Source organism: Triticum aestivum, chromosome 7D (assembly GCF_018294505.1).
Source record: "Triticum aestivum cultivar Chinese Spring chromosome 7D, IWGSC CS RefSeq v2.1, whole genome shotgun sequence".
Taxonomy (NCBI): Eukaryota; Viridiplantae; Streptophyta; class Magnoliopsida; order Poales; family Poaceae; genus Triticum; species Triticum aestivum.
This window is the reverse complement of record NC_057814.1, coordinates 592,730,834-592,873,562: the sequence shown is the minus strand read 5'-3', so window position 1 is coordinate 592,873,562 and position 142,729 is coordinate 592,730,834. Positions and strand designations below refer to the sequence as shown.

General features: G+C 46.0%; 2 protein-coding genes and 1 pseudogene across 2 annotated transcripts; all 3 read right to left on the bottom strand.

The window, feature by feature from the left end:
• Nucleotides 1-16,388: 16,388 nt before the first annotated feature.
• Nucleotides 16,389-17,412, bottom strand: LOC123169216 (protein DMP3). The gene has a single exon (XM_044587058.1). It carries the CDS (start codon nucleotides 17,379-17,381, stop codon nucleotides 16,641-16,643), a length of 741 nt encoding a protein of 246 aa, XP_044442993.1. The 5' UTR covers nucleotides 17,382-17,412; the 3' UTR covers nucleotides 16,389-16,640.
• A 3,477-nt stretch (nucleotides 17,413-20,889) lies between these two features.
• On the bottom strand, nucleotides 20,890-21,817 carry LOC123170026 (protein DMP3). Its single transcript, XM_044587872.1, has one exon. It carries the CDS (start codon nucleotides 21,798-21,800, stop codon nucleotides 21,099-21,101), a length of 702 nt encoding a protein of 233 aa, XP_044443807.1. The 5' UTR covers nucleotides 21,801-21,817; the 3' UTR covers nucleotides 20,890-21,098.
• A 52,923-nt stretch (nucleotides 21,818-74,740) lies between these two features.
• Nucleotides 74,741-141,363, bottom strand: LOC123168444 (proteinaceous RNase P 1, chloroplastic/mitochondrial-like; annotated as a pseudogene).
• Between the last annotated feature and the right edge of the window lie 1,366 nt (nucleotides 141,364-142,729).

The following is a 142,729-nucleotide window of genomic DNA, read 5'->3' as shown; positions in this document are numbered from 1 at the left end:
TGTACTTGCTTTTATGATTGACGTGTAAGACTTCATTCGTGCACATTTTAGGTTTTCTTGTGTATGAATAATCACTCGCCACCATGAGATAGTGCTACCAAGTTATTTGATGGATACAAGATTTGCAACTGGACTTGACTAGTTGACTTGCATTTGAACATCTACTCCCATATTTATGTCCAATAGTTGAGCTGTGTACAATGAAATAATGTGTTGATCGACTACCTTATTCGGTTGTTACACTGATTTAACTGCACACCCATGTTTGTGTACACCCATGAAATAATGTGCTGCCTTGTACGTAACACAAGATCGAAATAAGAAGTCCGGTTGGGAAAAAATAACCTTTCTGAATCATCGTTTGAGAACAAAGAATAGACCATTGCAATATCTTCTCTCATTAGCCATTCTATACTATGAAGGACCAACACTCACATTTTCCTTCATTATAAGAACCATTTTTTTTTCATTGCAAAAGATCTGCTAAATAAATTTGGACACCTTGACTAAAAAGATCAGCTTTTCCTACTCCACACAAATGATTTTGATGATTTCACGCTGCACAAATCTCACTAGCAGTGGATTTTTCATATTAGATTATGCAAGGCTTCAAAGAGCTCAAACGGCAATTACAGGTCACAAATGGCCATATGCTTTCTTTTGCTTCTCATTCATAGTCTAATAATAATATTTGCTAGAGTACCACTCAGCTAGTTACAAGCCAAACACAGAATCCTAAAAAGATTCATAAGCTAACTGCAGCTTGAAACAAAGAAGAAAATATGAGGATGTCATTATTTTCTACCTAGAATGGCTGATATAAACTGAACATACAAATAGTCCTGCAATTTCTATAAATAAAGCTTTAATTTCTAGAAGCAAAATTTATTTTCACCATTCAATTAACAAACCATTGTAGCTCGAAACCAACAAGTGCAATCTCCAATTCCAAATTCAAAATATGGTAACAAATATGAGCAAGGATAATGAAATGAAATCAAAATAACTGTCATCTTAAAATGATTCAAAAACAAGTACAACATGAAAAGGTGTTTTTCAATGTTTGCCTTGGCTTTTTAATAAAAGTTGGGGTCAGGGGTAAACCACTTGGATCCAAGAAAAAAACAAGTACAAGATGAAACCAAGAATTATATATATGAAGAGATCATTTTTCTGCTTATAATGGCAGATAGAAATTGAACAAACAAAAGAAGTCATGCTTACTACTTGTCTTCAAACAAGCCTTCTTATTTTGTTAGGTGACACTCACGGGGACAAAATAAACCGATATAAACCCAAAAGCACCGACTTCCACCAAAAAGATAGAGATTTTATTAAAACAAATTAGAGTGATGACATGAACACAATATGAGATCAATATGGATAATTAGGAAATTACCAAATTACTCTTGACTAAAAACACCATTAGTCAAGAAGGCACAAAATCTTCATTAGAAAAAAATGGTGGATACATAATTAGGCTACTGTAACATAGTGAGACTATTTTTCTTGTCCAAGTTTTCCTATTTATTTTTAATAACAAGAAATAAGGTTATATAGGTGACGGTGTCCTGGACTAGGGGGTACTCACCACGTCGTCTCCTGGTCAGTTGGATTGGGCCGAGGACCCCCATGGCCGTTTACTCATGGGCCAGTTCGGACAGCCGAAGTATACACGAGGAAGATTCCACAAGACTTGGTGATCAAGACAAGGACTCCTCTCCACCGACGTATTCGACTAGGACTCTTGTTATCCTAGGCCTCTGGTACATTATATAAGTCAAGGCCAGGCTAGTCGATAGATTATTATGATATTACTCATCATACCCTTAGGTCTTAGACCACAACGTATGATCTCGAGGTAGATCAACTCTTGTAACCCTATATTCATCAAGATCAATCAAGAAGGAGGTATGGTATTACCTCGATAGAGAAGGTCCGAACCTGGGTAAACATCGTGTCCCCTGTCTCCTGTTACCCATCGATCCATGACACACAGCTAGGGACCCGCTACTCGACATCTGCTGGTTTTGACACCGACAATGGTGCTTTCATTGAGAGTTCCGCTGTGTGGTCGGCAAAAGGATCAATGGCTCGCCTGCAGATCAACTGCGACATGGGCGTCTTCGTCGCCGGCTCAACTGGTCACCTTGGCTTGACCGAGGACTGTGCCTTGAGTCCAATCATCATGTTCGGACGAGGGCATTTATCAACATCAACTCCGATCTCTATCATGATCATGGAGGAATCATCCATGGAGCTCGGGGGCTCAACGTCAACATTGCCCTCGGGTGACCAAGCTGTTTTTCCAAACAGCGAACTTGTATCCGCTACCACCACCTCCTCAAGCACCGCTTTGATGATTCCTTCGGTGCAATTGTGCGGAATTGAGTCTACAACAACACTGTAAAATTTCATCGCGTTCCGCCGGTCTCCGATATACCGGAGCCCTATCGAATTTGGACGGGAATCTGGACGAGTTTGGAGCGTGGTGTCCAGCATCTAGCTCGGACATCCTTTGGAAGATCCAACCATTGATCGGCTGCGGAATTCCTATATCTACCACCCCTCAAAAATTCGGCTCGATCCGACAGTCCAAACTCGGGGAACCTTCCGATTAGTGCACAACTTTTCAGATCTGTTTTCTGCGCGAGAACGAATCCGAACCGAGTTCATCTTTTTTATGAACGGGATTTCGGACATCCTTTTTGAAGGAAGTTTTGTATGGGGTATTGTGTTTTGTTCCCAAACACATCCCACTAAATTTAATATGTTTTCCAATATGATCTTAACCATCGCGCTGGTGTCAAACCAGCTCGACAACGTTGCTCCACGGCTGCCGATCTGCGCTAGACACGTCGTCGCTTTGTTGAGCCGAGCTCAACTGCTTCGGATCATCATCTTGGCAAGCCGAACAAGAGTTCGGCATCGCGAAGGATAAATCGTCACCAACATCACCGCCCATGGATTACACGGAACGGGCACACCGGCATCTCTGCACGGTCACTTCATCAAGCCGGCATTGACCACGTCACGAGCTACGACCTGCATCGGCACGGCCGCACTGTCGATTCTTCAAGCCAATGTCCATCACGCCGACCTACTTGGACTCATTGGCTGACATCGAGGCTTCGACACCTCGGCTGGACCGGGGGCATCGCTATTTCTTCATCAACATGATCCGGTGACTTCGGCGTCACCGGCTGACCAGCTTCGACACATCGGCTGGCATGGTGGCTGCAACGCCACCTTACCGACCTGCTCCCTCACCTCGTCTGGACCGAAGGCTGCGCCATCTCTTCATCAACCTACTCCGGAGAGTTCGGCGTCACCAGCCAACCGGCTTCGTCAGGTTAGCTGGACCGAGGGCTTTGCCTCGGCGAGCCAACCTTTGCCAGTATCGCCATGCCGTCGCTTCATCGCCCATTAGGCAAGGGGTGTGCGGATGGTCCCAATTTTGGGAGTCACCGTTCTTCGGATTGCTACAACAAATAAACTAGGTTTATCAAATGGTGGCCGCATTAAGGACGATCGCGTGGTGGTTTGGTCAGTTTCCGTACATAGTTCGGCGAACGCCGCATCTGGAACTCGGACCGACCTGTGAATTCAGACTTTGCCACGCCTTTACTGCATCACGCCGACGCCCTGCATCGACATTGACTTCGGCACCAGGCCATATATCTTTAAATAAATTATTTTGCGTAAATTAATTATGCGAGGATTTTTATACATTTATATTATTATTGTTGGCCTGCACTATTTTACATGTGTAGGTAATCGACTACGACTGCGTCACGTGGTCACCTCGGTAAGCCGACGCCGTCGTCCCAATCAGCATAAATCGGCTCGCGTGATCACCTTGTTGGTCGAATTGCCATACCGACATGTTCGGTTGCCTCCGGGACTTCGTCATCGCCGAGAGAGCTCTACATCATCGAGTGTTCGGCGCACATGCCATATTTATTTTATTACTCACTTTGTATAACTTATTTGTTATGCAATAATTTTATTAATTTATTATTATTACTATTATCTCCGGTTTGCACTATTTTTTGTGCACAGGTAAATGATTCGGGTCGGGCAGTGTTGTCACCTCGGCATACTGACATACCACGTCACCTCGGCTGGATGGGGGGCTTCGTCAACACTTCATGAACCCATGCCCGGGACTTCGGCGTCACTCTGCCGGCCTTCATTGACCGTGCTATGTCACCACTTCGGAGTGCCGAGCTCTTCGCTCCGCCACCTCGGGACCGACTTGGGGGATGGAGCCTTGTCCCGCATTAAGCGCGGACCACGTCATCAATGCCGAACACATTAACCAGCTAAGTCGCTTTCATGCTTAAAGTTTTAAATTTTTAACTTGTGTTCGGTGCGACCATGCTCACATACGTTGTTCGTTAAAAGAAACTCCCCTTACCCATGTTAACTGGGGGCTCTTAAAATTTACACGAGCCGTTCTATAATAATGTGTTTTCTTCTTGGTCGTTGCAAAGTCTTTTTCTACCGCTCCTTTTTCGACTCAAGTGTATGGTCAATAGCCGGATAGCCTAGCTTCTCTCTAAAGCCGCTCGAGTTTAGTTCGCTAAACTGGCCTCGGAGAAGCACTCCCCCTTCGGGATAAGGAGCTTGAAGCCGCAGGCTGACCCGCTTGAAGTCTTGAGATCGGATGTGTTATGTTAAAGCACGACAGAAGCACAGTTTAAAAAAAGACCAATTTCCGAATTGGCATCAAAATCTCGGTTTAGTCCAGACGTCAAGCTTTTACATAATTTTTTGGATTTTCGAGCCTATAGCACTTTTAAACTATTTGTGTGTTTCCAGCATAAGTCTCGTAGTGCAACGCCGGACACTTCTAGAGATTCTGCAAAAACATTCTCGGATATTGCTATATATGCATCGGTTTCGAATTGTGTCTTTGGTCAATAGTTGGGTTGCCCGGCTCCTGTGCTTGCCTCCTACGTTCCGCTTTGTTCGGCTAGGTGTGCAAAGGAAGAACCACTGCGATTGTGCTTCCAGCTCGCATGGTTAAGCACCTCAGTGGAGAAAGCCGAAAAGCGACTGTCACAATAAACATAAACTGGTCAGTGATCCGATGACTGTGTTAAATGACGGGCCGTTCATAACATTGGCCGAGGTGTTTACGTCTTGACCTCGGCTGTCACCGAACACTAACCGGGGGCTCATAGCTAGCTTCCCCAGTTTAAAGCTCCGATGACTAAGTGAAAGTTATAAAGCCCGCATATCTGATTGCCTCATTTTTGCTAACACAACCGCCTTCGGGTACCGAGACGTCGGCTAAGGGTTGTTTTGTTACTGCGGAAACACCCTGCATAGCATCTACAAGGGGGTGGAAGCCGACGATGGGCCACTCTCAACTGATAAACGATCGCAACGGAGTCAAAATAAACATATCATCAACGTTTGTATTTAATATACGAGGGCTGCCTTTCATAATCATCGTTATAAAGCCATAAATATGCATCAATTTGACTTAAGATTTTGGCCAAGCTGGATTGCGTGGCTCCTGTGCTTACCCCTACATTCCCGATTGTTCGGCTAGGCGGTAAAAGGAGCACCTCTGTGATTGTTACTACCGGGTCATCCGAGTTAGTACCTCAGACTGGGTGAAGCCGAAAGCTAGCGATCTTAAAGGATATAATTGGTCGGCAACGACGTAAGCGAAAATTTGGGTTCGCTAAAGACCACATAGTTCGGGAACTTTCCCCAAACTAAATCTTCAATATTTTGCTCCCACATTGATTGGAGCTGAGGTTTCATGATCATGCTTAGCATGACAACCCAAAGAAAGGAACCGATAGCGGGACTATTTTCTTTGGAAGATGTTTCTTACCTTAAAAAGTAATATAACATATCTCTCCGCGTACCTTTGTTTATAAAACCGTTGGCCGGATTGCCTTGTTTGCCATAAATCTTTGCCCTCATAAAGGCTTTATAAAGTAGGACAAACACTCCTCGGCTGCTGGCCGAGGAGGTTGACCGATGGTTGGTCAATAAAGTTTTGTATAATGCGGATCCGAGCATTAATGATGTAGAGTACTTGGATACATAGAATCATTACACATACTTTCTGATTTTACTCTGGATATCGATCCTCAATTCGTCCACCCGTGCCCACATTAAGGCTCGGGGGCTACTGGGCTTCGTGCTTATCATTTACAAATATTAAAGGGGTACATCGATCCACATTGCCACCCGACCAGTGGCTCGGGGGCTACCGCATTGCTTATTCAATGTGCTCAGTGTTCGGCATGACCGAACTATGGGCAAGCGTGTCTTCAGACAACAATAAATACCATCCGGGACTTATCCGACATCAAGCTAATATATCACGGCGACTTCTCACAACCCCCTCTCAGGGGCCTGTCCGCCGATCATTATTTCTAATATATTACACTGCGTTTCTATTCCTACGTATGCTGCCGAGCTAGGAGTTGATCCTCAGGCCGATTTTGCAAATTGACCTGAGTCTCAGGGGCTACTAGGATCAGCAGTTTTATGTTTTTCTTCACGTGCAACTCGGGTTTTAGACCGATACATACCTTGAGGGCTACTGGATATACATATACTGGCTATATATCTCGGCAGAGAATAAATTGTACCAGTCAAAACTATTCACAAAGAATCAGCACGCGGTCAGGGTGGTGCACCACCTCAGAAGCAGTCCGGCATAAAGCTCGGGCGCCAGTGGCTGGCTCCATAGAGGGCATTTCCGGCATTAAGCTCGGATGAATTCGTTCAATCTTTTAAAAGATCGAGGTAGTTTACGACACCTCAGACGCTGACCATCGTGGGAGCTTGGAAGTGGTCCGGCATAAAGCTCGGATTGGAATGGCTCGTTCCATAGAGAACTTTTCAGTGTTAAACTCGGATAACCTCCTTCAAACTTTTTCAAGCCAAGGTGATCTATGACACCTCGGATATAGTCCGGCGTTGGAGCTCGTATACAGTCCGGCGTTGGAGCTCGGATACAGACCGGCGTTGGTGCTCGGCTGCAAAAGATACCTCGAATGCAGTCCGGCGCTGGAGCTCGGATGGAAGAGGACACCGCCGCACGGGAACAACTTCAAACCCAAGGTGTGGCATAAAAATAACAAGGCATTGATAAAGGCTGAAAACTTAAAGGGGCTCCTCGGATACCCGACGTGTAAACTCTTCGGATTCACTTCGGCGATCCTCAAGATCGAAGATGAGAAGATATGTTGAACCAGTTTCCAAGACTGACGACCGAAGATGAAGAATAGTTCGGAAGAATCGAGGAGCGTGCCCAACTTGAAGACCGGTTCAGGGGGCTACTGACGGTGTCCTGGACTAGGGGGTACTCACCACGTCGTCTCCTGATCAGTTGGATTGGGCCGAGGACCCCCATGGCCGTTTAGTCATGGGCCAGTTCGGACAGCCGAAGTATACATGAGGAAGATTCCACAAGACTTGGTGATCGAGACAGGGACTCCTCTCCACCGACGTATTCGACTAGGACTCTTGTTATCCTAGGCCTCTGGTACATTATATAAGCCGAGGCGAGGCTAGTCGATAGATTATTATGACATTACTCATCATACCCTAAGGTCTTAGACCACAACATATGATCTCGAGGTAGATCAACTCTTGTAACACTAATAGGAAAAACCCTAGTAGTAGCGCGGGTTTAATGCCCACTAGTAGCGCGGGTCACCGCGCTACTAGTAAGGCGCTACAGCTATTCCTTAGCAGTAGCGCCTGCTACACGCGCTACTGCTAATACATATAGCCGCAACGTTTGTTCACACCCGCTCTACTGTTAATATAGCTAGTAGTAGTGTGTTTACTCTCCATCGCTACTAGTATTCTTTTTCTTATTTTTTTTATTTTTTTTTGTATTTATACGCCGTTATACAAATTTTGGTACAATACCAATTATGAGGTTGTTATATCAATATGTCCATAACAGTGTGTCAAATGAAGGTGGATTAGGTTCAAGTGGAGGCAACATGTGGTGCATGTCAAAAGTATACTACTAATCTAAACTTGATCTAGTTTGGACTAGTAGTACTTTCGATATGCACCACATGTTGCCTCCACTTGAATCTAATCCGCCAACACAAGCTATTTAATCATCATCATAGTCATTACCACCAACAGTAGCTATTTAATCATCATAGTCATAGTGTAGCACACATCATCATCTTCAAACTCATTCTAGCTAGCTAATCACCACCAACACTAGCTGCGGTAGCTATCTAATCGCCATCAACACTAGCTAATAATAATCATCATAGTCATTACCACCAACACTAGCTATTTAATCATCATAACTCATTTCTAGCTAGCTAATCACTCCTGCTGCTCTCTCACAGGTAAAATAGCATAAAACATGTGTAGCACTCCTGCTTCATCAAGTTGGAGCATGCAGATGAACTTGTCTCCTAATCGTGGGCTGCGCTTCTCGTTGCTGCCCCCTAGTACTTCTCTGCGATCGTTCACAATTTTGCTCCAGTCTTTCACTATTAAGCATTCCTCGCTATTAGAAATCCTGTATGCACTAAAGTGCATTGTAGGATATCTTGGCCGTAAGCTAACAATTCTCATGCGACCTTTAGTCTGGATCCAATGAGGCAGAACATTCATCGGGAGTCCCTGTTGAAGAACATCATATAGTAACATACTTAGCAATGAAGTTTAACTTAAAAAATAATGTATGCAAAAGATGCACTGAGGACAAATAGTAACATACTTGGCAATGAAGTTTAACTTAAAAAATAATGTATAAAAAAGATGCACTGAGGACAAATAGATGTTACCGTCGTTCAGTACGAACACTATTGGTCGCATGTTTTGAGTACTAAGATTTCTAAGTCCAGGAAAATAATTTGTCTTGACAGCATCAAGATCCTCAAGCCATGAAACATAATGACCTATCTCCTCGCAATTTAGTTCAGCCTCGGGACAGTGGACGGTCATGTCTACCAAGCGCCGGACATGTTTGCTTGAATGGAAATAAGCTGTCAATAGAAATTAGTTGTCAACTATTTTTGAATAAATAATATCGAAGACATAAATATGGTTGAGAAACTCACATAATGGTATAACTGGAGGCGTCTGCACATCGACCCAAATGTCTCTATTTCCTTCAATATCATCTTCGGGACGAATATCAAAGGTGATAAACATATCAGGCTCAAATGCATAAGCCTTGCATAGTGCTTGCCAAGTTTTGCATTCAAAATAGGTGTAGGTGTCTGCGTTGTATAATTTTGCGTGGAAAGTATAACCATGCTCGGTATTCAAGTTAACTCTCTTTACCTCCGTAGTAGTTTGCATAGGACTGAAACCTATCTTATCCAAGACAAAAACTCTTGCATGGCAGGGGATACGCTAGTAAAATAGTAAAAAATTTAAATTATAAGTTGAAGCAAATGAAGCAGATGTCATGCTTAATTACGAAAAAAGACTTGTCGTTGTGACTTACTGTATCCACTTCGAAGTTCTCGTCCAGCTTGATGCTGAAGCGCCTATCATCATCTAGGAAGATTCTGTCGCACAGGCCGCGCTCGTCTTCGCAGTATTCGCAAATACCGAAATCCTTTTCGTCGTCAGACATTTCCTATGTTCATAGTTGAAACATTAATTGAAAATCGATCGAAGGCAACTACCAGGATACTCAACACACAAATCCAAATCGTAAAATAAATGAGTATTCAAATTAGCATGCATTCAGTAAGCAAAAGTAAATCATCTCATGCGTCCGTACATCATCGAATATTATCACTAATACATCCCGAATAGTATCATACATATAACATCACTAATAGAACTAAAACCCTAGCGCATGATGGGTATCCGCGCGGGCGGTGGACACCCAAAAAGAAGGAACCATCACAGGATCATATCTCCGGTCAGCTGCCCAAAGAACCTGCTAGGTATTTGAGAACCCGTGCTCCAACTCAAGCAAGTAGCGACAGACGTGCGCATTCTCCTCCCTGACACGTTGACATACCACCTCCGTGGGGTCCTCGAGCCTCTGGACCGTCACTGGCGCACGCGACCGCCACCAAAGAAGGTTCGGGTCAACGATGGGCTGACTCCTCACCAACCTGCGCCCCCCGGTAGGTAGCGCCTCCCAGTACCAGCCCGGCGGAGCCTAGTCCCGGACATGGCCCATCTGGTCAAGCAGGTGTCCTCCGCCGAGTCGACGACGACGAGGATGCGGGATAGGCATCGTCGACCTCGATGCGGGAATAATTGCTTTAACTAAAAAAATAACAACAAATGTGACATATTCAACTAGTTTTATTAATTCAACTAGTTCTTACTAAAAATAAACTTATTATAAATCTAGTCAATTAATTCTAGACCTAATAAAATGAATAATGACATAAAAAAAGCCCTATGCTTTGCAGGAACGTTGACTCCTTCCCGGTGCGGCAAATCCCGGGCACTCGATATGTCCTAGTTTGTAGCACAAGTCATGCCGAAATTCACGGAAAATTTCGGCATGACTTTTGCTAAAAAAGTGGACAAATCGAGAACCTGAAATTTGCCATAATGGAAATGAATCAACATTCCGGCAAAACATATGCCACTCGGCTTCATTCCCTGGAAACAACAAAGCCACTTGGGCACAATCGAACCACTTCAATGAAAAGATATAACATGAGCAAACACTATTGAGGAATTTGCATATAACATGGCCACTTCAATGAAAAGATATAATCAACAATAATGGAATATGCAAATGAACATCAATGACATATATCATATAACAACAATCTTGTTTTTTGTTTACATAGCAACAATTAGTTTAACCAAGTTTTTGAAAAGAGAAACAATTCTGTTTCTTGTTTATAGCTAAATGTCATAGCTACTGTTTTTTATTTATAGCTAAATACTTTTGATTTTTGTCTAAAGCTAAAAGTCTAGGAAGTCCATTTTCTCTAACCCTTCTGACCTCACCAAAATTTCCACAGCAAGACCATAGTACCTACACCCAATTTCTTCAAAAATATTCAGGTCCATAGTCCAAATAATTCAAATTTCATTTGAATGAAATTTGGAACAGATTCAGGTCCATAGTCCAAATAATTTTTTATAACCAAGTTTCATAAAAATTTGCCCTAGCTAATTTCCAAAAAAAATTGCTAATCATTTTTCCTAAATGCTAAAAAATGCCTACTGCCCTAAACAAATCTAGGGTTCATATGAACACCTAGGGTTCATATGAGCATCAACACAGCATCAACATATATATGAATTGCCCTAGCAGAGAGAGAGAGGAGGGTAGGGGAGAGGAGAGGCAGAGCCTTACGGTCGGCGGCGAGGGCAGGCTCTGGCTCGGGCGGCGGAGGTCCTGGGCGGGCTCGGGCGGCGGCGATGAGGTCGAGGGATTCGACGGTGAGGGCGACGACGGCCTCGGGCGGCAATGGTGTGGTCGAAGGCGGCAGGGCGACGGCGGCGATGGAGCAGTTGGGGGAGAGGGGGAAGTGGAGGGGAAGGACTTAGCGAAATTTTGAGCCCGCGCGGCCGGGGGTTAAGTCAAACTAGCAGCAACGCGTTTGGCCGGAACGTGCTATAGCTAAGTTAGCTATAGCGTGTCCAGGGAAACGCGCTACAGCTATTCCTTTCTGTTTTATAATATCAGTAGCGCTTTGCCCTGAAAAAACGCTACTGCTAAGTCTAAGCATGTAAAAACATCAAAAATATGCATTGGTCATCATTGATCTTTTTGTGTAGAATCTAAATAGTCAACATGAATCCTCACAGTACCTGTATAGGCACTGGTGAAGATTCATATTTTAGCCACAAATCCTACACATATAGTCAATGAAGACCAAGTGCTCGAGATAGTTTGAGAAGTAACATATTTAAGGTGGTAAACACCTTGTTCGCTTAGCAATATGGGACTAAACTTAATTAGGTGCAATACTTAGCAGCAACGTATTTTGAAGAAAAACGTTGCTACTAAGTACTTTAGCAGTAGCGCGTCCTTGGAAGGGCGCTACTACTATATCTAGCCTGGAGGAAACGCCGTGGCAATTATAGTAGTAGCGCTTGTTTCACCTAGACCGCTACTGCTACCGTGCTATTAGTAGCGCGGTTTCCTGAAGCTCGCTACTGCTAATTAGCAGTAGCGTCTGTTTTTAAACCGCGCTGCTGCTAAGATTCTGTGTATAAGGTTTTCCCTAGTAGTGTAACCCTATATTCATCAAGATTAATCAAGCAGGAAGTAGGGTATTAGAAATCCAGAATGTCACCCTTTTAAAGTTGTCGTGGATGGCGGCAAAGTGAAGGTAATAATCTCTTCACTCTTGCTTTTGTTCACTTGTTGTTCTCTAATAATCTTGTAACTTGAGTTGCTAATTTCATAGTGAATTTCTAGTTCTGCAAACAGAGTAACATGGTACATCTATGTATAAGTAAACTGTGGTGAAAGCTGAGAATTTTAGACACTAAGTTTAGTTTACTCCCCTAGATATTCTTACATTGATATAAAGGGACATAAGTATTATCGAGGCAGAATACTGCCACAATACAAACACTGGACTTACTCAATTAATGGCTCCGAATAGTGTTATAGTCTCTGAATCTTGCTGTATTTGAGCCTATCACAAAAACATTATTTGCATTACCAGTTCATATCCTTGCTAAAAAGAGAGGAGGAAAATAAGAAATTGTCAGCCACCAACTGTCACCAGCCAAGGGGCTATATTCTTGTGTTCGTTAACTAATCTTGTTTTTCTTGGGACTTTAAAAGATCTTATTTTTCATGTCATGGTGTAGTTGTAAGCTACCATATGATGGTCTTCACAATTAATCGGTTAGCGAGTCACATTAGGCTGTTCCATAGATAATTTTGTTTTTGTGCAATACTTAATATTCGATGGATGCTTGATGAAGAAATCTGATAATCTGGTCATATGTGTCTACAGTAACAGGTTAGCTAAGTTTCAATTACTTAAGAAGTTACCTTGCGCAGAGTTCAGTCATATGCATAGCATCGTATTGAAAAATAGTGATTTGTATTTACTCAAGACTTGCTTTCGTCCTTTTGTCACTTTTCTTTAAAGCTGCCGGTCAGTTCTATTCCAGTTAAGTTATATGTAATTGGTCAGCTCTGGGAGCAGAGTGCATCTAGCATTTGCTGGTGGAGTGGTGTGTTGGGCAACGGAACTTTTCACTAAAAAGCTTGCCACTTGATACCTATATTGACGCATGCTAATAACTTGCTCCTCCTAGAATTTTATGATATTCCTTAGTTAATTTGATTAGGAAAATTAACTGGTATTCTCTGCTCTGTCTCATTCGAGGCAAAGGTTATTTCATCTTGTCTTTTAAAAGGAGCGTTCGTTGCTTGGCTAAGTTGGGCACATCTGATGTCCTGGCTGTTGAAATTTGACATGATGCATCCATGCTTGGAGCTCAAAGCTCTGCTGCCATATTCAAACGCAATGTGTTTTTCTGAACTTTCTGTAGCAACTAGTGCCCCAGGCATGGAAAGGTTCCTGTGTATGTATATTTGGCATGTCTAATATTAATTCTAGCACGCATAAACAGTTTCTGTTCACCATGTTTTGCTGTACTTTGGTTGAGACAACATCTGGACAGTATATATGAGATTCTGTAGCATACTACTAGTGCCACAGGCATGAAATGGTTGGTCCCTGTGTATGTGTATTTTGGTGTAGTTTTTTACCGTGGTGCATTACAACATAATAGACGTGTTTTTCATAAATATTCTGTTCATATCCGAAACGGACCAATGTCGTTTATCTAACGGCATGTATGCTTTGTTTGTCAGGAAATTCTCTGCGAGGATGACGAGAAGCTGCGGGAGCTGAAAGAGAAGTACGGCGAGGTGTACGCCCTGGTGACGAAGGCGCTGCTGGAGGTGAACGAGTACAACCCGAGCGGGCGCTACTCGGTGCCGGAGCTGTGGAACTTCAAGGAGAACTGGAAGGCGACGCTCAAGGAGGTGGAGTAGTTCGTCCTCAAGCAGTGGCGCGCACTCAAGAAGAGGAAGCGCTGAGCTTAGCACGCTGCCGCGACTGAAGCAGAGTAGTGAGCTACTGAACCCCATTGTCTGATGAACAGTTTAGATCTGATTGTGACTGAAGCAGAGCAGTGAACTGAACCTTGAGCTGCTTCACTGCCCTCTGTTTGTTTTCTCATGAACGGTACAATGGTTGTCGAGTTTGGTGTCCGGATTATTCAGCGTTGAGATGGATGCTGCTAATTTGAGATTGTGAACTGCCATTTTAGGACAATGTTTGTGCCTCACTGCTAGTTTGGATGGGTGATGACTTTTTCTAGATTGTGATTATTTATTCTCTGATTGACTTGCATGCAAGGTGTGATTGCCTGGTGCTCGGCATGCCTGACAGAATCCTACATTTTTTATGGACGGGCAGATACCTGACAATGATCAGGCTCCTTTCTGGATCGGACCAGATTCGATAGCTAGGGTAGGGTTCGTCGCAAATCTCGGAAAAGGGGGAAGAGTGTAGCACGCTTGAACCATGGCATGTTCGCCATAAGAGGAATTGCATGTGTTCTGTTGGTTTTGGTTCACCGAAGATGGATGCTAATTAGAGGTAAGCCACGAGTGGGCTATATAACTCAGCTGAAAACGGCGAGAAGGCAAACAGTACGACACGGTGGATTGGAACAGTAATAACGGTAAATAGCGCTTCACCAGTGGTAGGGGACTCGTGGATCGAAGCGAGCTGCTCGTGTGGCGAACTTCAATCTGGGCCGTCCGTTAACTAAAGACTGGAACAACAGCTAACTGGAAAGGTGATGTCGGGCTCTGTAACAGAGTATGTCAATGCACCCTTTGCTGAGTGCGGCGTTTCTGCTCCCGAGCTCATCTGCACCCGCCCTGACGGAAAAAATCAAAACAAATACTGAAAAATTCAAAAAAATTCATTTTTTTTGTGTGGTAGATAAGTTTATGCGTGAGGTGCGCTCCAAGTTTCAACTCATTTGGACATGTGAGCAACTCTCACCAAAAAAGACAAATTCAGGGTCTGCAAAAATGTTTACTGTTCACACACTGTTCTGACTTGATTTTTTTTTTGCTGAGAGCTGCTCAAATGTTCAAATAAGTTCAAATTTGGAGCGAACCTCACGCATAAAATTATCTATCACACAAAAAAAGATTTTCTTGAAAAATTTTAGTATTTCTTTTGTTTTTTCTGACCGGGTGTAGATGGGCACCGAATTGGGTTTTCGCCCTTTGCTGCTGCTATGCTGATTGTTGGATTCGACAGGGCTCCAGCTCGGATGGACCCACCATCTCGCCAAGTGTAGAACTGGCTCACCAATCCGGAAAGGTCCTGCACAACTTATCCATGCACGCACGCCCGCACTCTGAGGACAAGTTGTTGAACTGGTCTGTCCATGTCCATGCACATGCGCACGCACGCACGCGCGTACAAAAGCTCTCAACAGGGGTTGAATTTACTTTTCATGGATCTCGCGCTTCCGGTGCAAGCCGTTGAATTAGTCCTTGCAGGTGCGCACGTGATACATACACAAGGTCGCCTTTTATTTTATGTATCACCCCCTTTCACCCTTTCTCATGAATGGAGTAATGTTGAAGGGGAAGGAAGTAAAGGTGACATTTTGTATGCACTTCTCCAAGCATGAGATCCTATTCAGAGTGCCAAACAATCCTTTGACTTTGACGACTTTGACGGCAAAACTCCTAATCAGCAAAACACCACCATTGCAAACACTCCTCACTGTGTGGGATCTGAGGAGTTGTATGAACTTGGTTTTCTGTCCCCCCAGCGGACGAGGCATGAGTTCTCCTTTTGGAAGATTGGTGGAACAAGATAACCGTGATAAAAGGTTGCCTTTCACAATCAACTTGCTGAAGCGAGGATTCATGTGATGTGGAATACGTGGAAGGAGCGGAACAGACCAACCTTCAACGAGACCCCCCTCACTTAGGTGCTCGATGTAGCTTATCTTCAAAGGTGGACATTGACCAGAGGTAGTTAGGCGGTTAACTCTCACACCAGACATCAAGTTCACGTTTTCTTTTTCGTTTTTCTTTTCCTTTCTCTTTTATTTTCTTGGCTAAATGTAAATATTTATTGTACTCCTTTTCTTTTTTGCTTTGTCCCTATGTTGATAAAATGGGCAGAGCACTCGACTTTCATGCTTTTTTAAAATAAAACCTCAGTTTGTGAGACAAATTTGGTATGATTTTGGTAAATTCAATTGTTGAAATACCTCAGGCTTCATAATTCACGTACGTGTTTGGGTAGACTTTGAGCGAAGTTCAACAACTACTCCTTTTGTGGAGGGAGGTATATACATGCCACTTCTCTTTAATTAAAATATAAACATTATAACCACAGCGTTGTACAATGGTATCTGTCCACACAAATTGTTTCATTAAATTTGGCATGGATGAATTGAACAATACATAATTTTTTTAAAGTATGCATAAGTAATACTGCTCCCATATACCATGATTAACTGTTAAAAAAAGTGATCTAAACATTACAATCTAAAATTTATCTAACTGTTCATAAACAATGTTCCGACTCTATCCTCATGGTATAATACTACATAGCGTGATTACGTTATAATCTAAAATCCATCTAACTGTTCAGAAACAACTGATATTAACATCAAGTGAGCTTTTCGCGAGGAGTGGTGTCGCTGTAGCCGATGCCTTTCCTCTTTGTGGGGAATATCATGAACACAAAACTGGACAGAAACGCGATGCCCAGTGGCAGGTTCTTCAGCAGCTCCTCGGTGTTCCTGCCAGCGCCAGGGAAGAAGCAATTCTGCAGCCCCACGTCGCTGAAAGCCACGGTGAGGAACACCAGGGCCGTGAAGACGGCGCGCACGAAGTCCAGCGGCCGGATGCGGAGCTTCCGGAACTCAGCGGGAGTCCACTGCAGCTTCTCCTCTTCGTCTGAGAAGTTGAATACGTTGAAACCGCGCGGCGTGGCGATGCCATAGTAGAGCTTCTGGTCGCGGCCGAGAAGGCTGTCGGTGAAGGAGAAGAGGACGCACGAGATGGTGAGGACGATGACAAGCGCCGCGGTGAGCCACTGGTTGGAGGAGAAGCACTTGCCGTGGTTGGTGAAGGACGGGGACAGCGCCTGGTACGCCAGCACGGTGCCCGTCGGCAGGAGCTGCGCAAGGTTCGCCGCGCTCGACATGACCTTGTCGGTTGCCGTGGCTGCTGGTCCGGCAGCTGGTGCAGGCTCCGTGGTCGGGACATCATCGACGTCCTTGGGCGTGGTCGGAGCCGTCGGCTGGCTGCCGTTGGTGCGTGGAGTTGGAGGCATCTGGATCACGGTCGAAGATGGAGATGATGACGCCATCGTGTTGTTGATGAGAGATATCCTAAGCTGTTCCATTCTTGTGGCAACGCAACGTTGGTGTGTTATATAGGCGAATCCTCTACGAATGATTCCAAAGTTGGCCGCGTTGATTTGTCTATGTGGTGTGTCATGCTAGCTGAAGGCTGGAGGGTGCACATGTTGACTTCAACTTTTATAGGCGTGGTGAGTCGTTTCTACATGCATTGAATTGTCTACGTACGTTTGCATCCTTTTTTTCCCGCGTACTCGGAACTCTCTCTACATTTTCTTGGGTTAACTTCCGCTAATGGCAGCAAAAGGTCGGCGTCTTCTTCCACGAAGGTGAGGAGAAGGAATTAATTAGCCTCAAGATCGATCGGGACATGGTTGATATGATATAGTAGCCAGTAGTATGCGCGAGCACTCCATCCAAGACTTTGCAGTGCCCTAGTAGTACAGCCAGTAGTATGGTTGATATGATATGATATAGCCAGTAGTATGATCGGGATATGGCTGGCCTTCCAACGCCGGTGGAGACCTAGCAGAATCTACCTACTCTCCATCCACCATGGAGACCTGTAGCTAATTAGCCAGGATGACGAAAATTGTCTGATTTACAGTGCTCGGTACACACGACCTAGTTTATTTACTGGGAGGGGGCTTTTTTTTTAGAAAAGGAGGAATTATTCTCACAAGACCTTACACAGTCATACAACAGTAAAACTAAAGCCGCCGTCTAAACAACAAACTGTCGCTACACCTATCCAGTTGATGAAGGGGCGCAGATAGCCCGGGCTTAATACCAAACAGACATCGCAGCCAAACCTAAACATCTAAGACCTGAGGTCCCAACCAGGACGCTTGCCGGGTATGGGGCACCTACCAGTCCGGCGAACTCCTCAACCAGGACGCCTGCCGGGTATGAGGCCTCCGCAGCCACCTGCCACTAATCCATCTTCAGAGTTGTACTGTTGCATCAACCGTGCCAGGTCTCTCTGCAATCGACGCCATCACGACGCCAGAGAGCGTCGTCCTCCTGCGCGAGCCCATCCTCGCACATCGAACTCCGAATCTGCACTGCACCACGCCGTCGAGCATCAATGTGTAGGATGAAGCACCGCTCCACCAAAGATGTCGTCCGCTGGTCCCGCGAAGCCGAGTGCACCTCCAAGAATGCCGCCCCCAAGGGGGTAACGACACATGCTTGCCACCAACATCCGATCAACTGATCTAGGGTTTCCCCCAGAGGTACTGAGTGGAGTTGGGAGCTTCACCTCGATGATGCCTTCATGAAGGAAACGATGATAAGGACATCGTCATCACCGGCTCCGGCCATTGACCGAAAACCAGGTTTTCACCCGGATCCATCCCAAGAAATCACCCAGCAACATGTGCACCATCTCGACCGCCTTCAAAGCCCCAGATCCAGCCGCCTAGATCCGGCGGCCACCCACAGCAACAGTGCCACCGTAGGAGCCCTGGCGCACAGGCCACAGCCTGAGTGTGCCACCACTGGAGCCTAGGAGGAGGGCTCCCACCCCGCCTCACCAAGCCGCGAGAGCCGCTGAGATGGATCCCGCGCGCTCGTCACCGTCTCTGATCCGAACCAATCCAAAGCAGATCGCTGTCGCAGATCCGCCTTCGACAGGGACTACACCACGCCATGCCGTCGCGGGAAGCCCTAGCTTCACGAGCCGCCACACTCCAGGGCCGCCGCCCCGGGATCTAGGCAGGACATCGCCGCTGCCACTGGCCATGTTCTGCCGCCGCCGACCGGCCGAGCCGCCGGCCACTGCGACCTAAGCCGCCATGACCAACACGCCCACCGAGCAGCCGGCACCACCAGATCTTCCACCCAGCCCGCCGCGCCGTCGCCTCCTCTCATCACCACACCGCCAAAGCGCCGTCGGCGGTTAGATCGTCCGCGCCGCCGCGACGACGGCTTAGATCGGGGAGGAGGGCCCCTGCGCCCCGGGTCACCCGCCTCACCCAAAGGAACGCGGGAGGGAAGGGGGCCTCCGCCGCCGCTGTCAGCCGCCCGGGGCTTTGCCCGGCGGCCTCCTCCAACGGCGGCGGAGGGGAGGGGAGGGAGGGGTTGGTAGTCCGGCGGCGGAGGGGCTAGGGTTCCGCCCAAGCCGCCCTAGCGGGGGGCGACACGGGGGACGGGGAGGGGGCTACATTATACAACGATTGTCCATGGACGCACTCTGGGTACACGTTGCTGAATTAGCCCATCCCCGCTCTGAATAGGGGTCGAATTTACTTTCATGCCGAATTTCCATGGACGTCGTCGTTGAATTAGTCCTAGCACGCACGTGCTACTACATACAGAAGGTCGCTTATCATTCCATCCCGTTCGTCCATGGTGTCCGAGCCGTCACTTTCGGGATGAATGGAGAAATCAAGCCCCGGATCCAATCGGCCACGTCCATCTCTCTCTTTCTCATGCCATGCCGTGCCGTTAATTCAAATTTATTTGACGCGCGAGCATGAATGTGCGATAACGAAGGAACACCGTGCCTGCTTCGAAACAATTGGAGTATTTGTACGCAAAGTTTGCTTCGGTACGCCCTTAATTTCTTATTTGGTATTATGTGTAATTGAGGGGTTTCTTGATTTCTTTTCTAAAAAAATCAAGGGGGCAAACATCCTTTTCGTCCGACCATACGTGCATATCCAGATTGCAGCTTGCCATCAAGACATCTTCGACATTACACATAAAATAAAAAAATCAAGGGGCAACCATCATTTTCGTCCAACAACACGTGCATATTGAGATTGCAGCTTGCCATCAAGACATCTTCAACATTACTCCATTCAACCCCGAAAGCAGCACATATGAACCAACGGAGCGGAAACAAAAGCGACCTTTGGTATGTACTTCTTGAAGCTTGATATCCTGTTCGGAGTGCCAAACAATCCATTGACTTTGACGACTTCGATGGCATAATTCCTGGACATCAGCTAAACCAGCGTTGCAAACCCTGTTCACTCGTGGAATCTGAAGAGTTTATGCACTCGGTCTTTTGTCCACCGAGGGACGATATGACTTCACCCCTTTCGAAGATTGGTGGAGCAAGAGCATTTTTAACCGCAATAAAGCTTGCCTTTCACAATTGTTTTGCCAAAGTATGTTTTATGTGATGTGGAATGCGTGGAAGGAGCGGAATAAACGAATCTTCAACAAAACCACCCTTACTATTGTGCTCGACGTTTTTAAGGAAGACGTTGACGAAAGACTCTCACACTAGATATGAAGTCCACATTTTTGTTTTCCTTTTCTCTTATGTTTTTTTACTGTTTCCATGTAACCTTTTCTACTCCTTTTTTCTATGTCCCTATGTTGAAATGGGCAGAGCACCCGCCTTCCCCGCAAATTTGGTATGATTTTGGTAAATTCAAATACTTCAGGCTTCAGTATTTAGGAGTTTAGGTAGACTTTCAGGAAAGTTCATCAATTATTCTTTTTATCATACAAGAAGGTACATATATACATGCCTTTTCTCTCTAAATAAAAGATAAACATTACAACTGCACCGAACAAGGGCATCTGCCCACACAAATGGTTTCATTAAATTTTGCATGAATAAATTAAACAATACACAAGTATTTCCCCAAAAAATGTAATAAGTCATACTACTCCTATACCCTGATTACACTACATTTTAACTTAAAAAACAAGTGATCTAAACAACAAAGTTACAGTAACTATATACGTCGATTTACGGTATACTCTTAATCTATCTAACTGTTCAGAAACAACTGATATTAACATCAAGTGAGCTTTTGTCGAGGAGTGGTGTCGCTGTAGCCGATGCCCTTCCGTTTTGTGGGGAAGATCATGAACACAAAACTGGACAGAAACGCGATGCCCAGAGGCAGGTTCTTGAAAAGCTCCTGGGTGTTCATGCCAGTGTTGGGGAAGAAGCAGTTCTGCAGCCCCACGTCGCTGAAGGCCACGGTGAGGAACACCAGGGCCGTGAAGACGGCGCGCACGAAGTCCAGCGGCCGGATGCGGAGCCTCCGGAACTCGGCGGGAGTCCATTGCAGCTTCTCCTCTTCGTCCGAGAAGTTGAAGACGTTGAAACCTCGCAGCGTGGCGATGCCATAGTAGAGCTTTTTGTCGCGGCCGAGGACGCTGTCGGTAAAGGAGAAGAGGACGCACAGGACGGCGAGGACGATGACCAGCGCTGCGGTGAGCCACTGGTTGGAGGAGAAGCACTTGCCGTGGTTGGTGAAAGACGGGGACAGCGCCTGGTACGCCAGCACTGTGCCCGTCGGCAGGAGCTGCGCGAGGTTCGCCGCACTCGACATCACCTTGTCCGTCGCCGTGGGTGCTGGTCCGGCAGCTGCTGCGGGCGCCGTGGTCGGCACGTCACCGGCGTCCTTTGGCGTGGCCGGGGCCAGCGTCGGTTCGCCGTTGTTGTGTGGTGTTGGAGGCATCTGGATCACGGTGGAAGATGGGGGAGACGCCATTGTGCGCTCGACTAGGAATATCCTAAGCTGTTCCATTCGTGTGGCAACGCATCGTCAGTGTGTTATATAGGCGAATCCTCTACGAATGATTCCACCTTGGCCGTGTTGATTTTTCTACTTCTTTTTTTGAAAGGGTTGATTTTTCTACATGGTGTGGCTGAAGGCTAGCTGTGCACATGTTGACTTGAACTTTTCTAGGCGTGGCCACTCGTTTCTACGTGCATTGAATTGTCTACGTTTGCATCCCACGTACTTGGAACTCTCTCGATTTTCTTTGGTTAACTTACACCAATGGCAACAAAAGGTCGTCCGTGCTACGCAGTCTACTTCCACGAAAGTGAGGAAATGGAACTAGTTATCCTCAAGATCGTGACATGGTTGTTTCCACGTAGAGACCTATGAACTTGCCCTTCACTCTAGTCTCAATGCGGAGAACGGTGCACTGAAACTGTACATCTAGGACAGTAAAACCGATTCATTTTCCTGCTCTCTCGCGACTCCCTGCGTTTTCGGCCATCGGATTTTGCGATCTGGATGTTCTTGGCTGTCTTAGCTCGAGGAGCACCTCCCCCCCCCCCCCCCCCCCCCCCCCACCCCAAAGTGGGCCGGATGTCCTAGAGGGGCACTGCCACGGAGGATAAAATGGCATGTGCCGGTTGATTGGGCGTGTGCACGAAGGCCCAACTAAATTATCTATTTCAGTCAATCAAATAAAGTCGATCCAATCTGGTTCCTCCCTTTCCCACTCGCATCGCCTCCTGCTTCCCTCCCCGATCTCTCATCTTACCATCTAGCGACATGCCGCTCTTCCTACATTCCCGCAGTCCAATGCAACTTGTAACGGCCGTTTTGTTCCCTACCCCCTGCCCCATGTCGACTAGCTGAATGGCGCCACCAAAACTAGCGTCTGCAGGTGCACTAGCATCATGGACGGTGGCCCACGCCTCCGCACTTCCCCAACACCGGGCATTCCTTCCTCGTTGTGTTGGCAGTGGGCTTGCATGGCACAGCCGATATCGACGAGACGGTGGTGATGACCACGTGACTTCCTCGCCACCAGCACTCTTTCCAACCCTCTCCCATCCTGCGCGTTTTCGGTAATCAGATTTCACAATCTAGACGTTCTTGGCCGTCAAATCTCAACAAGTGCGTCATCTCCCCCAGGAGGCTGGATGTTCTAGAGGGACGCTACTCTGGTGGAAAGATGGCAGGTGCACCACAGCACAACTAACTGATCTATTTCTATCAACCAAACAAAGTCGATCCGATCTGAACCCACCCTCTCCCCTACGCAGAGCCTCCTCCTCCCTTCCTCAATATTTTCCATGCAGCAACATGCCTCCCTTCCTACATCACCGCAGTGCGATGCGACCCCTAGTGGCAAATCTATCCCCTACCCCCATGTAGACCGCTTGGCTACAGTGCCACAAGAACTGGGGTTCGCGGGCGTGTTGGCATCATGGATGGTGGCCCATGCCTCTGCACTTCCTCAACACCGTCCATGCTTCCCCCCGATGCATTGGCAGTTGGCTTGCACGGGGTAGCCGATATCAGCAGGGCGGTGTTGACGCCCAAGTGACATCATTGCCACTAGCGGCCATCCATGGCGGAGGTTGGCTTCTGGACATTGCCAAGATTACCAGCATGATTCCTTCACAATGATGATAAGGGCATGAAGGGATCAATTGGTCGACCAGGGGGGGGGGGGGGGGGGTCTTTCAATTTTAAGGCAACAGTGGATACAGAAGGTGACCGGAGAAAAAATGTAGGTTGTTGTTTTGAATACAAAACATGGCCGGAGAATAAATATCTTAAGATGGCAACATTGGAGCAACAGAAGGCCGACGAAAATGTGCCGAAGCTTGTGCCGAACATGATGATCGTTTTCAAACGGACCACCTTGTATGCTCTGGGATCATATGCTCCATGAGTTGTTTCGAACATCCGGTGATTCAAACCATACCGATTCTATTCAATTTATCAAAGTTCCAAACTATTATATTTTACTATATTTCCCTCACTAAGCAAAATCATGAACTATTCTATTATCCATACACCAGCTACTTTATACGGCATGCACATTATTTGTCTCACTAAAAACCTCTTCTATATGAATTTTTGTGAAAACTCGTCAATAAAAAAGAGTCAATATAATTATTTTGATGAGTCTTTAGTTAGTTTAACTATAGACTGATTATTTTGTTCTTATATTAATCATCATAGTATTTTTTTTACCTTGGTCCTTTGCACGTGTCTACCGAGTGGCCGTTGGCTCGGTAGCACTCCATGGCAGCCTTCCTATTTAAAGTATATTTTTTCTCAATCAAACATATTAGGAAATATTATTTCTCCTAGCATGAAAAGGCCAAAGACCATGCACCGTGTCCATGCATGAATGCATTTAATTCAAATTTCAAAAAATTAAAAATGTCATATTTTTTGAACCAAACATCGGAATTAAGATCCGCTTTCACCGATGGGATCCTCGTGATGTGCTCTTCAAAACTAAATCCCGCATGGGTATGTTTTGACAAACTTCTTTTATGCAATTTTATTCCTGTTTTGGGTAACTATCTAGTTGTTGATGTGCAACTTTCTCTCTACCCATGGCCGGGTAGTTTTCACTATGGCACCTCGTCCCAAAGTATCTGAACTACCCACTATCAATTGAGATGTGCAAATTCATCTACCGTCCGACTAATTGCTAATAGTCTATGTGTAATTTTCCCCCTCCAATTGGAAGTGCAGTTTTCACTGTTTGCTGCCTCGACCAACTGCCTAACAGTGGATGTGCAACTTCGAATACTGCGCCGGCCAACTGCCTAATAGTCGATGTGCAACTTTTCCCCATACCCCATGGGTGTGTAGTTTTCAAACACCCCGTCTACCCCACCACAACTAGCTAGTGAGATGTGCAACTTTAGGGTCTCACCTATAGGGAAATTTTTCTACCCTCATGGTCTCATGGATGTGTAGTTTTTTCACCATCCAACAAATCCCTGCCAGTGTGATGTGCAACTTCACCTGTTTCCCTGGCCAAGTGCCTAGCATACATGTGCAACTTCGCTTCTTACGCACGCCAACTGAAACTACATATCCACGACCACAAGTAGCGAGGGGAATGAGTTGCACATCAACTACTAGGAAGATAGTGGAACAACATACTAAGTAAGTTGCACATATAGTTGATAGGGTAGGTCGGGCATTGTGTGCCAGCAGTGGAATACTACATCATCCACGAGTAGAGGGGAGGAAGGGTTGCACATCGACTAGTAGGTAATTGGTCGGGGTAGTAGACTAATTGCACATCACAAAAAATTGGTTGTCATGGTTGCTAGGTTCACATCCCATAAGAAGTTGGCTCATGCAACTTCAAACTTGGTTTTGAAAAAAGTGGCACCATGCAGTACTAAAGTTGCACTATAGAGTAATAGAGTTGCACAATGTAGCACCAAAGGTGGCATCAAGGAACATTCGTTGAAACATACTCATGCGGGATTTAGTTTAGAAATCTCGCTGCGAGGATTCCAACGGTAAAACAGATCTGAATTCGGACAAATGGTTTGAAAGATATGATTTTAAAATTTTAAAAATCCGAATGAATACACATGTGCATCCATCGGACAAGAAATAAATGCGGTGTCTTGCCAACGTGACCGTCCTATTAATACGTGCCATGTCATGAATAAAAACAAAATTTAGTCAACAGGCTTGCATGCATGCGTATTTAAGAACCGGCCGTTTGTTTCTCTAATTAGTGCGCACACACTTTTTACAATTTAGGTAATCATTTTGGGTTCGAAATCTCTCTCTCTCTGAACGAATTTTCTTGAAATTTAGACTTAATCAAAATTTGTTGATTTTTTCCTAACAGATTCCACTGTGTAGTTCGATAAGTGGTTATTTTTCATGTGGAGTGACTTGAACACTTGATATTTGTTGGCTTTATTGATTAAACAAGATAGTCCACCTGACTGAACAAAGGAAACTTGAGCTATGTAACTGATAAAAATAGACAGTTACGTCAAGTTCTTCAAAGTTTATTTTGAAAAGGAAGATCGTCTTGGTCTTTTCAAGTTCTTCAATTTTTCTTTAAATTTTCCTAGCAGATTCCACAGTTATTAGAACAAAATTTCTGAAATGATTTTCTCTCTCCGCTCTTTCCATCTTCACGTTCTCTCGAACCTCTGATGAAGCAGAAGTTAAAGACAAGGTAGGTCACACAAGTTTCCATTCAACGCCATATCAGAATCATTCTTTACTTAGCCAAGAATCACTTACCAAAGACAAAAATAGAATTCAGTCGGCGTAGCCACTGGCGAAATCTTGGGCGAGACAAATCACTTGGCGTGGCCATCAAGGAGATCTTAGGGGAGACAAAATGTTCCAATTGCAAGTCGTAAGGAAAAGCATGGCCCAAATGGTTGCTCGCAAACTTGTGGTGGAGTGTGCATTTCCCGGTGAGTTGATCGTAGACTTGTAGTGTCGAAGTTGCCGCTGTTAGGAAACTGACAATATTATAGTTGTACACATAGAAGAGCAACTTTCGACCATCATCCATCATCATCAACGGCATCACCGAATGAACAGGTGAAGTCATTGGTATGGTGTACGTGTTAACCCAGGTACCTTTTGCGGGATCATTAAGGAGCCATATGAGCCATACATTGACTGAGCTCAGTTGAACGATGCATAGGGCGTTATTGAACTTGAGAATACATTTTGTTTGTGTCTTCCCCTCTAGTTTGTCACCGGATCTCAGTGGGACCTCGATTGACGGACTCCATTCCTCACTTTCAAGATCAAACCGGACTACATGGTGATATTCCTTGTCCACGTGGGACGTGTAAAGGAAGTGAATGACTCCATTGACAGTGATAGCGGAGTGGGGTTTAAAGATGGCAGGCACTAGTTCTGAAGGAGACTGCACCTGCCTCCACACGGGGTCGTCTTCTAATGTGAGAACCATGCAAGGCTCTTCAGCACCCGTGTTGCTGAGGCAGACTAACTTGTACGTGCCAGATGGGACGGCACAACCGACGTTGACATTGCTAATCCAATAAGGGTTCAACTCTTCAGAGGTCCTCCAGATCACATTCCCAGTGGCGAGATCGATCACGTTGACTATGAACTTGCGGTCGCCCGCAGTGATGCGATAATCTTCCGTGAGGCAAATGGGACCGTCGAGGCGGTAGGTCCAATTCATATGACTTGCCCTCTTGATCGTTCTTATGAGGTTGCCGTCCATGTCCACGAGCTGGCTGCGGGTTTTCCAGGAGGAGTTGTCGAGAAACAGGAGTAGCGGCTTCGCGCGGGCTCCGTGCGCGGCGATGAACGCCCGGCCGGAGATGAGAGCGTGCCAGCTCCTGGACACGCATCGGAATCTACAGGCCGACTTCACCGGTACCCTTGAGAGTATCTCGAAGATCACGTCGGCTGGTAACGACGACGGCAGCATCTTCGCGTTGGCGATGTGCGATGGTAACAACCATGCATGTATCCTACGTGTTGATGACGTTCTTCTCAGATTGTTTTTATGCTGACTATATATCGCGCAGAATTATTAGACCTCGACAAGGAGTCGGATGGGTAGACATAGAGTCCGGCGTACGCCCAGCAGATCGAAGCCCAGAAATCACGAATCGTTCCTTGTCCAACCAAACTTCCGATTCCGAGTACAATACAATCGAGTGTGGTGTAGCAGCCACAGTCCTTTTTGAGGTCTAGTTCCAACCTTACGTAGTGTCGTAGTCGGGACAAAACCAATCTATATATGAACAAGTCATCATCAAATCTCTAGAATATATACGGGGAGGCATATGATAACGACATGAGAGTTCGACCAATGCCGAAGAAATCCTTGTCTAGGTCCTTTCTTCAACAACTTACGGGTGTTTTTACCATGGCCTCGCCGACGATGCCGTCGTTGCCAGACGATTTGATCTTCGAGATACTCTCGCGGGTGCTGGTCAAGTCTACCTGCAGATTCCAGTGCGCATCCAGCGGGTGGCACGCCCTCATCTCCGGCCCAGCCTTCATCGCTGCGCATAGAGGCAATGCGGAGCGGCTACTCCTGTTTGCCGCCAATTCCACCGACAAAAACCAGAGCAACCTGCGGCTGTTGGACATGGACGACAACGTCGTAAAAGTTATTAAGAGGCCAGGTGTTTGCACTTTCGCCTACCGCCTTGACGGCCCCATTTGCATCGCCCATGATTATTTTGGCGACGCGTCCTTCGTCGACGCGATCGATCTGGCCACTGGGACTGTGATGAGCATCTCTACCCAGTTGAGCAGGGAATATTTCTGGCATCTCAACATCGGTTGGGCCGCTCCGTCTCGCACGTACAAGGTCGTCTGCGTCAAGAGCAAATATAATTGTAAGGTTCTCACGTTACAAGATGGCGCCAAGTGGAGGCCGGCGCCGTCCCCTCCAGAAATAGTCACTACCCGCGGCAGCGATGCCGTCACGGTCAACGGTGTCATGCACTTCCTTTCCCCTAACCCCCCTCCCCCCAACCGTGGCCAGGATCCGGATGGGCCGGGGCGTGACGGTGACAAGGACATTGATGCTAGTATGGAGGACGACTCCATCGATACGGCGGCGTGGGAGAAGCTGGGCATCACCGACAAAGGAGGGGCGGCGGACCATGTGCAGATGCCTACGATGGAGCAGCCCCTGGTGGGGGGGTCCGTGGAGTTGGAGCTCTCGATCCCGAACCAGTACGGCTCCAACCTGGGGTCGGTCACGTCCCCTCCGGCGCGGATGGCGGCTGCGGTGGTTTCGGACATGAGGGTGGAGCCGCAGGCCGATGCCCGCACCCCTGGTGCGGCGTCGGTAGACTCGCTGCCCCTCTCCTCGCGTTCCCCGACCCAAGGCGGACGCAGCAGCAACAAGCTTGGCGCGGTGAAGCAGCTCAAGAAGGTGGCGGTTCGCAAGGTCACCGCGGAGGCCGGGCGTGCAGCGGAGCTCTTAGGGGCGCCGGAGACGCCGCGCCAGGCGGTGATGGCGCTGGCGGTGTCTGTCCCCGGCCCGCTCGCTCAGGAGGCGTCCAAGACGGCGTCCTTCCCGAAGGCCAAGCGCTCCAAGGCCGTGGTGGAGGGGCAGGCGGCCCCTGTGCGGGTCAGCGCTCGGGCCAAGGGTGCCAAAGGGAATCTTCCGTCACTCCAACGCGCCCAACTCCTACAAGCACAGAAGAACCTGGAAACCTCAGGTAATCCCTTGCCTCGTTTTACGATTCTCGACTCCTTTTCGGATGATCATTTGAGCGAGGTCTTGGGAGAGAGTGGGGTTGAACCGATGGGTGAGGGTGGGATGAGCGAACTCATCTCGCTGGTGCGTGCGAAGGAGATGGCGCAGGCGGCGCTGGCAGCGGCGGCTGCTCAACACGCGGATCGACTGGCACTTGAGGCTGAGCCCTCGACGTCGCTAGCGATTCGGCCCGAAGGGGAGACAGCAACAGGGGTTGCTGCTCCTTCCTCGCCTCGCTGCGGCAAGGTGAGGCGTGTGGCCAAGGCGATCACCTTAAGGGGGGTGCGCTTGCGTAACCGCGTCATCTAGATGCGCGCGCTTCTTTGGAACATCCGTGGCTTCGGCCACGCAGGTCGGCGCACCCAACTTAAAGAATATATTAGGAAAGAAGCCATTGATATCGTAGGTCTCCAGGAAACGATCAGACCAGAGTTTAGACACCATGATATCCTAGCCATAGACCCCCTTGAGCGCTTTGTTTGGCACCATAAGCCGGCAACGGGCCATTCGGGTGGTATGCTGCTCGGTTTCTGCAGCGCCACGTTCGAGGTGCTGACCTGGGAGGTCGGCACCTTTTTCATTGCTGCCAACATCCGCGTGCGAGCATCGCTTCGCGAGCTTGTGATCGTGCAAGTCTATGGACCAGCAGATCACTCACGTTCGGCCGAGTTCTTGGGAGAACTCGAAGCCAAGGTGAGGGAGGTTGCGGTAGCTCAACTCCCGTTAATGGTGGGAGGTGATTTTAACCTGATCCGGTCAGGAGCAGACAAAAACAACCACAATATTAACTGGCCTAGGGTGGCTATGTTCAATAATGCTATTGCATCTATGGCACTTAGGGAAGTGGCCAGAACTGGGGCAAGGTATACTTGGACTAACAAGCAACTAGCCCCGGTGCGATCTGTCTTGGATCGGGTTTTCATGTCTCCGGACTGGGAAGTGGTGTTTCCACTCTGTTCGCTCCTTGCAGAAACAAGGATTGGTTCGGATCATGTGCCCCTCATCTTATCCTCAGGGGAGGATAGGATTCGCCGCAGCCCGCGGTTTTTCTTTGAAACCGCGTGGTTTGAGGTCCCTGATTTCGACTCCATCTTTAGGGAGAGATGGTTGCGAAGCATCCAACTCGCAGGCCAGCAACGCGGCCCTATGGAGTTTTGGATCGCTGTCGGGGGTCGCCTCCGCGCAAGCCTAAAGGGATGGGGTGCGAACCAGGGGCGTGCTGACAAGATCCTCAGGGAGAGGCTTCTTGCTGAAATAACCCTCCTTGACAACCAAGCGGACACACGTCCTTTTTCAGAGCAAGAATGGGCACATCGATACGCCTTGGAAGGGCAAGTCGAAGCTCTGCTGCGTTCTGAGGAGGAATATTGGAGGCGTAGGGGTGGCCTCAAGTGGACGCTCAAAGGAGACGCGAACACTCAGTATTTCCACGCGTACGCGAACGGCAGACGCAGGAAATGCTCAATTCTTAGGTTGCAGTCGGAGCAGGGGCTTCTTCTACAACATTCGGAAATTACCCAACATATCTACGACTTCTACATAAGTCTGATGGGGACCGACGAGGCACAACAAGCGCGTCTCAGCATGGATGTGTGGCTGCCGTTGAAGGAAATATGCCCTAGAGGCAATAATAAAGTATTATTTATTTCCTTGTATCATGATAAATGTTTATTATTCATGCTAGAATTGTATTAACCGGAAACATAATACATGTGTGAATATATAGACAAACAGAGTGTCACTAGTATGCCTCTACTTGACTAGCTCGTTAATCAAAGATGGTTATGTTTCCTAGCCATAGACATAAGTTGTCATTTGATTAACGAGATCACGTCATTAGGAGAATGACGTGATTGACTTGACCCATTCCGTTAGCTTAGCACTCGATCGTTTAATATGTTGCTATTGCTTTCTTCATGACTTATACATGTTCCTATGACTATGAGATTATGCAACTCCCGTTTACCGGAGGAACACTTTGTGTGCTACCAAACGTCACAACGTAAATGGGTGATTATAAAGGTGCTCTACAGGTGTCTCCAAAGGTACTTGTTGGGTTGGCGTATTTCGAGATTAGGATTTGTCAATCCGATTGTCGGAGAGGTATCTCTGGGCCCACTCGGTAATGCACATCACTATAAGCCTTGCAAGCATTGTGACTAAATGAGTTAGTTGCGGGATGATGTGTTACGGAACGAGTAAAGAGACTTGCCGGTAACGAGATTGAACTAGGTATCGAGATACCGACGATCAAATCTCGGGCAAGTAACATACCGGTGATAAAGGGAACAACGTATGTTGTTATGCGGTCTGACCGATAAAGACCTTCGTAGAATATGTGGGAGCCAATATGGGCATCTAGGTCCCGCTATTGGTTATTGACCGGAGACGTGTCTCGGTCATGTCTACATAGTTCTCGAACCCGTAGGGTCCGCACGCTTAAAGTTAGGATGATAGTTTTATTATGAGTTTATGTATGTTGATGTACCGAAGGAGTTCGGAGTCCCGGTTGAGATCGGGGACATGACGAGGAGTCTCGAAATGGTGGAGACGTAAAGAGCGATATATTGGACGACTATATTCGGACTTCGGAAAGGTTCCGAGTGATTCGGGTATTTTTCGGAGTACCGGAGAGTTACGGGAATACGTATTGGGCCTTATTGGGCCATACGGGAAAGAAGGAAAAGGGCCTCAAGGGTGGCCGCACCCCTCCCCTTGGTCTGGTCCGAATTGGACTAGCGAAGGGGGGCGCCCCCTTCCTTCCTTGTCTTTTTCCCTTCCTCTTTTCCTATTCCATATGGGAGGTGGAATCCTACTAGGACTAGGGAGTCCTAGTAGGACTCCACACTTGGTGCGCCCCCTCCTAAGGCCGGCCTCCTCCTCCCTTGCTCCTTTATATACGGGGGCAGGGGGCACCCCATGGACACAACAATTGATCCTTGAGATCTCTTAGCCGTGTGCGGTGCCCCCTCCACCATATTACACCTCGATAGTACCGTTGCGGAGCTTAGGCGAAGCCCTGCGTCGGTGGAACATCATCATCGTCACCACGCCGTCGTGCTGACGAAACTCTCCCTCAACACTCGGCTAGATCGGAGTTCGAGGGACGTCATCGAGCTGAACGTGTGTAGAACTCGGAGGTGCCGTGCGTTCGGTACTTGATCGGTCGGATCGTGAAGACGTACGACTACATCAACCGCGTTGTGATAACGCTTCCGCTGTCGGTCTACGAGGGTACGTGGACAACACTCTCCCCTCTCGTTGCTATGCATCACCATGATCTTGCGTGTGCGTAGGAAATTTTTTGAAATTACTACGTTCCCCAACAGTGACATTCGAGCCTGGTTTTATGCGTTGATGCTATGCACGAGTAGAACACAAGTGAGTTGTGGGCGATGTAAGTCATACTGCTTACCAGCATGTCATACTTTGGTTCAGCGGTATTGTGAGATGAAGCGGCCCGGACCGACATTACGCGTACGCTTACGCGAGACTGGTTTCACCGTTGCGAGCACTCGTTGCTTAAAGGTGACCGGCGGGTGTCTGTCTTTCTCACTTTAGTTGAACCGAGTGTGGCTACGCCCGGTCCTTGCGAAGGTTAAAACAGCACCAACTTGACAAACTATCGTTGTGGTTTTGATGCGTAGGTAAGAACGGTTCTTGCTAAGCCCGTAGCAGCCACGTAAAACTTGCAACAACTAAGTAGAGGACGTCTAACTTGTTTTTGCAGGGCATGTTGTGATGTGATATGGTCAAGACATGATGTGATATAATTTGTTGTATGAGATGATCATGTTTTGTAACCGAGTTATCGGCAACTGGCAGGAGCCATATGGTGTCGCTTTATTGTATGAGATGCTATCACCATGTAATAGTTTTACTTTATCACTAAGCGGTAGCGATAGTCGTAAAAGCAATTATTTGGCGAGACGAAAACGATACTACGATGGAGATCAAGGTGTCGCGCCGGTGACGATGGTGATCATGACGGTGCTTCGGAGATGGAGATCACAAGCACGGTGCTTCGGAGATGGAGATCACAAGCACAAGATGCTGATGGCCATATCATATCACTTATATTGATTGCATGTGATGTTAATCCTTTATGCATCTTATCTTGCTTTGTTTGACGGTAGCATTATAAGATGATCCTTCACTAAATTATCAAAGTATAAGTGTTCTCCCTGAGTATGCACCGTTGCGAAAGTTCTTCGTGCTGAGACACCACGTGATGATCGGGTGTGATAGGCTCTACGTTCAAATACAACGGGTGCAAAACAGTTGCACACGCGGAATACTCAGGTTAAACTTGACGAGCCTAGCATATAACAGATATGGCCTCGGAACACGGAGACCGAAAGGTCGAGCGTGAATCATATAGTAGATATGATCAACATAGTGATGTTCACCATTGAAACTACTCCATCTCACGTGATGATCGGACATGGTTTAGTTGATATGGATCACGTGATCACTTATAGGATTAGAGGGATGTCTATCTAAGTGGGAGTTCTTAAGTAATATGATTAATTGAACTTAAATTTATCATGAACTTAGTCCTGATAGTATTTTGCAAATTATGTTGTAGATCAATAGCTCGCGTTGTTGCTTCCCTATTTTATTTTTGATATGTTCCTAGAGAAAATTATGTTGAAAGATGTTAGTAGCAAAGATGCGGATTGGATCCGTGATCTGAGGATTCTCCTCATTGCTGCACAGAAAAAATTATGTCCTTGATGCACCGCTAGGTGACAGACCTATTGCAGGAGCAGATGCAGACGTTATGAACGTTTGGCTAGCTCAATATGATGACTACTTGATAGTTTAGTGCACCATGCTTAACGGCTTAGAATCGGGACTTCAAAAAGACGTTTTGAACGTCATGGACCATATGAGATGTTCCAGGAGTTGAAGTTAATATTTCAAGCAAATACCCGAGTTGAGAGATATGAAGTCTTCAACAAGTTCTATAGCTAAAAGATGGAGGAGAATCGCTCAACTAGTGAGCATGTGCTCAGATTGTCTGGGTACTACAATCGCTTGAATCAAGTGGGAGTTAATCTTTCAGATAAAATAGTGATTGACAGAATTCTCTAGTCACCATCACCAAGTTAGTAGAACTTCGTGATGAACTATAGTATGCAAGGGATGACGAAAGTAATTCCCGAGCTCTTCGTGATGCTGAAATCAACAAAGGTAGAAATCAAGAAAAACATCAAGTGTTGATGGTTGACGAGACCACTAGTTTCAAGAAAAGGGCAAAGGGAAGAAGGGGAACTTCAAGAAGAACGACAAGCAAGTTGCTGCTCAAGTGAAGAAGCCTAAGTCTGGTCCTAAGCCTGAGACCAAGTGCTTCTACTGCAAAGGGACTGGTCACTGGAAGCGGAACTACCCCAACTATTTGGTGGATAAGAAGGATGGCAAAGTGAACAAAGGTATATTTGATATACAGATTATTGATGTGTACTTTACTAGTGTTTATAGCAACCCCTCGGTAATTGATACTGGTTCAGTTGCTAAGAGTAGTAACTCGAAACGGGAGTTGCAGAATAAACAGACTAGTAAAAGTGAACAAAGGTATATTTGATATACAGATTATTGATGTGTACTTTACTAGTGTTTATAGCAACCCCTCGGTAATTGATACTGGTTCAGTTGCTAAAGAGTAGTAACTAGAAAACGGGAGTTGTAGAATAAACAGAGACTAGTAAAAGGCGAGGTGACGATGTGTGTTGGAAGTAGTTCCAAGATTGATATGATCATCATCGCACACTCCCTGTACTTTCGGGATTAGTGTTGAAACTAAATAAGTGTTATTTAGTGTTTGCGTTGAGCATGAATATGATTTAATCATGTTTATTGCAATACGGTTATTCATTTAAATTAGAGAACAATTGTTGTTCTGTTTACATGAATAAAACCTTCTATGGTCATACACACCAACGAAAATGGTTTGTTGGATCTCGATCATAGTGATATACATATTCATAATATTGAAGCCAAAAGATGCAAAGTTAATAATGATAGTGCAACTTATTTGTGGCACTGCCGTTTAGGTCATATTGGTGTAAAGCGCATGAAGAAACTCCATACTGATGGGATTTTGGAATCACTTGATTATGAATCACTTGATGCTTGCGAACCGTGCCTCATGGGCAAGATGACTAAAACGCCGTTCTCCAGAACTATCGAGAGAGCAACAGATTTGTTGGAAATCATACTTACAGATGTATGTGGCCCGATGAATATTGAGGCTCCTAGCAGGTATCATTATTTTCTGACCTTCACAGATGATTTGAGCAGATATGGGTATATCTACTTGATGAAACACAAGTCTGAAACATTTGAAAAGTTCAATGAATTTCAGAGTGAAGTGGAGAATCATCGTACCAAGAAAATAAAAGTTTCTACGATATGATCGCAGAGGTAAAATATTTGAGTTACGAGTTTGGCCTTCAGTTAAAACAAAGTGAAATAGTTTCACTACTCACGCCACCTGGAACACCACAGCATAATGGTGTGTCCGAACGTCATAACCGTACTTTATTGGATATAGTGCAATCTATGATGTCTCTTACCAATTTTCCACTAATCGTTTTGGGGGTTATGCATTAGAGACAGCTGCATTCACGTTAAATAGGGCACCATCAAAATCCGTTGAGACGACGCCTTATGAACTGTGGTTTGGCAAGAAACCAAAGTTGTCGTTTCTTCAAATTTCGGGGTTGCGATGCTTATGTGAAAAAGTTTCATCCTGATAAGCTCAAACCCAAATCGGAGAAATGTGTCTTCATAGGATACCCAAAGGAGACAGTTGGGTACACCTTCTATCACAGATCCGAAGGCAAGACATTCGTTGCTAAGTATGGATCCTTTCTAGAGAAGGAGTTTCTCTCGAAAGATGTGAGTGGGAGGAAAGTAGAACTTGATGAGGTAACTGTACCTGCTCCCTTATTGGATCACAGAAATCTGTTCCTGTGACTTCTATACCAATTAGTGAGGAAGTTAATGATAATGATCATGAAACTTCAGATCAAGTTATTACCAAACCTCGTAGGTAAACCAGAGTAAGATCCGCACCAGAGTGGTATGGTAATCCTGTTCTGAAGGTCATATTACTAGACCATGACGAACCTACGAACTATGAAGAAGCGATGGTGAGCCCAGATTCCGCAAAATGGCTTGAAGCCATGAAATCTGAGATGAGATCCATGTATGAGAACAAAGTATGGACTTTGATTGACTTGCCCAATGATCGACAAGCCATAGAAAATAAATGGATCTTCAAGAGGAAGACGGACGCTGATAGTAGTGTTACTATCTACAAAGCTAGACTTGTCGGAAAAAGGTTTTTGACAAAGTTCAAGGTGTTGACTACGGTGAGATTTTCTGACTCGCAGCGATGCTTAAGTCTGTCCGAATCATGTTCGCAATTGCCGCATTTTATGAAATCTGGCAAATGGATAAACAAAACTGCATTCCTTAATGGATTTATTAAAGAAGAGGTGTATATGATGCAACCAGAAGGTTTTGTCAATCTTAAAGGTGCTAACAAAATATGCAAGCTCCAGCGATCCATCTATGGACTGGTGCAAGTATCTCGGAGTTGGAATATACGCTTTGATAAGTTGATCAAAGGATATAGTTTTATACAGACTTGCGGTGAAGCCTGTATTTACAAGAAAGTGAGTGGGAGCACTACAACATTTCTGATAAGTATATGTGAATGACATATTGTTGATCGGAAATAATGTAGAATTATTCTGCAAAGCATAAAGGAGTGTTTGAAAGGAGTTTTTCAAAGAAAGACCTCGGCGAAGCTACTTATATATTGAGCATCAAGATCTATAGAGATAGATCAAGACGCTTGATAAGTTTTTTCAATGAGTACATACCTTAACAAGATTTTGAAGTGGTTCAAAATGAAACAGTCAAAGAAAGAGTTTCTTGCCTGTGTTACAAGGTGTGAAATTGAGTAAGACTCAAAACCCGACCACGGCAGAAGATAGAAAAAGAATGAAAGTCATTCCCTATGCCTCGGCCATAGGTTCTATAAAGTATGCCATGCTGTGTACCAGATCTATTGTATACCCTACACTGATTTTGGCAAGGGAGTACAATAGTGATCTAGGAGTAGATCACTGGACAACGGTCAAAATTATCCTTACTGGAATAAGGATATGTTTCTCGATTATGGAAGTGACAAAAGGCTTGTCGTAAAGGGTTACGTCGATGCAAGTTTTTTTACACTAATCTAGATGACTCTAAGTCTCGGTCTATATACATATTGAAAGTGGGAGCAATTCGCTAGAGTAGCACCATGCAGAGCATTGTAGACATAGAAATTTGGAAAATACTTACGGATCTGAATGTGACAGACCCGTTGACTAAAATTATCTCACAAGCAAAACATGATAACACCTTAGTACTCTTTGGGTGTTAATCACATAGCGATGTGAACTAGATTACTGACTCTAGTAAACCCTTTGGGTGATGGTCACATGACGATGTGAACTATGGGTGTTAATCACATGGTGATGTGAACTATTGATGTTAAATCACATGGCGATGTGAACTAGATTATTGACTCTAGTGCAAGTGGGAGACTGAAGGAAATATGCCCTAGAGGCAATAATAAAGTATTATTTATTTCCTTGTATCATGATAAATGTTTATTATTCATGCTAGAATTGTATTAACCGGAAACATAATACATGTGTGAATATATAGACAAACAGAGTGTCACTAGTATGCCTCTACTTGACTAGCTCGTTAATCAAAGATGGTTATGTTTCCTAGCCATAGACATAAGTTGTCATTTGATTAACGAGATCACCTCATTAGGAGAATGATGTGATTGACTTGACCCATTCCGTTAGCTTAGCACTCGATTGTTTAGTATGTTGCTATTGCTTTCTTCATGACTTATACATGTTCCTATGACTATGAGATTATGCAACTCCCGTTTACCGGAGGAACACTTTGTGTGCTACCAAACGTCACAACGTAAATGGGTGATTATAAAGGTGCTCTACAGGTGTCTCCAAAGGTACTTGTTGGGTTGGCGTATTTCGAGATTAGGATTTGTCACTCTGATTGTCGGAGAGGTATCTCTGGGCCCACTCGGTAATGCACATCACTATAAGCCTTGCAAGCATTGTGACTAAATGAGTTAGTTGCGGGATGATGTGTTACGGAACGAGTAAAGAGACTTGCCGGTAACGAGTTGAACTAGGTATCGAGATACCGACGATCAAATCTCGGGCAAGTAACATACCGGTGACAAAGGGAACAACGTATGTTGTTATGCGGTCTGACCGATAAAGATCTTCGTAGAATATGTGGGAGCCAATATGGGCGTCCAGGTCCCGCTATTGGTTATTGACCGGAGACGTGTCTCGGTCATGTCTACATAGTTCTCGAACCCGTAGGGTCCGCACGCTTAAAGTTACGATGACAGTTTTATTATGAGTTTATGTATGTTGATGTACCGAAGGAGTTCGGAGTCCCGGATGAGATCGGGGACATGACGAGGAGTCTCGAAATGGTGGAGACGTAAAGATCGATATATTGGACGACTATATTCGGACTTCGGAAAGGTTCCGAGTGATTCGGATATTTTTCGGAGTACCGGAGAGTTACGGGAATACGTATTGGGCCTTATTGGGCCATACGGGAAAGAAGGAAAAGGGCCTCAAGGGTGGCCGCACCCCTCCCCTTGGTCTGGTCCGAATTGGACTAACGAAGGGGGGCACCCCCTTCCTTCCTTCTCTTTTTCCCTTCCTCTTTTCCTATTCCATATGGGAGGTGGAATCCTACTAGGACTAGGGAGTCCTAGTAGGACTCCACACTTGGTGCGCCCCCTCCTAAGGCCGGCTTCCTCCTCCCTTGCTCCTTTATATACGGGGGCAGGGGGCACCCCATGGACACAACAATTGATCCTTGAGATCTCTTAGCCGTGTGCGGTGCCCCCTCCACCATATTACACCTCGATAGTACCGTTGCGGAGCTTAGGCGAAGCCCTGCGTCGGTGGAACATCATCATCGTCACCACGCCGTCGTGCTGACGAAACTCTCCCTCAACACTCGGCTGGATCGGAGTTCGAGGGACGTCATCGAGCTGAACGTGTGTAGAACTCGGAGGTGCCGTGCGTTCGGTACTTGATCGGTCGGATCGTGAAGACGTACGACTACATCAACCGCGTTGTGATAACGCTTCCGCTGTCGGTCTACGAGGGTACGTGGACAACACTCTCCCCTCTCGTTGCTATGCATCACCATGATCTTGCGTGTGCGTAGGAAATTTTTTGAAATTACTACGTTCCCCAACACCCGTACCAAAAGGTCCTTCATAGTGAGAACGAAGAGTTGTGGCTCGCGTTCTCCCTAAGGAGATTGACGACGCTCTCCTAAGCATGAGAGCAGACACGGCCCCGGGGCCGGACGGGTGGCCGGTGGCGATGTTCAAGCGCTTTTGGCCATTGCTGCGCGATCCCATTTATGAGGTGTGTAATGGCTTCATGCGTGGCTTCGTAGATATTGCTAGGTTAAACTACGGCGTACTCTCGCTGATCCCAAAAGTGCCAGGGGCGGACAACATACGCCAGTACAGACCAATCGCGCTTATTAACGTTCCGTTTAAAATCTGCGCCAAAAGTTGTGCCACTCGGCTCTCGCCGATCGCCCATCGCACCATTAGTCGTGCTCAGTCGGCGTTCATACGGGGTAGAAACATTTTGGAGGGACCACTAGCGCTGCAAGAGACCCTTCATGAGCTTAAGCGCACGCACGAACCTGCGATCCTCCTTGAACTAGATTCTGAGAAGGCCTATGACTGAGTTAACTGGGTCTTCCTCAGGCAGATCCTCACCAGTCGAGGATTCTCGCCGTTATGGGTGCACCGAGTCATGCAATTGGTCTCGGGGGGCCAAACTGCGGTCTCGGTGAATGGAGAAGTAGGGCACTTCTTCAGGAACAAGCGTGGCTTATGCCAAGGCGACCCCATGTCGCCGCTCTTGTTCAACTTTGTCACTGACGTGTTGGCAGCTATGCTGCGGAAAGCAACGGAGGCAGGCCACATAAAAGGGGTGTTGGGACACCTCATCCCAGGGGGGATTTCGCACTTGCAATATGCAGACGATACGCTTTTGTTGTTCCAGCCCGACCTCCATAGTGTGGCTACGGTCAAAGCCTTACTGATTAGCTTCGAGCTTATGTCAGGGCTAAAGATCAACTTTCACAAGTGTGAAGTGATGCCCATGGGATTGGAGGCGGATGAAGGTAGACGTATCGCGGACCTGCTCAATTGCAAACTTGGCAAGATGCCGTTTACCTACCTAGGTCTCCCGTTGGATGCCAAACGCATCAAGATCGACGGGTGGGCTCCGCTCTGCACCAAGGTGGGAGAGCGGGTCTGCCCGTGGAGGGGGAAGTTCCTCTCCTCTGCAGCTAGGCTGGTGCTCACGAATGCGAGCCTCTCCTCGCTGCCGCAATTTGCTATGGGTCTGTTCCTCCTGGCGGAAGGGGTACACGTCAAGATGGACACACCGCGGTCCCATTTCTTTTGGGAAGGATCGGGACCAAAACGCAAGTATCACATGGTTAAGTGGGCTGCAGTGTGTCGTCCCAAGGATCTGGGAGGGCTTGGGATCACAAACACCAGAATCCAGAACATTGCACTTATGTGCAAATGGATTTGGAAACTCTCGCAGGGAGCGACGGGTCTATGGGTTGACCTGCTGCGGGCCAAGTACTTCCCGAACGGGAATTTTTTCGAGGGCTTGGCGAGGGGATCTCCTTTCTGGAACGATCTCCAAGCGGTCCGGCTAGCCTTCGCTCAGGGAGCCAAGTTCTCCATTGGCAATGGACGCTCGGCTCGCTTCTGGCTAGATCACTGGGTGGGAGCCCAACCCCTCTGGGCCGATTTCTAGAACCTCTATACTCTGGCTGTCAACCCGGAGATTACAGTTGCCATGGCTCTTGCCTCTTCCCCTCCGGCATTACATTTCCGGAGAGAGTTATCGCAAGTAGAACAAGCACACCTAACGGAATTGCTTGATACCATTGCGCCGATTTCGCTGTCGTCGACGGAGGACACAGTCTCCTGGGCCCTCACCCCGTCTGGCAAGTTTTCGGTCAAGTCGCTTTACCGTAAGCTGTGCCAGGGCCCATCCTTTCAGATGCCAAATGGCTTGTGGAGCGCACGCCTTCCGCTTAAGATTAAGGTGTTTTTCTGGCAACTGTTCCGTAATAGACTGCCCACTTCGGCTAACGTCGCCAAACGCAATGGGCCGTCGACCGGCCTGTGTGCGATATGTAACGTCCTGGAGGACGCGACCCATGTTTTCTTCCGTTGTCCTCTGGCACGTTTTGCTTGGAGCGCCGTTCGTGCAGCGGCCAACACCTCCTGGGATCCCCGGTCAGCGTCTGACCTCGCTACCATAGTAGACTCGATTCATGGTGGCAACAACCGAGTGCTCTGGAGCTGTATCGGCGCCTTGACCTGGGCAGGCTGGCTCACTAGGAACAAACTAGCTATCGAGGGTATCTTCCCATCTCACCCTGCTAACATAATCTACAAATGCAACCTTCTTCTGCAGCAGTGGAGTCCGTTGGCGAAGCGCAAGGATGCTTAAAAACTGAAACATGCCCAAGATCGCCTCCGTCAGATCTACGTTTTGGCTAGGGAGCCATCTGCCACCTCTGCGTCGTGAAGTGGCCCTTTTGTCTTGCGAGCGAGCCTGCGCGCTCTATGCTCTGCCTCCGGGCCTGTATTTTGCATTGCTGTGTGCTTTTGTTGGCCTGGTCTAAACTTGTGTGCCTTCGCGTCGTCGTGGTCTGAGCCTCCGTGCTCCTATTCGAAACATTTGTCTGAGCCTCCGTGCTCGTGTTCGAGGTCCTAACAATGTCTGTTACGCTGCCTATGTTGTGGGCTTTATTAATTTAAAGCCGGACGCTCCTAGCGTCTTCGTTCTAAAAAAAAGTGAGGAATGGAGGGCGTCGATCAGGGGCCCAATGCCCAATGGCATCTGGTGACAAACTACAAGGTAAGACATGGACAAGATGTATGACCAAGCTTAATGACGCCCTATGCATGGTTCAATGGACCTCAACCAACATATGTCCAATATGGCTTCTAACTGATCCCACCAAAGGCACCTGGGTTAAGGCGTACACAATACCAATGGCTTCACCCGTTGACCAGGTGATGCCTTTGATGGTGATGCGTGATGGTCAAAAGTTGCTCTTCTATCTGCGCGACACATCCTCAGCAACTCCGACACTGCAAGTCTACGATCCACTCACACAAAAGTTCACACAACGTCTAAAATTTGCGAGCAACCTTCTGGGTGCTCGTCTTTGTGACTTCCATTTGGAATATTTTGTCTCGACTAAGGTCTTGCCAGTGGCTACGCCGAGTGTTTCGTCTCACCTAACATTTCTCCAGTGGTTGCGCCAATGGAAACCTCTTTCTCTCTTGTATAAAGTGATTTTTGGCGGACCAGAGGCATGACATTCAACAAAAACTTGAGTGACCTTGTCATTGACGTGTAGTTCATCAGAGGTTGATAAGGAATGTTAAGATGTAAGGAGTGGAGCTATTGAAAAACTTGATGTAACTTTGTGCACCCGTAGATGATGAGCCATGTATGATTTTTATTTTCAAAATAAACTTTGTAGAACTTCCAATTTGTATTCTTCTACTATCTCGTTTAATCATAAATCTTCTACTATCTTGTTTAATCATAAAGCGGTAAGTTCGGGTGGACGGGTGGCGTACGTGTTAAATAGGCAGGGGCTTATCCTCGATGGCGATGCCTGAAGGCAGGTTCTTTAGCAGCTCCTCGGTGTTTCTGCTGGCATTGGGGAAGAAGCTGTTGTGGAGCCCCACGTCGCTGAATGCCATGGTGAGGAAGACCAGCGCTGTGAAGATAACATGCATGAAGTCCAGCAAGCGTCAGTAGCCGGATGCGGAGACTCCGCAACACGGCGGGAGCCCACTGCTGCTTCGTCTCCTCCTCGTCGGCTCGGTATAGAAACGCCGTAGTAGAGCTTCTGCTCGCGGCTGAGCACGCTGTCGGTGAAGGAGAAGAACACGTACAGGGTGGCGAGGATGATGACGAGCACCACAGCGAGCCACTGGTCGCAGGATTTGCAATTGCCATGGTTTGTGAAGGACGGGGACAGAGCCTGGTACACTAGCACAGTAACACCATGCCCGCCGGCTGGAGCTGCACGAGGTTCATGGAGCTAAACAGTCAACACGACCTTGTCGGTCGCCATGGTTGGGAAGTCACCCGTGTCCTTGATGTCCGTCGTTGGTGTGTGCACTTGGCAGCATTTGGATCACGACGGGACGACGGGGCGGGCGCGGCGACGGGGACGGGGACGGCCGGGGCGGCGACGAGGGGCGGCGGTGACGGGGCAGAGGAGAAAGAAGCAGAAGAAGAGATGAGAAACTGAATTTTTTTGAAGTGCTTTCTTATATAGAACCCCCTTTAGTACCGGTTGGAGCCACCAACCGGTACTAAAGGTCTGTTTTGGCCAGACCAAGCGGTGGGAAGCGCCCCCCTTTAGTACCGGGTGGTGGCTCCAACCGGTACTAAAGACCCCCCCTTTAGTACCGGTTGGAGCCACGACCCGGTACTAAAGGGTGTGCGCTGCCAGGCGAGGGGCGCAGAAGTTTAGTCCCACCTCGCTAGTTGAGGAGCGCCAAGACCAGTTTATAAGCCCCGGCGCGGGCACTGCATTGAGCTCCTCTCAAAAGCAGGCCTTCTGGGCCTACCTTTCCTACTCTTCCTGTGGGCTTGCGGGCCTGCATCCTGGCCCAACTACAGGTTGGGTTTCTAGTCGTATGCAGGCCGCTCTGGCCCAGTAGGTGGGCTTTTTTATTTTCTTATTTTTTTAGTTTTCAAATTTGAATAGTTTAAATTTTGAATTATTTGAAATTTGTGTGAATCACTAGTTTGTGAATAACTTAACCTTTTCTGAGTTCATTTGAAATGCTTTTTAATTTCAGGGTCATTTAGCTGGAAAAAATCAGTAAATGCATGAAAGAATTTGTTTGCACATAAAATTTCTTTGCGTTTCAAATGCCAAAACACATAACTACCCTAACTATTACAGAGATTCCCTCCTGGGTGTGAAACACAGAAGAAAGTGATGATAGTGAAGCCGATCACATCCCAGATCTTTGGGTGTGAAACTTTTTCTTCGCGTGTGTCCCTTTGCGCCGTAGCCATGGAAAATCTTCATCATTTAACTGGATGCTCGGGTCAATATTCACTGTGAATGGAGCAATTTCATCAAACTTTTCATAATCTTCTGACATGTCTGTCTTGTCATCCACTCCCACGATGTTTCTCTTCCCAGAAAGAACTATGTGGCACTTTGGCTCATCGTATGATGCCTTCGCTTCCTTATCTTTTCTTTTTCTCGGCTTGGTAGACATGTGCTTCACATAGAAAACCTGTGCCACATCATTGGCTAAGACGAATGGTTCGTCTGCATACGCAAGATTGTTGAGATCCAATGTTGTCATTCCGTACTGCGGATCTTCCGTTACCCCGCCTCGTGTCATATTGACCCATTTGCACCGAAACAAAGGGACCTTCAAACCATGTCCATATTCAAGTTCCCATATGTCCTCTATGTAACCATAATATGTTTCCTTTCCCGTCTTGGTTGTTGCATTAAAGCGGACACCACTGTTTTGGTTGGTGCTCTTCTTATCTTGGGCGATCGTGTAAAATGTATTACCATTTATCTCGTACCCTTTGAAAGTGATTATATTCAAAGATGGTAACTGGGACAGCGAGTACAGGTCATCTTCAATAGAGGCGTCATCCATGGTACGTGTCTGCAACCAGCCGGCGAAACTCCTAGTTTGTTCACGTGTAATCTGATACGTCTCCAACGTATCTATAATTTTTGATTGTTCCATGCTATATTATATTCTGTTTTGGACATTATTGGGCTTTATTATACACTTTTATATTATTTTTGGGACTAACCTATTAACCGGAGACCCAGCCAAGAATTGCTATTTTTTGCCTATTTCAGAGTTTCGCAGAAAAATAATATCAAACGGAGTCCAAGTGGAATGAAACCTTCGGGAACGTCATTTTCGGAACGAACGTGATCCAGAGGACTTGGACCCTACGTCAAGACATCAACCAGGAGGGCACGAGGTAGGGGGGCGCCTCTACCCAGGGCACGCCCTCCACCCTCGTGGCCCCCCTGTTGCTCCACCGACGTACTCCTTCCTCCTATATATACCTACGTACCCCCAAACTACCAGATACGGAGCCAAAAACCTAATTCCACCGCCGCAACCTTCCGTACCCATGAGATCCCATCTTGGGGCCTGTTTCGGAGCTCCGCCGGAGGGGGCATCGATCACGGAGGACTTCTACATCAACACCATAGCCTCTCCGATGACGTGTGAGTAGTTTACCTCAGACCTTCGGGTCCATAGTTATTAGCTAGATGGCTTCTTCTCTCTTTTTGGATCTCAATACAATGTTCTCCCCCTCTCTCGTGGAGATCTATTCGATGTAATCTTTTTTTGCGGTGTGTTTGTTGAGAACGATGAATTGTGGGTTTATGATCAAGTTTATCTATGAACAATATTTGAATCTTCTCTGAATTCTTTTATGTATGATTGGTTATCTTTGCAAGTCTCTTCGAATTATCAATTTGGTTTGTCCTACTAGATTGATCTTTCTTGCAATGGGAGAAGTGCTTAGCTTTGGGTTCAATCTTGCGGTGTCCTTTCCCAGTGACAGTAGGGGCAGCAAGGCACGTATTGTATTGTTGCCATCGAGGATAACAAGATGGGGTTTATATCATATTGCATGAGTTTATCCCTCTACATCATGTCATCTTGCTTAAGGCGTTACTCTATTCTTATGAACTTAATACTCTAGGTGCATGCTGGATAGCGGTCGATGTGTGGAGTAATAGTAGTAGATGCAGGCAGGAGTCGGTCTACTTGTCTCGGACGTGATGCCTATATACATGATCATACCTAGATATTCTCATAACTATGCTCAATCCTATCAATTGCTCAGCAGTAATTTGTTCACCCACCGTAATACTTATGCTCTCGAGAGAAGCCTCTAGTGAAACCTATGGCCCCCGGGTCTATTTTCTATCATATTAATCTTCCAATACTTAGTTATTTTTATTGCCTTTTATTTTACTTTGCATCTTTATCATAAAAATACCAAAAATATTATCTTATCATATCTATCAGATCTCACTCTCGTAAGTGACCGTGTAGGGATTGACAACCCCTTATCGCGTTGGTTGCGAGGATTTATTTGTTTGTGTAGGTGCGAGGGACACGTGCGTGGCCTCCTACTGGATTGATGCCTTGGTTCTCAAAAACTGAGGGAAATACTTACGCTACTTTGCTGCATCACCCTTTCCTCCTCAAGGGAAAACCAACGAGTGCTCAAGAGGTAGCAAGAAGGATTTCTGGAACCGTTGCCGGGGAGGCTTACGCAAGGTCAAGTCAAGATTTGGACTCCCGACAACGAGCCATTTCTGGCTCCGTTGCCGGGGAGTCTACGCAAAAGTCAACATACCAAGTACCCATCACAAACCCTTATCTCCTGCATTACATTATTTGCCATTTGCCTCTCGTTTTCCTCTCCCCCACTTCACCCTTGCCGTTTTATTCGCCCTCTCTTTTTCGTTCTCTTCTTTTTCGTTTGCTTCTTGTTTGCTCGTGTGTTGGATTGCTTGTTTGTCTCGATGGCTCTACCAAAATTTGGTGATCATCACCTTAAAAGGCTAGAAGAGATCGAAAGCAACGTTAGGAGTTTCATGGTCTTACAATTTGAACATAACAATTTCTTTAGAAACGAGCTTAAGGAACAAAAAAGCTTTGTGAGTTATATGAATAAGAGCTCGATGATATGTCTAAAGAAATTGATGGTTTGAGATCCCAAATTGCTCATCTTGAGAAGTTAATAGCTGAAATTTCGGATAAGCAGGCCACCTTATTTAATAAGATGGCCGCTAAGCCGGAAAAATTTGAAAATAAAGATGAAGATCTAAAAGTTATTGATGTGTCCCCTATTAAATCTTTGTTTTGCAAAATGAATCTTAATAATGATGGGACTGAATATGATCCACCTTTACCTAGAAGGCGTTCCAAAAATTCAGAGTTTTAGATCTTGATGCGAAATTGATAAAAGTGGGATTGAAGAGATCAAAACATTAGATATTAATGAACCCACTATTTTGGATTTCAAGGAATTTAATTATGATAATTGATCTTTGATAGATTGTATTTCCTTGTTGCAATCCGTGCTAAATTCTCCTCATGCTTATAGTCAAAATAAAGCCTTTACCAAACATATCGTTGATGCTTTGATGCAATCTTATGAAGAAAAACTTGAGTTCGAAGTTTCTATCCCTAGAAAACTTTATGATGAATGGGAACCTACTATTAAAATTAAAATTAAAGATCATGAATGCTATGCTTTGTGTGATTTGGGTGCTAGTGTTTCCACGATTCCAAAGACTTTGTGCGATTTGCTAGGTTTCCGTGATTTTGATGATTGCTCTCTAAACTTGTACCTTGCGGATTCCACTATTAAGAAACCTATGGGAATAATTAATAATTTTCTTATTGTTGCAAATAGGAACTATGTGCCCGTATATTTTATTGTTCTTGATATAGATTGCAATCCTTCATGTCCTATTATTCTTGGTAGACCTTTCCTTAGAACGATTGGTGCAATTATTGATATGAAGGAAGGGAATATTAGATTCCAATTTCCGTTAAGGAAAGGCATGGAACACTTCCCTAGAAAGAAAATAAAATTACCATATGAATCTATCATGAGAGCCACTTATGGATTGCCTACCAAAGATGGCAATACCTAGATCTATCCTTGCTTTTATGCCTAGCTAGGGGCGTTAAACGATAGCGCTTGTTGGGAGGCAACCCAATTTTATTTTTAGTTTTTTTGCTTTTTGCTTCTGTTTAGGAATAAATCTTTGATCTAGCCTCTGGTTATATGTCTTTTTATCTTTTAGTTAGTGTTTGTGCCAAGTTAAACCTATAGGATCTTCTTGGATGATAGTTATTTGATCTTGCTAAAAATTCCAGAAACTTTCTGTTCACGAAAATAATTGTTAAAAATCACCAGAAAGTGATAAAATATTGATTCCAATTGCTGCTGATCAATAAACAAATTGTCTAGGTTGTCCTATTTTGGCTGAATTTTTGGATTTCCAGAAGTTTGCGTTAGTTACAGATTACTACAGACTGTTCTGTTTTTGACAGATTCTGTTTTTCGTGTGCTGTTTGCTTATTTTGATGAATCTATGGCTAGTAAAAGAGTTTATAAACCATAGAGAAGTTGGAATACAGTAGGTTTAACACCAATATAAATAAAGAATGAGTTCATTACAGTACCTTGAAGTGGTCTTTTGTTTTCTTTCGCTAACGGAGCTCACGAGATTTTCTGTTAAGTTTTGTGTTGTGAAGTTTTCAGGTTTTGGGTAAAAGATTTGATGGATTATGGAATAAGAAGTGGCAAGAGCCTAAGCTTGGGGATTCCCATGGCACCCCAAGATAATCTAAGGACACCTAAAAGCCAAAGCTTGGGGATGCCCCGGAAGGCATCCCCTCTTTCGTCTACTTCCATCGGTAACTTTACCTGGAGCTATATTTTTATTCACCACATGATATGTGTTTTGCTTGGAGCTTCTTGTATGATTTGAGTATTTGCTTTTTAGTTTACCACAATCATCTTTTTTTTACACACCTTTTGAGAGAGACACACTTGATTCGGAAATTGTTAGAATACTCGATGTGCTTCACTTATATCTTTTGAGTTATATAGTTTTTGCTCTAGTGCTTCACTTATATCTTTTAGAGCACGGTGGTGGATTTGTTTTATAGAAACTATTGTTCTCTCATGCTTCACTTAGATTATTTTGAGAGTCCTACAAAACAGCATGGTAGTTTGCTTTAACAATAATAGGCATTCAAGATTAGTAAAAAAAAGAAAAATTCTTATGAGTGTGTTGAATACTACGAGAAGTTTGATGCTTGATAATTGTTTTGAGATATGAAGATGGTGATATTAGAGTCATGCTAGTTGAGTAGTTTTGAATTTGAGAAATACTTGTGTTAAAGTTTGTGATTCCCGTAGCATGCACGTATGGTGAACCGTTATGTGATGAAGTCGGAGCATGATTTATTTATTGATTGTCTTCCCTATGAGTGGCGGTCGGGGACGAGCGACGGTCTTTTCCTACCAATCTATCCCCCTAGGAGCATGCGCGTAATACTTTGCTTTGATAACTTGTAGATTTTTGCAATAAGTATATGAGTTCTTTATGACTAATGTTGAGTCCATGGATTATACGCACTTTTCTTCCTTCCACCATTGCTAGCCTCTCTAAATACCGCGCACTTTTCGCCGGTATCATATACCCGCCATATACCTTCCTCAAAAAAGCCACCATACCTACCTATCATGGCATTTCCATAGCCATTCCGAGATATATTGCCATGCAACTTACCACCGTTCCGTTTACTATGACATACTCCATCATTGTCATATTGCTTCGCATGATCATGTAGTTGACATTGTATTTGTGGCAAAGCCACCGTTCATAATTTCTTTCATACATATCACTCTTGATTCATTGCATATCCCGGTACACCGCCGGAGGCATTCACATAGTCATATGTTGTCCTAAGTATTGCGTTGTAATTGTTGAGTTGTAAGTAAATAAAAGTGTGATGATCATGATTTTTAGAGCATTGTCTCAAGTGAGGAAAGGATGATGGAGACTATGATTCCCCCACAAGTCGGGATGAGACTTCGGACGAAAAAAAAGAGGCCATAAAAAAAGAAAAGGCCCAAATAAAAAAAAGAGAGAAAAAGAGAGAAGGGACAATGTTAATATCCTTTTACCACACTTGTGCTTCAAAGTAGCACCATGATCTTCATAATAGAGAGTCTCCTATGACTTTCATATACTAGTGGGAATTTTTCATTATAGAACTTGGCTTGTATATTCCAATGATGGGCTTCCTCAAAATGCCCTAGGTCTTCGTGAGCAAGCGAGTTGGATGCACACCCACTTAGTTTCTTTTGTTGAGCTTTCATATACTTATAGCTCTAGTGCATCTGTTGCATGGCAATCCCTACTCACTCACATTGATATCTATTGATGGGCACCTCCATAGCCCGTTGATACGCCTAGTTGATGTGAGACTATCTTCTCCTTTTTGTCTTCTCCACAACCATCATTCTATTCCACATATAGTGCTATGTCCATGGCTCACGCTCATGTATTGCGTGAAGATTGAAAAAGTTTGAGAACGTCAAAAGTATGAAACAATTGCTTGGCTTGTCATCAGGGTTGTGCATGATTTAAATATTTTATGTGGTGAAGATAGAGCATAGCCAGACTATATGATTTTGTAGGGATAACTTTCTTTGGCCATGTTATTTTGAGAAGACACAATTGCTTAGTTAGTATGCTTGAAGTATTATTATTTTTATGTCAATATTAAACTTTTTGTCTTGAATCTTTCGAATCTGAATATTCGTACCACAATTAAGAAGAATAACATTGAAATTATGCCAAGTAGCATTCCACATCAAAAATTCTGTTTTTATCATTTACCTACTCGAGGACGAGCATGAATTAAGCTTGGGAATGCTTGATACGTCTCCAACGTATCTATAATTTTTGATTGTTCCATGCTATATTATATTCTGTTTTGTACATTATTGGGCTTTATTATACACTTCTATATTATTTTTGGGACTAACCTATTAACCAGAGGCCCAACCCAGAATTGTTGTTTTTTGCCTATTTCATAGTTTCACAGAAAAAGAATATCAAACGGAGTCCAAACGGAATGAAACCTTCGGGAACGTGATTTTCGGAACGAATGTGATCCACAGGACATGGACCCTACGTCAAGACATCAACTAGGAGGGCACGAGGTAGGGGGCGCGCCTACCCCCCAGGGTGCGCCCTCCACCCTCGTGGGCCCCCTGTTGCTCCACCGACGTACTCCTTCCTCCTATATATACGTACGTACCCCCAAACTACCAGATACGGAGCCAAAAACCTAATTCCACCGCTGCAACCTTCTGTACCCGTGAGATCCCATCTTGGGGCCTGTTCCAGAGCTCCGCCGGAGGGGGCATCGATCAGGGAGGGCTTCTACATCAACACCATAGCCTCTCCGATGATGTGTGAGTAGTTTACCTCAGACCTTCGGGTCCATAGTTATTAGCTAGATGGCTTCTTCTCTCTTTTTGGATCTCAATACAATGTTCTCCCCCTCTCTCGTGGAGATCTATTCGATGTAATCTTCTTTTGCGGTGTGTTTGTTGAGACCGATGAATTGTGGGTTTATGATCAAGTTTATCTATGAACAATATTTGAATCTTCTCTGAATTCTTTTATGTATGATTGGTTATCTTTGCAAGTCTCTTCGAATTATCAGTTTGGTTTGGCCTACTAGATTGATCTTTCTTGCAATGGGAGAAGTGCTTAGCTTTGGGTTCAATCTTGCGGTGTCCTTTCCCAGTGACAGTAGGGGAAGCAAGGCACGTATTGTATTGTTGACATCGAGGATAACAAGATGGGGTTTATATCATATTGCATGAGTTTATACCTCTATATCATGTCATCTTGCTTAAGGCGTTACTCTGTTCTTATGAACTTAATACTCTAGATGCATGCGGATAGTGGTCGATGTGTGGAGTAATAATAGTAGATGCAGGCAGGAGTCGGTCTACTTGTCTCGGATGTGATGCCTATATACATGATCATACCTAGATATTCTCATAACTATGCTCAATTCTGTCAATTGCTCAACAGTAATTTGTTCACCCACCGTAATACTTATGCTCTCGAGAGAAGCTCTAGTGAAACCTATGGCCCCCGGGTCTATTTTCTATCATATTAATCTTCCAACACTTAGTTATTTTTATTGCCTTTTATTTTACTTTGCATCTTTATCATAAAAATACCAAAAATATTATCTTATCATATCTATCAGATCTCACTCTCGTAAGTGACCGTGTAGGGATTGACAACCCCTTATCGCGTTGGTTGCGAGGATTTATTTGTTTGTGTAGGTGCGAGGGACTCGTGCGTGGCCTCCTACTGGATTGATACCTTGGTTCTCAAAAACTGAGGGAAATACTTACGCTACTTTGCTGCATCACCCTTTCCTCTTCAAGGGAAAACCAACGCAGTGCTCAAGAGGTAGCATAATCCAGTCATCAGATCGCTCTGGGTGTTTGGAGCGTAGAAATTTTTTGTGTTCGTCCATATACGGAGCCACCAAGGCGGAATTCTATAGAACTGTGTAGTGTGCTTCAGTGGGAGAATGTCCGTCCATACATATTAGTTGGTTCCCTCTTAGCGTGCCTTTTCCATCCAGTCAGCCCTTATGCCGCGTTTCAGGAACACCAATCGGCTTAAGGTCAGGAATAAACTCAATACAAAACTCAATGACCTCCTCATTGTGATGGCCCTTGGAGATGCTTCCTTCTGGCCTAGCACGGTTATGAACATATTTCTTTAAGACTCCCATGAACCTCTCAACGGGGAATATATTGTGTAGAAATACAGGACCCAAAACGTTAATCTCTTCGCATAGGTGAACTAGGACGAGCGTCATGATGTTGAAGAAGGATGGTGGGAACACCAACTCGAAACTGACAAGACATTGCACCAAATCATTCTCTAACCTTGGTATGATTTCTGGATCGATTACCTTTTGAGAGATTGCATTGAGGAATGCACATAGCTTCACAATGGCTAATCGAACGTTATCTGGTAGAAGCCCCCTCAATGCAATCGGAAGCAGTTGCGTCATAATCACGTGGCAGTCATGAGACATTAGGTTCTGGAATTTTTCTCTGCCATGTTTATTATTCCCTTTATATTCGACGAGAAGCCAGACGGTACCTTAATACTGAGCAGGCATTCAAAGAAGATTTCCTTCTCTTATTTGGTAAGAGCGTAGCTGGCATGACCCTGATGTATGCTGTCTTTTTCATGCATACGTTGCTGGTCCTCCCGTGCCTCAGGTGTATCTTTTGTCTTCCCATACACGCCCAAGAAGCCAAGCAGGGTCATGCAAAGATTCTTCGTCACGTGCATCACGTCGATTGCGGAGCGGACCTCTAGGTCTTTCCAATAGGGTAGGTCCCAAAATATAGATTTCTTCTTCCACATGGGTGCTCGTCCGTCAGCGTCATTCGGAATAGGTTGTCCGCCAGGACCCTTTCCAAAGACTACCTTCAAATCCTTGACCATATCATGTACATCAGCACCAGTACGGTGGCGAGGCTTTGTCCGGTGATCCGCCTCACCTTTGAAATGCTTGCCTTTCTTTCTTACGGGATGCCTTCTCGGAAGAAATCGACGATGTCCCAGGTACACATTCTTTCTACAATTGTCCAAATATATACTGTCGGTATCATCCAAACAGTGCATGCATGCGCAGTATCCCTTGTTTGTCTGTCCTGAAAGGTTACTGAGAGCAGGCCAATCATTGATGGTCACGAACAGCAACGCCTTTAGGTCAAATTCTTCCCCCATGTGCTCATCCCATGCACGTACACCTGTTCCATTCCACATCTGTAAGAGTTCTTCAACTAATGGCCTTAGGTACACATCAATGTCGTTGTCGGGTTGCTTAGGGCCTTCGATGAGCACTGGCATCATAATGAACTTCCGCTTCATGCACAACCAAGTAGGAAGGTTATACAAACATAGAGTCACAGGCCAGGTGCTATGGTTGCTTCTCTGCTCCCCAAAAGGATTAATGCCATCTGCGCTTAGACCAAACCATACGTTCCTTGCGTCATCTGCAAACTCCTTCTCGTACTTTCTCTCGATTTTTCTCCACTGCGACCCGTCAGCGGGTACTCTCAACTTTCCGTCTTTCTTATGGTCTTCTCTGTGCCATCGCATAGACTTGGCATGCTCTTTGTTTTGGAACAAACGTTTCAACCGTGGTATTATAGGAGCATACCACATCACCTCGGCAGGAATCTTCTTCCTGGGGCGCTCGCCCTCGACATCACCAGGGTCATCGCGGCTGATTTTATAGCGCAATGCACCGCATACCGGGCAAGCGTTCAAATCCTCGTACTCACCGCGGTAGAGGATGCAGTCATTAGGGCATGCATGTATCTTCTGCACCTCTAACCCTAGAGGGCAGACAGCCTTCTTTGCTTCGTACGTACTCTCGGGCAATTCGTTGTCCTTTGGAAGCATATTCTTTATCATTACCAGCAACTTTCCAAACCCCTTGTCAGATACACCATTCTCTGTCTTCCATTGCAGCAATTCCAGTGTGGTGCCCAACTTTTTCTTGTCAGCTTCGCAATTCGGGTACAACAATTTCTTGTGATCCTCTAACATGCACTGCAACTTCTTCTTCTCCAAATCACTTGCGCAGTTTCTCTTTGCATCGGCAATGGCCCGACCTAGATCATCAGCGGGCTCATCTGATGCCTCTTCTTCAGCTTCTTCCCGCATTGCCGGCTCAGCTTCTTCCCCCATTGTTGTACCATCGTATTCAGGGAACCCATGGCCAGGATAGCTGTCGTCGTCCTCTTCTTCTTCATTGTCTTCCATCATAACCCCTCTTTCTCCGTGCTTGGTCCAAACATTATAGTGGGGCATGAACCGGACTTAAACAGGTGGACGTGAATGGTTCTTGACGTAGAGTAGTTGTGATCATTCTTACAGACAGCACATGGACAAGGCATAAACCATCCGCTCGCTTGTTTGCCTCAGCCGCAAGCAGAAAAGTTTGCACGCCATTAATGAACTCGGGAGAGCATCGTCATCGTACATCCATTGTCGGCTCATCTTCATTACACAACACCGAAAAGACCAAATTAATACAAGTTCATACATAAAGTTCATACAACACTTAAATGCAACAAACAAATAACTCTCTAACTAAAGCATTTAAATGCAACAACAAATGCGATCAAGATCTCAACTAAGGTAACAATTGATCCAACAGCATAATGATACCAAACCTCACTATCAATGGCATACTTTCTAATCTTTCTAATCTTCAAGCGCATTTTCTCCATCTTGATCTTGTGATCATCGACGACATCGGCAACATGCAACTCCAATTCCATCTTCTCCCCCTCAATTCTTTTTAATTTTTCTTTCAAATACTCGATTTCTCTTTCAACTAAATTTAACCTCTCGACAATAGGGTCGGTTGGAATTTCCGGTTCACAAACCTCCTAGATAAAAATATCTATGTCAACTTGATGGGCATAATAATTTGTCATAAACACGAAATGCAACAACTAGTTTTAAAAGAGAATATAACACATCCGAATCATAACAAGGACGAGGGCTGACGGGGACGGATATCAAAACTATGGCACTATGTATAACAAACAACGTACGGGTAAGATAATTATACGAGTAACTATATATCCAAATCACACAAACATCAAATTGGTAATGTAAAACATTCATGAACAAGAGGCTCACCACAAGGTGGTGCCGGCGACGGGACGGTGCGGGCGATCGACGGTGGTTACGACGGAGATTTAGAAGGCACTAAGTAAACCACACCTACATATGCAAACTAAGTGTTACTTTTTACCTCAAATTGCATATAAATCAAATACTAGCACATATATTTCCTCCCAAATTACTAAACTCGTAAATTAATCACTATACAAAGCATTGCAAGAGCTAATCTAGCAATGAGAGATGAAAGGACAAAGTTGCTAACCTTTGTGATCATTTGAATGGATGGGGGCCTTCAAATCTTGACAAATTTTGGGCAAAATATGTGATGAGCTTGAGAGGAAGAGAGGAAGAACAGAGAGGAGAGGGGAAAGGGGAAGAACAGAGCGAGCTCGGGTGGACGAAGGGTTTATGTACGACGACCTTTAGCACCGGTTCGTGCCACGAACCGGTACTAAAGGTGCTGGAGGGGCCCCGGACTGACAACATCCTGCCACCACTCACTTTAGTACCGGTTCGGCACGAACCGGTGCTAAAGGTTCGCCACGAACCGGTACTAATGAGAGCGGCCGGCTAACCATTGGAACCGGCACTAATGCACACATTAGTGCCGGCTCAAAATCAAACCGGCACTAATGTGCTTGACATTTGACCCTTTTTCTACTAGTGCGTTGTAGTCAATCTATAGGGTTCATGTGTGGGCTAGAGGGCCATAACCTCCCATCAGCTTGGGGGAGGGGGGGGGGTCTAGGTTGGTGCTAGAGGGCCATGCCCCCACCCCCAGAAAAGGGCAACTGAGTGAAGGATGATATGTGTTAATTATATTAATTAACTATAATGTATGTGGTTTGTTAATCATATAAATCTTATGATTGCTCCTTAGGGATATTTACTGTTAAGTGACAAAAAATGTGATTCTTCTTTTCGAATTTATTAGTTTGATAATTAACAAAATTGTATTGTTTTTATGTTTGCTCAACTCTTCCCATATAATCTATTACCTGATATTAAAGGGAGAAAGATTTCATAGTTCTCCACCCATCACCACTTTATAACCGTTGGTTTTGTGTTAACCATAAAGACTGAAGGCTGCGATTCAAAAGTAGATATACATAAATTTTGATCCAATCAACAGATATGGTTTGGTTCATCTCAAATCGAAAACCAACCGGCGCATGTCGCATATTAGTCCGTGTTCCTGGCTCACGAGAACACAGGCGAACGTCCTCCGCCCTCGCTTGATTTTCTTGGAAAGAAAAACACGCCCTTCGTACGTAAGTTTATTCCCAGGAACGAGTGTTCTTGCCAATAACCTCTTCCGCCGCGTACGTATTGGTACTTGATTCTATGATTGCATTCTAAAAAAACATGGTTCTATTATTAGGATGTCTAACTTGATATGTCTTGGAGTAGTACTACTAAGGTATTTCCTATACCTTCTTAAATAATCTGTAAAAGGACCAGCCGACTGATTCTTCGTATACCTACTACTCTGGCTGAAAAAGATATTGAAGGGGCGGACGGCCATGACGATGACGGGCCTGCTTCCTGCCCCGTGGTGGCTGCTCCCGCTGTCCAAGAAGGTGCACATGCCGAATCCCCCAACCCAACAACCCCTGCAAACAGATGCTTGGCTGCTTCAGGAGGAGGGCTTCTTGTGATCAGCCATGGGCTACGCAGTTGTAGATGTGGTTGATCATCAAGGACATGTACTCGAACTGGACAGGACCTGTCGTGGTAGTCGGAGCGCTTGCAGGATTCAGATCATTAGCGCGCTCCTGCGTGATTACGCCATCCAAAGCATTCTCCCAGGGCTTGCTGGGCTGGAACGGGTCCGCATCATCGTCCCATCAACAACCTGTTATCGAGCCCAATCTCGCTCCAGTACATGGTGGTGCTCCCGGCATTCGGGATTGTCAAATTCCAGCATAATCTGCAAGTCACAGGGCAAGGTTCTGGACGAAACTGTGTGGGGTTCGCTTAGGGAGAGTTGGTGGTCCTATAGGTGTCGTATATTGTACAACTTTCTTCTGGGCAAGGTATTGGCTATGCCCGCCCAACCAGACCCACGCGGGGAGAAAATGGGTTGTTTGGTTGCCTGGCCTGCATCAGATTCTTGGCTCGCATGAACCTTAAAGAACTCCTCAGCCAGACCCGCTAGGAACGGTCGTTTCCAGCGAGCCTGACCCGAGTGATGCAGGGGAGGGAAACGTGGCGCTGACTGCCTGCGTCCACGAAGATGGAACGAGCTCGCGCGCGTCTCCGGAAAAGCGGTGGAGGATTTGGCGTCACCGCCCGCCAAGTCGGCCACCCTATATAGCTAGCCTCGCCTCACCGTCTAAATTCCCGCCACTATTCCCCCTCTCGAGCTTTCCCTCTGGCGCGGATCGACATCGACGACTAGCTCCGCCACCGATTGACAGCGCGGATGGTGTTTGTGAGTTCAATCATCCCTCTTCTCTCTACTAGTTCTAGTTAGATCTGTGAGCATGTGGTAGGGTTAGATATGTGATCATGTTGTAGCATTGTACACCGCCGATCTGTGTGAGAGTGATGTTCTAGTAGATAGTGGTGATGGATTTGAAGCATGCTAGGAGTTGTTTCCATGTCGGCAATGATTGATAGCTAGTGATGTCTGGGTGGCCCCCAGACCGAACGTTTGGGCATTATCGACGTACCTATTATAGGATTCGAATGATTTTCTAATCCTTCCCTTTTCCTATTCCTACATTTTAGAATCATGTGAATCAATGAGGCCCTGTATAGTTTGTTGTTTTGAAGAACCTGTCAAAAAAATAGTTTTCTGTAGGAAAAAAAAGGTTTTTTTAGAAGAAAGAGTTTTGTTTTTTGAGCTCAGCCCAATGAACGAGTATGATGGAACAGGCCGATCTGGAGACGGGACACCAAGTCCGACTCGAGAGGCGGCTCCTGGGTCTCTAGGGTTGGGCCTGAACCATGGTTTTCAATTCCAGTTTCAGAAAAATTTCAGCACCAACCGAAATCACTGAAATTCAGTGAATTTCAGTGATTTCAATTTCCTTTTCAGCCAAATGTCCGAAATATTCACTTGAATTCAATTAAAATTTTGAAAAAATTAAAAAATATTTTTAAAAATATTGGAATTGTTGTGCTATGCTGAAATTGCTGAAATATTTTGGCCGAAACGTAGTATTTCAGTGCCTGCTGAAATTACTGAAATTCAGTGAATTTCATCGAAATCTCACTGAAAATGAAAACCATGGCCTGGACTATATACGCCAGCCGCGGCCTCCTCCTCTTTGTTTCAGATCCAGCGAGAGAGACAGAGAAATCCCCAATCCACCAAACCCTAGCCAACCCTCGAAAAAAAAACCTAGCCCACCAGGAGAGATCCTGCGATGGCCGTCGAGGAGACGCAGTTTGCCATGCCGATGGCTGCCTGCTGCGAGGATTTTCCCTTCACCCAGTTCCAGGCGGAGAAGGAGCAGGCGGAGTCGTTCGTCATGGCCAGGGCGGAGCCGGACGCGGCAATCCTCAAGGCCAAGTAGGCCAAGGTGGAGCCTGAGGCGGTGATCCTCAAGGCCAAGGCCAACGCCAAGGCGGAGAAGGGGCCGACGGTACTCAAGGCCAAGTCAAAGGCCGGGAAGGGGCGGGCGATCCTCAAGGTCAAGGCTAAGGCGGAGAAGGGGCCGGCGATCCTCAAGGCCAAGGCCAAGGCGGAGCTGGAGAAGGAGGAGGCGATCCTCAAGGCCAAGGCGGAGCTTGAGAAGGAGGAGGCGATCATCAAGGCCAAGGAGGAGGGGATCGTCAAGGCCAGCTGCTTCGGATCGGACGAGGGCAATTTGCCGTACGACAAGGTGTACCACGACTCGGACGACGAGCTAGACCATGAGACAGCCATGTCCAGGATTGAAGCGCGGTGGGAAATCTTTATGAAGGTGCAGGAGGCTCGCTTCCCTAACATGAAGTACCGGGTCTACCAGCCTGGGGAATACACCGGCGACGAGACGTCCGACTCTGATGATGAGCAGGAGTTCTACCGCCGCAAGTTTGAGGAGGCTGGGCATGTTTGGGCGTGAGATTATTGCATGCTCTTGTAATTCAACTGGGATGAAAGGAGGTTCACCAATGGTATCTGTATTAACTATTAGTCGAATGAATGGAAAAGAAGGGAAACGCTTCTAATCAGTAGTCTGATTAGAAGTATTCGTCAAACCGATCGACTACCGTCGATTCTAGTTGAATTGCACGTCTCCGGTCGCTGGATATTAGCAACAAAAAAAAGGAAAAAATTTCTACGTGCATGGATGACCCTCCCCAATCTCCTTCTCTCACATCACCCGCACGGCCGCATCTCCCTCGAGCTTGCCTTCAATTGCAGCCACCGTCCTATCACGTCATCGGCACCTCACCTCCCTAGATCCGTTCCCTTTATCCTCCCCACTCCATCTTCCTCTCCAACGATGTGTGATGTGGAGCGAACCTCGTGACGAGGGTCGGTCCGTTGTTGGCCCGATCTTTCACGGCACAAAAATCCATCGCAGCGAGAACTCGTCGCAGGTTTACGAAGATGCTCGCAAATCCCGCGGAAACAACACGCCAACCCCTCGATCCGAAGGAATAACGTGGACGAACCGTATAGACTCAGCTTGTAATCTCCTGCGCGTCGCGTCGCAGGAACTTACACGCCAGTAGAGATTGTTGACAAGAATTCTCTAATCTCGATAATGGCCGACGGCCGAAACACATAACGGTGTCTAATTCATCTTAACATAACCTCCTCCCTTTTTACATGACGTCCAAACTTGATTTTATAGCAGTAACCAACTTGAAGGACACACATATCTAAAACCTCTCCTAAGGCACACGTACACATACTTCCTAAATTTTGGACTCCTAATTTAAAACTAATTTGCCTTCTACATCTTGGCAAAGACCTAATAAAATAAAGATTGAATCTTCTATTTGTGCGTGTCTTGATCTTCTTTTCCTGACCTGGTGGACCCCATCCAGACTCCTTTAAACTCAGACTTCCTTGTGCGTTTATCTCTTGGTCGATCAGGTGGCCGTAGTCGGTTAAAGAAATAGCCAACGTGATTTCTTCCTCTTTTATCTGAAAGAAACTTTAATTTCCTTTTGATTTGCTGGACCGTGTCTTTATATTTTAGAAGCACTAACGTGTAGGCCTTGAAGATCAGATTATACATCTCCTGGTCTCTCTCATCCACGTACAAGATTAGATGGCCTCCAATTGTTTTCTGGCTGGACCCACTTGCATGCATGCAACCTTCCTGGTTGCCCGATGCATGCAAAGATAGAACATCTCGGTCCTCTGCCCAACTAGACTCAAACACACCCATATTTTGTACATCAACAACTTGATCATGAGAATTGTTGGTATGAATAGAACTAGAGCTGGTCATATCAATGTGATACCCAGGCGATATCGCTGGTGCTATATCCCGATGTTAGGAGTCCAGCCACATCTCCTTTGTGGTTCATGCTTCACTACCCGCCAGGTGACGAAGTAGCACCGGCGGCCTCCACTATCGTTTTCCCTTTTCGAAGTGCCAAAAATCGAAGGTATTACATTGTCGATTGCCTCCGTTGCATTATAATCTATACTCTCTTCCGATCTTTCTTAATTTGTTTGATTTGTAATTGGTACACTGTAATTTTGTTTGTAATGTATTGTCCCTTGAGTACTCATTATGCCTTCGTAGCTTGCTATTCACAACGCACAATTTTGCTACATACACAACAGAGGTATGCTTCTTCATCGTGTATATATATAGCTTCATACCTTTCACAGTTTGCTTCTACATTTTGTGAAGTTTTCTTCATTTCCATGATTTGTATGTATCGTAAGCATCATGTTTGTATCTAAAGCAAACAACTCAATACTTCTAATTTCTGCAGGGTTGACGGGAGTGTGGTAAAACATGCTTTCCTGATGGTGAGCATGTTCTGGTGGTCGATGGTGGGCATGACGTGTGGCGTGTGATCGAGTATCTCAGTGTCGCGTGTAATGGTCATCAGCTTGGAAGCAAACTATTAAGACATGCACTCGCTTGCTTGAGAGAAAAAAAAATCATATTATGAAGTATAGTTTGTTCCACTGGAAGCTTGATTTTCATATGATGGAAGCAAACTGAGCACATTTGTATTTGTTGGAATCACGTCCCTACTATGGTTGAAGCATGTGTTATGTGTAATCATGTAATGATTCTTTTTTATGGAAACATGGTATTATTTGGTCGGAAGCAATTCTCTGGTCGATGGAAACAAAATTTTGATGTTTATGTAGCAAGAAATTTCATCATGTATTATTATTTCTTGGAATCACGTCCCTATTATCCTTGAAGCATGTGCTATGTGTAGTCATGATAATGCTTATGTTGTATAGAAAGAAGGTCTTATTTGGTTAGAGCAAACCTCTAGTGTATTGATTTTTTTTACATTAGGTAGAAAACAAATTTCTATTAACCATATCAAGATTAATTCACCATGGAAGCAAATTTCGTGATAAACGGAAGCAGGTTTAATTCCACATTACATTGGAGAAAAATGTCTTTGATGTTGAAGCAAAGTCATGCGACATAGCAAAATTAGGTAATAATGGAATTGCGATCTACTTCCTACAGAAGAAAACTAGGAACAGAAACTCATGTGATCCTAGGAAGTGCTTGTTAGGAAACAAACTAGGGAAGCACTAGGTTCGGACTACCAATCACTGCTTCCTATCTTCCTATCGATGACATCCCATTTTCCCCTTGATCTGACGAGAGTCATGCAGCGGGAAAGCAATGTTTACGGAGAAAGAAACGGCACGAGAGAGAATCGTGAATAGAGGGCGTGCATTAGGGAAGCAGGTATGAAGCAGCAACAAATTAGGGACGAGGCCCTCCTAATCTATGCGTGGCCTAGTTACCAAATCGGACACATATCATGCTTCCTATCCGACGGCCTTCGACCGGTCTGATAAATGCAAATCATCAGTAGTCTGATGCCTAGCGGCGCCCTGTCTTAAATGCGCTATGTTACTCCCACTATGACCAGCCTAATGAATGAATGAATGACCATAAAATTAATTCCCCTCTGAAGAGGCGTTGGTCAAGTTTGTCCGCCGCGACGGCCGGCGTGCCTCAACTCGCGATGACGGCGGTCATCACCATGGAATTGCGTGCTTCAACTCACGAGAAATGCAAAGATTTTAGCAATAATTAATTGCATTGATATTTTCCTAGCGTATGGCACTGTGTAGTCCGATTAGTAATCATTTTTCACGGGAAACAAATTGACTTTATGATTAAACAAGGTAGTACAACGGACGGAACAAACTGAAATACTTGAGCTATATATAGCTGATAAAAATAGAGGTATGTCAACTTCTCTAAAGTATATTTCAAAAATAAAGGTCGCCTCGGGCTCATCATCTATGTATACAAAAGGTTACATCATGTCTTTGATGTTTTTGTCTCTAGCTCCGGTCTTTGCATCTTCACATTCTTTCCTTACCAACCTCTGATGAAGCAGCGTCAAGGACAAGGTCACTCAATCTTCTGTTCAACAGTATATCAAACGTTGTTATTTGAGGCCCACCATTTATAAAAGAGAGAAAAAGGTTTCAGCCCACGAAGCCACTGGAGAAATCTTTGGTGAGACAAAATACTCGGAGCAACCACCGGCAAGATCTTAGTTGAGACAAAATTTTCCAAGTGCAAGTCACAAAGGCCAGCACCCAAAAGGTTGCTTGCAAATTCCAGACGCTGTGTGCACTTCTGTGTGAGTGGATCGTAGACTTGCAATGTCGATGTTGCCGAGAACTTATCCTGCACATAGAAGAGCAACTTTTCACCATCATGCATCTCCGTCAAAGGCATCACCCGTTCAACTCGTGAATCCGTATCTATTGCGTACGCCTTTTCCCAGACGCCTTTGGTGGGATCACTGAGAAGCCATATGAGCCATATGTTGTTCGAGGTTCGTTGAACCACGCATAGGGTGTTATTAAGCTTGACCATACAGCTTGTTTTTGTCTTCCTTTGTGGTTTTCCACATGATTTCGTTGGGCCCTTGATCGACACCCTCCACTCCTCACTTTCGAGATCAAAGCGGAGTACAGAGACCTCTTCCGCCAGCCCTGACATGGACCCGGAAAGGAAGTGCATCACACCGTTGAAAGGAAGTGCATCACACCTTGTACGTGCGAGACGGGGCGGCACAGCCGACGTTGAGATCCCAGAACGACTCCCTGTTCCACCGCGTGGAGATCCTCGTCACAGCCCCGGTGGGAAGATCGATGGCGTTGATGACCGACTCGACGCCAAGATAATCATTGGTGATGCAGACCGTGCCGTCGAGGCGGTAGCCGTAAGTGCAGACACCAGGCCTCTTGATAACTCTTACGACGTTGCCGTCCGTGTCCATCAGCCGCAGGTCTCTGGTGTTTTCATCGGAGGAGTCGGCAGCGAGGAAGAGGAGCAGCGGCTCGGTGCGGTCTCTGTGCGCGGCCACGAACGCCGGGCCGGTGATGAGGGCATCCCACGCGCTGGACACGCACCGGAATCTGCAGGCCGACTTCACCGGCACCCGTGAGAGTATCTCGAAGACCACATCTTCTGGTAACGGCGCCAGCATCGTCGGCGAGCCGATGGTAAAAACGCCCGTGTGTTGTTGAGGAGGGAAGGATCGAGAGAAGGATTGCGTTCAGGTAGTCAATATTTCAGGTCATATGCCTCTTCATATGTATTCTGGAGATTTTATGACTTCTTCGTAGTAGAACTAGACCCCGAAAAGGACCCCAGTTCTTGAGGAGGGACGAGAGAAGGACAGCGAACGTACGATCTCCTACAGTCCGGACTCACGTGAGATCATCGATCTCTAAGTACACGCGCACAGGCTCGTCGGTCGAGTCCGGACTCCTTTTCGAGTTCTAACGTAATTCCATACGATACGACTGCTACACATCCGACTCCTTTTTGAGGTCTAACAGCACACAAACAATCTAAGAAAAAAAGCCATGAACACGAGAACTTACGTATTTGTATCATCGCATGGCCGACGCGATGATGCTGCCGTTACCAGACGACGTGATTTTTAAGATACTCTCGTGGGTTCCGGCGAAGTCCGTCTGCAGATTCCGGTGCATGACTAGTGGGTGGCATGCTCTCATCTCCACACCGGCGTTCGTCCCCGCACACAGAGCCCGCGCGGAGCCACTACTCTTGTTTCTGGTCGTCTTCTGCCATGGTACCTACAATGAGCTGCGGCTGGTCGACGCGGATGGCAACCTAGCTAGTAAAGACCATTAAGAGGGGAGGTCTTTCGACTTGTAGCTGCCGCCTCGACGGTTATGCCTGTTAAATTGTGATCCAATTTATACTGTGTTGGACAAGATGTAGTACAACCGGTGTGGGCCTTTGCGTCGAGGTCGACGCGTACGAGTACAACTCGTTTACTTGTCCACCAAGGACTCTCATGTATTGCCCTCATATATATCCCATGTAGTCACACCTAAGACGGCCTGTCGTCTCGTGCTTGTAATACTCCTCCTCATAGTGATTGCGCCTTCGTGCGTCCGTGGTTTTCTCCCGCAAGGGTTTTCACGTAAAAATCTATGTCTCTTTGTCTCATTTATTTATCGTTATTATCTAACAACTGGTATCAGAATCAAGTTGCAATATACGAGGTTTGAGAGGAGAGATTAGGGTTACGTTCGCCGTCGCCGGCGCGTCACCAGGCGATCCGAAGCCGGATCGATTTTTCAGCCGAGACCGACAGTCGTCCATGGCCAACACAAAGCTTCCGCCGCTCCGTCGCGTCAAATCGCAAGTCGCCAGACCGAGTTTTTCCGCTGCAGCCGTTCTTGACCAAGTCGTCGAGAGTTCCGCCGAGTTGTTGCCACTGCTGTTGCACTAGGGGTGCTGTCCATGCTGCCCTGCTACTGCTCTACGTCAAATCAGAAGGCTTCAAGTCCCGAGGGAATCAACCACATCGCTGCTGCTACTTTTGTCTGGCGTGAAGACTAGTACAGTATTGCACAAGTACGTGACCAAGCTAGTACTAATTGACAGATCAGATTTTTCTGTCTTCGGTTGCTACTACGTACCACTACAAAAGCTACCAGGTGCTATTTATCCATTATTTTTTATTTTGCTCCGCAAACTAATTCTGTTAAGAATTATTCTACTCCGACTTGTACTACTTTGTGCACAGATTTGTTCGACTCATGGCATTCATGAAGTACGATCTTCCACTACTGGACCTGACACAAGGTTTATCCTATGGCAAGTGAAGATGCGGGCGTTGTTGGCACAGTCCGACTAGATGAAGCATTGGATAGTTTTGGGAAGAACCGGATTCAGGACTGGACTGATGAGGAGAAAAGAATTGATTGTAAGGCTTTGTCACAAATTCAACTCCAATTGTATAATAATATTTTGCAGGAAGTTTTGAGCGAGAAAAATGCCGCCGCTCTATGGTTAAAGCTGGAAGGGATTTGCATGACTAAAGAGCTCACTAGCAAGATGCATCTGAAGCAAAAATTATTCTTGGACAGGTTACCCGAGGGAGGTAATGTTTTGAATCATATTTCAGAATTTAAAGAGATCATATCTGATCTAGCTGTAATGGATGTTAAGTATGAAGAGGAAGATACTGCTTTAATGTTACTTTGTTCACTGCCAAGTTCTTATACCAATTTTAGAGACACCATATTATATAGTCGTGATACTCTCACACTTAAGGAGAAGATGAAATTAATGGTGCCTCATGATGGTTCGAGTTCATCCCAAGCCGAGGGATTATCTGTTCATGGCAGGACAAAGGAGAAGAACTCCAATAATGGAAACAGAGGCAAAAGTAAAAACAGCTACAGAGGCCGGTCGCAATCCAAAGACAAGAAATATTGCAGATATTACAAAAGAGACGGGCATGACATCTCAGAGTGTTTCAAGTTGCAGAACAAGGAAAAGAGGAAAGGTAACAAACAAGGTGAAAATTCTGCTAACGTTGCTCGTGATGATAGTTCTGATGATGCTCTTGTCGTTATTGCTGGATGTGCTGAGACCAATGATGAGTGGGTACTTGACACCGCATGCACTTTTCATATGTGTCCACATAGAGATTGGTTTAATACTTTTGATTCCACTAGTTCTGCTGGTTCTGTTTTGGGTTTTGATAATTCACCATGCAAGATTGAAGGCATAGGTTCTATTCGAATCAAGATGTTTGATGACATAATCAGAATTTTGACAGATGTTCAGTATATTCCGAAGGTGAAGAGAAATCTTATATGTATGAGTGCCCTTGATGCAAAGGGGTACAAGTATTCAGGTGGAGATAGTGTTTTGAAGGTCACCAAAGGTTCCCTTATTGTGATGAAAGGTGACTTAAGTTCGACCAATGGTCTTTATTACCTTCGAGGTTCTACCGTTTCAGGTAACGCTACTCCAGTTATTTCAAAGAATTCTGATTGTGATGCTGCTAACCTTTGGCATATGCGTCTTGGACATATGAGTGAACTTGGTTTGGCAGAGTTAAATAAGAGAGGTCTTCTTGATGGATATGAACCTGGTAAATTGAAATTTTGTGAGCATTGTATCTTCGGCAAGCACAAGAGGGTGAAGTTCAACACTTCGGTTCAAACAACTGAGGGTATTCTTGATTATGTTCATTCTGATTTATGGGGACCATCTCGCAGAAAGTCACTAGGTGGTGCTAGTTACATGCTAACTATTATTGATGATTATTCGAGAAAAAGTTTGGCCTTATTTCTTGAAGCATAAATATGAAGCATTCTCAGCATTTAAGGAGTGGAAAATTATGATTGAAAGGCAAACTGAAAATAAGGTAAAGATACTTCGCACCGATAATGGTATGGAATTCTTTTCTAAGCAATTTAAGAATTATTGCAAGTCTGAAGGCATTGTCAGACACTACACCGTTCCTTATACTCCTCAACAAAACGGTGTTGCTGAGCGTATGAACAGGACCATTATTTCCAGAGCCCGTTGCATGTTGTCCAATGCAGGTTTGCATAGGCGTTTTTGGGCTAAGGCCGCTTCCACTGCTTGTTATCTCATTAACCGTTCACCATCTATTGCTCTTAATAAGAAAACTCCAATTGAGGTATGGTCTGGTTCACCTGCTGATTATTCACAGTTGAGAGTTTTTGGTTGCACTGCTTATGCTCATGTTGATAATGGAAAATTGGAGCCTAGGGCTGTTAAGTGCATCTTTCTTGGTTATAAGTCTGGTGTTAAAGGTTTTAAATTATGGAATCCTGAAACCCAGAAGATTGTTATTAGCAGAAATGTTATCTTTCATGAATCTGCTATGTTACATGATGTTTCATCTACTAATGTTCTTGTTGAGAGTGAACAATAGCCGATTGTTCAGGAGTCTACTGTTCAGGTGGAGCATGTTATTGATTCAGGTGATGCATCTGGTAATGAAATTGTTGATGCACATGATGAACCCGTCGTTAATGATGATAATGCCACTCCCACTCCAAATCAGCCTATTGTTCCGCCCAGTTGGAATCTCGCACGTGACAGAGTTAGACGGGGTATTAATAAACCTGACAGGTTAATTGAAGAGTGCAATATTGTTTCTTTTGCTTTATCTGTTGTAGAAGAAATTAAAGGTAATTCTGAGCCTTCTTCATATTCCGAGGCTATTATTTCTGGTGATAGTAATAAGTGGATAACCGCTATGCATGATGAGATGGAATCACTTGAAAAGAATGGCACTTGGGATTTAGTAAGATTACCTAGAGAGAAGAAACCTATTCGTTGCAAGTGGGTTTCAAGAGGAAAGAAGGTGTTTCTCCTAATGATGAGACAAGATATAAAGAAAGGTTAGTTGTTAAAGGTTATAGCCAGATTCCAGGTATTGACTATAACGAAGTCTTTTCTCCTGTTGTGAAGCATAGCTCTATTCGCACTTTACACAGTATTGGTGCCATGCATGATTTTGAGCTTGAACAATTGGATGTTAAAACTGCATTTTTACATGGAGAATTAGAAGAGGATATTTATATGGAACAACCTGAAGGTTTTGTTATTCCTGGAAAAGAAAAGCCTGTTTGCAAGTTAAAGAAATCTCTTTATGGATTGAAGCAATCCCCTAGACAGTGTTACAAGAGATTTGACACCTTTATGCTCTCTTAAGGTTTCAAAAGGTCTAATTATGATAGTTGTGTTTATTTGAAAACGGTCAACGGTTCAACTATTTATTTGCTCCTTTATGTTGATGATATGCTAATTGCTGCAAAGAGTATGTCAGATATTGATGAACTAAAGAAGCAATTGAGTAATGAAATTGAGATGAAGGATTTGGGTGCAGCAAAGAAAATACTTGGCATGGAAATATCCAGAGATAGACCGTCTGGAAAAGTATATCTAAGTCAGAAGGGATATGTTGATAAAGTTCTTCGTCGTTTTAATATGCATAATGCCAAGCCGGTGAGTACTCCGTTAGCTGCACACTTCTAATTATCATCAACTTTATGTCCTAAGTCAAATGCAGATATTGAGTACATGTCTAGAGTTCCCTATTTGAGTGCAATTGGTTCACTTATGTATTTTATTCTCGTCCGGATTTATCATATGCATTGAGTGTTGTCAGTAGATACATGGCTTGTTCTCGTCCGGATTTATCATATGCATTGAGTGTTGTCAGTAGATACATGGCTAATCCTGGAAAAGAGCATTGGAAAGCAGTTCAGTGGATTTTTAGATACCTGCGTGGTACTTCTAAAGCTTATTTACAGTTTGGGAAAACTGGAGATGGACTTGTTGGTTTTGTTGATTCTGATTTTGCTGGTGATTTGGATAAGAGAAGATCACTCACAGGTTATGTTTTCACCATTGGTGGTTGTGCTGTGAGTTGGAGAGCAACTTTGCAGTCTATTGTGGCTTGTTCCACTACTGATGCCGAGTATATGGCTATTTCTGAGACATGCAAAGAAGCTATCTGGTTGAAAGGTTTGTATTCTGAGATTTGTGGAGATTCATCTTGCCCTACCATATTTTCTGACAGTCAAAGTGCTATATATCTTACAAAGAATCCAATGTATCATGAGAGAACAAAGCACATTGATGTCAGATTTCATTATATTCGAGATGTTGTTGCTGAAGGCAATTTGAAGGTATGCAAGATAAGTACTCATGATAATCCTGCTGATATGATGACAAAGCCAGTTCTGACCAATAAGTTTGAGCTTTGCTCAGGCTTAGTTGGTATTTCTCACTAGTCTGATGGACTTTGACGCACAAGGTGTTTATGCTGATTTGGATGGAGTTATTCACTATCTTCGACTACTGGAGGGAATTTGGATCAAGGTGGAGATTGTTAAATTGTGATCCAATTTATACTGTGTTGGACTAGACGTAGTACAACCGGTGTGGGCCTTTGCGTTGACGTCGACGCGCGTACGAGTACAACTCATTTACTTGTCCTCCAAGGACTCTCATGTATTGCCCTCATATATACCCCATGTAGTCACATCTAAGACGGCCTGTCGTCTCGTGCTTGTAATACTCCTCCTCATAGTGACTGCGCTTTCGTGCGTCCGTGGTTTTTTTCCGCAAGAGTTTCCACGTAAAAATATGTGTCTCTTTATCTCATTTATTTCTCGTTATTATCTAACAATGCCTCACCGATGATTATTGGGTCACTTCTGGCAACTACAATTATGCCGTCAACGTGATCGATCTGGCCACTGAGAATGTGATGAGGAGGACCTCTGCAGAGTTGAACTACAAATCTATTATCAATCTCAACGTCGGATGTGCCGCCCCGTCTGGCACGTACAAGTTAATCCGCCTCAAGAGCCCAAGTGCTCAACAGGCTTGCAAGGTTCTTACATTAGAAGATGGCGCCAAGTGGAGGCAGATGCAGTCTCCTTCGCAACTAGTAGTCCCTACCATCTATAACCACAAACCCACGATCATGGTCAATGGTGTCATGCACTTCCTTTATCAGTCGCAATTGGACAAGGACTATCACCATATACTTCGGCTTGATCTTGAAAATGAGGAATGGATGCCGTCGATCAAGGCCCCGATGAGATCTTTTGACCAACTACACGGGAAGACACAAACGAGATGTATGGTCAAGCTTAATGACACCCTATGCATCGTTCAAGAGAGCTCAATCAACACATGGCTCATATGGCTCATGAATTTTCTTTTAGAAAAGGAGGATGACCCCCGGCCTCTGCATCTGAACAATGCATGCAGCCACTTTATAAATTGTTCACACAAGATCATACAAAGTCATTCAACAGTAAGACTAAAGCCACCATCTAGGCAACATCTATCGCTACTCCTAACCAGTTGATGAAGGGGCGCTGATAGTCTAGGCCTAATACCAAACAGACCTCGCATCCAAACCTAACATCTAAGACCTGAGGTCCCAACCAGGACGCTTGCAGGGTATGGGGCACCCACCAGTCCGGCGCACTCCTCAACCAGGACGCCTGCCGAGTATGAGGCCGCCGCAGCCACCTGCCACCAATCCATCTTCAGTGTTGTACTGCTGCATCAACCTTGCCCGGTCTCGCTGCCGTCGACGTCACCATGGCGCCAGACAGCTCCACCGCCCTGCGCTCGTCCATCCAGCCACATCAGTCGTCGCTATGCAGCTGCTCCGTGCCGCCAATACTCGTCGTCATCGACGCGGTAGATACAACGCCGCTCCTCCTGCCAACCTCCACACCGTCGCCGCTGTTGGAGCTACGCGGAGTCCACCACCCGTAGCACCTCTCCCCGAACAACTGAGCCCCCCAAGATGGCGCCTCCATGGAGGTTACGACGTGCAAGACGTCGCCGCCGCCCAATCCAATCTGAACTTAGGCCTTTCGTCCGGGAGGTATTCGGAGGTGGATAGGAGGAACCTCGGCTTCGCCTTCATGAAGGGTAACGACGTTTGAGGGACGTCACCGATGCCGGGCCGGTCCAGCCGGCCAAAGTTTCCTCCATTCCCCATCCTTTACCACCAACCTTCGTCTGCTCTGCCGGCAGCGAGCCAAGAACCAAAACTTACATAGATGAGATTGCCATGGTGTAGAGAAGACATCCGTGGTAGATATCCAGGCGTCGAATCAGACGATCCGACGTAGCCAGCGGCGAAGACCACCAGCCCGCGCCGGCCGGCCGTGTCCAGCATCAGATCGAGATCCGATCTGAACCCGGCGGCACCCGCAACCTCCTGCCGCGTAGACATCACCACACCGCGCGATGGGATCTCGCCGCTGCTGCCGCACCGCGCACAACGTCGACAAAGGAAGCCCAGCCGCCGCGCCGCCGGATCCCACGCAAACCCAGCAGCTCCTCGCAATCCAGCCGTCCCGCGCCGGTGGAGATGCTTGAAGGGGAAGAAGTCCCGTCGCCGCCCGGCCGGCCAGGCTTTGCCTGGTGGCGCTGCGGACGGCGGCGAGGAGGGCGGGAGGCGGGAGGGCTCGAGTGGGAGTGCGACTAGGGTTTTCCCCCGGATCGCCCACGGGGGCGGCGCGAGGGGCACGGGGTTTGTCCTACTGCTAAGGCTGTTTTGTCTCATGACTGGCCCCGCAAAAGGCACCTGGATCAAGGTGTACACCATACCAATGGCATCACCATGTGATTCGGTGATGCCTTTGAGGGTGATGCGTGACGGTCGAAAGTTTCTTTTCTATGTGTACGGTAGCGTAAATTTGTACACAACGGCAGCTTCGGCACTGCACGTCTACGATCCACTCACAGGAAAATGCACATACCACCTCAAGTTTGCGAGCAACCTTTTGGGCCGTGCTTTTCCCTGCGACTTGCACTTGGAAAATTTTGTCTCGCCTAAGATCTCCTTGATGGCCACACCGAGTGTTTGTCTCGTCTAAAATTTTTCCACTCGCTACACCTCCTGAATCCTATTTTTGTGTTTTGCAAGTGAGTTTTGGCTTACAAAATAATGATTTTGAGGTGGCGTTGAATGGAACCTTGTATGACCTACCTTGTCCTCGACATCTACTTTGTCGGAGGTTGGAGAGGACGTGAAGATGCAAAGAGCGGAGAGAGGCAATTACTTGTACATAATTTTTTGTAACTTATTTGTGCATTCATAGATGACGAGCCTTAAATTTCAAAATAAAATTTGAAGAACTTGACACAATACTACTGGAAAAACACATTTTGTTTTGTGCTTCTCGATATGCTGAGTGTATTTTATTGGTGTCCCAATAAGACGTGTGGTGCCGCACTGTGCACGTCAAAGAGAAGTGTCTTGGCATAAGGCCACATACGCCATGACAGGGCTCAAAAAGACTCGGCGTATATTGAAACTCGACATATATGGGTCAAAGTTGAGTGTCGTCGTGGCCCGCACAGCGAACAGCTGCCCACATGACTGTGCACGTCGCAGTTGTCAGCCCGTGACGGTGGTCCATATAAGCCAAGTGTTACCTAACAGAGCTCACGGCGTATATAAAATCTTTTTTTATTTTAAATCGAAATGTTTCACCGGTCATGAAGTTAAGTGCGTCTCTCTCTCTCTCTCTCTCTCTCTCTGGAAGAAAAAAAATCAAATTCAAACTTATACGTTTCAGAAAATTTGAAATAAAAATACACATATAGCCAGACATAATGTGCATGTATGTAAATTTTCAAGATGAAATACATTGAAATAATTGCTAAAAAAATAAATATATTGCTTTTCAGTACATGTTCTGCTCATTCTTACAGTTCATGGTTTTTTTTGCAGCTCCCAATTCAAGGAATTTTTCATGACATTTTACACACATATACATTACATCCATGTATAGATGTATATTCTTTTTCAAAATTTATTTAAAATGAAAGGTTTAATTTTTTTTTCTAATATACATGCATCTCATCGACGCGGCAAGCGCAGAAAAAAAGAACTTTGCAACTTATTATCAGCTATGTAAGTTAAGCTCAATCTTGCAGAGCTCACACGCAACAACATGAACAATAATCATGCATCGGCAGCATCACATACATACATCACATATATTGCCTTGCCTTAACAAAATCGACAGTATGCTATGCTACTCAATTCTCTAGACAAACACAATGTCTATATCAATGGATGCATGGTTCATCCAGCTCCCCCTTTTTTTATCTTTCGATCAACGCGAACAAGTATTTGGCCGCCACATGGTCTTCTGCACAAACAGAAGGCCTTGTCCTGGGAGCACGACAGCCAGACCTCCCATGCAGCTGCAGCGACTTGACGATCGTCTCCACCTCGGGTATCGTCTCCACCTCGGGTATCGTCTCGGTATCGTCCCTCACTACCGGTCCACCTCCACAATCACAGCCAGCAGTTTAGACCTACAACCACAACATCCAACACTTGTGTGTTCTATCCGCAACCATAACGGACAACATGTTTTCCATGAATATATACAGCAGGTTAAACAACATTTGATCATGGACAGTGCTCTCCTGTCAAGACCTTACCTCTTCTTAATCATGGAGAAGAGATGGTTCACGTGCATGAGATTGTAGCTTCTCAGGTAGGTGCTAAATGACTCGCACCAGTCGTGGTAGAGCCCAAACCGCCTGCGCTGTGGTATATGGTTGGGACTGTGTCGGGCAAATCGATGGGAACTACATTCATGACCCACACCTTCATGTTTCCCAAAAGCTGCTGCAAACCTACAACAGGAGGCGTGTCCCAGGATTAATGTACTGTGCTGCAATATGAAGTAATTTCTGCTCCTGGGCTTGAGAAGAACTCTTGATCTACACTCTTATAACATTGATTGCCATGGAAGAAAAGTATAGATTTGGCGGCACCATTTCCATGCTTTTCGATGATAAAAAAGAACAATGACGTAGATGTGGTCTTACCCTCCGTATCTCCATCACGTTTCTGACAGCAGACCAGTTAATACCCAGGCCTTCCATATACGAAATGTGTATCGCCAGCTTCCAGTGCTCGTAGTCCGCTTGAAAATCCTTAGGGGGGGAGGCTTTCCACACACTCCAGCCTCAGAGCTTTTCTGCCAGTAAGGTGGTCTTTCTTTCCACCCTGAATGGCCATTCTGCCGGCCACCGTGAACCAGGAGAGGCGGGGTCTGCGGCAATTTATGGTATGCTCATGCACCCCATGACATGAGGTCTAACAAAGGCTACCGACCAATCTCACTTAACCTCGCTTGGGGTGAAGAAGACGATCTCTACGAAGTTTTGCCACGGGCGCGACCCTGGGGCGGCGGAGTAGACGGGCTCTCCAGTGTTTCGCTAGTGGTGCGAGCTTGGGACGCCGGGGAAGATGGTTTCTCCGAAGTTTTCCTGGTGGCGCAGACCCACTGCCGCGGGCTCTCGATGCCATCGCCGGTCGTCGTTGGCACGTGCCAGCTCCCAGCTTCGGATTCCTTCATCCAAGGGCGACATAACAATTTGTTTTGTTTGTTTCAGCACTTATATTCGTGAATGATTGATAGCGAAGGAGATCAGAGTTCGATCAATCACCTGAATGATAATTGAGTAAGGAGGCGGCAAGTGAAAAGTTGGACCGTGGACCAAGTACGTCAGTCTGACCTGCATAGAGTTTCCCAGGGTTCTTTGGATCGAAATTTTTCATGCAGATAACTCGGAGGATCCACAGCTGATGCTTGTACACCGAGCCAGGGCTTTAGATGTGTTGGGTTCTGTGATGTGAAACATACCTGGTGCTTTTCTTTCCATCTTGGGAAGAAACTAGTGCCGAGCAGTTGAAACAAGTGATCCCGCATCTCATCATTCATTCGTAACAAGCAATGATCGGCAACTGATAGCCGCATACAGCCAGTACCTGCAGCAGAAAAGGGGATGAACGGTTTACAAAGGTGGAAACATAAAGAACAACTCAGGGATAACAAACATAAATTCATCACTTGGGAGAGCGGTCATCTCACAAATCACAGCCTCGAGATCTCTCAGCATTATCTGTTGAGATTTACAAAATACTGTAAACAACAACTTGCTTCATTGGAGCCTACTTCTATCACTATCAGCTTAGCTTAGGTAAGTGATGCAGCCAATAATGTTTTTCCCAACTGTTATGCTAAGCAGATAACGTGGCCTCACCAATCATCATTGGAACCAGGAGGAGTGGCATATAATGCTCCAACATTTCGCCAACTTTCCATAAGCTTCTGATTGTGTGGAGCTTTTGCGGGACCGCCATTTACTCGGCTCCTATGCAAAACTATCAGTGGCAGTTTCTTTGACTTGGTTATTCTCTGTATACCATTTACAACAGAGTTCACCTACAATAGAAGCATGGGTTGAATGTTAACCGTGTTTCTCTGCCCTCATGCCAAGAACAATTGTATTATTCATAGAATTATTGCTTTGCAGGCCAACATTCCTTTTCTACCTGAGAAAAACTGAAAGCTTTACTATTGTAAAGGCCAACATTAGCAGCGTCGATGACAGTATCAAATGGTCCATGGCGATGGATCCAGTCCTGCAGAGACCATCTTATCAATAAGAGAGAGAAGCTTCAAGTGAAGAATATAAGCAGTTAATTAAATCACAAAAAAAAAACAGAGCAAAGGGTCATATGGTGTTCATTTCTTCATGAGTTACTACATAAATCAGCTTTATACATGTGTTATTTCGTATAATATCTTGATCTATACTCCTATATCATACCAACTATCTTCCCCCAAACAGTCCGACAACTAAGAAACTATTGCATTTTGTTAATTAACTGGAGAACTCTGATGATGCACATTTCCAGTATACACATTAGCCAGTAAATTCTTGGATAGAAAAAATAGCCTACATAAATCAGCTTTGGCGCACCTGATGGACATGGATAGTTGGTCGGTGATGGTAAATTTAGTTTCCCGATTGATCTAGCCATAGTCTAGGCGCTCAACTAGCGGGTGCCTTCTGCTTTGCTTGAGTAAATTGCAGAAAACCACCAGTTTGAGGGCTAGGTTAGCAGAAATCACTACGTTACAGTTTCTTGGCAAAAAACACCAACTCTCTCGTAAACAATTTGCAAATACCACTGATCGGCGGATCGGGTACCGATAAGTGGATTTATGACAGGTGGGGCCCGGTTTTTGCCGACGTGGCGCTGTCAGCTGGTCGGACAGCCGTTAGACGGCGCCGTTCGTTCTGTTTCCTCTTATCCCCCGTCTTCTTCCCCCGTTTCCCCCTTATTCTCCCCTGTTCCCGGTCGTGCGGCGCACCGTCCCCGCCCCCCATCGCAGACATGAGTCCGGCGAAGTCGAGCGATGCTGGCGGCGGCGCCCAGCCATCCACTGGTGAGATGTGCGGGAGCTCGAACCCTACGAAGGCGACGGCAGAAGAAGAGGAGGAGGACCCGCAGTACTCGGTGGAATTCAGGGCGGCTAGATCATTCGCCGCGGCGGTGAAGGCAAATCCAGTTGGAAGCCAGCACATTGCTTCAGCTTTCGGCGGCGTCTAGTGAGATCCCGGTCCCATTCCCCTCCGCAATCACATTCCCCTTCTGTTGCTAGGGTTAGGGTTAATGTAGTTCTAGGGTTTGTGTGTGTTGTAGTTCTAGGGTTTGTGTGTGTTATAGTTCTGTAATTAGAATGATATAGTTCTATAATTAGATGCTTACAACTAGGGTTTCTGTAAATAGAAGGATATGAATTGTTGCACTCAAATGATGTTCTGCTCTGGTCTGTACTAGCTTGCTTCAGTTTTCCTTAAGTACTTATAGTGCACTATTGTATTATTATTTGCAGTCTTGAAGATGAGGTTTGGGAATTGAGGATGCATTTTCATGACAGAGATAATATTGAAAGGAGTATGATGATGTCAGACATCACATATTACAATTTGGTAGCACTTATGGAGACAGAAGGGTATGGTTTTAGAGATTATATGTATTATGTGAGGGACCCTGGGCTAGGGATTGAAGGAATGGAAGAAATAGATGATGATGATAAGTTAGAGGAAATTTTAGACCACATAGCAGAGCAGAATAACAAGATATTGAATGTGACAATAGTTAGGGCCAGTGCAGAGAAAGTTCCCAATATAAATACCAGTGTTAATGTCATTGAGATGCAGACCCCAATAGAACAAATTGGGGAGCCCAAACTGTATCAGATTGATGATGAAGGAGTGTTGTTCAATGCTGAAAATGTGCATGTAGAAGCTGAGAGTTGTGATGCAGGAGGAGAACAAGAGCCAATGCCCTTGCAGTTTGACACACAGCAGAGCAGAATAAATGTGAGCCTGGAACCTGCTTTAGGTGATGCAGTAGTGGAAGAATACCATGTGACTGACAATTCAGAGGAGCAACTGTTAATAGAGCAAGAAATGGAGGACAAAAGGAGAAATGAAATTGAAATGTTTAGGAAGAAGAAGAAGGAAAGAGCGAAGAAGACTTGTTTGAACAGGAAAGCAGCAGTGATGGACAATGAAGAGGATAGTGATGATGATGATTTGGTAGAATATGGTGATATCTTAGCTAGGCTTGAGGAGATGAAAAGACAGAGGAATGACCCAGAACTTCATTTTGAAGGGGACACAGATGTTGAGGAAATGTGTGACTCAGAGGTGGATGATGAGCTGTATGTGCCACAAGGTGAAGAAGAGGATGTAGAGGAGGAAGAGGAGGAGGAAATGGAGGAAGAGGAACAAGCACCAAACAAGAGAAGGGCCAAGAGACAAAGAAAAGGCCCAACAAGCAATTCACATGGGAGTATAGAAGACATGTTTGAGGAGGAATGGATTCCATCATCTGATGAGGACATGAAACCACAAGACCTTGGTGTGGAAGATGATGATGGTGCTGAGGCATTGGCATATGTGTTGCCCAATGGTAGAAAAAGCAGCGCAAAGAAGATGAAGAAGAGGTTATGGTTTGATGAGCAAAGAGCTCATCCAAAGGAGCAATTTGTGAAGCATCTTTGCTTCTTAAATGTGTACCAGTTTAGAACTGCACTTCAAACCCTGCACATTGCTCAAAACAGAAACTTAGTCTACCATAGAAACTGTAGTGATAGGGTGATAGCACAGTGCATAGATGAGCAATGTCCCTTCTATATAGCAGCTTCTCAGATTGCAAATGAGAAGTCATTTACAATTAGGAAGTTGTATTTAGTGCACACATGCCCTTCTATGTCAGAGAACACTAAAGTCACTGCTAAGTGGGTTTCAAAATTCTGTGAGGAGGCTATCAGAAATGGCCCATGCACAACAATCACAAGTATTATTAATACTGCAAAGAGCAAGTATGGTGTGGACATATCAACACACATGGCATACAGGGCAAAGAGGGCAGCAAAGGCTGTTGTGTTAGGAGACCAGAAAGCCCAGTACACCAGGATTAGGGATTATTTATAGGCTGTGTTGGATACAAATCCAGGTTCAAGATGCATTGTGACAACAAGATATCTGAAGGAGCATCCAAGCACTAACCCTAGGTTTCATGCATTGTTCATATGCTTGAATGGATGCAAAGAAGGGTTTCTCAATGGCTGCAGACCATTCATAGGTAAGTCAATAGTATTTGTGCTAAGTGCTACTAATGTTTGATTTCATGTGCTAATCAATTGTGATTTCATTTATTTGTTGTAGGTCTAGATGGTTGTTTCATCAAGCTCACTACTGGTCAACAAATTCTAGCTGCAACTGGAAGAGATGGGAACAATAATATTTTTCCCATTGCTTTTGGAATTGTTGATAAGGAGGACACTAACTCCTGGACCTGGTTTTTATACCAGTTGAGACAAGCATTAGGTGGAGAATCTGGGAAGTTTGGGAACTACACAATAATTTCAGATAGGCAGAAGGTAATCAGTTGTAGTTACTTTCTTTATTTACTGTCTTGTATTTACTTTCTTTATTTACTTTCTTGTATTTACTTTCTTGTATTTACTTATTGTACTATCACACACACATGGCCTTTTAAAAGCCATTACCAGAGTGTTTCCCAATTGTCCCCAAAGGTTTTGTCTTAAACATATCTACCAGAACTTTCAAAATGCTGGGTTTAGAGGGCCTGAATTAAAGCAATACATGGATGCAGCTAGTTATGCATACACTGAACATGGTTTTAAAACTGCAATGGCTGAATTAAAGAATGAGAGTGAGGCTGCTTGGGAATGGCTAAGCAAAATACCTAAACACACTTGGGCCAGACATGCAATGGATATGAACTGCAAAACAGACTTAGTTGTTAACAATCTAAGTGAGGTTTTCAACAAGTGGGTTCTAGATGTCAGGGCTAAACCAATTAGGACCATGGTGGATGGAATTAGGACAAAGTTAATGGTCAAGTTCAATGCAAATAGAACAAAGACTGAGACTGTAAGATGGGAAATTTGTCCAACATATGCTGAGAAATTAGAGGAAGCAAAGAAGTTTGCAAGGAACTGTCATGCTTTGATGGCTGGGCCTAATCTTTACCAAGTCACTAGTGGGGAGAGAACTTATGCTGTGAACCTACAACATAGGACTTGTGGGTGCAAGAAGTGGGATATGACAGCAGTTCCTTGCAATCATGCTGTTTCTGCCATACACAAGGCTAAGCTTCAGCCAGAGGACTTTGTTCATGATTTCTTCAAAAAAAAAAAGATGTACCTGGCAGCTTACAGTCCCATTATATATCCTGTACCTGGACCTGATATGTGGCCAAGGACAGACAGTATGGACATTGAGGCTCCAGTTTTCAAAGAACACAAGGGAAGGGCACAGACTAAGAGGAGAAAGGGCCAATATGAGAAGCCAGCTCCCAAAGACACCTCAAGAATGGCCTCAATTACCTGCTCTAATTGCAAAAAGGTTGGCCATAGATACACCAACTGTAATGTTGCTTTGAATCCATCACTGGCAATGAGAAAGATCAGGCATGAGGTAACCAATGTCCTAATATTGACTATTTGATGTTGCTTTGAATTCATCTTCCTGTTCTTACACTATTTCATCTTTTTGTAGCCAAGCAGCAGCTCCTATGAACCTGATGCAGCCACACCAGCAAGGAGGGCCTCTTCTGCTGCTGGTGCTGCTGCTACTGCACCATCACCAGCACAGAGGGCCTCTTTTGCTGCTGGTGCTGCTGCTACTACACCATCACCAGCACAAAGGGCCTCTTCTGCTGCTGGTGCTGCTGCTACTGCACCATCACCAGCAAGGAGGGCCTCTTCTGCTGCTGGTGCTACTGCTACTGCACCATCACCAGCACAGAGGGCATCTTCTGCTTCTGCAACAACACCTGGACCAGCAAAGAAGAGGGCCTCTTCTGCTTCTGCAACAACACCTGGACCAGCAAAGAAGAGGGCCTCTTCTTCTTCTGCTACAGCACCTGGACCAGCAAAGAAGAGGGCCTCTTCTTCTTCTGCTGCACCACCAAGGAGGACAACTGCCGGTAGTTCATCAGCTGCTGCAAAGGGTAAAACAGTAGTAACTAGATCTCCAGCTGCTGCAAATGGAGCAAGGGCATCTTTCTTGCCTCCAAGGCCAACTGGTGTTTCCCAGAGAATTAGGAAGCCCACCCAGAAAATTAGAGATTACTTGACTGCTTCAGGTGCTCCATGGGAATGATGCATTTTAGGTGTGTGAAAACTCTTGTGATGATGGTCAGTTTGGTTGTGTGTCAAAATACTGTCAATTTGGTTGTGTCAAACTACTGTTGAGATGTTTGGTTGTGTCAAAATACTGTCAAATTGGCCAGTTCGGTTGTGATGATGGTCATGTAGTTGAGATGTTTAAGTTAAGTTGTGATACTATAATTCTGCTTCAGATATCTTTTCTGGTATTTTGTGATGATGAGTTTATCATACATTTTGTGATGATGAGGCTAGATGTCAACAAAGCCATCAAAGATGCCAAAAAACCCTAGGTGATGGCTAGATGTCGACAAAGCCATCAAAGATGCCAAAATACCCTAGGTGATGGCGAGATGTCGACAAAGCCATCAAAGATGCTAAAATACCCTAGGTGATGGCTAGATGTCGACAAAACCATCGAAGATGCCTAAAAACCCTAGTGAAGGCTAGATGTCGACAAAACCATCGAAGATGCCAAAATACCCTAGGTGATGGCTAGATGTCGAAAAAACCATCGAAGATGCCTAAAAACCCTAGTGAAGGCTAGATGTCGACAAAACCATCGAAGATGCCAAAGTACCCTAGGTGAAGGCTAGATGTCGAAAAAACCATCGAAGATGCCTAAAAACCCTAGTGAAGGCTAGATGTCGACAAAACCATCGAAGATGCCTAAAAACCCTAGTGAAGGCTAGATGTCGAAAAAACCATCGAAGATGCCTAAAAACCCTAGTGAAGGCTAGATGTCGACAAAACCATCAAAGATGCCTAAAAACCCTAGTGAAGGCTAGATGTCGACAAAACCATCGAAGATGCCTAAAAACCCTAGTGAAGGCTAGATGTCGACAAAACCATCGAAGATGCCTAAAAACCCTAGGTGATGGCTAGATGTCGACAAAACCATCAAAGATGCCTAAAAACCCTAGTGAAGGCTAGATGTCGACAAAACCATCGAAGATGCCTAAAAACCCTAGGTGATGGCTAGATGTCGACAAAACCATCAAAGATGCCTAAAAACCCTAGTGAAGGCTGATGGGAAACGTAGTAATTTCAAAAAATTTCTACGCACACGCGAGATCATGATGATGCATAGCAACGAGAGGGGAGAGTGTTGTCCACGTACCCTCGTAGACCGACAGCGGAAGCGTTGTCACAACGCGGTTGATGTAGTCGTACGTCTTCACGATCCGACCGATCAAGTACCGAACGCATGGCACCTCCGAAGTTCTACACACGTTCAGCTCGATGACGTCCCTCGAACTCCGATCCAGCCGAGTGTTGAGGAGCAAGGAGGAGGCAGCCGGCCAAGGGAGAGGCGCGCCAAAAGGGGGGGAGTCCTACTCCCACCGGGAGTAGGACTCCTCCTTTCCTTGTGGGAGTAGGAGAAGGGAAGGGAGAAGGAGAAAGAAGGAAGGGGGCGCCCCCCTTCCCTAGTCCAATTCGGACTAGCCCATGGGGAGGGGTGCGGCCACCCTTTGGGGTCTTTCTCTCCTTTCCCGTATGGCCCATTAAGGCCCAATACGAATTCCCGTAACTCTCCGGTACTCCGAAAAATACCCGAATCACTCGGAACCTTTCCGAAGTCCGAATATAGTCGTCCAATATATCGATCTTTACGTCTCGGCCATTTCGAGACTCCTCGTCATGTCCCCGATCTCATCCGGGAGTCCGAACTCCTTCGGTACATCAACATACATAAACTCATAATAAAACTGTCATCGTAACTTTAAGCGTGCGGACCCTTTGGGTTCGAGAACTATGTAGACATGACCGAGACACCTCTCCGGTCAATAACCAATAGCGGGACCTGGATGCCCATATTGGCTCCCACATATTCTACGAAGATCTTTATCGGTCAGACCGCACAACAACATACGTTGTTCCCTTTGTCGTCGGTATGTTACTTGCCCGAGATTCGATCGTCGGTATCTCGATACCTAGTTCAATCTCGTTACCGGCAAGTCTCTTTACTCGTTCCGTAATACATCATCCCGTAACTAACTCATTAGTCACAATGCTTGCAAGGCTTATAGTGATGTGCATTACCGAGTGGGCCCAGAGATACCTCTCCGACAATCGGAGTGACAAATCCTAATCTCGAAATACGCCAACCCAACAAGTACCTTTGGAGACACCTGTAGAGCACCTTTATAATCACCCAGTTACGTTGTGACGTTTGGTAGCACACAAAGTGTTCCTCCGGTAAACGGGAGTTGCATAATCTCATAGTCATAGGAACATGTATAAGTCATGAAGAAAGCAATAGCAACATACTAAACGATCGGGTGCTAAGCTAACGTAATGGGTCATGTCAATCACGTCATTCTTCTAATGAGGTGATCCCGTTAATCAAATAACAACTCATGTCTATGGCTAGGAAACATAACCATCTTTGATTAACGAGCTAGTCAAGTAGAGGCATACTAGTGACACTTTGTTTGTCTATGTATTCACACATGTATTATGTTTACGGTTAATACAATTCTAGCATGAATAATAAACATTTATCATGATACAAGGAAATATATAATACTTTATTATTGCCTCTAGGGCATATTTCCTTCAGTCTCCCACTTGCACTAGAGTCAATAATCTAGATTACATAGTAATGATTCTTACACCCATGGAGTCTTGGTGCTGATCATGTTTTGCTCGTGGAAGAGGCTTAGTCAACGGATCTGCTACATTCAGATCCGTATGTATCTTGCAAATTTCTATGTCTCCCACCTGGACTAAATCCCGGATGGAATTGAAGCGTCTTTTGATGTGCTTGGTTCTCTTGTGAAATCTGGATTCCTTTGCTAAGGCAATTGCACCAGTTATTATCACAAAAGATTTTCATTGGTCCCGATGTACTAGGTATGACACCTAGATCGGTTATGAACTCCTTCATCCAGACTCCTTCATTCGCTGCTTCCGAAGCAGCTATGTATTCCGCTTCACACGTAGATCCCGCCACGACACTTTGCTTGGAACTGCACCAACTGACAGCTCCACCGTTCAATGTAAATACGTATCCGGTTTGCGATTTCGAATCGTCCGGATCAGTGTCAAAGCTTGCATCAACGTAACCATTTACGATGAGCTCTTTGTCACCTCCATATACGAGAAACATATCCTTAGTCCTTTTCAGGTATTTCAGGATATTCTTGACCGCTGTCCAGTGATCCACTCCTGGATTACTTTGGTACCTCCCTGCTAAACTTATAGCCAGGGACACATCAGGTCTGGTACACAGCATTGCATACATGATAGAGCCTATGGCTGAAGCATAGGGAACATCTTTCATCTTCTCTCTATCTTCTGCAGTGGTCGGGCATTGAGTCTTACTCAATCTCACACCTTGTAGTACAGGCAAGAACCCTTTCTTTGCTTGATCCATTTTGAACTTCTTCAAAACTTTGTCAAGGTATGTGCTTTGTGAAAGTCCAATTAAGCGCCTTGATCTATCTCTATAGATCTTAATGCCTAATATATATGCAGCTTCACCGAGGTCTTTCATTGAAAAACTTTTATTCAAGTATCCCTTTATGCTATCCAGAAATTCAATATCATTTCCAATCAGTAATATGTCATCCACATATAATATCAGAAATGCTATCGAGCTCCCACTCACTTTCTTGTAAATACAGGCTTCTCCAAAAGTCTGTATAAAACCAAATGCTTTGATCACACTATCAAAGCGTTTATTCCAACTCCGAGAGGCTTGCACCAGTCCATAAATGGATCGCTGGAGCTTGCACACTTTGTTAGCTCCCTTTGGATCGACAAAACCTTCCGGTTGCATCATATACAACTCTTCTTCCAGAAATCCATTCAGGAACGCAGTTTTGACATCCATTTGCCAAATTTCATAATCATAAAATGCGGCAATTGCTAACACGATTCGGACAGACTTAAGCATCGCTACGGGTGAGAAGGTCTCATCGTAGTCAATCCCTTGAACTTGTCGAAAACCTTTCGCAACAAGTCGAGCTTTATAGATAGTAACATTACCATCAGCGTCAGTCTTCTTCTTGAAGATCCATTTATTTTCAATGGCTTGGCCGACCATCGGGCAAGTCAACCAAAGTCCATACTTTGTTCTCATACATGGATCCTATCTCGGATTTCATGGCTTCAAGCCATTTTGCGGAATCTGGGCTCACCATTGCTTCTTCATAGTTCGTAGGTTCGCCATGGTCTAGTAACATGACCTCCAGAACAGGATTGCCGTACCACTCTGGTGCGGATCTTGATCTAGTTGACCTACGAAGTTCAGTAATAACTTGATCTGAAGTTTCATGATTATTATCATTAACTTCCTCACTACTTGGTGTAGGTGTCGCAGAAACTGATCTCTGCGATGATCTACTTTCCAATAAGGGAGCAGGTACGGTTACCTCATCAAGTTCTACTTTCCTCCCACTCACATCTTTCGAGAGAAACTCCTTCTCTAGAAAGGATCCATTTCTAGCAACAAATATCTTGCCTTCGGATCTGTGATAGAAGGTGTACCCAACGGTCTCCTTTGGGTATCCTATGAAGACACATTTCTCCGATTTAGGTTCGAGCTTATCAGGTTGAAGTTTCTTCACATAAGCATCGCAACCCCAAACTTTAAGATACGACAACTTTGGTTTCTTGCCAAACCATAGTTCATAAGGCGTCGTCTCAACGGATTTCGATGGTGTCCTATTTAGAGTGAATGCAGCCGTCTCTAAAGCATAACCCCAAAACGATAGCGGTAAATCAGTAAGAGACATCATAGATCGCACCATATCTAGTAAAGTGCGATTACGACGTTCAGACACACCATTACGCTGTGGTGTTCCGGGTGGCGTGAGTTGCAAAACTATTCCGCATTGTTTCAAATGTAGACCAAACTCGTAACTCAAATATTCTCCTCCACGATCAGATCGTAGGAATTTTATTTTCTTGTTACGATGATTTTCAACTTCACTCTGAAATTCTTTGAACTTTTCAAATGTTTCAGACTTATGTTTCATCAAGTAGATATACCCATATCTGCTCAAATCATCTGTGAAGGTGAGAAAATAACGATATCCGCCACGAGCTTCAATATTCATCGGACCACATACATCTGTGTGTATGATTTCCAATAAATCTTTTGCTCTCTCCATAGTTCCGGAGAACGGTGTTTTTGTCATCTTGCCCATAAGGCACGGTTCGCAAGTACCAAGTGATTCAAAATCATGTGTTTCCAAAATTCCATCAGTATGGAGTTTCTTCATGCGCTTTACACCGATATGACCCAAACGGCAGTGCCACAAATAAGTTGCACTGTCATTATTAACTCTGCATCTTTTGGTTTCAACATTATGAATATGTGTATTACTACTATCGAGATTCATTAAAAATAGACCACTCTTCAAGGGTGCATGACCATAAAAGATATTATTCATATAAATAGAGCAACCATTATTCTCTGATTTAAATGAATAACCGTCTCGCATTAAACAAGATCCAGATATAATGTTCATGCTCAACGCTGGCACCAAATAACAATTATTTAGGTCTAAAACTAATCCCGAAGGTAGATGTAGAGGTAGCGTGCCGACGGCGATCACATCGACTTCGGAACCATTTCCCACGCGCATCGTCACCTCGTCCTTAGCTAAACTTCGCTTAATCCGTAGCCCCTGTTTTGAGTTGCAAATATTAGCAACAGAACCAGTATCAAATACCCAGGTGCTACTGCGAGTATTAGTAAGGTACACATCAATAACATGTATATCACATATACCTTTGTTAACCTTGCCATCCTTCTTATCCGCCAAATACTTGGGGCAGTTCCGCTTCCAGTGGCCAGTCTGCTTACAGTAGAAGCACTCAGTTTCAGGCTTAGGTCCAGACTTGGATTTCTTCTCCTGAACAGCAACTTGCTTGCTATTCTTCTTGAAGTTCCCTTTCTTCTTCCCTTTGCCCTTTTTCTTGAAACTAGTGGTTTTACTGACCATCAACACTTGATGCTCCTTTTTGATTTCTACCTCCGCTGCCTTTAGCATTGCGAAGAGCTCGGGAATCGTCTTATCCATCCCTTGCATGTTATAGTTCATCACGAAGCTCTTGTAGCTTGGTGGCAGTGATTGAAGAATTCTGTCAATGACGCAATCATCCGGAAGTTGAACTCCCAGTTGAATCAAGTGATTATTATACCCAGACATTCTGAGTATATGCTCACTGACAGAACTATTCTCTTCCATCTTGCAGCTATAGAACTTATTGGAGACTTCATATCTCTCAATCCGGGCATTTGCTTGAAATATTAACTTCAACTCCTGGAACATCTCATATGCTCCATGACGTTCAAAACGTCGTTGAAGTCCCGGTTCTAAGCCGTAAAGCATGGCACACTGAACTATTGAGTAGTCATCAGCTTTGCTTTGCCAGACGTTCATAACTTCTGGTGTAGCTCTTGCAGGAGGCCTGGCACCTAGCGGTGCTTCCAGGACGTAATTCTTCTGTGCAGCAATGAGGATAATCCTCAAGTTACGGACCCAGTCCGTGTAATTGCTACCATCATCTTTCAACTTAGCTTTCTCAAGGAACGCATTAAAATTCAACGGAACAACAGCACGGGCCATATATCTACAATTAACATAGACAAGCAAGATACTATCAGGTACTAAGTTCATGATAAATTTAAGTTCAATTAATCATATTACTTAAGAACTCCCACTTAGATAGACATCTCTCTAATCATCTAAGTGATTACGTGATCCAAAGCAACTAAACCATGACCGATTAACACGTGAGATGGAGTAGTTTCAATGGTGAACATCACTATGTTGATCATATCTACTATATGATTCACGCTCGACCTTTCGGTCTCTGTATTCCGAGGCCATATCTGTATATGCTAGGCTCGTCAAGTTTAACCCGAGTATTCCGCGTGTGCAACTGTTTTGCACCCGTTGTATTTGAACGTAGAGCCTATCACACCCGATTAACACGTGGTGTCTCAGCACGAAGAACTTTTGCAACGGTGCATACTCAGGGAGAACACTTTTATCTTGAAATTTTAGTGAGAGATCATCTTATAATGCTACCGTCAATCAAAGCAAGATAAGATGCATAAAGGATTAACATCACATGCAATCAATATAAATGATATGATATGGCCATCATCATCTTGTGCTTGTGATCTCCATCTCCGAAGCACCGTGCTTGTGATCACCATCTCCGAAGCACCATCATGATCACCATCGTCACCGGCTCGACACCTTGATCTCCATCGTAGTATCGTTGTCGTCTCGCCAACTTATTACTTTTACGACTATCGCTACCGCTTAGTGATAAAGTAAAACTATTACATGGCGATTGCATCTCATACAATAAAGCGACAACCATATGGCTCCTGCCAGTTGCCGATAACTCGGTTACAAAACATGATCATCTCATACAACACATTATATCACATCATGTCTTGACCATATCACATCACAACATGCCCTGCAAAAACAAGTTAGACGTCCTCTACTTTGTTGTTGCAAGTTTTACGTGGCTGCTACGGGCTTAGCAAGAACCGTTCTTACCTACGCATCAAAACCACAACGATAGTTTGTCAAGTTGGTGCTGTTTTAACCTTCGCAAGGACCGGGCGTAGCCACACTCGGTTCAACTAAAGTGAGAGAGACAGACACCCGCCAGTCACCTTTAAGCAACGAGTGCTCCGAACGGTGAAACCAGTCTCGCGTAAGCGTACGCGTAATGTCGGTCCGGGCCGCTTCATCTCACAATACCGCTGAACCAAAGTATGACATGCTGGTAAGCAGTATGACTTATATCGCCCACAACTCACTTGTGTTCTACTCGTGCAAAGCATCAACGCATAAAACCAGGCTCGGATGCCACTGATGGGAAACGTAGTAATTTCAAAAAAATTCTACGCACACGCGAGATCATGGTGATGCATAGCAACGAGAGGGGAGAGTGTTGTCCACGTACCCTCGTAGACCGACAGCGGAAGCGTTGTCACAACGCGGTTGATGTAGTCGTACGTCTTCACGATCCGACCGATCAAGTACCGAACGCACGGCACCTCCGAAGTTCTACACACGTTCAGCTCGATGACGTCCCTCGAACTCCGATCCAGCCGAGTGTTGAGGGAGAGTTTCGTCAGCACGACGGCGTGGTGACGATGATGATGTTCCACCGACGCAGGGCTTTGCCTAAGCTCCGCAACGGTATAATCGAGGTGTAGTTTGGTGGAGGGGGGCACCGCACACGGCTAAGAGATCTCAAGGATCAATTGTTGTCTATGGGGTGCCCCCCTGCCCCCGTATATAAAGGAGCAAGGAGGAGGCAGCCGGCCAAGGGAGAGGCGCGCCAAAAGGGGGGAGTCCTACTCCCACCGGGAGTAGGACTCCTCCTTTCCTTGTGGGAGTAGGAGAAGGGAAGGGAGAAGGAGAAAGAAGGAAGGGGGCGCCCCCCTTCCCTAGTCCAATTCGGACTAGCCCATGGGGAGGGGTGCGGCCACCCTTTGGGGTCTTTCTCTCCTTTCCCGTATGGCCCATTAAGGCCCAATACGAATTCCCGTAACTCTCCGGTACTCCAAAAAATACCCGAATCACTCGGAACCTTTCCGAAGTCCGAATATAGTCGTCCAATATATCGATCTTTACGTCTCGGCCATTTCGAGACTCCTCGTCATGTCCCCGATCTCATCCGGGACTCCGAACTCCTTCGGTACATCAACATACATAAACTCATAATAAAACTGTCATCGTAACTTTAAGCGTGCGGACCCTTTGGGTTCGAGAACTATGTAGACATGACCGAGACACCTCTCCGGTCAATAACCAATAGCGGGACCTGGATGCCCATATTGGCTCCCACATATTCTACGAAGATCTTTATCGGTCAGACCGCATAACAACATACGTTGTTCCCTTTGTCGTCGGTATGTTACTTGCCCGAGATTCGATCGTCGGTATCTCGATACCTAGTTCAATCTCGTTACCGGCAAGTCTCTTTACTCGTTCCGTAATACATCATCCCGTAACTAACTCATTAGTCACAATGCTTGCAAGGCTTATAGTGATGTGCATTACCGAGTGGGCCCAGAGATACCTCTCCGACAATCGGAGTGACAAATCCTAATCTCGAAATACGCCAACCCAACAAGTACCTTTGGAGACACCTGTAGAGCACCTTTATAATCACCCAGTTACGTTGTGACGTTTGGTAGCACACAAAGTGTTCCTCCGGTAAACGGGAGTTGCATAATCTCATAGTCATAGGAACATGTATAAGTCATGAAGAAAGCAATAGCAACATACTAAACGATCGGGTGCTAAGCTAACATAATGGGTCATGTCAATCACGTCATTCTTCTAATGAGGTGATCCCGTTAATCAAATAACAACTCATGTCTATGGCTAGGAAACATAACCATCTTTGATTAACGAGCTAGTCAAGTAGAGGCATACTAGTGACACTTTGTTTGTCTATGTATTCACACATGTATTATGTTTCCGGTTAATACAATTCTAGCATGAATAATAAACATTTATCATGATACAAGGAACTATATAATACTTTATTATTGCCTCTAGGGCATATTTCCTTCAAAGGCCAGATGTCGACAAAACCATCGAACATGCCTAAAAACCCTAGGTGATGGCTAGATGTCGACAAAACCATCAAAGATGCCTAAAAACCCTAGTGAAGGCTAGATGTCGACAAAACCCCCAAAGATGGCTACAAACCCTATTTGATGGCTAAAATACATAAATTCTAAACAGATCAGGTTTCATCCAAATACTCTAAATACCATCACATTTAGCATTAATTCAAATCCATACATAATCATAGTACTAGATTAGTACTTTACAGATCCATAGTTCAGGAAATTAAAACCATAATCTCATTACAGCACAGCCAACCACACCCTACAAAAGGTAAGCAAATGCCAAATGATAGTGCCCTCTTCCACAGCCAGGTGATCATTCATTTAGAATGGCCTTGATCCCGTGCAGCTTCAAATTGCTCTCCTGCAACTTCACATTACTCTCATGCAGCTTCACATTGCTCTCTTCAACACTCTTCTGCAGCTCATCAATTTGGATCTGCAAGTTCTTCCTCTCTTCAGCTAGCTTGAGCTTCATGTTCCTAATGACACTGGCCTGAGCAGCTGCCAGGTTCTTCACCATCTCATACTTCTCTTCCAACTTCTTGGTATCAGCATCTGTCTTTTCTATCTCTACCCTACGTTGCTGGGCATCCACAAGTGCATTGACATCTTCAACCAGCTTCTCATAGCTGGCCTGCAACTTTTTCTTCTCTTGTGTCAGGTTATGAACTTCAAAAGAATTCATCAGAGTGTCCTCAGCCCTCTGTCTCTTGTTGTCTTCATACATCAACCATAACTTGTGCAATGCATTCTCAAGGGTATTGGGCCAAGCAGGATCAATCCATTTAACTAGTCCACAGTCTCTACCTTCCTGAATAAGGTAGTATTCAAAACCATATTAAAACCTTTCATCACAACCAAAGCTAAAGATATTATATTTAAAAACTCCCAAGATAAAGTACATCAAAAAGAAAGCACTCATGTTCTGCTCTCAATTATACAATGATGTGCTGCTATTAGGAATAAACTAACCCATGCATCCACTGTACTTTAATCTAATTAACATTGTTGCCAGAGTAAAAAATGACTGCCTAAACACTCTCCTCAGAGTAAACAATGACTGGCTCAACACTCTCCTAAGAGTAAACAATGACTGCGTCAACAGTCTCCCAACTTAACAATAAATAAACAATGGCCAAATCCTAACAATGATTGTGCTGTCACTTAGAAGCATATACCTTCTCAGCGCAACAGAGAAACCTCCTCCCAGTTAGAATTCCTTCAAAAGCAACGCGCCTCTCTGCTAACTTCCCGTGACCATGGCACAAAACCTGCATTTCAACTTCAGGGCCCTCAAAATCGGAGTCCTCAGTTGAAGCAGGGACCTGGGAGTGCAAAGAAATGCATAACATTTCATCAGCTAACACAGCTAACACACAAGCTTCTTTGAGAAAAATATCCCCAAATCATAGAACAAACCCTAACCCTAACCCTAGAAAAATATCCCCAAATGCATACCTGCACCCTGCCGTCGTCAGAATCAGAGCTGATGTACTGCCTAGTGTGCTCGCTGCTGTCATCGCTTTCACTCCAGGACACCATGACGATGCGGCGGCGGCGGCGGCGCGACGCGGAGCGGAGCGGCCGACGGCGGCGAGCAAGAACAGAGCGAGAGCGAGCAAGAACAGAGCGTGCGAGAGCAAAGTGAGAGTGAGAGTCAGAGACAGAGGACACTTAAGTTCACGTGCGAGAGCGCCGTCTAACGGCGTCTAACGGCTGTCCGACCAGCTGACAGCGCCACGTCGGCAAAAACCGGGCCCCACCTGTCATAAATCCACTTATCGGTGCCCGATCCGCCGATCAGTGGTATTTGCAAATTGTTTACGAGAGAGTTGGTGTTTTTTGCCAAGAAACTGTAACGTAGTGATTTCTGCTAACCTAGCCCTCAAACTGGTGGTTTTCTGCAATTTACTCGCTTTGCTTGGAGGCGTTTGACCCCTGCTGGGCCGGTGCAGATTTCTGCTCTAATTCATGCGGCAAGTTCTGCCACTTGGGCACTTGGCCCTGCCCTCTTTTCCTTGCGATGGCTCCGGCGGCAAGCATGTACGATCAGATTGGGGAATTCGGGAAGACCGGAAAAGAAGCCAGGATCAAATTTGTCGGGAGCAGGCCCTGATCGGGAGGGAGTTCGTTGGGAAGAGAGTCAGGCTACCGCACCATGTTGCGAGGCCCAAAACCATGCAAACAAAACATAGTCTACTAGAAAATATAACTAGGCCCAATACTATACTGGGGGCCCCTGAAATTTGGGGGCCCTCTGCGAGCGCACAGCTCGCACAGGCCCTTGGACGGCCCTGCGCTGATGATATCATCACTTTGGGGCCATGAACCACCGATCTGTCCATTTGACTATCTTGTCGTCGTCGCACCGGGAGGAGCCTGAACAGAAGTCAAAACAAGCCCTGCTGAGCTAGCGCGATAGGAGGCGTGTGCACTCCTGCCGCTCGCTGGTCCGGCGACGGCGGCCACAAAATACGCCGTGCTCCACGTGGACACGGCGTCCACCCTCCCGCCGTGTGTTGTTCTTAGCCATGGTAGCGTGAAAGTGCTAGTTATCGACTAGAAGGGGGGTGAATAGGCGATTTTTATGGAAGTCTTCAAAACATGAAAGTTTCGAAGACAAACGATAGAAATGAAGCTATTAACATGCAGCGGAAGGTAAACTACACTAGGCAAGCCATAGTCAAGTATTCAATTAAGTGAAAGTACGAAGACTAATAGCAGCTAGACAGCATGGATCAGGATGGAAGATAGTATGATGCCAATCAGAACAAGTAGGTACACAGTGAAGTCAAACAGATAGTGCAAGCAGGCAATGACTTCACAAAGACAAACTATAAGTAAAGAGAGGGAGAAGATAGAACCGGTCTCTTGGAGAGGACAAGGATTTGTTGGACCAGTTCCAGTTGCTGTGACAACTGTACGTCTGGTTAGGGAGACTGAGATTCAACTCAGAAGACCACGTCTTCACCTTATTCTCCTTGAGCTAAGGACACCCAGTCCTCGCCCAATCACTCTGGTAAGTCTTCAAGGTAGACTTCCAAACCTTCACAAACTTCGTTCACCGGCGATCCACAATGACTCTTGGATGCTCAGAATGCGACGCCTAACCGGTTGGAGGATTCACAGTCCTCAAGTGTAACAAGTCTTCAGGTCACGCGGACAGAAAGACTTCAGTGATGCCTAACACTCTTTGGTTCTGGTGTTTTGGGCTTTGTCCTCGCAAGGATTTCTCTCTCTCAAAAGCTTCGGAGGTGGGTTGCTCTCAAACGACAAAAGCCGTGCACTAACTCTGAGCAGCCACCAATTTATGGTGTAGGGGGTGGGCTATTTGTAGCCACTAGGCAACCCGACCTGATTTGTCCGAAATGACCCTGGGTCACTAAGGAACTGACACGTGTTCCAACGGTCGGATTTCAAACACACGCGACAGCTTGACTTGGGCTACAAGTAAAGCTGACTCATCCAGCTCTGGATAAGATTTGCTCTCATTGTCTTTGCTCGAAGACATAGGATTTGGTTGAGCATTACTTCCGTCACTCTGACTTTGTTCACTTGGACCCCACTTAACAGTACGGTGGTTCCTATAACTCAACAGAGAAGAAAAGGAAACTATGAAACAACTATGTCTTCGCACTCCATAGTCTTCACGAGAATGTCTTCTCGAGTCATAAGCTTCGATGTGATTGTCTTCACATACCATCATTGTCTTCAATGTCTTCATACATTTTTAGGGGTCATCTCCGGTAGGTCCCGAATCAATGAGGGACTACTACCTGTGTTATCCTGCAATTCTCACAAACACATTAATCCCTCAACCAGGTTTGTCGTCAATACTCCAAAACCAACTAGGGGTGGCACTAGATGCACATACAATCTCCCCCTTTTTGGTGATTGATGGAAAACTGGTTGAAGTTTTCAACGGGGATAAAAGTATGTGAAATTATAAAGGATTAAGATATTGTCTTCATAAGTAGCAAAAGGCTCCCCCTGAAGATGTGCATATAAGTATTTTGCTTTTGGAATGCAAATGCACATGGCAGGTTGTACTTGTCAAGATCCTCTTCAACTTATGAAGGCAATTCATCATGCATGATTAGATATAACGAAGATAATGACATGCATAATGAAAAATGGACGTCTACAATATGACTTCGTGCGGGATTTATCATCGCACATGCGGAATTTATCATCGCATCACATAATAGCAGAAAGAGTAGCAGACGACCATCAAGTTTAAGTGTTACAACTCAAAGAACCAAATGTATCAAAAGCGAGAGTTGTAGGCACTTGGCAAAAGTATAGCAACCACCCATATGGACCCGCTTGAAGACTATCAACTCCTATGCTTCTCCCCCTTTTGTCAGTAAGGACCAAAAAGGTTTGGAGACATAGAGCCTCTACTCGTTCTCATGAGGAGTAGGTGGTGAAGCAGCAGGGTCGTCGTTGAGGTTTGGTGGTGCAGAAGAACTTGGTGTAGTGTCGATACGCGCCGAAGTTGGAGGTGGGGAAGTGGCATCATCTTGGTCATCAATGACTCTGGCATCAACAGTTGCAGCTGAGGAAGAATAGTCAGAGTCTTCAAGTAAGGGAGTCCGACGCAAGACATCATTCCTGGGAGGAGTGGAATCAAACGTGAATCTTTCGGTGAAGCCATCGTCTTGAAGATCAGCTCGAGCACTGAGCAATGTCAAACTCTTCCACGACCTCTGACAGGTTTCATGAGTGACAAATGCATTCTTGGTAGCAAGGTTGCGAATGCGATTGACATCCACCAAGAGGCTTTTCATCTGACGCTTCAGCAAGTCGTGATGCTTATCCTGTTTTTGATGCAAGGCCACGAGAAGCTCTCGGTCGTTGAGAACACGAGAGTGCTTCCGAGGCCTTTGAGCAATTGTGCTTTCAGTGGCTTCAGTATGGGCACGATGAGGTGCACGTGTATGGCCAGCCAAAGGATAAACACGAGTGACAGCCTGAACTCCTTCAATGGGCTATGTGAAGCTTTGGTGATCAGCATTGTGAAGATAAATTGGCTCCTTGGTAGGCTCTGGGTAGATGGCTTCGACAGACATATCAACCTCCGGCAGGAAATATCAGATGATTGCGCGCAGACGGCTGATAGTTGACAGCAGAGTGAAGCTTGATAAGGCGCATAACCCATGGAGCGTAGAACTTCAGACCAAAGAGATCAGAGCCAGATGCAGCCAATTGGCTGATGAAGAAGTCTTGAGCATTGAAACTGATGCCATTGAAGATATAGAAAACCAATATCTTCATTGCTCCTTCAAGCTTCGCTGCAGGAGAATGTCCCTTGATGGGCCATAGAGATCGCCTTATGATATGATAGATCATGCAGGGCAGATACTCTAGGTCTTCAAGAAAGAATTCCCATGGATATTCAGCATCGCGTGGCAGTGGCTTCATCATGCTTACCATTTTGCTCATGTTGGGCTCAGGCTTCTGAAAAATGCTCTCCAAAGCATTGCGGTGAAGCTGACAACCAGGCTCGAAGAGTTCACCTGGAGTGGGCAGGCCTGTGAGCTCAATAATATCCAGAGCTTTGGCTTCATGGTGTATATTGCCTGTCATCCACTCAAGGATCCAAGTCTTCGGATCCCTGTTGTAGCCGCGAATGTGGAGGGTAGCATAGAATTGTAGCAGAAGCTCTTCATTCCAATGCTCTTTATCAGTTAAAAATTTCAGAAGACCAGCATCACGGAAACAGTCAAGGGCTTCTTCTAAGCAGCGCAGTCCAGCAATAGCTTCACAGTCTAGACGCATATGGGGGAAAATGCGCCCTTGATCATAGAGAACACAGGAATAGTAACTGTGCTGCTGATAGCTCCAGAACAGATCAGATGAAATTCTTGGCTTAGAGTAGGGGTTCTTGGCACTATCAAAGAAGGTGTTGTGTGCAATGAAGCCATTTGCATTGAAAGATCCTGGTGAAGTTGCAGTACCTGGAAACCTTGGCAGCCTTGTCTTAGGCTTCTGGACCTGAGGCCTGTGCTCTACATGATAGTCAAATTGTGGACCGGCAGCAGGTGGAGGAACCAGGATTGGCCATCTGATAGTAACCAGCTGCCCACGATCAAATTCTTGCTCAATGGTGTGTGGCCTTGGAGGCGGTACAGGAGCAGTGGCATTGGCATTAACTTCAGGCAGCAGATTTGCATCAGGTGCAGCATTGGCTTCAGGTGCATTTACTTCTGGCACCACATTAACTTCAGGTGCCACATTAGCTTCAGCCATGACAACGTCATTGGCTTTAGTCGTCTTGTTTGTGGCCGCCTCAGTGTTGTCAACCTCCACTTGAGTAGCTGGAGGGTCGGACACGTTCTCCTCGAGAACAACATCAGGGTTGGACAGGGGTGTAGCAACACGTTCTTCTTCTTGTCTTGGTTCTTCTTGTTCATCGGCTGATGCAGCCGGAATGTCTTCAGCAGCTTTGGCTTCAGACTCTGAGATGTTCGCAGTTGGAGTGGCTTCAGGAAACACTTGGCGTGATACTGAGTGTTGGTGCTCTTCTCCTTCTGGAACACTCGAAAGAGTGACTTGTGGCCTTGGTCCTTTGTGAATCCTGTGAAATGCTGGCGACGCTTGTGGAGATGGAGTTGTCTGGGCCACAAAGTCTTCATCATCAAGCACAGGAGTGGTGACTTGAGTTGGGGGAGTACGAGGTGATACTTCTTGGCGGGGGGAGTCTTGAGGGTGATCAGCCCATGAATCATCCTGAGCAATTGGCGTCAAAGGACAACCAATGCTGATGAGTTCGATGTTCGTGAGAACAGGCGATGATACCATGTTGTGCTCAATCTGAGGAAGGACTTCATCATCTTCTACATTGTCTTGGGGACCAATGTCTTCAGCTACGGTGGGGTCAATAGCTGGAATATCTTCAGCTTCAGGAGCCTCTGTGGTAGCAGGCTCATGAACTATCAAACGACGCTCTTGGTGTGCAGACGCAGGACGAGCAACTGAGATTGGCTCGACGACAAGGGGCTCTGTGGGAGCAGCCCGATCTTTCTTCTTAGTCTTTCTCTTCTTGGTTGGTGGCGCATCATCAGTGGTGTTCTTGTTCTTGCGCTTTCTGGCTTCAACTTCGGCTATTCTTGTTTTCTTGAGTTCTGAAGCCACTGTGGGGACCTTAGGCTTCACGGCTGTCATGCTGGCGGGGAAGACAATGCGAGGTTCTTCCCGCCTGGATGCCTCAGCTGGGGCCACAGTAGGCTTCTTCTTCTTGGCAACCATCTTGGGGTCGATGCCAGGACGCCCAAGTGCCTTGCGCTTCTCGGCTTCATTGTAAGCTTGAACACATTTGGCAGCGAGGTGTTTCATGCGCTCTCGAGAACCTTTAGCTTCGTCACGTTTCTGGTGAAACGCCTCCTTGAGCTCATGCATCATTTGCTTGAAGTTTTGGACATCTATCACACTGAGCTTGGCCATGTGTTTCTTGAACTAAGCCTTTTCATAGTCAATTTTGTGCTTCAGTTCAACAATCCTCTGAGCTAGAGCCAGCTCAGGAGCAATGGCTCCATGGAAGGAGACACTGAGGCCAATAGGGAGCTGAAGATCATCAAAACTTAGGTTTGGGCTGTCAAACCACTCATCAATGAACTTGTTCAGGATGTCCACATCGAAAAGGGGAAGATCGTTGAAGATTTCCGCCTCTTGCTTGCTCTTTATCAGCAACTCAAGAGCATCATCACCAAGATCGTCATCACTAGACACATCAATGGCTTCGTTCTCATTCCTCAGGACAACAGCTGGGGTCAGTGCTTGACCAGTAGTCAGCATGGGCTTCTTCTTCTTCTCAGACTTGGAGATGCGAGAGAGATCTTCAGAATGCACACTTGGTGCAGGAGGAGCAGTGGCCAGAGGCTTCGCACGCGAAGCTCTTTGTGTAGTGGAGGGCTTTGAAGCCTTGGGTTTCTTCTGCTTCAGAGGTTTTGGCGGAGCAGGTGCTTCATCAGAGTCTGTGTCATCTGCAGAGTGCTCCACGGCTACCCCTTGAACCATAATGTGAGTGATGAGACCTTCAAGGTTGTAGAAGGGCCCGATGATATTGGGTTCAGCATCGCGTGTGCCATCGGCCCGAGGAGCAGAGGGACCGGGGTTGAAGTCTAATCCCAGCGACTTCTTGTTCTTTGCAGCAGAGTCCTTGGCAAATTTGTAGTTGCGCTTGAACAGATTGTCTTCACGGCACCATAGCAGAGAAGATGGGTCAGCATTCTCTGGCTGTGGTCCGCGAACCATGCAAGGATAGAAGCCTTGATCAATGACCTCAGTTCTGGACCTGGGTGGAAGATTTTTGTACAGGATATCTCCCCAAGGTCGCTTGATGGCATTCTTCTCAGCATATTCAGGAGTGACGAATCTGTACTTGTACCATTCCTCTGCCCAATATCTTCGAATCCATTGGATTCGAGTCTTGCGTTCACCATAGGTTTCTTGAGGGTCTGTTTTGTACATCTCATACAGATCTAGTGGCAAATCCTTCGATGTATTCCCATGGCGCTATCTACCACCCTTCCTTGCTGATTTTTCTGTGGCCATGAAGTTCAGACTGAATGGCTTCAAAGCTGTCAAAGGCTTCCGTCTGCTGGTCAGACAAGAACTAGCTTCGGGATAATTGATGTGATGCTGTAAGAATTCTGCAAATGAATGCAGACTATGAGAACCAAGGGATTCTCCCACGGACATGTACCTATGATAGCATTAGAGATGTGAGGGAAGGGGAAGAGGTCATATGCATTCTCAGAAGATTTTGAAAATAAATCAGTTTGGAAGACATTGACCTCATAGCGTGAAGACATTCACTTATATGTTGAGAGTTGCTTCCAGATTTGTACGAATCCAAGAATAGGTACAAGTGAGGAATCTAACTACGTGTGAAGCATAAGTGAATATACTAGGCATAATATGAGATGCAGGACAGGATAGATCCAAATTTGTAGCCACAGAAACCACTTTTGGTGGGGAAGGATGAATCTATCGAATCAAAAAGGAGGTAATAAGTAAATTTTAATTACCACTCGAAGAACTGCTAGACGGAGTAGAGAGGAGGCCGAGCAGTTCGATCTTCCGTGCCCTAACTTGGCGACGGAAGACACCTACGGCGGCGGCGGAGAAGACGAGGTCCGCGGCCGGTGTGAGGACGACATCGGAGAGGTCGTGGCAGCTAAGCGCTTCGTCGCCGGTGTCGTCGAGAGCTAGCGGTGGCGCTATGGTTTGTCTAAGGTGGAGAGGTGGAAGAAGGATTTTGACCGCGATGTGATGTGTATTTATGCAGGTGCAATACGCAGGTGCCCTTAGCGGTTCACATCTGAGGGACACGTGGCGAACATGCAACACATTGGAAGTTGTTCCATGTTCCCACGCACGCCTGGACTGTCGGGTGGTCGTTCCGGCTTCTCCGGGTTTCAAGCAATAAGGATTGTGCATTAAAACAGATTTAATGTTTGTCTCTGTATCTTCTGCTGACAAGGATGCAGAGAAGACATTCGACGGTTTCAATAGAATGCATATGATTTGGATAGATAGAACTTGAGGTAGAAGCATAGAAGAGGTTAGGGTCCGATCACATTCACTTAGTTCAGAAGATTCAAAAAGAAGACATAGCTATAAGTGAATGTTGTAGAGGACAGAACACAAGTATATAAGTGTAAGACCAAATCAACAAAGTGAAGATTAAGATGAAGACAAATCAATTTTGAAGATAAATTAAATACGTAGACTTAGCAAATGTAACGCCAAGAGAAACACTTCAAACAAGAGTTTGGTGGTGGCGTTACCCACCGTATAGGAAGTATTAGACCCAGACACGGCGCACAATTATCGTGGCGCTCCGAAGTCAAATTCCGCATTAATGTATTCACACTCAGAGTGTAAGTCTTCATTAACTGAAGATTTACATTTCTTAGTGTGTTGCACATCTAAGTCATCAACATGCATAAGTGTTAGGATGTGTGCCTAATTACAAGACATTCGAGGATTCCAAGATATTTAGCTCTCACCGCAATTTGCAAAACCTTTTCTCATCCAAGGGCTTTGTGAAGATATCTTCCAATTGCTCTTAAGTGTTGACGTGAATGATATCAATATCTTCCTTTAAAACATGATCTCTGAGAAAGTGATGACGAATTTCAATGTGCTTTGTCTTCGAGTGCTGAACTGGGTTGTTGGCAATCTTGATGGCGCTTTCATTGTCACAGTAGAGTGGTACTTGTTTCAGATGGATGCCATAGTCCTTGAGTGTTTGCTTCAGCCATAGAAGCTGAGCGCAGCAAGATCCAGCAGCAATGTATCAGATTCAGCAGTGGAGAGAGATACACAGTTCTGCTTCTTTGAAGACCAACAGACAAGTGATCGTCCCAGAAAGTGACATGTGCCTGATGTAGACTTGCGATCCACCTTGTCACCAGCATAATCAGCATCCGAGAATCCAACTAGATCAAACTCTGAGCCCTTTGGATACCATAATCCTAATGTTGGGGTGTAAGCCAAATATCGAAGAATTCGCTTCACCGCTAAGTGATGCGATTACTTTGGTGCCGCTTGGAATCGGAAACACATGCAAACACTAAGCATTATATCTGGCCTAGATGCACATAAATAAAGTAAAGAACCAATCATGGAGCGGTATACCTTTTGATCGAACTCTTTGCCATTGGCGTCGGGACCCAGATGACTGTTGGTTGGCATTGGCGTCGTGTAACCTTTGCAATCTTGCATTCCAAACTTCTTCAGGCAGTCTTTGAGATATTTCTCTTGAGATATGAAGATGTCGTTGCTTTGCTGACGAATTTGAAGACCAAGGAAGAACTTCAGCTCACCCATCATGGACATCTGATATTGCTCTTGCATCATGTGACCAAACTCATCACTGTATTTCTGGTTAGTGCAGCCGAAGATAATATCATCCACATATACTTGGCACATAAACAGTTCACCATCATATGTCTTCGTGAAGAGTGTGGGATCCAGGGAACCAGGTTTGAAGCCTTTTGTTGTGGTTTTGTCACGGCAGATGTCCTAGGGAAAGGACTTATAGAGCCATCGCGACGGGTTAGCTTAAAGGGCTTAAAGCGGACAAAGGACACAGAGAGTTTATACTGGTTCGGCCCCTTGCAGTGAAGGTAAAGGCCTAGTCGAGTTGTTGTGGAATTGCTAGGGTTTCGATGACCAGGGAGCGAATTCGCTATGCCTGGTTCTTGAGTTGTTGTTTGTTGTCCCTAAACCGCCGCCGGGTCGTCCCCTTATATACATGGGTTGATGCCCGTCGGTTTACAGGATCCTGAGGCCGGTTCATTAACGTGTCCGGCCCGGTCTCTACTCTTTCTATCTTAAAACACAAGTTTACATATCAATGTCGGTTTATGTCTACATGCCTTAATCCGCCTTTAGGCTTTGGGCCTACATGAAGCGCCACCGTCTTTGTCTTCATGGGCTTGAAACATAATAACTCATTATGGGGATAACCTGGCCTCTCCTGGCCAGTTTATACCTAGTAGTAATATCCCCAACATTAGGCCCCAGATTGATTTGAACTGGTTCATGTCAATCTTCAACACTTGAGAAAGAAAATTCTTCCTTCAGCACCTTCGCATGAATCTTGTAAACCGCCATGACGTCATCTTCCAGTGTCATGATAAACCGCCATGACGTCACCTCTTATTAAAAATGGTATATACCTCACCTTCATTAATGAGCCTCCGTCAATCGAGGCGACAGCTCTGTCAGACATCAAACCTTTGGTCTCCTCGATTCTCGTGCCTGGCTCTTATCCTTTCGCCTTTATAAATAAGACCGGGGGTCCTTTCCATTTTCCCCCCTTTCCTCTTCGCCTTTCTTCTTCCTTGCACCGACCCGACTGCCACACGCAGCCGCCGTCGTCAAGCTTCGCTCTTGTCTTCAACTCTGGCCGCTGCATCAACTTGATCATACCAGAGAAACGCGGCGCTCCTCCGCAGCTCCACCAGCATCAGTAAGTTTCTCCTTTCTTTACTCTAGATGCAACATTAGGGTTCCGGTGTTCATCGGAGTTCATTGAAGCTTCGGCGCCGTTCTTCCCTGTTCTGCCTAGTATCACAAACGGCTAGTCTAGATCTGATATTTCTCGTACGGCCGTAGCCATAGTCCCCTTTTTCTTCATTATAGCATCCCCTTCGTATAGAAAGAAACTGGTCTGACTCTAATGAACTGTTGAAACACATGTATTTTAGGTCCAATTATATTTTGATTTTCTGACATGTTGTAGATCTGAATTTAACATACCAATCTGTGTAACCTGTTTTCCCCTTACTGAGTTACCTTTAGATCTGTACCTTTCATACCAATATAGGCGGTTTAGCTTTTTGAAAAGTGATAATCCAGTAGGTATCATTAGTCCCCTCTTAAACCGCTGATTCATTTATCTTTGCACTTTCTCCATTGTCAGACTTCGGATTAGCAATACCATACTCCGGTTTAGCAATATCAGACTCTGGTTTAACAATATGCATATACCTCTCCTTCTGCTTCTGATCTTTGTATCGCTTTTTATTTGTCCGTCATAAATCTTAAACCAGTATTGATCTTTTAACAGTTCTCCATGGCCAAACAATTTTACGCTTGTAACTGGGTTCCTTCCCGGGTTACGGAAGCGCAACTAGAGGGATGTGTCGCCACTGGCGCTTTAGCGAAGAAAGAAGTTATCCAGTGGAGGGTCCCCGGTCTAGAAAATCCTCCTGAACCCAAAGATGGAGAAGTGGTCGTGTTCGTTGATCACCTGAGCCGAGGTTTTAGCCCTCCCGGATCAAAATTCTTCCGAGATGTACTTGCTAGCTTCCAGCTCCACCCTCAGGACATTGGCCCAAATTCTGTGTCAAATGTTTGTCATTTCCAAGTTTTTGCGAGGCTTATCTTCAAGAGGAGCCCACAGTTGAACTGTTTAGGGATTTCTTCTACTTAAACCGTTGTACAGAGTTTACCGACGGACCCAACACTGAACTTGGTGGCATGGCGATTCAAAAGAGAAAAGATGTCAGCTTCACTCATGCCAAGCTTCACAGTCACCCTAAGGACTGGAATCAGACTTGGTTCTACTCCAAAGATACATCTCCAACTGATGAAAATCCTCTGCCGGGTTACCGTCCTCATCGTCTCAGGAATACACATCCCTTTCCGCAGAGATTAATAGCGAAGGAAAGATCCAAATACGCCCCACAACTGTCAAAGCTCAGAGCCTTTGTAGCGAACGGTTTGACAGGTGTTGATTTTGCTCGCTGCTGGATAACCTGGAGCATCTTGCCCTTAAGCTGGCGCCCCGGTTTAATGTGTGAGTACACAGGGGATTTAAAAGATCCTCAGCGACATGTTGATATTCAACTAACAGAGGATGAAGTTACCGAATCTGTCAAGAAAATACTGAATGAATCGGAAGCTGTCTGCAGCCAGACCGGTTTAAGTCCTTTCTGTGTCTTCAATAAACCGCCAACTGTAAGAATCACAACCCTTTTTGTTTTAACTTGCTCCTTTTTTAGATACTCTCTCAGAATTTTGTCCATCTTTGACAGGGCGATGATCCGTTCTGGAAGAAGAAGTCACGGGATAAACCGGCAAAACCACAAGATAAACCGGCAAACCCACTTCGCCAGAAGACCAAGGTTACCAAGAAACCTGCCAAGAAGTGGACCATTGAATCTTCTGAACCAAATGCTGATGCGGACCTGGCTAATACGGATTCAGAGGTAGAACTTGACTCTCTTGGTTCTTTTCTCATACACCTCATTGACAATGACTGTTATCACGACGACGCTGAAGGCAGCCAAGCTGATGATGCAGAGGTAATTATCCTTTCTTCCGGTTCAGACCCTCTGCCAACACAGAAAATCCGTCAAGCAAACCGGAAAGTAAAAATTTCTCACCCCTTAGCTCACTTGGACCCAAACTTTATTTTGAAGAAGCAGCAACACGAAGCCCGCCGCACAACCCGGCACAGCGGCCAGGTAGTTACCTCTGCCGGTTTACCGAACACTCCGGTTCGGAAACGTCGATCAGAGGTCTCTTATACTCTTGACACTTCTTACCCCAAGGGGGGTTGTTTCCGACAACCTCTTAATCCGTCTGACTCAAATTATCAGGGAACACCTAATTCATCCTCTGGCGAATCAACGGCCACACAACTTTCAACACTCAAGACAGTTCCTGGGTGAGTTATGCGTTTGATTTTATCCTTGATGTGTTATATTTGCATGCTGTACTGATCTTTTATGTCTGTTCTTCTCAGTGCTAAACCCAGACCCAGTAAGAAGGCCTGGCTAAATAAACCGGCTGACGATAATGCAGCTGTTGAACCGGAAAGAACTCCAGATCTGGAAGATACCAACACTGACGCCATGCTTAATGACCCGCCACCGCAAGATCATGACTTTGTTGTTGAACAAGTGGAAATTGATCCAACGGGCCAGTCCCATAAACCGACAAGCCCAGTCCGCGACACTGACAAACCGGCAAGCCCAGCGAAAGCCACTGATAAACCGTCGACTCCCGTGAAGGCTGCTGATGATAAAGAAGATGATATTATGATTACTGGCGTTGGCCACACTGCTCCTGATAATCCTGTTGCTTTATCGAAGCATAGTGCCAAAGACGAGCTTTCTGCTATGGGCAAAGGCAAATGGAACACAGATTTGTCAACCTATGCTCATCTCAATGCCCAAGACATCCATTCTGGTTTTTTAAACCGTCTGTACACAAGCCACGACTTTGAGGCTGGTTTAGTGAATCTGATGAAGGAGCGATATGAGGTAACTGCATAACTGCTTCTCTCATGTGTCCAATTTCAAATATCAACTCCAGTAGCCCCCCAAGTGCCGGTTTATGATACTCATCTAAACTGGGACTTTGTAATATCACAACTTTGCATGCTTAGCCTCCAAGGGCCGGGTTATCTTTTTAAGATGAACCGGTACTTTTAGAATTGCAACATGGTAACTTTCGCCAGTGTAGTACCCAAGGGCCGGTTTAACTTATGAAGATGAACCGGTACTTTTTAGAAGAATATCCATAACGTTACTTTGAGCAAACATACATTAGCCCCCAAGTGCCAAGAGTAATACTTGTATTGCACTTGGGACTTGTAGAAATTTCTGATAATGAGCAAATATGCATTAGCCCCCAAGTATCAGGTGCATAACTTGTTATGTGCTTGGTACTTCAAATATGTACTGCCAACTCATGATATATCTGTCTCTTATAGGCTGAGCTGAGCAAAAAGGAAACTCAAACCGCTGATCTACAAGAAAACCTCAAGTCCCAGCAAGCAGAAACTTCCAAAGCCAAAGAGGAGCTGACCAATGCCTTAGCTGCTATGGAAAAGCTGAAGGAGAGTTTCAACAAGGAGCGAGCTGATTGGGAGACAGAAAAATCCGCATTGCAAAAAAGAGCAGAGGACGCAGAAGCAGCTCTTAAACCGGTGGTAGACGAGCTGACTGGTGTAAAGCGGCAAATACATGCTATGACTGCTGCTGTGTTTGGTAAACATCCTGGCTTTAAGTTTCCAACATACCATCCCATACATGACCGGTTTACTGATGTTTCCAACGATGCAGGAACTAGCATTAGTCATCTGGGTTATGACGTATAGAAGAAGCTGAAGGCCGCCTATACTCTTATAGAGTAGTTATATACCGGCGCGCAATGGATCATCTGCACCGCCTCTCACAACAAGCCGCCCCCAACTTTAATCAAAGATACCTTAGAAAGGTTGTCAATGCTACCTGCCCGGGTAGAAGAGCTAAAGAGATCTGCTGCAAGGGCTGGTGCTCTGACCGCACTAACCTGGGCAAAAGCATGGGTGCCTGATCTTGATCCAGTGGATGTGGGCAAAGGCTATCCAAGCTTAAAAGAAGACGGATCAGAGTTTGGCAATGATGACCTCCGAGCCATAAATCAGGAAGTACGTCCACTAGCTTGTCAACTGGCTGAAGAAGCTGATCTTTCATATTATCAGGCGAGTTATGACGTCAACAACAAAAGGGTCGTTGCACCAACTCCTGAGGCTCAAAATCTTATCCCGCCAATCCGTAAGCACACCTATGCCCCTGACATTGAACCGTCCACCCTTATAAGCGATGAAGCTATATTCCAAGCCCTAACTAGGATCGACTGGGCAACCATTGACTTCCAGCCACTGGGTAGAGAGGAGGATGATGAACCGGTGCAAGATGATCCGCAGCCGTCAAGTCAACCTGGACACGAATCATGATCCGGAAGCCGGTTTATCCTTCCGCGTGCTGCAATACTTGAAAAACAATTATTCTTTTGGGCACTGAAATGCCTTGTAATAGGCTAGTTAAAACACTTGGTCTGCTATGCCATCGTGCTTATTTATTTTTGCATGACACTTGTTAATCCGCCATGCTTAAGATATATGATGGTCATAATCCGTAGCTGCTCCTGCATACAAGAAGTTGAAAGTGTCCTGGCGGTTTACCGCCGGACGGGTCATGATGCCCAAATATATAGCCATGGTTTATAACCCAGGCTGTAAAAAGATAATCAGATATGAAAATAAATGATACCTGTGACATTGAATCACAGCGTTGGTTGACCAACTTTTGTAGTAAGGGCGATACCCCTAATCATGAGTACTGATAACTCCTTCCATATTGTGCCGGTTTATGATAAAACCGTACCGGGTTGTGATAAACACCGGATTGTTCATATATAACACTGGTGACTTATAGTCAAAACCAGACCGGGTTAATAAGCGCCGGATTATAATTGATCATGTATTGACAACTTGTAGTTGAAAGTCAAGCCGGGTTAATGAACGCTGGTTTATCAAAACATTATAAATGTCATCAAAAGAGAAAAAACTTGGCAAATAAAAGCATATGAAAAACTTGTCGTCGAGGCTTTTCACGGGCTGCCAGGCCCCAAATTCGAGGCTTTTCATGGGTTGTCAGGCCACTGAGTTAAAACATTTCACAAAGCCTTTTAAGATGGTCCTCAATCCTTAACCAATCGTCGTTTTAACTTTGAGAAGTTCAGGGTCTTATGAGATTGACTTGTCGAAGTTCGGCGGGTCATACCAGGTTTACCTGGATGGAGTGACTTACTTAAAAAAGTCAGGATAACCCGGGGTTTTAGGTGTATACACCAGGCTTCCAAGCCGTGGCTTGATAGCCTATTACAAGTGTAGATTCTTTATTCGTTGCGATAGCAAAGAATCCCCAAGCAATATTTTGAGCTGTGCTCAGTAGGTGCCTATGTTTGAGTTGTTCTTTTGCAACACTCTCTTTGGCCCCTAAGTATTTTTCTTTTGGCCTTGAGCCGATCAAGAGGTGTAGCTATGGTTCAAATACGACCAAGCCCCCAAGTGATTTTCCTTGTGGCCTTACGCCGATCAAAAGGTGTAGCTATGGTTCGAATACGACCAAGCCCCCAAGTGATTTTTAGATATGGCTTTATAAGCTGAATCAAGGGGTAAACCGGACACCGCTCTACAAACAGAAGCCCCCATGTAACCACACATGATGTAAGAAAAAACAACAGATACCCCGCTTTAGCTGAGGCTCCGGTTTATTATATTGATCATAATATATACATTGTCATAACTATGTACATAAGCAGAGCCTATGGCTCATGTATAGTAAGGCCGTAGATGAGCGATATTCCACGGCCGGTGGGTCTCCTCCTCCGATTTACGTGAGTCTTTGTGCTCTCGAGCATCGATTAGGTAGTATGACCCGTTGGGCAGATTCTTGCTGACCACAAAGGGTCCTTCCCGAGGGGGGGGGTAACTTGTGCATATCAGTCTGATCCTGGATGAGTCGGAGCACCAGATCGCCTTCTTGAAAAGTTTTGGCTCTAAAACGGCGGCTGTGATAACGACGCCGATCCTGCTGGTAAATCGCCGAACGAGCCGCTGCAATGTCACGCTCCTCATCTAACAGGTCAAGTGCTTCCTGCCGTGCTTTCTCATTATCAGCTTCGACATACGCCGCCACACGGGGCGAGTCATGACGGATGTCACTAGGGAGAACCGCCTCCGCTGCGTAAACCATGAACAAAGGCGTGTAACCCGTGGATCTGTTGGGCGTGGTATTGATGCTCCATAACACAGAAGGCAACTCCTCCACCCAACAACCCGGCGTCCGTTGCAAAGTAACCATAAGTCGGGGCTTGATCCCTCTCAAGATCTCTTGATTGGCTCTCTCCGCTTGACCATTAGACTGGGGTTGAGCCACTGATGATACGTCAAGCCGGATGTGCTCACGTTGACAGAACTCCTTCATATCACCCTTGGACAGATTGGTACCATTATCAGTTATAATGCTGTGTGGAAAGCCAAACCGGAAAATCACCTTTTTGATGAATTGAACCGCCGTAGCTGCAGCACACTTACTGACTGGCTCTGCCTCCACCCACTTATCCTTGGATCGCTTAAAGGGCCCAACCATATCCAGCCCCCAAGTTGCAAACGGCCAAGTGATTGGTATCATCCTCAATTCCTGGGCCGGAACATGAGCTCGGCGTGAAAACTTCTGACAACCGTCGCACTTTTTCACCAAGTCTTCTGCATCAGCATGAGCCGTCAGCCAATAGAAGCCATGACAAAAAGCTTTAGCCACCAGGGATTTTGAACCGGCGTGATGACCACAATCCCCTTCGTGAATCTCACGCAGAATCTCACATCCTTCTTCAGGAGACACGCAACGCTGAAACGCCCCTGTCACACTGCAATGATGTAACTCTCCATTGATAATAGTCATGGACTTGGACCGCCGGATTATCTGCCGGGCCAAAGTTTCATCCTCCGGTAACTCGCCCCGGTTCATATACGCCAAATATGGGACCGTCCAGTCTGGGATGACATGAGTAGCTGCCACCAACTGAGCCTCCGGATCAGGAACAGCCAAATCTTCCTCTGTTGGGAGCTTGACAGACGGATTATTGTTGGGTTATTTAGTAATTTCAAAAAAATTCCTACGCACACACAGGATCATGGTGATGCATAGCAACGAGAGGGGAGAGTGTGTCCACGTACCCTCGTAGACCGAAAGTGGAAGCATTATATCAACGCGGTTGATGTAGTCGTACATCTTCACGATCCGACCGATCCAAGTACCGAAAGCACGGCACCTCCGAGTTCTGCACAGGTTTGGCTCGGTGACGTCCTCGCCTTCTCGATCCAGCAAGAGGGGAGAAGTAGTAGATGAGTTCCGGCAGCACGACGGTGTGGTGACGGTGTTGGTGAAGAACAAGCTTCGCAGGGCTTCGCCTAAGCACTACGAAAACTATGATGGAGGATAAACTAGAGGAGACGGGGTTGCCGGCACACGGCTTGGTGTTTCTTGATGTGTCTTGGGTGCTAGCCCTACCCCTCTATTTATATGTTGAGCCTTGGGGTCGAAACTTGGAGTAAAAGCCTCCACAAAGTCGGTTTCACCCGAAAGGCAACAGTCCTTCTCGGACTCCAGGGCCAGACGCCAGGGTTCCCGGCGTCAGGACCAAGACGCCAGTGACCCTGGCGTCTGGCCCCTGGACTCCGCAAAACTTCCTTTTGCGCTTTCCAAAAACCCCGTGGGCTTTCCCCTTTGGCCCAGATAAAGTGTTCTTGTGCCCAAACATTCCGGGAAACATCCGGAACCCCTTCCGATGGATTCCGGAACCTTTCCGGAGATCAAACACTACTATCCACATATCAATCTTTACTTCTGGACCATTCCAGAGTTCCTCGTCATATCCGTGATATCATCCAAAACTCCGAACAACATTCGGTCACCAACATACATAACTCATAGTACTATATCGTCAATGAACGATAATCGTGCGGACCCTACGGGTTCGAGAACAATGTAGACATGACCGAGACACCTCTCTGGACAATAACCAATAGCGGGACCTGGATGCCCATATTGGCTCCTACATATTCTACGAAGATCTTTATCGGTCAGACCGCATAACAACATACGTTGTTCCCTTTGTCATCGGTATGTTACTTGCCCGAGATTCAATCGTCGGTATCTCAATACCTAGTTCAATCTCGTTACCGGCAAGTCTCTTTAGTCGTTCTGTAATACATCATCCCGCAACTAACTCATTAGTTGCAATGCTTGCAAGGCTTATAGTGATGTGCATTACCGAGTGGGCCCAGAGATACCTCTCCGACAATCGGAGTGACAAATCCTAATCTCGAAATACACCAACCCAACAAGTACCTTCGGAAACACCTGTAGAGCACCTTTATAATCACCCAATTACATTGTGATGTTTGGTAGCACACAAAGTGTTCCTCCGGTAAACGGGAGTGCATAATCTCATAGTCATAGGAACATGTATAAGTCATGAAGAAAGCAATAGCAACATACTAAACGATCGAGTGCTAAGCTAACGGAATGGGTCAAGTCAATCACATCATTCTCCTAATGATGTGATCCCGTTAATCAAATGACAACTCATGTCTATGGCTAGGAAACATAACCATCTTTGATCAACGAGCTAGTCAAGTAGAGGCAAACTAGTGACACTCTGTTTGTCTAAGTATTCACACAACTATTATGTTTCCGGTTAATACAATTCTAGCATGAATAATAAACATTTATCATGATATAAGGAAATAAATAATAACTTTATTATTGCCTCTAGGGCATATTTCCTTCAATTATGTAGCACATCCAGAAAGACGTTAGGTTGAACCAGCTTATGTTGGAACCCAAGCGACTTAAAGCGTCCGCCGCTTCGTTCTTCCGCCGGTCCACATGATCAACCTAATAGCCCTTGAAATGACCTGCCACAACATCCACCTCTCGACGATATGCTGCCATGAGCGGATCCTTGGAATCCCAAGTACCAGACACTTGTTTAGCCACCAAGTCCGAGTCACCGAAGCACTTAACCCGGCTTAAATTCATCTCCTTAGCCATTCGAAGACCATGGAGTAAAGCTTCATACTCAGCTGCATTGTTAGTGCAAGGGAACATTAAACGAAGAACATAACAAAACTTATCACCTCGTGGGGAAGTTAATACGACTCCAGCCCCCGAGCCCTCCAATTGTCTGGACCCATCAAAATGAATAGTCCTATAAGTATGAGCCGGCTTCTCCTCTGGCGCCTGTAATTCTGTCCAGTCATTGATGAAATCCACAAGCGCCTAAGATTTGATCGCCGTCCGGGGCATATATTTTAACCCGTGAGGCCCAAGCTCAATAGCCCATTTGGCAATCTGGCCAGTCGCTTCCCTGTTCTGGATTATATCCCCCAAAGGAGCAGAGCTGACCACAGTGATGGGATGACCCTGGAAATATTGCTTAAGCTTTCGGCTCGCCATAAAAACTCCATACATCAACTTCTGCCAATGCGGGTACCTTTGCTTGGACTCGATAAGTACCTCACTGATATAATAAACCGGCCGTTGAACTGGATACTCCTTTCCGGCCTCCTTGCGCTCCACCACAATAGCCACGCTAACAGCCTGAGCGTTAGCAGCCACATATAAAAACAATGGCTCTTTATCAATAGGAGCAGCAAGGACCGGCGGATTGGCCAGCTGCCGCTTTATGTCCTCAAATGCTTCATTGGCAGCGTCACTCCACACGAAGTCATCCGTCTTCTTCAGCATTTTGATACAAAGGGGTGGCCTTCTCACCAAGGCGACTGATAAACCGGCTCAAGGCGGCAATCCGGCCTGCTAGGCGTTGAACATCATTGATACACTTCGTTTTAGCCAAAGAAGTTATAGCCTTGATTTTCTCCGGATTAGCCTCAATGCCCCTGTTAGACACCAGAAAGCCCAAGAGCTTGCCTGCTGGTACACCAAAGACACACTTGGCCGGATTAAGCATCATTTTATAAACCCGGAGGTTAGCAAAGGTCTCCTTCAAGTCATCTATCAATGTCTCCTCCTTTCTGGATTTCACCACAATATCGTCCACATAAGAATGAACATTGCGGCTGATCTGATCATGAAGACAATTCTGCACACAGTGCTGATAAGTCGCCTGGGCACTCTTGAGCCCAAAAGGCATAGACACATAACAGAAGGCTCCAAAGGGAGTTATGAAAGTTGTCTTCTCCTGGTCCTTAACTGCCATTTTGATCTGATGGTAGCCAGAATAAGCATCTAGAAAACTCAAACGCTCGCAACCCGCCGTAGCATCAATGATTTGATCGATACGAGGGAGGGCAAAAGGATCCGCTGGACAAGCCTTGTTTAAATCTGTGTAGTCCACACACATACGCCAAGTGCCGTTCTTCTTAAGTACCAGCACCGGATTAGCCAACCACTCAGGATGAAAAACTTCAATGATAAACCCAGCCGCCAAGAGCCTGGCTACCTCCTCACCAATAGCCTTGCGTCTTTCTCCATTGAACTGGCGAAGAAATTGCTTGACCGGTTTAAACTTCGGATCAACATTAAGTGTGTGCTCAGCGAGTTCCCTCGGTACACCTGGCATGTCAGAAGGCTTCCAAGCAAAGATGTCCTGGTTCTCACAGATGAACTCGATGAGCGCGCTTTCCTATTTCGGATCCAGGTTAGCGCTGATGCTAAACTGCTGGAATGAATCGCCAGGAACAAAATCAACCAGCTTAGTCTCATCAGCCGATTTAAACTTCAAGGCCGGATCATGCTCTGTAGTTGGCTTCTTCAAGGAGGTCATATCTGCCGGATCAACATTGTCCTTGTAAAACTTCAACTCCTCTGTTGCACAAACCGACTCAGCATAAGCCGCATCACATTCTTCACATTCCAAGGTGATCTTACGGCTCCCATGTACCGTGATGGTCCCCTTATGACCCGGCATTTTGAGCTGCAGATAGACATAACAGGGCCTTGCCATGAACTTAGCATAAGCCGGCCGCCCAAACAGGGCATGATACGGGCTCTTGATTTTCACCACTTCAAAGGTGAATTTCTCTGATCTTGAATCATGCTCATCACCAAAAGCAACCTCCAGAGCTATCTTACCCACTGGATACGCCGATTTACCAGGCACCACACCATGGAAAACGGTGTTGGACGGTCTAAGATTTTTATCTGTTAACCCCATGCGACAGAAAGTTTCATAATAAAGTATATTGATACTACTCCCTCCATCCATGAGTACCTTGGTGAACTTATAACCCCCAACCTAAGGTGCCACCACCAACGCCAGATGACCCGGATTATCAACCCGAGGTGGATGATCCTCTCGACTCCACACAACGGGCTGTTCAGACCAGCGTAAGTAACGGGGCACCGCCGGTTCAACGGAGTTCACTGCCCTTTTATGAAGCTTCTGATCGCGTTTACACAGGCTAGTGGTGAAGATATGGTACTGCCCACAGTTCAACTTCTTCGGGTTGCTCTGGTAACCCGACTGCTGCTGTTGTTGATTCCCCTGATGATTATAACCACCTTGGTGGCCTTGATTGCCTTGATTTCCATGACCGCTTTGATTACCGTGAAATCTTGAACCAGAACTGCTTCCACCATAACCCGGCCCATGAGACCCGGGGCCTGAACCACCGGCCGGTCCATGATCATTCCGGAAAAAATCTGAATTTTTTAACTCCCGCATAATATAACAATCCTTCCTGAGGTGCGTGGTCGGCTTGTCCCGCGATCCGTGCTTTGGGCAGGGCTGGTACAACAGGTAATTCAGGTGCTCCGGATTGGGACTTGGTTCTCCTCCACGCAGGGGCGGTTTACCCTTACGACGCTGACCATTACCCTGCGCATTGGTATTAGCCACAAAATCTGAACTGTTATCCGCCTTACGCTTACCGTTGTTTCCATGACCCGCCGGGTTATGCTGCCCTTTGGTGCTACCGCCCTTCTTTCCCTTTCCTGTCTTGTAATCATCATATTCACGGTCCTTGGTACTATCGGAGTCGGCATACTTCACCAATGCTGCCATAAGAGTCCTGATACGTCTCCGTCGTATCTACTTTTCCAAACACTTTTTCCTTGTTTTGGACTCTAACATGCATGATTTGAATGGAAATAACCCGGACTGACGCTGTTTTCAGCAGAATTGCCATGGTGTTATTTATGTGCAGAAACAAAAGTTCTCGGAATGACCTGAAACTCCATGGAGATTATTTTTGGAAATAATAAAAAATATTGGCGAAAGAATCAAGGCCAGGGGGCCCACACCCTGTCCACGAGGGTGGGGGGCGCGCCCCCTGCCTCGTGGGCCCCCTGGAGCTCCACCTACCTCAACTCCAACTCCATATATTCGTGTTCGGGGAGACAAAAATCAGAGAGAAAGATTCATCGCGTTTTACGATACGGAGCCGCCGCCAAGCACTAAACTCTCTCGGGAGGGCTGATCTGGAGTCCGTTCGGGGCTCCAGAGAGGGGAATCCGTCGCCGTCGTCATCATCAACCATCCTCCATCACCAATTACATGATGCTCACCACCGCGCGTGAGTAATTCCATCATAGGCTTGCTGGACGGTGATGGGTTGGATGAGATTTATCATGTAATCGAGTTAGATTTGGTATCCACTATGTTCTGAGATTGATGTTGCTATGACTTTGCCATGCTTAATGCCTGTCACTAGGGCCCGAGTGCCATGATTTCAGATCTGAACCTATTATGTTTTCATGAATATATGTGAGTTCTTGATCCTATCTTGCAAGTCTTATTAAGCTTGCGACACCTAAACCTGCTTCTGCTATTAATTCAGATATGTCGCATGTTATTGATGATGCCACTTCTGCTATGCATGATACTTATGACGAAACTACTTCTATGCTTGATACTACTGTGCCACTTGGTGAATTTCTTGATGTGACTTGCTAAGGCTAGAGAGAATGAAATTATTGAAACTGGTAGTATTGATGAAAGTGATGATGAAGACTCTCCCAATAAATATGAATTGCCTGTTGTGCCTGAGGGCTATGTTATGGATGAAGAAACTGCTAGAGACTTTCTTGCTTGCAATGATAGAAGTGATCTTGAGAAACTATTAGCTAAGCTGAAACAAAAAACTCTGAATGCTAGAATGAAATATGATCCTGCTTATGCTACTTCACCTATCTTTGTTACTGATAAGGATTATGAATTCTCTGTTGATCCTGATATAATTACTTTGGTTGAATCTGATCCTTTCTATGGCTATGAATCTAAAACTGTTGTGGCACATATTACTAAATTAAATGATATAGCCACCCTGTTCACTAATGATGAGAAATCTCGCTACTATTATATCCTTAAAATATTTCCTTTCTCATTAAAGGGTGATGCTAAGATATGGTTTAATTCTCTTGATCCTGGTTGTGTGCGTAGTCCCTAGGATATGATTTATTACTTCTCTGCTAAATATTTCCCTGCTCATAAGAAACAAGCTGCTTTAAGGGAAATATATAATTTTGTGCAAATTGTAGAAGAGAGTCTCCCACAAGCTTGGGGGAGGCTTCTCCAATTACTTAATGCTTTGCCTGATCATCCTCTTAAGAAAAATGAAATATTTGATATCTTTTATAATGGACTAACCGATGCTTCCAGAGACCACCTGGATAGTTGTGTTGGTTCTGTTTTCAGGGAAAGAACACCGGATGAAGCTGAAATTCTATTGAATAATATGTTGACTAATGAAAATAATCGGACACTTCCAAAACCAACTCCTAAGCTAACTCCGAAGAAAAGAGGTGTTCTATTTCTCAGTCCTGAAGATATGCAAGAGGCAAAGAAATCTATGAAAGAAAAAGGTATTAAAGCTGAAGATGTTAAGGATTTACCTCCTATTGAAGAAATACATGGTCTTAATTTACCGCCTGTTGAAGAAATATATGATCTTAATTCATCACCTATTGAAGAAACTCATGGTCTTGATAACCCGACACAGGTAGTAAAGGTAAATTCTCTCTATAGATATGATAAAGCTGAAATCCCTCCTACTAAATTTGCTAGCCAATGCTTAGATGAGTTTGATGATTTTATGATTAAGTAAGAAGACTTCAATGCTTATTTTGGTAGACAATTAAAACAAAATGCTTATATGATTGAACAATTGGGTGATTATATGTCTAGAGTTAAAGGTCAACTTAAACTCATTAGTAAACATGCTTCTATGGTTACCACTCAAGTAGAACAAGTACTTAAGGCTCAGAATGATTTGCTCAATGAATTAAATAGTAAGAATGATGATTATGCTGTTAGAGTGGCTACTAGAACTGGTAAAATGACTCAGGAACCTTTGTATCCTGAAGGCCATCCTAAGAGAATTGAGCAAAATTCTCAGAGAAATAATATTGATGCACCTAGTCCTTCTAAAAAGAAGAAAAAGAAAAATGATAGGACTTTGCATGCTTCTAGTGAACCTGTTGTAGACACACCTGAGAATCCCAATAATATTTCTATTTCTGATGCTGAAATCAAATCTGGTGATGAACATGAACCTAGTAATAATATTAATGATGATGTTCATATTGATGCTCAACCTAGCAATGATAATGATGTAGAAATTGAACCTGCTGTTGATCTTGATAACCCACAATCAAAGCATCAACGTTATGATAAGAGAGACTTTGTTGCTAGGAAACACGGTAAAGAAAGAGAACCATGGGTTCAGAAACCCATGCCTTTTCCTCCCAAACCATCCAAGAAAAAGGATGATGAAGATTTTGAGCGCTTCGCTGAAATGATTAGACCTATCTTCTTGCGTATGCGTTTGACTGATATGCTCAAAATGAATCCTTATGCTTAGTATATGAAAGAAATTGTTACGAATAAAAGAAAGATACCGGACGCTGAAATTTCCACCATGCTTGCTAATTATACTTTCAAGGGTGGAATACCAAAGAAACTTGGAGATCCAGGAGTACCCACTATACCATGCTCCATTAAAAGAAATTATGTTAGAACTGCTTTATGTGATCTTGGAGCTGGTGTTAGTGTTACGCCTCTCTCTTTATATCATAGACTTGATTTGAATAGGTTGAGACCTACTAAAATATCCTTGCAAATGGCTGATAAATCAACTGCTATACCTATCGGTATTTGTGAGGATGTGCCTGTCGTGGTTGCAAACGTTACTATTTTAACGGACTTTGTTATTCTTGATATTCCCGAGGACGGTAGTATGTCTATTATTCTTGGAAGACCTTTTTTGAATACTGCAGGGGCTATTATTTATTGCAACAAAGGCAAAGTCACTTTTCATGTTAATGGAAATGAGCATACGCTATACTTTCCGAGGAAACAACCTCAAGTTCATAGTATCAACTTTATTGGAAAATTTCCATCGATTATTTTTGGATGTTTTGAATTTCCTCTTCCTACTGCCAAGAAGAAATATGATATTCTTATTATTCAGGATGTGCGTATCCCCGTTGAGGTAACATAGTGTTATTCGAAATTTCTCCGGTTTCATGTTATTCAGAATGAGTTTGTTAACAAGACTTGATCAACCTTGTTAGTGGATTCCTTTTGATGAGCATGAGATGGATCAAATTAGAAGCACAACCTTCTGTACACTCTCTACTTTCTGTTATTTAGTTGAAATAAAGTAAAAATAGTATTTTCCTGTCCGTTTTCTGAATTATCCGTGCAATATAAAAATACCCCGAAAATAAAAGTTCTCCAAATGCCCTGCCAATTTAATATGATTTTTTCTGGAATATTTGAGAATATCTGGCACTGAGAACACATCAGGGGGAGCTGGCACCTGGCCACGAGGGTCCAGGGCGCGCCCACCCCCTGGTCGCGCCCCCTGCCTCGTGGGCCCACGGTGGCTCCCCTCCACTTATTCCAGCCACCACACACTCCTTCTTCCTCCCAAAAAAATCACCATCCAACTCAAGCATGAGTTCTAGCTCATTTTGCTGCGATTTTCGATCTCCTTGCTCAAAGCACCTCTCACAAAACTGCTTTGGGGGATTATTCCTTGGTATGTGACTCCTTCATTGGTCCAATTAGTTTTTGTTCTAGTGCTTTATTCATTGCAAATGTGTGCTGCCTAGGTGACCATGTTCTTGAGCTTGCATGTCAAATTTATATGGTTCCAAGTAGTTCTAATGCATGATATAGGCTCTAGGCACTTGTAGGAGTAGTTGCTATCAATTTTGTTGAGCTTGGTTCACTTTTATCTGAAGTTACTAAAAATTTCAGAAACTTTCAGAAAATAATGAAGAGATTTTTGAGGGGCTCATCGAGCCGAAGCTCGAAGGAAAAGCAAAGTGAAGAAGCAGAGAGGCCCAAATATAATCTGCCTCGCACCGCGGAGGTTCGGCCGTGTGAATGGCCTTCCGGTGATTTCTTGAGAGCAACCGAGATTTATGATGATTTTTATGAATTGGCTGAGAATGCAGGCCTCACCGACTTCCTCCGCGACCAACGCGAACAGTATCTCTTACTCACCAATACTTTTGTGCAAAACTTCTACTATTATCCTAAGGAATCACCTCCTTCGGTAGAGTTTCATTTACATGATGTGGTTAAGAAGATGTCACTATATGAATTTTGCAGGGTTTGCAAAATACCTTTCGAGGGTAGCTTAGAGGGACCACATCGTAAAGATGTGGATGGGTTTATTGATACTATTACTGTAGGGGAAACTAGGAACTTTTCCGATGCAAGAATCACTAGCATACATTTTCCTGTTTTACGCTACTTTGAAATATTTGCTAGTCGTTTCTTAATTGGTCGCGGAAACTGTGGAAACCTTAGTGTTCCTGATATTATTATTTTGTTCCATGGTTTTTTCCGTGATGACTCTGTTAGTATGGGCGGTATTATTGCCAAACGGTTAAATCTGAACCGTACAAAGGGCCCCATCTTTGGAGGTGTCTATGCTTCACGCCTTGCTACATACTATAACATACCTATTAGGCACTATGAAAAAGAAGAAAAATTGCTGCCTACTGTTTATTTAGATTATAAGAGTATGGTAGTGCATGATTTTATTGTTAAGAACAGGGAAAGGGCGCTTAAATACAAATTGTTCTTTGATAAACATCACCCTGAGACTATTACCTTGCCTGCTCCTTCCTTGTTTGATTTATCTGCAGGCCAGTATCTCGTTCCGCTGGCGGCCATTCACGCCTACCGGAACCCTACATCAGCCACAGAGCCAGAGCCGGAACAACAATTTGATCCTCCACGACCGTCTAATTACCAGTGGGATCCGGAGATGATTGCCAACCAGTGGCACTCAGAGGCTTCTTCTTCTCAGTACGACCCCAACTACAACTTTGGATATCCGCCAGGCCATCCGTGGCAATAGACCAACTTAGGCCAAAAGCCTAAGCTTGGGGGAGTACGTATTTCCCACCGACATTACATTTATGTTCACACACCTATTGCTAGTTGTCGGTGCTCATACTTTTTCACTGTATTATCCATGCTAGTTTATTTTCTTTTTCCTGTTTTCTTCTTGTGTGTTTAATAAACCTTAAAAAACCAAAAAAAAAATTAGTGTAGCTTTTAGCTAGTTTAGTTTCATGCTGTAGTAATAATTAAAAGAAAACCCAAAAATATTTCTTGTTCTTCTTTTGCTTGTTGGGAGCTTTCCCGTGTAAATAGTTTTATTTCTTTTCTTTCCTTTGGGGGTCGATAGGAGAAGACCATAATGATAAAATTGTTGAAGTGGCTCTTATATGCATTATTGTTGATTTAACCAAGAGCCCATATTGCCTTGTCTTCTCCTGTTTATTGAATGCTCGCAGATTCCAGCTTAGTCCAATGCACGTGCATTATTATATTATTCACATCGTTCGGTCGTGCAAGTGAAAGGCAATTATGACGATATATGATGGACTGATTGAGATGAGAGAAGCTGGTATGAACTCGACCTCTCTTGTTTTTGTAAATATGATTAGTTCATCGTTCCTGATTCAGCCTATTATGAATAAACATGTTTGCAATGACAATTAGAGATTATAGTTACTTATGCCATGCTTAATTAGCTAGGAGTTTATAATGGTTTACCTTGCGTGCCAACATGCTATTAAAATGGTTGTGATGTGGTATGATAGGGTGGTATCCTCCTTTGAATGATTCGAATGACTTGACTTGGCGCATGTTCACACATGTAGTTGAAACAAATCAACATAGCCTTCACGATATTTATGTTCATGGTGGATTATATCCTACTCATGCTTGCACTCAATGTTTATTAATTTTTATGCATGTTCATGACGGTTGTCGCTCTCTAGTTAGTCGCTTCCCAGTCTTTTTCTAGCCTTCACTTGTACTAAGCGGGAATACTGCTTGTGCATCCAATCCCTTAAACCCCAAAGTTATGCCATATGACTCCACTATACCTTCCTATATGCGGTATCTACCTGCCGTTCCAAGTAAATTTGTATATGCCAAACTCCAAACTTCAAATGAAATTATGTTCTGTATGCTCGAATAGCTCATGTATCAACTAGGGATGTCCGTATCTTCCATGTTAGGCGGGTTATTCTCAAGAGGAGTGGACTCCGCTCCTCACTCACGAGAAAATGGCTGGTCACCGGGATGCCCAGTCCCATGCTTTATGCAAACCAAATCAAAATAATTGCAAACAAAGCTCCCCCTGGGACTGTTGTTAGTTGGAGGCACTCGTTGTTTCGAGCAAGCCATGGATTGATGTTTGTTGGTGGAGGGGGAGTATAAAATTTACCATTCTGTTTGGGAACCGCCTATAATGTGTGTAGCATGGAAGATATCGCCATCTCTTGGTTGTTATGTTGACAATGAAAGTATGCCGCTCAAAATATTATTTATCTCTATTTCAAAATCGAGCTCTGGCACCTCTACAAATCCCTGCTTCCCTCTGCGAAGGGCCTATCTATTTACTTTCATGTTGAGTCATCACCCTCTTATTAAAAAGCACCAGCTGGAGAGCACTGCTGTCATTTGCATTCATTATTGTTAATTTATATTGGGTATGACTATGATTGGATCTCTTTTACCATGAATTAGAATGTCTAGCCAGTCCTTGATCTTTAAAGGTGCTCTGCATTTATGTTTTGCGGTCTCAGAAAGGGCTAGCGAGATACCATCTTGTTATATCATATTATGATTGTTTTGAGAAAGTGTTGTCATCCGAGATTTATTATTATTGCTCGCTAGTTGATTATGCCATTGATATGAGTAAACATGAGACCTAAGAGTTAGTGTGAATATGGTTAGTTCATAATCTTTGCTGAAAACTTGAATGCTGGCTTTACATATTTACAACAACAAGGGCAAACAAAGTTTGTAAAAGTTTTTCTTTATCACTTTCAGTTTATCAACTGAATTGCTTGAGGACAAGCAAAGGTTTAAGCTTGGGGGAGTTGATACGTCTCCGTCGTCTCTACTTTTCCAAACAGTTTGGCCTTTGTTTTGGACACTAACTTGCATGATTTGAATGGAACTAACCCGGGCTGACGCTGTTTTCAGCAGAATTGCCATGCTGTTATTTATGTGCAGAAACAAAAGTTCTCGGAATGACCTGAAACTCCACGGAGATTATTTTTGGAAATAATAAAAAATATTGGCAAAAGAATCAAGGCCAGGGGGGCCACACCCTATCCACGAGGGTGGGGGCGCGCCCCCCGCCTCGTGGGCCCCCTGGAGCTCCACCGACCTCAACTCCAACTCCATATATTCATGTTCGGGGAGAAAAAATTAGAGAGAAAGATTCATTGCGTTTTACGTACGGAGCCGCCGCCAAGCCCTAAACTCTCTCGGGATGGCTGATCTGGAGTTCGTTCGGGGCTCCGGAGAGGGGAATCCATCGCCGTCGTCATCATCAATCATCCTCCATCACCAATTTCATGATGCTCACCACCGTGCGTGAGTAATTCCATCATAGGCTTGATGGACGGTGATGGGTTGGATGAGATTTATCATGTAATCGAGTTAGATTTGTTTGGGTTTGATCCCTAGTATCCACTATGTTCTGAGATATATGTTGCTATGACTTTGCTATGCTTAATGGTTGTCACTAGGGCCCGAGTGCCATGATTTCAGATCTGAACCTATTATGTTTTCATGAATATATGTGAGTTCTTGATCCTATCTTGCAAGTCTATAGTCACCTACTATGTGTTATGATCCGGCAACCCCGAAGTGACAATAATCGGGACCACTCCCGGTGATGACCATAGTTTGAGGAGTTCATGTAGTCATTATGTGTTAATGCTTTGGTCCGGTACTCTATTAAAAGGAGGCCTTAATATCCCTTAGTTTCCGCTAGGACCCCGCTGCCACAGGAGGGTAGGACAAAAGATGTCATGCAAGTTCTTTTCCATAAGCACGTATGACTATATTCGGAATACATGCCTACATTACATTGATGAATTGGAGCTAGTTTTGTGTCACCCTATGTTATGACTATTACATGATGAACCGCATCCGGCATAATTCTCCATCACCGATCTAATGCCTACGAGCTTTTCACATATTGTTCTTCGCTTATTTACTTTTCCGTTGCTACTGTTACAATCACTACAAAACCCAAAAATATTACTTTTGTTACTGTTACCGTTACTTCCATATTACTTTGCTACTAAATACTTTGCTACAGATACTAAGTTATCTAGGTGTGGTTGAACTGACAACTCAACTGCTAATACTTGAGAATATTCTTTGGCTCCCTTTGTGTCGAATCAATAAATTTGGGTTGAATACTCTACCCTCGAAAACTGTTGCGATCCCCTATACTTGTGGGTTATCAAGTCCCCACGTCATTGCAGTGACTTTTGAGCCGCCCCAACTTCAACTTCAGAGGTGTAAACCGGCAATTGCCTTCCAACGTTAAAACTGTTGTATCAGCGTTGATGCGACCTGATGAATGCAAAATTTCCGAAACCTGGCGCACCCAATGGGTTGTTGATTCTCCTTCCTCCTGGGCACAGGCAGCTAAGTCCACAATTGACATGGGTTGCTTGCACGTGTCTTTGAAATTCTGAATAAACTGGGCTCTTAACTCGGCCCATGATCCGATGGAGTTAGCTGGCAAGTTCTTCAGCCAAGTGCGAGTCGTCCCTTCCAACATCATGGTGAAGTATTTAGCATATGCCGCATCATCTACGTCCACCATCTCCATCGCCATCTCATAACTTTCAACCCATGCCTCGGGGGATAAATCGGCAGTGTAATTTGGCACTTTGCATGGGCCCTTGAAGTCCTTGGGCAGCCGTACATTGCGTAACGCTGGGACGAGACATGGCACCCCCGAAGAACTAGAGGTCACCCCTGGTTCCACCGAAGTTGTTGGACGAACCGGAGTAAGTTGATGGGCCGCGTTCTGTGCTGCTAACTCAGCCTCCCGATGTGCCCTCGCACGGTCCACCACATCCTAAGCATCAACACCGCCACCCGCCGGGTTATGGCCTCGAGGCGGATTACGGTTCCGCGCAGTGCTAGACACAGCCGGTTCATCAATATGTCTGCTGTAACTCCGGCTTGGGCGGGGGGTGGAATGAATCCTCTCGCGACTGTACGAATAAGCCTGCTGCTGAGTCAAAGCTGTCTGAAGGAGCTCCCTTGCTCGTCGCGTCTCCACCACTACGGGGGACTCACCATCGACTGGGAGGGCTGCCAATCGTGAAGTGGCCGTGACTATGTTATCCAAGGGGTTGGAGTAATGACCCGGAGGCGTGGGCACATGCTGGGATGGCATATTCTGAGGAGGTGGGTCCATTGTGTGTGGCTGAACTGGCGTCCCCGTTCCAGGTGCCTTGACCCGGTTTACCACTGGCTGGTTGCTGGTTCCTGCTCCTGGCGTGTTGAAGAGATTCCTGGCTTCGTAAACCGGAGGTAGGTGAGATCGGTACCTCCTCCTCATGACATCATTCGATGCATTTTGATCCAACATAAGTCGATAAGCCTGTGCATCTAACTCGGCCTGCTTCGCTGTCATTCTGGCGTTTTCGCCGGCCAGGTCCGCTTTGGCTTGGGCTATTTGATCCTTTACCTTCGCCACCTCCGCGTTGTGCCGCTCCTGATCTGCCAGGTTGACCTCAGCGGCTAGCAGCGCTGCCAAGGTGTCAAATAAATCGGACAAAGCCTGAGCCGGTGGTGGTGCGGGGCCACCTGCCCCAGCTGCCGTCGCCGGCGTTGAACCGTAGATCATCGCCGCGGTGGTCGAAGATTGTGGCTGATTGTGTACCGGCCATGAAGATCGCAACTCGGCTTGGCAGATCAAAGGGGTCCGGAATACTGTCGCCATCAGAACAGCCCCCAAACCGGCCATCCTGAAGCTGGTACAATGACTCGGTTTCTCCAGTAGATGACTCATCCCCGGAGTAAACGACGGTTTCGCCATCATATTCCGATCTATCCTTAAATTCCACTCCGTGGATGACTCCCATGAAGGCACGCTTCATGGCAGGCTTAACCCGGGCAGTTCTCACACACTGAGTCGTTTCGATGATGTCGGTGCAGATGTCCGGCTCAGGGCCCGGTTCGCCAATCTTGCCGATGAACACGTGAATGCCGCCGAAGGGGACCCAGTACCCGTACTCAATTGAGCCGGCCTCGGGGCCCCAGCCTGCGTTGTCGATGTAGATTTTGCCGCGACGACTCTTGGTCATCCGGCCCACAGCATATCCCTTGAGTCCTTCGAAACTGCCCTCTAAGAACTCGAAACCATCGTGCAATAGCCCCACGGTGGGCGCCAACTATCGTGGTTTTGTCACAGCAGATGTCCTAGGGAAAGGACTTAGTCGTGGAGCCATCGCGACGGGTTAGCTTAAAGGGGTTAAAGCAGACAAAGGACACAGAGAGTTTATACTGGTTCGGCCACTTGCGGTGAAGGTAAAGGCCTAGTCCAGTTGTTGTGGAATTGCTAGGGTTTCGATGACCAGGGAGCGAATTCGCTATGCCTGGCTCTCGAGTTGTTGTTTGTTGTCCCTAAACCGCCGTCGGGTCGTCCCCTTATATACATGGGTTGATGCCCGTTGGTTTATAGGATCCCGAGGCCAGTTCATAAACGTGTCCGGCCCGGTCTCTACTCTTTCTATCTTACAGCACAAGTTTACATATCAATGGTGGTTTATGTCTACAGGCCTTAATCCGCCTTTAGGCTTTGGGCCTACATGAAGTGCCACCGTCTTTGTCTTCATGGGCTTGAAACATAATAACTCATTATGGGTATAACCCGGCCTCTCCTGGCCGGTTTATACCCAGTAGTAATATCCCCAACACCTTTGCTCTTCAGGAAGTCCTTGAGTGTGTCATACCAAGCGCGAGGGGCTTGTTTGAGGCCATACAATGCCTTGTTAAGTTTGTATACCATATCAGGATGTTTTGGATCTTCAAAGTCGGGTGGTTGTGCAACATACACTTCTTCTTCAATCTTGCCGTTGATAAAGGCACTCTTCACATCCATTTGATACAGAAGGATGTTGTGATGATTTGTGTAGGCTAGCAGTATGCGGATGGCTTCAAGCCTTGCCACAGGAGCAAATGTTTCATCAAAGTCAATCCCTTCAACTTGAGTGTATCCTTGAGCAACGAGACGAGCCTTGTTTCTGATGACTTGACCATGCTCATCTTGCTTGTTGCGATATATCCACTTGGTGCCTATTACGTTGTGCTTGCGAGGGTCTGGACGCTTGACTAGTTCCCACACATTGTTCAGCTTGAACTGTTGAAGTTCTTCTTGCATAGCTTGAATCCATTCAGGTTCCATGAAGGCTTCAGCAACTTTCTTGGTTTCTGATATTGAGACAAATGCAAAGTGCCCACAAAAATTTGCTAGCTGTGTTGCTCTTGAACGAGTGAGTGGACCTGGTGCATTGATACTATCAATTATGTTCTCAATCTGTACTTCATTTGCAACACAAGGATGAACTGGACGAAGATTTTGCTCTTGCTGATCATTGTCTTCATCTCGAGCGTTGTCTTCAGGCTGAGCATTGTCTTCGGGTTGACTAGGTGCAGAAATGATAAGTTCCTCTTTAGGCTGTGCCTCAGAAGGTATGATTTCTCCAGTTCCCATGAGCTTGATGGATTCACTAGGTGGAACTTCATCTAGCACATTTGGCAGGTGCTCTCTTTGCGAGCCGTTAGTCTCATCGAACCGCACATCCACAGCTTCAACCACTTTATAGTGAAAGAGGTTGAAGACTCTGTAGGAGTGCGAATCCTTTCCGTAACCAAGCATAAAACCTTCATGTGCTTTCGGTGCAAATTTTGATGTGTGATGTGGATCCTTGATCCAACACCTAGCACCAAATACTCTGAAGTAACTGACATTTGGCTTCTTACCAGTAAGGAGTTCATAGGATGTCTTCTTCAGAAGCTTGTGAAGATAAACATGGTAGATGACATGGCATCCAGTATCAATAGCTTTAGGCCAAAACTTTCTTGGAGTCTTGTATTCATCAAGCATCGTCCGAGCCATCTCAATGAGTGTTCTGTTCTTGCGCTCCACAATGCCATTTTGCTGAGGTGTGTACGGAGCTGAGAACTCATGAGTGATGCCCAATGTATCCAGGTAAAGGTCAAGGCCAGTGTTCTTGAACTCTGTGCCATTGTCACTTCTGATATGCTTGATCTTGACGCCATAGTTGTTCATGGCACGGTTGGCGAAGCGTCTGAAGACATCCTGCACTTCAGTCTTGTAGAGACAAGCAGTAGTAGTGAGAGTAGAGTAGTGAGTAGGGCCGAATAGGTCCATGTGTAGCAGTTCGAAGGGTTGAGATGTAGTCATGATTGTCTTCGAGGGATGCTTGGCCCTCGTCATCTTTCCAGCTTCGCAGGCACCGCACAGATGATCCTTCTTGAACTTGACTCCCTCGAAGCCTATGATGTGCTTCTTCTTTGCGAGAGTGTGCAAGTTCCTCATGCCAGCATGCCCCAGCCTCCGATGCCAGAGCCAGCACTCTAAAGCTTTTGCTAGAAGGCATACGGCTAGCTGTGGTCCTGCTGAGAAATCTACCATGTACAAATCATCTTTTTGGTACCCTTCAAAGACTAGAGACTTGTCAGATTCCATTAGAACAAGGCAACGATATTTTCCAAATATCACAATCATGTTCAAATCGCAAAGCATTGAGATAGACATTAATTTGAAACCAAGGGATTCAACAAGCATCACTTTATCCATGTGCTGATCCTTTGAGATTGCAACTCTACCTAGACCCAATACCTTGCTTTCACCAGTGTCGGCAAATGTGATGTGACTCTTGTCAGATGGACGTAAGGTTGAGTCCATGAGAAGACTTCGATCACTAGTCATATGATTAGTGCATCCGCTGTCCATAATCCATTCTGAAGCATGAGGTGTCATACCCTACAGTACAGTTAGGGGGATAGGCTTCACCAAGAGTATTGTGAAGCATAAACATTTGACGCACAAGAGGATTATCAAAGCTCAGATCAAGGTTAGGACTGATAGGTTGATTGGCAAGCGATTCAGGAACAAAATACATAGTGAGACCATTTGGGCATTTTATCTTGCGCCCCACAAGATGTTTTAGGTCCCCAGCAAAGGCATCGGACGCCTTTGATTTCCGGCTGGAGACCTTTCCCTGCAAAAGAAAGTTAATTTTTCTTAACCACCCACATTTTCAGGGGTGGCTTAGAAGCAATGAGTCTAAGTGCAGCATCTGAGAACTTCGGCTTTGGAGCCCTAGCAAATAGCCTTGCAGGAGGCGAATAGTACTCATATGAATAAGCAGAATAGTTCTTAGTTTTATGAACATAGCGGTTTGATGATACGCTCTCATATTCATACGTTTGAGCACGATTTCCCTGCAAAACATTGGCGTTAGGGTGACTCAGGTGAGTCCTCTGTCTGTATGAAGCCTTTGGGCCACATGAAGCCTTTGGTCTGGGGTTTGTCTTCTTCCCTTGTGGTGTCATGATGACATTCACAGGAAGATTCTCAAGATCCCTTTTGGGCATCCAGATCTTCTTCATAGGTGATCCATTCCTGCAGTTAGTACCAATATACCTGGCAAACACTTCACCATTCCGATTCTTAAACCGTTTATAGTTTGCATCAAAGGATTCATCAATGATAATAGGGTTAGCACAAGTGAAGCCAGATAAGGTGGATGGATCCACTGAAGGTTCCTTTGCAGCAACCCATGTGGTTTTGGGGTACTGCTCAGGCTTCCAGTAAGAACCATCAACATTCATTTTCCTCTCGAACACAACACCCTCTTTCCTAGGGTTTCGGTTCAGAATCTGCTTTTTGAGGACATCGCACAGTGTCTGATGCCCTTTGAGACTTTTGTACATCCCTGTTTCAAGCAATGTCTTCAACCTAGCATTTTCATCAGCAATAGTGGTGGCATCCTCAGCAGAGGGGTTAGTTACCACATTAACAGTTGAAGATATTGCACCGGATCCAGCAGTAGAACATTCAGCGACAGAAGTAGTGTTATCACGCTCAAGGCATTTTAGACATGGTGGTTCAAATCCTTCCTGAGCGGGACTGATCTGTTGAGCGCGAAGTGACTCGTTTTCTTTTTGAAGATCTTCATGAACTGCTCTCAATTTCTCAAGTTCTTGCTTCCTTTGAAGATAATAATAGGAAAGCTTTTCATGAGTTGTTGGGAGCGTTTCATGACGACTTTCAAGTTCCTCGTACTTAACATGAAGATTTTTTATGTCTTCAATTAAGGACTGAGATCGGGTCATTTCCGCATCCAACAGGTCATCGCTTTTGTCTAGCAATTTTTGAATATGTTCCATAGCTTTCTGTTGTTCAGTTGCAATTTTAGCATGTGTTTTGTAGCTGGGTTTGGATTCACAATCAGAGTCATCTTCACTTGATGTTTGAAAGAAAGCATCACGTGAGTTTACCTTGGCACCACGTGCCATGAAGCAGTAGGTGGGAGCGGAGTCGTGCTTGTCATTATCATCAGTGTTGGTGACGGAGCCATTGTCTTCAGTGTTGAAGATGGACTTGGCAACGTAGGCTGTGGCTAGAGCCAGACTTGCAACACCAGAGTCGGACTCCTCCTCAGACTACACCTCCGCCTCCTCAGAAGCAGACTCCTCCTCTGAATCCATCTCCTTGCCAACAAAAGCACGAGCCTTGCCAGATGAGCTCTTCTTGTGTGATGAAGACTTGGACGAAGACTTGGAAGAAGACTTTGAGGATTTCTTCTTTTTCTTGTCATCAGAATCATATTCCTTGCTCTTCTTCTTCTTGTTGTTTTCATTGTCCCACTGTGGACACTCAGAGATGTAGTGACCAGGTTTCTTGCACTTGTGGCATGTTCTCTTCTTGTGGTCATGAGTAGAAGCTTCATCATTTCTTGAGCTGGATCGTGAAGACTTTCTGAAGCCTTTCTTCTTTGTGAATTTCTGGAACTTCTTCACAAGCATAGCAAGCTCCTTTTCAATGTCTGCAGGATCACCAGAACTACAGTCAGATTCTTCTTCAGATAAGGAAGCAGCCTTTGCCTTCAAAGCGCGAGTTCGGCCATAGTTGGGACCATAGATATCTCTTTTCTCAGATAGCTAAAACTCATGTGTGTTGAGCCTCTCAAGTATGTCAGACGGATCGAGTGTCTTGAAGTCAGGGCGTTCTTGAATCATCAGGTCTCGGGTGTCAAACGAGCTGTCAAGAGATCTCAGGAGTGTCTTGACGATTTCGTGCTTGGTGATCTCAGTAGCACCAAGAGCATGAAGCTCATTAGTGATGTCAGTGAGGCGATCAAACGTGAGCTGGACATTCTCATTGTCGTTTCTCTTGAAGCGGTTGAAGAGGTTACGAAGGACACTAATCCTTTGATCTCTCTGGGTTGAGACGCCTTCGTTGACCTTGGAGAGCCAGTCCCAGACTAGCTTCGACGTTTCCAGAGCACTCACACGGCCATATTGTCCTTTGGTCAGATGACCGCAGATGATGTTCTTCGCAGTAGAATCCAGTTGAATGAACTTGTTGACATCAGCAGGAGTGACGCCTACGCCGCCCTTGGGAACGCCGTTCTTGACGACATACCAAAGGTCGACATCAATGGCTTCAAGATGCATGCGCATCTTATTCTTCCAGTAGGGGTAATCAGTGCCATCGAAGACAGGGCACGCAGCGGAGACTTTGATTATCCATGCAGTCGACATAGCTAAAACTCTAGGTGGTTAAACCGAATCACACAGAACAAGGGGTACCTTGCTCTGGTACCAATTGAAAGTGTTAGTTATCAACTTGAGGGGGGTGAATAGGCGATTTTTAGGAAAGTCTTCAAAACATGAAAGTTTCGAAGACAAACGATAGAAATGAACCTATTAACATGCAGTGGAGGGTAGACTACACTAGGCAAGCCATAGTCAAGTATTCAATGAAGTGAAAGTACGAAGACTAATAGCAGCTAGGCAGTATGGATCAGGATGCAAGATAGTATGAAGCCAATCAGAACAAGTAGGTACATAGTGAAGTCAAACAGATAGTGCAATTAGGCAATGACTTCACAAAACAAACTATAAGTAAAGAGAGGGAGAAGATAGAACCAGTCTCTTGGAGAGGACAAGGATTTGTTGGACCGGTTTCAGTTGCTGTGACAACTGTACGTCTGGTTAGGGAGGCTGAGATTCAACTCAGAAGACCACGTCTTCACCTAATTCCCCTTGAGCTAAGGACACCCAGTCCTCGCCCAATCACTCTGGTAAGTCTTCAAGGTATACTTCCAAACCTTCACAGACTTCGTTCACCGGCGATCCACAATGACTCTTGGATGCTCAGAATGCGACGGCTAACCGGCTGGAGGATTCACAGTCCTCAAGTATAACAAGTCTTCAGGTCACGAGGATAGAAAGACTTCAGTGATGCCTAACACTCTTTGGCTCTGGGTGTTTTGGGTTTTGTCCTCGCAAGGATTTCTCTCTCTCAAAAGCTTCGGAGGTGGGTTGCTCTCAAACGACAAAAGCCGTGCACTAACTCTGAGCAGCCACCAATTTATTGTGTAGGGGGTGGGCTATTTATAGCCACTAGGCAACCCGACCTGATTTGTCCGAAATGACCCTGGGTCACTAAGGAACTGACACGTGTTCCAATGGTCAGATTTCAAACACACGTGGCAGCTTGACTTGGGCTACAAGTAAAGCTGACTCATCCAGCTCTGGATAAGATTTGCTCTCATTGTCTTCGCTCGAAGACATAGGATTTGGTTGAGCATCACTTCATTCACTCTGACTTTGTTCACTTCGACCCCACTTAACAGTACGGTGGTTCCTATAACTCAACAGAGAAGAAAAGGAAACTACGAAACAACTATGTCTTCACACTCCATAGTCTTCACGAGAATGTCTTCTCGAGTCATAAGCTTCGATGTGATTGTCTTCACATACCACCATTGTCTTCAATGTATTCATACATTTTTAGGGGTCATCTCCGGTAGGTAAACCGAATCAATGTAGGACTACTACCTGTGTTATCCTGCAATTCTCACAAACACATTAGTCCCTCAACCAGGTTTGTCGTCAATACTCCAAAACCAACTAGGGGTGGCACTAGATGCACTTACACAGCTACCTCCCGTTGAGTGCTCCGCCGTGCTGCCATTAGGTTTTGACTCACGAACCACCAGACATTGTCGTCTCGCCAGACTTGTTCGATGCTCCGCTGTAAGTTCTTCCTGGTGTAAGTCTGAGCTGCAACCCCTCTCCACAGTTTGATGCATGCCTTCCTCTCCCTCCTTGATGCATGCCTTGCTCGTCGTTAGTCCGATATAGCTGTGCTTGCTGCTGGTTGTGTCTCTTGCTGCTCTTTCGGCTCCATGATTGGTCCTTGCTTCGAGGATGCCATGTTGGCCAAGTATGGCTGTGGCACCGTTGAGGCAGTGGCGGGCCGCTGTCGCCCCGCCGGAGTGCTAGCCGCCGTTCTCAACGAAGGTGTTTCGCTCTCCCCTGCATTCTTTGCCTCGCTCCTGGTCAGCTAGTTTGGGGGCCGCGCCAACGGTTACCGGGTCCGCCTTCGTCAGAGCGGTCTTTTTCTTTTCCAGGTCGCGCACGACAGCATCACCAAGGAGATCGTGCTCCGCGATTCTTGGAGGTCTGGCTTCATTGCTGTTAGGATGTCGCTTTCCAGCTCGGCTCCGTATGCATGTCCGCTTGCCATGCACATGCACGTGCCAGTGTCCTATTCTCGTCGTTCTACTTGGCTTGCCAACTCCCTGCTGCCGTCACTGCTTGGGCCTCGTCCTTGATCGTCGCCTCATCCTCAGGATCGTGTTCAATCGATTGCTTCCCCCCCCCCCCCGCGCATGCCCTGGTTTTAAGGGGATGCAACACTGGTCTTCCTGCAGAACGCCCTGCTGCATGCAGCAGCGCGCCCGAGTGCAATCAATTGATTGCCTGTGATCGCTCCTTAACTCCGCTGACACCGCCGCCTTGTAGCCTATCCATGGTTGATCGCGTTCTTGATCTTGCCGGTCCGGATGGCAACGCTTCGGGTGACCAAGACGACGCCTAGCAGTCTCCTCTGGCCATGAGCTGCCCTACGCCCTATAGGGACGCTTTGCTCTCTAATGCTGCCGCGCACGCTTCTGCGCCCGCCTCGAGAGCGGCGCCTAATCTTCATTTTAGATACGGGAAGCCCAGAGACCTGCACCGCCGTTGCTTCCGGTGCCTCTCTTACTGTCACCGTAGGCGGGATTGCCGGGATTCGGCTGTCTGTTGGCTCTGTCGCGTTATCGGTCATCTTAGTTTCCAGTGCCCTTTGCGTGCCTTGCGCTCTGCCTCTTCCTCTCCGCGGTCTTAAGTACAGTGCCCGCAGCAGTCTCCCCCGTAACCTCCGCTGCCGCCGCTCCTTCGCTTGAGCTGTGTCCTCTCTGCCTTGCTCCTCCCAACTCTCGCTTCCCTCCCTTCAGTCCCGCCATGGAGCCTGTGGTGCTTGGCCGCCCCACTTCGCTCGATGTCCACTACCCCATGGTCTCTGACCAAAACTCCGTAGTTTTCTTGGTCAACATCTCCCCCCCTAAAGCTGCCTACCTGCCTTGGCTCCGGCGCGTTTTCCGTCAGTTGCTTGGCATTTCGGCAGTTTGCTTCGCCGGCTCTGCTGTGGGCACCGTCTTCGTGGTGTTCCAGCGTGAGTCTGAGCAGGCCCGCGCCATGCGTGCTAGCCCGCTTGAGGTTGGGAACCTCTTGGTCCACATCCTGCCTCATAATGCGGGCGACAATGCCTTCTCTTTCTCCTTCCGCCATGTGGTCAACCTGTCGTTGGAGAAGCTGCCCCTCGAGCTTTGAAACATGTGAGGTGTAGCGGCCAGCGTCGCCGGTTTCGCTAGCCTCTTCAGGGTTGAGCACGCCTGCTTGCATGGCAGTGAATTCTCGAGCATTTTTGTGCTGGTCAAGGTGGAGGCCCTTCAGCACATCCCGCACCACTTGATGTTCCACCGCATCGACGGCGCTGGCATCTACGCCGACGTCGTCATCAATGAAGTCTGGGACGTCGCTTGCTCGCTTGGTGCCCCCTCTGTTCCGCCTCGTCCTGCTGGCCGGCTCGACGGCAAAGCTGGCGACCCCCGTCCCTTTGCTCCTCCGCGCCAAGGCCATGCTCACTCAAGGGCGTCCGCATCCGTCCTTGGTCAGGCAGCGGATGGCCTCGGTATGGCAGACAGGGCCTTCCTACACCCGCACCTCGCCTCTGTTGGTGACTGCATGGCGATGCTGAAGATCTCAGTCAAGCCCAAGCTGACCAAGGGCGCGGCCTTCTCACTTCCCACGGCGGTGCAGATTGGGCATGAGGACGAGGGCCGTCACTGCCTGCTCTTGTCTCTACTGGCGGCGGACATGCGCAAGCCGCGCGCTTCGGTCTCCTTCGACCCGGAGGAGATGACTTTCTCCTTTCAGTTGGAGCTCAGCAACTGTCGCTCCGCCTCCGGCGTCGTGCCTGTGAATCCGGTGGCAATGGATGATGGCTATTTCCCGTGCTTCGATTACCTCGCGGGGCTGCTAGCGTGGGAAAGCCGTCATTCTCTTCTTTTCAAGTTCTAGCCCAAAGTGGTGGATGGGGGGCTCTGCGCCCGCACGCTGCCGCTGCTTCCTGCAATCGAGTCCAGATACCCTCCCAAGCCCAACGTGCCAGCAGGACTGCTGCCTACCGTTGGGCCTCAGCTCTCGCTGGTCGGTGGTGATGTCCCTCTAGTGGAGACTCTCTTCCCGGGCCATGACCAAATGCGAGCCCACCAAATTCTCACTTCGCGGACGATGTGCACGCGCCCCCCGGCCCATGTGCCTCGGCCAGAGCCAGGTGTGCTGCCCATCGGATATCTGTCTCCGGTGGCGGCCACAGATCTCAGGCACGGGGCTTGCTCTGCGCTCCCCTCCCATGTCGCGATGGCGTTCTGCAGCTGCCGGGAGCCGCCGCGTGAGCCTGCCGCCGGCGAGATCCGCTGCTCCACGCCAACGCTCCAGCTTTTCCCCTCGCTGGCGCCCTCTGTTGGTTTTTCGTTCGGGCCGGCCGCGGCAGTGGAGGCGCAGGCCCTCGACCTCAACCTAGGGCCTGCCTCTGAGCCGGCGGTGCAGGAGGCCCCCTCCGACCCTGCTGCGCATCTCCTGGGTGGCCTGCCCACCCACGTGCCGGTGGTTGCTTCTTCGCCCCCCCTCCCCCCCGTCGCAGTCCCCGCATCCGCGCCGTGTACGACGGGGTGCGCTTGGGCTCGGTGGAGCGTGCCTCCAAGAGGAAGGCTGCGGCCTCTGCATCAAGCTCAAGCGGTGGTTCTTCTAGCAGCCGCTCTCGCGCTTCTTCTTCGAGGCGCAAGAAGGCCAAGGCGGCGGCAGTGGCTGGGCTCCTGGAGCTGCCGCTGCTGACCACGCCTGCCCCTCTGACCAGAGGCAAGCTCAAGCAAATCGCTAGGCACTGCGACCTCAACGCCACAGCCAACCTGGACCAAGCCCGAGCGCGTGCCTCTCCCATCGCTCCGCCTGAAGCAGCAAATGATGCCCGCCCGCAGCTCCGTTTCTGCCAGCTTGTGCGTCTCCAGCTTTCCTGATGAGTAGTCTTGTTGTTGTTAGAGGCCTTTGCATGCGGCCGGCGTTAGCCATGCCTGCTGTTCAGTTTGCTCGTTGCTCCTTCAATAGTCGAGTGCTAGTTCTAATCCTGCGCTTTGGTCTAGTCCAGTTCAGTTCGTTGTTGTTGCTGTTTTCGTCAGTCAGACTGCTTCAAGTCTGTTATCGAGTCTGTCTTTGAGTCTGTATCGCCTCCCCTTATGGGCTCCGTGTTATCTGCATTTTCTCTCTGTTGAACATGCATTCGGCTTTCTCTTTCTCTCTCATGGGTTGTATGCTCTCTCTTATATTATGAAGATGCTTAACTGGAATGTTCGCGGTCTTGGTGACGATGACAAATGCTCTTTAGTTCGTGATGTTCTAACCTCTTGCCACCCTAGCATTGTTTGTCTGCAGGAGACCAAGCTGCAGGTGCTCGATCGGTCCAAGTTACGCAGCTTTCTTCCCGCTAATCTATGTGATCATGTGGCTTTTCCTTCTGATGGTGCTTCTGGGGGCATTCTTGTTGCCTGGGATCCAAGTGTGGTGGTTGGCCAGCCAGTCTCAACACACAAATATCATGTTACTGTTAGTTTCTCATCCACAACCACCAATGTTTCCTTTGTGCTCACTTCAGTATACGCTCCCTGCCTAAACTTAGATAGATCTGCTTTCTTCGAGACTATGAACAATATTGCCGTGCCGGCTAAGGCCCCTTGGGTGGTTGTGGACAATTTCAACATGTATCAGTTTGCTTCTGAAAAATCCCGTGGCAATGTTAACTGGAGGGTCATGGAAACTTTCAACTCATGGGTCAGAGATAATGGTTTGGATGGTGTTCAGTTGGATAACAGGAAATTCACCTGGACCAATAAAAGGAGTACCCCTACAATGGCTCAGTTGGATCGGGTTTTGGTCAATGCTTTTTGGAATCTTGGTTTTATGCAGACCACAGCCAATGTCGTGCCAGCCACTACCTCTGATCATACACCCATTTTGGTTCAGTTCTCTGCGGATGTAACGAGAAGTAGTTTGTTTAGGATGGAAGATCATTGGCTTGAGATGGAGGAAACAAGGAACATCATTGTTGACAATTGGACAAGGGGGCACCAAACTTTGAATTCTTCTGCTTCTGTTTTCAGCTTGAAGATGAGGAGAGTTAGAGCTGCCCTCCGTGCTTGGAGCAGGAATAAAAATCGAGCCTCTGAATCTACACTGACAATAACAAACACGTGGTAAACTTCCTAAATGTAGTGGAAGAAAGGCGCTCCCTCTCTGTTCTTGAAGTTGTGCTTCGAGAAACTACTTCTGCTAAAGCTAAGAAACTAATTTTGTGGCAAAGTGCCCTCTGGCGACGTCGCGCTAAAGTGCGTTGGTGTGTGTCTGGAGACGAGAATTGCAAGTTTTTTCACGTTGCTGCAAATTGCCAGGCACGTAGAAATAAAGTCAAGGTCCTTGTCCAGGATGGGGTTGAGCTTTATCAGAACAACTTGAAGCTGGCACTGGCCACTCGCTATTTCAAGAATTTGCTGGGACAGACTGCTGTGTCTTTGCCTACGGTGCAGCTCAGCTCCTTATATGCGCCTTCAGATTTGGCTGAACTTGCGGCTGATTTTAGTTGGGCAGAAATTGTGACTGCCATTAACAAGGCTCCAAATAACAAGAGCCCAGGCCCAGATGGGTTTACAAATGAGTTCTACAAGGCCTTTAAGCTCTTACTGAAGGATGACATTCTCAAGGTCTTTGCTGATTTTCATGCAAACACTGTCTCACTTGAGGGCATCAACAGGGCCTATATCACCTTGCTACCCAAAAAGGACACTCCTCTTGAGATGGGTGATTACAGACCTATTTCTCTGGTTCATAGTCTGCCCAAGTTGGCCTCCAAGGTTTTAACCAACCGGTTTCAGCGCAGAATTCCAGAGCTTGTGCACCCTCTGCAGTTTGGGTTTTTGAAAGGGCGATCGATCATCGAGAACTTTGTTTTAGCCACTGAACTGGTTCAAACTGCTCACAAAAGAAGGCTGCCGGTTATTGTTTTAAAGCTAGACTTTCGGAAAGCCTTCGATAGTGTGAGCTGGAGCTGCCTCTTCCAAATCTTTGAAGCTAGAGGCTTTCCACAGAGGTGGATTCAGTGGATCTCCTCCTTGCTTTCCACTGGTAAATCACAAGTGCTAATGAATGGAGAGCTTGGGGATGCTTTCTCCGCTAAGAAGGGCTTTCGTCAAGGGGACTCTTTGTCTCCATACCTTTTCATCTTGGTTGCTGATGTGCTTCAGCAACTATGCTGCATGCATTTCCAGGCTGGCAGTTTGCTGCACCCCCTTGGCTCGGATGGTTTGTTCCCAGTTTTGCAGTACGCGGACGACACTCTGCTCATCTTCCAGGGTGATTTGCAGCAAGCGCAGGTTATCAAAACCATCTTATCTGCTTTCTCAGATTTCTTTGGCCTGCAAATTAATTTCCACAAGAGTACGTTGGTCCCGGTTTCAGTTGATGCTGACCTTGCACTGGATATTGCCCGTGTCCTTGGCTATCCTGTCTCCTCCTTCCCGTGCACTTACCTCGGCTTACCTCTGTCTCTGAATAAGATTACGCATGGTATGCTCCTACCTGTTATACACAGAGTTGACAAGAGGCTGTCGGGCTGGTTAGCTACTTTCCTTTCATGGGGAGGCGGACTTACTTTGCTTAACTCTGTGCTTGCCGGCATTCCCAGCTATTCCATGACTTGCTTCCCGTGGCCAAAGGAGTCAATTAATAAGTTGGAGGGGCTTTTGCGCGCTTTCTTGTGGCAAGGCAAGAGCAAAACCTCGGGGGGTCATTGCCTTGTAGCTTGGGATAAAGTCATATTGCCACGGTACGCGGGTGGCTTGGGAATCAGGGATCTTTCAACTCACAATCAAGCTATGATATGCAAGTTCGTGGCTAGAGTTCTTCAATTTTCTGATATACCTTGTTATCAGTGGTTCGCCTCGCAGTACTGCAGAAATAACTTACCTAGTGGCAATCGTACAAGAGACACTGCCTTCTGGAAAGGACTCAAATCTTGCATCCCACTGGTCATGTTTTCTTCCTGTTGCTCGGTTGGTTCAGGGGCTCTGGTCTCCTTTTGGCAAGATCAGTGGCTAGAGGTGGGGAGGCTGATGTTTGTGCTGCCAGTCTTATATTCTTTTGCCAAAGATAAATTCTGTTCAGTTCAGTCGCAAATATCCTCAGGTGGTTGGGATATCCAGTTATATCCAAATTTATCACCTGGTGATGCCACTGTCGACCATCGGTTCTCCTCTCTGTCTCGAAAGGAGCTTACAACAAGTTACTTCTACAAGCTGATCACGTTCCGAGGTAGGAGGTGTGTTTTTGAGAAGTCGATATGGGATGCGATTATTCCAAGCAGGCACAAGGTCTTTCTTTGGCTGGCTTTCTATGGGCGTCTGAATACCAAAGATAATATGTTCAAAAAAGGCTGGTCTGCTCTTGTCTCACATTCAGATTGTGATATCTGTCCTGCTGTGGAGTCAATTGCTCACATTGTTTTGAGTTTCCGGCCTGTTGAACATCTCTGGGGCAAGCTGCAATTGGACGCGTTGGCGAGTGTTTCCCCTAACCTGCTGTCCTTCTTTGAACGCGCTGCTCAACAGCTCACTCCCAAAAGGAAATGGAATGTCGCTTTCGCAGCCTGCGCCGTCACTTTATGGCACGCTCGGAATGATCGAGTTTTCAACAATAAGGTTTGGTCTGGTCCTTACACAAGGTTCTACGCTGCAGATTTGCTTGGTCTTTGACTACACAGAGCTACGCGGCAACAAGACAGGGACGATCTGATGACCTGGGTGCATAGTTTGACAAGCTAATAATGTTGTCATCTTGATGTTCTCCTTTCTCCCCCCCTCCCCTGTTTCTCACGCACTTTTGGTGCGATTTCTCCTGGTTCATGTAATGGACTTTGTGTCCCCAGGCTGCGGCATGTTTGAAATATATAAGGTAGAACGATCTCTACCTTTTATTTTCAAAAAAAATATATCATCACTTTGGTTCACGATCAAACAAACGATGCTGTCATGTTTCATGAAGTTTTATGGAGTAATGATGACCGACAACAGTACCTACATTACCACTCTTATGCCTTAAGTTGGAGCTAATAACTCAATAAGCTCTCATGGGCGTCTGAAACTCCATATTAGCTGAAATTGGTGTGGCTTCTCCTCACCGTAGAAGCTCCGACCAGGTCAAATGAGTACTTTGCATAGGCGAGTCCATAATGAAATAGCATCCAAATAACAGAAATTGGTACGGAGGGTGTTACATTCTACGACGCCATTGGATTCCTCACAGTACCCCAAATTTAAATCCGCTAAGCAGTCGAGCCACAAGCAAAACGCACGCATTCCCTTAAGAATAGTCTAGCACTAAAAATTACAAAATCGGCTATAACCATTTTCCGTAGCTCTTTACAAGCCCTTTATATATGGTTACGACATGTACTAACACCACCTATAATTCATGGCAACACCTACAATTGTCAGTAGAAGTTACTCAACATCTATTTCTGTGGCAAGTAATTTGGAAGGAGGGAGTATTCAATAAACCTGTAACTTGTGGGGTGAGAGAATGAACCAAGCACTGTACCTGAAACCGCACGAAATCGTCCCTGACCTCCCGCTTGCACGCGAGCTCGGTGAGCGACTTGGAAAAGCTCTCCGCCACGGACGGATCGATGTCTATGCACACAAGCTTCTCGCCGCAACGCTGGCATGTGCCATTCTTGTCCATCTCGCTCCGGCCGACGTCCCATTGCCCCTTGCCAAGCCAGCCCTGGCCATGCCAGTCGCCGCCGCCTTTCACCACCCCTTCCCTGACCTTCCTGGCGTCCCACTTCTCCACACCGGCCTCCGCCGCCGCGTCGGACCGGAACCAGGCCTCGACCACCTGGGCGGTCGCCTCACACACCTGCCTGACGAGCGTGCGCGTCCGGTGCAGCACCCTGTACACCTCATCGGCCCTCCCTGTGTCGGCATTGACGCGGAGCAGCGCGGCCAGCTCGGTCTCCTCCGGCACGACCGCTCTGGCGTTCATGTCGGCCTCGACCTCGGCGGCCCCGTCGGCGTCGCGCGCGTAGCAGTAGGCGAAGAGCGCGGGGCTGTATGAGCGGAGGCGCGGCGGGATGCCGGCGGCGGCCATGCGCCGGACGACGGAGAAGGCCATGGCTGGGTCCCGGCCCGCGGCGGCGAGGCGGGCGAGGCTGGTGAGCGTGGCCTCGTTGGGCTCCACGCCCTGCGCCTCCATCGCGGCGAAGATCTCGAATACGCGGCGGGCGGCGTCGGCGTCGCCGGACTCGGCGGCCGCGTTGGAGCAGAGGTAGAGCAGGCAGTTGTAGTGGTGGAGGGAGAGCGGTACGGCGGTGGCCGGGTCGAGCGCCGCCTCGTAGAGCTCGAGCGCCGTGGCGATGTCGGCGTCGCGGGAGCACATGTCGAGCCGGTGCTTGAGCAGGCCCTCGGGGGAGTCCCCCGCGCGCCGGCGGCGGGAAGCCTTGGTCTCACCGCCCAGCCCCGGAGGCATCGGTGGAGCAGGGGAGGCCGGACCGGTCGCCGTCGGAGGAGAGTCGTCGAGGGCCGTGGCGGTGGAGGAGTAGGAGTGGCGGCGCCGGCGGGCGAAGGGGACGGAGGAGAGGAGGCGGCGCCGGTGGGAGTGGAAGAGTAGGGCGGCCGTGGGGTGGAGAGCCCCCGCCGCCGCCGCCGCGAGCCGCATCGTCGGACGAACTGTCTGTCGATCCGTCACTTATCTGAACCTTGTTGATTCGAAGAAAATTCATACGATTCACATGATTTTTAGACGATTTCAATTCATTTTTTAGGCTCTTTGATTCTTACGAAATTTGATTTTTACAAACTTTTTCTAAGGATTGCATTGCGAGGGAGGACGTGCTTTGCTATGCCGTTGGTATTATTGCATTTTCACATAAAAGTTAATCCTTCTATTTCAAAATATTAGATGCATTAGTTTTCTGAAAAGTCAAACATCTTTAAGGTTGACCTCATTTGTAGATAAATATATCAATAATCCATAATATCAAATCAGTGTCATTAGATTTAGGATAAAATGAATTTCATATTTGTATTTATTTAATATTGTGAATGTCGATATTTTCATAAAACCTAATCGCAGGAATCCTCTCGCGATTATCTGACAATTGCCACTTTGTGACTCAGACGTTTTAGAGAGTATGGAAGCTCCCGCTCGGCGCCGCCGTCAGTGCCTTGTCGCTCATCCACATTCTTCTAGTCTTCGTCATTTGTCCATCACGAAATATGTATATGGCACACGGTAGTTTTTTTGCAAAAGTACCATACGCATCAACAGCCACCCGATCAAGATCTCCTGTCACCTGCAACCTCGTCTCCCGCAACCGTCGCCCACGCCCGCAGCTCGCAATGATTCAACTGGCTCGCCAAGATCGGGGTCGTCTTCACCTTTTTCGTCCCCAGCAGTGGTGGCAGGTTTCGCTAAAAAAAAGCAGTGGTGGCCTGGGTGCGCCGCAAGGGGAAGCAGCAACCCGCCCCCATCAAGCTAGAGCCGCTCTGCACGCCAGGTCGCCGCGCAGCCGCCGCCGAGGATCTTGTTCCACTCCCTCTTCGTCGGCGGGAGCAAGAACACCACGACCGCACGCTCCAAACCCTGCTTCTGCCGCCGGCACTGGTCGCCGTCGCAGCCTATTGCTCCCACACTCAGGTTCACGCCAGGTCGCCATCACCAGGCAGGCATTTTGGTTTTAGCCCAGCCAGGTTCGACCTTCACCTGTGCACGGCCACACCCACTCCTTCCCAAATTCCTCCCCTGTACATATCCGTCAACTCCTTCCCAATTCCCCAATTATGCCATCTGATGTCCACGTCCAACGACCAGTACAAGTGCAAGTGTTGGACGTTGTTGCCTACTAGTACTGGTTCCTTTTATGTTCAATGAATCTTGACTTCATAATGGACAGCAATAGTGCAGAACTTGCACTTGTTCATGAATCTTGACTTCATAGTGGACAGTAGTAGTGCAGAACTCATAGCACAAGCATAGTACTGGTCCTTTATGTACCTATATGATTCAAGGAAGAATGTGCAGAGGTGATGGCATGTTATTTCTAGCCAAGGTTCTTGGAGAAGGTGCTGAAG

What these genes read in the sequence shown, in the direction of transcription:
- LOC123169216 (XM_044587058.1), bottom strand. Translation starts at nt 17,381, where the DNA reads ATGGAACAGCTTAGGATATCTCTCATCAACAACACGATGGCGTCATCA.
- LOC123170026 (XM_044587872.1), bottom strand. Translation starts at nt 21,800, where the DNA reads ATGGCGTCTCCCCCATCTTCCACCGTGATCCAGATGCCTCCAACACCA.